The sequence below is a fragment of the Balaenoptera borealis genome, assembly GCF_965194805.1.
Source record: "Balaenoptera borealis genome assembly, chromosome: 2".
Taxonomy (NCBI): domain Eukaryota; kingdom Metazoa; phylum Chordata; class Mammalia; order Artiodactyla; family Balaenopteridae; genus Balaenoptera; species Balaenoptera borealis.
This window is the reverse complement of record NC_138867.1, coordinates 72,018,848-72,163,026: the sequence shown is the minus strand read 5'-3', so window position 1 is coordinate 72,163,026 and position 144,179 is coordinate 72,018,848. Positions and strand designations below refer to the sequence as shown.

Here is a 144,179-nt window from a genome sequence, read left to right as displayed (position 1 = left end):
CCACACAGTTCAGGTAACTCAAGAATATCAGGAAGACACAAGGAAATTGTCCCTTTCCAAGATTACCAGAGGTTAAATTTAATGCCTGGGGTTATTGAAGGAGCATTGGTTTTTCTCACCCATACTGCATATCAGATATTGATGTGTATCTAGAACTTGTTGACTAATGTTAACCTGTGCAGGACACAGAAAGGCTCCTATTGAAAAACAAACAAATAAACAACCAAGAGACATCATTATGATGAAAAATAAATATACTTTTAAACCACACTTTAACAGTTAACTAAAAAAATATTTTCCTCTGGTTTAAAAAATATCTAAAAAGTTTTAAATGAGACAGTGCCTAGTACGCTACCCAGCTCATGGTAGGTGCTCAGCAGATGTTAGTGCTCTTTCATTCCCTTTAGTAAAAAAGAACTAATATCTTCATTTCAATTATAAAGCAGTTCAATTACAGAGATTTGGAAAATTCTAAAAAAACGTGAAGGAGAAAACAAATCATCTTATAATTCCACTATCGAAAGGTGAACACTTAAAATATTGCTTATTCATTTTCTTACCAACATTCTAAATACTTCACAAACACAAAAATCACCTAGCAATCTTTTCTTTATGACTCCACCAACAGTAGATTTCAGAGCTAGCAGTGATCCATTCATATGCCTCTACTAGTTAATTATTTCAGAAAGCCATAGCTACAAACTGGTGGATGTCACTTAAACACCTAGATTCATCAGACACTGTATAAGTGAAGGGCATTGTAACAGAGTTGTTATAAGCTTTAAAAATTAGCCTCCATTTCTGGCAAAAGGAGAGTAGCTACTATTGAGCAAACTGTTCCACAGGTAACAGTGATAAAATATGGACAGTATATCAAAAACAACTATCTAAAGGCATGGGAATATGACCAAAAGTTATAAAAAACAGGAGGGAATCAGAAAAATTAATTGATAAAGTGAATGACACTAAGTGAACTTCCTGTTTTTATGGGTTTTTTGGCCATCTGTTGCCATGCTGGGTGACTAAAAACCAGATAAAAACTTGCAATCTTACAGGCCTAAAGCACTAATGTTCAATTAGCCTAAAAATTGTGGATAAATAGACAAAAAGGAGCAAAAAGCTAATGGGACAAACAGAAAGCAAACTGTAAGTGGTAAGAATAGAGACAGAATAATAGTTACATTAAATATAAATTGGTTAAAAACTCCAGCTAAAAGGTAGAAAATTTCACAATGGATACTAAAAAAGCAAGACCCAACTACATGTTCTGTAAAAAAAAATAATTTACTCTAAATACATGGCTAGGTTGAAAGTAAAAAGATGGAACATTATATAAACCATGCAAACAATCAAAGAAGGCTGAAGGGGCTATGTTAATATCAGATGAAACCGACTTCAAGGCAAAGGAAATTAACAAAGATAGGGATAATTCATAATAACAAAAGGATCAGTTCATTAAGAAGACATAATAAAAGATCTTTAAAGCACATGAAATAAAAATTGACAATTAAGTGAAGAAATAGACAAATCTAATCATGGAATATTTAACACCCCTCTCCCAGCAATTCACAGAACAGCCAGAAAAAAACCAGTAAAGATGTAGGTCTGAATACTACCAATATCCTTGACCTAACTGACATTTATAGAATACTATACACAACGACTGATAGAATATCCATTCTTTTCATGTACACATGGTATGATCACTGAAATAGATCATATGCTGAGCATATGATAAAACAAGTCAATAAATTTTAAAAGACTGAAGTCTTGAAAAGTATCTTCTGTAATCACAATGAAATTAAAAATCAATAATAATAAGATATATTTCCAAAAATGCAAATATTTGAAATTCACATTACATGTTTAATTAGTCCAGTGGGTTAAAAATGGAAATCACAATGGAAATTAGAAAATATTTCAAACTGAATGATAATGAAAATATAACATATCAAAATTTATGAGATGCAACTAAAACAGTGCTGGGAGAAGAAGTTACCGTTCTAAATGCATATGTTAGAAAAGAAATTATAAAAGTGGTAACTTAAGTTTCCAAGTTAAAAAGTTAGTCAAAGAAAAGGAAAGTAAACTCAAAATAAATGGGAAAAGAGAAATAATAAAAATAAGAACAGGAAGTAATGAAACAGGAAACAACAGAAAAAATTAACAAAGCCAAAAAAACAGCTCTTTGAAAAGATTAATAAAAGTGATAAATTCCTAGCTAGACTGATGAAGACAAAAAAAAAAAAAGAGAACACAAGTTATCAGTGTGAAGAATAAAAGAGGGTGTATCAGTACAGATCTTAAAGAATTAAATGGGTAATAAGGAAATATTATTAATATCTTTATGCCAATGAATTCAACAATTTATATGACATAGACAAATTCTCTGAAAAATATAACTTACTCTACTGACAAAAACTGAAACAGAAAATCTGAATAGCGCTTTACTTGAAGAAATTGAATTTTTCACTGAAAAACGTTCTGGCAGAGAAAGCTCTAGGCCCAGATGATTTTATTGGTGAATGCTATCAAATACTTAAAGAAATAACCCTTGTCAGATACAAACTCTTTTAGGAAATGTACCAGGAGGGAACACTTCCTAAATAAATAAAATAAATGGTAGCCATTTTTAAAGTAGAGCAATGTAATTCTAAACTGAGAAAGCATTAAACATTTGAGCCTAAAACAAAGAAAGAAAATATCCATCTTAGTCCGTTTGAGCTGCTACAACAAAATATCACAGACTGGGGAGCTTATAAACAACACAAATTTATTTCTCACGGTTCTGGGGGCTGGGAAATCCAAGATCAAAGTGCCAGGATGGTCATGTTCTGATGAAGGCCTTTTTTGGCTCATAGCTGGTGACTTCTCTTTGTGTCCTCACGGAAGGGGGTAAGCAGCTGTGTGGGGTCTCTTTTATAAAAACACTAATCCCATTCATAAGGATTCCACCCTCATGGCCTAAGCAACCCCTCCAAAACCCCATCTCCTAATACCATCATCTCTCAGCGTTAGGATTTCAACATACAGATTTCGGGAGGACCTGAACATTCAAACCATAGCAGTATCTTTTTCAGTTTACAGGTAAACAGCAGGAAAAGGTATAAGGAGAGTTAGCTGCATGGCTTAATGCTTTATGCTCTTGGTCCATCCATATTGTTGTAAATGACAAGATTTCAGTTTTTATATGGTTGAATAATATTCCATTGTACAAATATACTACATCTTCTTTATCTATTCATCTATTCATGGGCACTTAGGTTGCTACAATATCTTGGCTATTGTAAATAATGCTTCAAAGAACATTGGAGTGCATGAATCTTTTCTAATTAGTGTTTTTGTTTTCTTCAGAAAAATACCCAGAAGTGGAATCGCTAGATCGTATGGTAGTTCCATTTTTAATTTTTTGAGGAATTGCCATAGTGTTTTCCATAGTGGTCATACCAATATACATTCCCACCAATAGTGCACAAGGGTTCCCTTTTCTCCACATCCTTGCCAACATTTGTTATTTGTTGTCTTTTTGATAATAGCCATTCTCACATGTGTGATGTGATAATTCATTGTGGTTTTGATTTGCATTTCCCTTATGGTTAGTGGTGTTGAGCATCTTTTCATGTGTCTGTTGTCCATCTGCATGTCTTCTTTGGAAAAATGTCTACTCAGGTCCTCTGCCCATTTTTGAATTGGGTTGCTTGTTTTTTTGATGTTGAGTTGCATGAATTCTTTGTACATTTTGGATATTAACCCCTTATCAGATGTATTATTTGCAAATATCTTTTCCCATTCAGTAGGCTGCCTTTTTGTTTTGTTGATAGTTTCCTTCTCTGTGCAAATGCTTTTTAGTTTGATGTAGTCCAATTTGTTTTTTGCTTTTATTTCTCTTGCCTGAGAAGACAGATTAAAAAAAATATATTGCTAAGCCTGATGTCAAAGAGCACTCTGCCAATGTTTTCTTCTAGAAGTTTTATGGTTTCAGGTCTTAAATTTAAGTGTTTAATCTATTTGAGTTTATTTTTGTATATGGTATGAGAAAGTAGTCCTGTTTGATTCTATTGCATGTAGCTGTCCTGTTTTCCTGACACCATTTATTGAAGAGGCTGTCTTTTCCCATTGTGTATTTGTGCCTCCTTTGTCAAAGAGTAACTGATAATAAAAGTGTGGGTTTATTTCTAGGCTCTCTATTCTGTTCCATTGATTGATGGGTCTGTTTTTATGCTAGTACCATACTGCTTCGGTTACTGTAGCTTTGTAGTATAGCTTGAAATCAGGAAGCATGATATCTCCAGCTTTCTTCTTTCTCAAGATTGTTTTGGCTACTCAGGTCTTTTGTGTTTCCATACAAATTTTAGAATTTTTTGTTCTAGTTCTGTGAAAAATGCCATTGGTATTTTGATAGGGATTGTATTGAATCTGTAGATTGCTGGGGAGTATGGTCATTTTAACAATATTTATTCTTCCAGTCTATGAGTATGATACATCTTTCCATTTGTTTGTGTCATCTTCAGTTTCTTTCATCAATGTCTTATAGTTTCCAAGTACAAGTCTTTTACGTCCTTGCTTAGATTTAGCCTAGGTATTTTATTCTTTCTGATGCAGTTGTAAATTGGATTGTTTTCTTAATCTCTCTTTCTGATAATTCATTATTAGTGTATAGAAATGCAACAGATTTCTGTATATTAATTTTGTATCCTGCAACTTTACTGAATTCATTTATTAGTTCTAATAGTTTTTTGGTTGTGTCTTTAGGATTTTCCATATATAGCATCACATCATGTCATCTGCAAACAATGACAGTTTTACTTTCTCTTTTCCAATTTGGATTCCTTTTATTTCTTTTTCTTGTCTGATTGCTGTGACTATGACTTCCAATACTATATTGAATAATATGATGAGAGTGGGCATCCTTGTCTTGTTCCTTCTCTTAGAGAAAATACTTCCAGCTTTTCACTGTTGAGTATGATGTTAGTTGTGGGCTTATCATATATGACCTTTATTATGTTGAAGTATGCTCCCTCTATACCCACTTTGTTGAGAGTTTTTATCCTTAATCGATGTTGGACTTTGTCAAAAGTTTTTTCTGCATCTGTTGAGATGATCATATGATTTTTATGCCTATCCTTTTAAAATCCTTAAAATATAAAATAGTTGAAAATATTAAAGTATTTTATTTGCTAAAATAATCATTTGATCACTTCTTGTTTCTTCTCTCAATTCCTCTCTGTTATACTTTTTAAGACAGATGGTATTGCATAGCTATGGATATTTGGGGGGATTTGGACAGGGGGAGGTTGAGTTGAAAAAATCATGTAATTTGGATTTAGGGGAATATATTTAGGTGGTTCACTGTCAATTTGTGAACCGTTAACTTTTCTTCCATAGTGCCCCCAATGTAGGAAAGATCTTAGGAATCCTGCTTCCAACTGTGCTGACTCACCTGGCAAAGCTACAGAGCCTAGGGATGTATCGTGATGTAAGTGTGTCCCATGGTACCCAGCACTGGAAGTTATGTAGACAGTGAGGGGGACAGAGGGACCAAGCATGAAATATACACAGCTAGAATACAATTTGCTTCTATTAGCTTCCAATAATCAGAAATGCAAAATTATAAGAGAAAATGTAGGGAAAAAAGTACTATAGAAGTGTCCCAGGCAGTTAATAAAAATATTATGTTATTTTCTGGATTCTGTTATGTTTGTGGAACTATCATTTTTTAAAGATTTGTAAATTTGTAAAATTAAAAAAATTATATTTTGTTCTGATTTCTTTTCTCATTCTAAATAAACATTCACTTTCTTACCCAATTTTCAAATTTAGAATTTCAAATTATTTTAAAGAGTATACCCCAAATTGTATAAGCTTTGGGCTGTACAAAAATTGGATCTGCCCCTATTTGAGTTGTAGGAGAAAGTGGGGGAGAAGGGCAGGATCAGGGCAGGATACAGATGCTGCTTAATTCTACACTTTAAGAGCAAATATATATAAAATGGAGGTTAAAATTTAAATATATAGGAGCAGAATACAAAATAAGACGTATACTTTCTAAACTACTAAAATAAGAAAATAAGCAAGCTTGATTAGTTCCACAAAAGACAGAAAAGAAAAAAAAAGTAGTAAATAATATAAATAAAATGGCAGGAATAAATACAGTCACAATAAATATAAGTAACTTGAATCCCCCTAATAAAATAAAGCCTTAATCTAATTGGGCTTTAAAAAAAATCCAGTCATATGCTTTTTAAAAGAGTAAAGGAAAATAGACTTTTAAATTATGTTGGAACAAACTCGTATCAGAACCACCTAGAAACTTAATATCAGAATCACCTAGAGAAGTCATTACATTAGAATCAGGGGGTGGACTTTGGGATAAAGGGCTTTCTCTATTCAGGACCCTAGAAAGTTAAGCAGAGTTGTTGGCATATCTGGGCACTGACACTTGTCATTGCTTCTGGAGAAAGAAATAGAGTACAGACGAACAGAATAGAAGGTACATTTATTTCTGCTCTTCACCATTTGCATTTTTGTACCTTTTTGAATTTAGTTTCTTCATTAATTTGTTTTGATTTTCTTACCAGTTGAATGTATTGTTCACTCAAATAATACATTTAATAGAATAGTTAGGGGAAATCATCACACATTAAGAATTATGTGATTTATGACAAAGGTGCAAGTCAGTGGAGGAAAGGATAATCTTTTGAATAAACTGTTCTGGATCAATTGAATATTTATATGGAAAAATTTTAACCTGACCCCTTCCTCACATTATACATAATATTAACTCAAAATGGATCAAAGATCTAATGTGAAGGGTAAAACAATGAAACTTCTAGAAGAAAACATAGGGAAATACCTTCATGACCTTAAGATAGGCAATGTTTTCTTAAATACAAAAGCACAAACCATGAAAAAAGAGACTGATAAAATAGACTCCATTAAATTAAGAACTTTCATTTATCAAAAGACATTTTTAAGAGAATGAGAAAATGATACACAGAGTAGGAAAAGAAAAATATAAAACGACTATTGACAAAAAACTTACATCCAAGATATATAAGGCACCATTATAAATCAATAAGAGAAAGACAAAGAACTCAATTTTTTGAAAAACGGACAAAAGATTTGAATATGTATTTCATAAATCTAGATATCTAAATGATCAACAAGCATATGAAAAAAGATTCAGTATCATTATTTATGAGGGAAATGTAAATTAAAACCATAATCAGATACCACTACACACTAAAATTTTCAGAATCAGATACTACTACTCTTGTACATTGCTGGTGGAGTGTAAATTGGGACAACTCCTTTGCTCCTACTGTTTCCATCGTCCCTATACCCACCAGCAAATTCTCATCCTGCCAGAAACTTCTTTGCTCATCACAAGGTGATAGATTTTTCTCACACATAGTTTTTCCTTTCCAGCTCAACTGGGAAATATTAAGCACATAATAATAGTTAATTGTATAAATCTGTACCAGCCTCCTTCCTTATCTATTTATCTTACCTTTACTCTTTGTATGTTCCTTGGTTCCTTGTTGCAAGACAAAGGGACCTGTGTTTCCTCACTTTTTAGTGGATGGGGTCTCAATCTATCACATTCAGTTTAACAGGTAAACAGTTTATGCATTGATGAGTGAATTACTGGAGAGAGGACATATGGAGAGCTTCTCAGAAACAGAAAACTTAAAAGTTTTGTCTTACCCTCAAGATGCTCAATATATACTAATCACTCTACAAGTAGGGAATGAATTTAGCATGATTATGGTCATAAAAAAGCTAATCAGGATATTTAAGAAAGTTGAGTTGCTCTCACATTCTAGGCATGACTCTCCTATTTTGTCTGTGTCATTTTCATTGTATCTCATCATATAGTAATATATTTTCTTTCTTCTATTGTAGATGCCCAGAGCAACAAATCAAAAAAGAAACCCACTTCTTTTTTCTCTTTCTCCTCACAGTCATCACACATTATGACCACTGTTTTCTACGGCCACAGATTTCCCTCTAGCCTCTCTTCAAACATAACCTGTACTCTTCCAACCTTTTTTCTCCATAGCAGTCCTACAGTCAAGTCAGAGTTTTCAGGAGTTAGTGTTACCTCTTGGTCTCAGTGCTTTCAAAATTCACTTTCAGGAAAAAGAATTGATAGAGAATTCAGTTTTTTCCACAGGTAACTGCTTTAAGGAATTACTGTTTAAAATGCAAACAAATGAATTTCTAATGGCGGTATTTTAAGTTCTGACAAGGTGGTAGAGGACTGGGGGTTGGTTTTTTAGGCTAGTAACCCCTGTAACCTTTCCTCTGTTCCTTATAACTATAACACATAATCTCTTTTCCAGTAAAGCTAGCTCTGTTTTCAACAGACTACAAAGTATAGCTATCTGATCTGCCCTTAGCCCCATGTATCTTTGATCTCTTTTCTTTCAGAGGTATCGCCTTCTCAAAAAGCGAGGAGGAACTGGCAAGGAGTTGAAAAGAATTCTTTTCTTTTTCCCTCCCAAACTAAAATGACCTCAGTTGCAAGGACTGGGTGATCTCAGTTTCTCTGGAAAGTACAGTGTTGTTTTTCATGGTTGGTAGTAAACAAAGAACAGAACACATCATTTGCAATACTTACCTAAAACAACCCTTCAGTTTATGACCTATTGCCCAAATTAATGGCAGCTTACAAGAGACCTATCTGTAGGTGGGGACCCTGAATATAATAAAGTGCAAGCATTCACAACTTCTATAAGAAGCATTAGCAGCTAAACAAGATCCAACCATTGCTGCCTTTGCACTGAGCATGAACATTTCCACTGTCAAGTAGGGAGACATCATTTCAACAGTTTATAACATATGGTGTTCAAAAGTTACAAACCTGCAGCTTTAACATTTTAAAGTCAGTGCCTCAAAGTATAGAAGGTCTATAATACAAAGAGATCAACAGTATTACATATTATGATAATATCTTGCCATTATTTGAACTACAAGTAGGTAACCAATGCAAAAAACTCAGAGAGATGGTGGGCTCAATTCTTTTTGGTGCGTGAACTGTGCCCTAGTAAAAGACAGCTATAGAACTCTTTGAAGTTCTCATTTAATTCAAACACTGCTTTGTCTTTTTGTATAAATAGTAAATTACCAAAGAAACACCAGTGATAAGAGGGTTAATGTTAGTATCCTTATACCTAAGTCAAAACTGGACAACTCAAAAAGATTTATAAGCTCTGCCCTCAATTTGTGTCTTTGACATAGCTTCTTGTTTTTACATAGACACTTGGAATTTGTTATCTGTAAGAAAAGAATGAACTTATCCAAGGAACTGGTAGCTATGGCCTAAGGAACTAGCATGACAAAATGACTAAGCATGTTAATAACAATAATAATAATAATTGCACTTGCCATACATAGCACTTAATGTGTTGGGAATGGCTTTAAGCCCTTAATGTATATTAACTCATTTATTCCTTGCAATACCCTATAAGGTAATTATTATTCCCAATTTACAGAGGACGAATCTAAAGAACAGTGAGGTAGAATCATTTTTAACATTACGTAGTTAGGAACTGCCAGAATTTGAACCTAGGCACTCTGGCTCTGAAGCAACATTTATATCCACCTGAGTTCATTCAATTAGTTAATCAGTTATTAAGTCTTTAATCAAATATTTATCAAATATGCAGTATGTTCTTGGGCTCCAGGGCATACATAAATGAGTTAAACTATATATGGTACCTGCTCTTATAAAATGTATAGCAGTAAACACAAACATTAATCAAATAATTACACAAACAAATGTAAAATTGCAATGTGACAGGTACACAAAGGAGGGAATGTATGATGCTGAGAGTCAATCAGGGAGACTGGGGGAAGTTTTGCTGAAGAACTGACATATGCACTAGATATGAAGGATAGGCAGACTTGAACTGGACAAAGAGGAAAAGGAAGAGATTTCAAGGTAGAGGAAACACCACATACAAATTCTCTGTTGTGAGTAGGAACAGGAAAAGTACTAGTAATTGAAGGAAGGCCAGTGACGGGCAATCAAAGAGAACAAGAGTGAGAAGAGTTCAAGACAACGCTCAAAGGGTTGGCAGGACCAGATCGGGCAGGAGTTTGGTAGGCTATGTTAGGCTATGTCTTTGCCTTATGATCTTCTCTGAGTCCTAAAAGGTTTTAAATAAGGGCAGGGGTGGTGGTGGAATTACTTGAGTAGATTTGTGCTTTAAAAGGATCACTCTAACTTTAATATTGACAGTGGGGTGGAAGAAGATCAATGGGTATAACTAGATGAGTGAGAAGATTGTTATAGCGGTCCAGGGTGAGAGATGAAGGTAGTCTGGACTGGACTGATGGTGGTGATAAAGAGAAATGGATAGAGCCAAGCTGTAGTAGGCAGAAAAATCAATAGGCCTGTCTTGCAAAATTAGCTAAGTCAATTTGGTCACGCACAACTATTTTGTTCTTTTTGACAGATATAAGTAACCACCAATTTTTGATATAAGTGAAGGGGGTGGTTACTTTGACATAGCTTTGTTACTAAGTCGCAGTGCAAGCAAGTATTAGACCAAATTCTGTCACATAAACAGACATTTTAAAAAATAAAGTTATTAACAAGGAGGCTTACACGCAACAGTTCATACAATCTCTTCTATAAGTTCAATTAAGTTCCAGCTCTCTGTCCTTTTATGTACTATGATGTATTAGTTATCTATTGCTACATAACAAATTACTTCAAAACCTAGTGACTTAAAGTAACAATAAATATTTATTATCTCATAGTTTCTGTTGATTAGGGATAAATCAAGTTGGCTGGGTAGTTTTGGTTCGGGGTCTCTCATGAGTCAAGATGTTGGCTGGGGCTGTTGTTACCCAAAGGCTTGACTAGGCCTGGAGAATCTACTTCCAAGACGAGTCGCTCACACAGCTGGCAAGTTAGTGTTGACTACCAGCAGGAAACCTGAGTTCCTCCCCACACGGATCTCTCCGTAACAGCTTCACAGCATGGTGGCTGACTTCCTCCAAAATAGATAATCCAAGAGAGAAAAATGCAGGGTCTGCAATATCTTTTAAGACTTATCCTTGGAAGGCACTGTCTTCATTTCCAGAATATCTTATTCACACAGGTCATCTCTATTCAGTGTGGGGGAACTACAGAAAGGGATAAATACTAAGAATCATTGGTATTAAGGGCACTAAGGCTCAGTTTGAAGACTGGCTACCACATATGACTAAAACATGCATGAAAGGTTCACTTAAGGTAGATGCAGTAATATTTAAAGACAGGATTCAGGCAACCAGAGTCCAATGAAACAATAGCTGGATACAGGACATTTTAGGGATCAAATGTTGGTACCTTTCCTAAAGATACAGATTATGGTGCTTGCTAGATTTTTATACCCTATTCAGCAAAAGTGGAATGTCTAAAATATATTAGCCAATCCATATAACTTGAACAACACTAATTTCACCAATGAAAACTGATTGCTAATATTTATTATGCTAATTAGCAAAATTCTGGTGTTGGTCAAGATAAGTATGACTAAAGCACTTGTCATAGCTTCCTCTGGAGTGTGGCCTTATGGCTAAATATCAGCTGACCATACCTGGGAGTGTAAGTTCCTAATTAGGGCAAGCAACAGCACTTATGATGTAGCCTAAATTAACACGCATATATATTCACACATAATATCACATTATCCATGCTCAATTATTTTAAAAGTAAATTACAGACATCATAATGCCATCCATGATTTAGAAGATGCAGCCCATGAAAAGAGTAACTATCTTGGCCAATGACAGTTACTGAATGGGACTGCTCATATTAGATAGAGTAACTTACAATTGAAATTACTGAATGATCATTAGCAAAGCATTTCTGGGATTGGGGTATGTTGCAGAAAACACCTATATTGATTTTCATTTTTGAAGGCAAAGCATTTCAGATTATATTATAGGGTTATTTTGGGAATTACATGAGTTAATAATTTCAAAGCACTTAAGATGTGCCTGGCGCGTAGTAAAATTGTCAGTAAATATGATAGTGATGATGGTGGTGGTGATCGTCTAACAGATAGATAAATGCCTCTTCATGATTATCAGGTGTACTGGACACTGGGATAGATTCCACTGACACCATATTCCTCTTCAGGACTGAAGGACTTGTTTGTCCAGCTGCTGGGAATGCTGTGGCTCACAGCTGTCAAGATGTCAGCTCCATCCAGAAATTGCCTTACCCAAGGTCACACCTACTTCCCGGGAGCAGTCTTTATCCAATGACTGATCATTGATGGGTATACAAGGGCCCAGTACCCTTGTCTCAACTTGGAACACTTCTGAAGGGCCACCCTAGCTTCAGAGCCACCCTCAGGGTAGGGTTGGTTTAGGCTTTGTTATAACTATTTCACAGCCCAGCTTCTCCTCTGTCCAATCCTGCATTTCACCACAAGTATTAATTCCAAGAGAACCCCCTAATAAATTTTCCTGCATGCAAATCTCTATCTCAGGGTCTGCTTCCCAGGGAACATGACTAGAAACATCAGGGGTTATTTAATGAATTAAAATACTGTATAAACAAATGCATCCTTTTTTATTGGTTGGTAATGATTAGCACAGGGTGTAAGTTTGAGATATAGGTATATATAATTTAAAATATTGTTCATTTAGATTCAAAATTTGAGATCTTAAGTTGGTGGTAGAGACTAATAGAATAGGTTATTAATTAAAATGCTAATTATATTAAATATTATTGGAAAAGCTGTAACATATAACTGTCATCTGACTATGGAAAACACAAAAGGCCATGAAAACCTTTAACATAGGCAAAGTTAGTATACAGATTCTATTTGTCAGGTTAGGCTAGGGAATGGTGCAGTAATAAACTATGCCAAAATTTCAGAGGCTTATCACATAGAAGTTTCTTACTCAGGCAAATCTGCTAAGAGTCCAGGAGTTTCTCCAGGGCAGCCCTTCATGTAGTGGCTCAATATTCCAGATTGCTTCCTTCTTCTGGTAACTCCATCTGAATGATACCTCAGGGTTCTTTGTGCCAGGAAAGACAGCACGGTGAATCACGCACAGACTTGTAAATGCTTTGGTCTGGAAGTAACATATCACCTCGGGTCACTGTTCATCAGTAGAACTAGTCACACAGTGCTGCTTAACTTGTAGAACTAAGAAATGTAAGCTTTTGCATATCCAGAGAAAAAAAGAGAATTGAAAATATTGAGCATTGGTAATGTTAGCCACAAGAACAGCCTTATACCGTCTGAGAGACACTAATATTTTAGTATTTGTAAGGATCATCTTATAAGAGAAATTCACTTTTGGGACAAACTCTGTGTAGATCTTATCCTAGGATAGGAATTAATTTTAAGCTTCTATGTTTATTATGCAATTTGATTGGAGGTAAATTTAGTTCAGTATAAATAGAGAGAATCAGCAGCTAAAGTAGAACCTGGCAAGGTGTGGACAATCTCTTTTTTTTTTTTTTTTTGGACAATCTCTTTAAGTCATATGATAAATAGTTAAAATATAGATCACATTTGAGTGAGCTGTGAAAATTTATATAAAAATATTTTCCCAGAGGCTTCCTTAAAAATGGGATAGTAAAATTTAAAAATAAGAATAAAATATCAATAAAAGTGAGCTTTACCTGAATTTACTTTCACATTTGACCATTTATTCCTTTAAAGAAAAAGAATAAAATTACTGTTAAGTAAATACACCTCACACCCTATTTCTACAGCACTCTTCAATAAAAAATTTTCATATGAAAAACATTCTATATTATTGATTACAAGACAGTCCAAAGCTAAACATAAAAAGTCAATGTAAACAAAAAAGTGAATAATGATACAAATTTTATTGCTTTCCAGAACCTTGAAGATAAATGTAATTTTTTTTGGTGTATAGTTGTATAAAATTGTATTGCATGTAATAAATTAGTGATCACCACAATTAGGATATGAAATTATTAATTATTCCACTACCCTAAAGTAACTTCCTCATGTTACCCCTTTATAGTCATACCCTCCCCCCAACCCTAACTCCTTGCACCACTTATTTTTTCTCTATCACTATAATTTTGCCATTTTGAGAATGTTATGTAAATGGAATCATAGCATATGTAACTTTTTGAGATTGGTTTCTCATCAACACAGTGGCCTTGAGATCCATGCAAATTGTTACATGTATCAAATTCATTCCTTTTTATTGCTGAGTAGTATTCCATGTTATGGGTGTACTACAGTTTATTCATTCACCCATTGGAGGGTATTGGGTTGTTTCCAGTTTTTGGCTATCACAGATAAAGCTGATTTGAACATTTATGTACAGATTTTTGAGTGAATATAAGTTTTCATTTCTCTAGAGTAAATATCCAGTAGATGGATATCTGGGTTTTACAGTAAGTATATATTTAACTTTATAAGAAACTACCAACTGTTTTCTAGAGTGGCTGTCCCATTTTACATTCTCCTCAGCAAAGTATGAGAGATACAGTTGCTCCGTATCTTGTCAGCACTTGGTATTATCAGTATTTTTTTATTTTAGCCATTCTAATAGGTGTGTAGTGGTATTTCATTGTGGTGTTAATTTGCATTTTCCTAATGGCCAATGACGTTGAACTATAACAAAGTCTTACATAGAGTTTTGCATTTTTACAAATACTTTTTTAAACATCTAAGTTAATTCTCACAACTATAGTGTGATGTATTTCAAGTGATAAGAGGCTGATATCAAGTAAATCTGGAAAAATCAGCCAAACGTAATTACACCAATGCAGAATCTAAACAATTTAAAACTCAAAAGGAACATGGAGGTAATTTAGTCAAACTTCCCCATTTTACAGAGAACTGTGTCCCAGAAAGGTTAAATGACTTCTCACACAGCTGGAATCATACCAAAAGTCATACTTCTGATGTTTGAATCTCTTCTATAATGTCCAGTCAAGTAGGTGACAATTTATGCTTGAATTCTTCAAGTGACTGGAAATGCACTCATTCTTTGCCCCATTCCATTAGAAAGTGTTTCCTGACATTGAGCTGAAATGGCCTATAAACAAATAAACAAGTCTGTAAATGTTTTGACATTGAACTGAAATGGCTTACTATAGCTCTTGCCAGTGGGTCTAGTTTCATCCTCTGAGGCTTTCCTGAGGAAGTATGGACCCTTTTCCATACGACAGTACTTCAGATACTTGAAGACAGCCATCATGCTCTCACACATATACTCCAGGCCAAACATTCACATTTTCCTCCAATCATTCTTAGATGAGCTTGTTTACCATCCTTCTTGCTTGTATGTAAACTGGTCCTAGGTTTCTTATGGTGAAAAATACCGAACAAAATATTTTTTGTAACACAACCAGAATTATATATATTTTCCAGGTATATGAATTCACTACAGGAAATAATAAAATTTTCTTTTCCCTCAGTGTATGTCCTTACATCATTAAACAATATTCGTAAGTGTATTTCCTTACATCATTAAACAATATTCGTAAGTGTATTTTAAAATTTTTATGCTGAATACTTTTATTTTCAAATTGTGCTTCTTTTTTGCATGTATTGCATGCAAATGGCACAAAACTCAAAACATTTAAGAAGGTTTACAGTGAAAAGTCGTGATCCCTAGACTTCTAGTTTAATAATAATATAATATAATATATATATAATGCAATATAATATTGCAGATACCCTCTTTTTAAGCACATAATTCTGATTATACATTGCATCATAAGGTTGAACATTTTAAAAAATTATTCATCTTAATTTTTTATTAGTATTATTAAAAATGCTGTTATGGACTGCCTTATGTATATTTTATGTATATATTTTAGATTATTTCTTAGAGTAGACTCCTAGAAGAAAATAGCTGCATTGCACAGTATGACTTGTCTTACTATAACTTTCCACAGTTACCATTTTATACACATAAAATGTTTATTAATATACACCGGCAGTTTATGCATCCATTTCACCACACCTCTGCAAGCATGGAATACTATTATTTATTGATTTTTTTTTCAAATTTGTTCTCCTGATTTGCTTATAACTGAGAATGAATTTTTAAATATGTTTTTATATCTCTATTGGCTATTTGTATTTCCTCCTTAGGGTGTTTAAGTCCTTGTTAATTTTTAGAAGATCGATTTGTATGAGCTAGAATATCAGCCCACTCTCACATTCTTAACAAACATTATTTTGTTCAGCTTATTAAACTCTTAAAGGCGTTTTACATATGCTAATGCCAGTCTATCCGAAACAATTAAATGTAGTTAATTAAAATTTTTTTTTGCTAAATATAAGGCCTTACAATGAACATACTGTAATATATCTTATCTCCTTACACATCTGTTTCACCTACCATATTTTAAGCTAGTGCAAGTCAAGGACAATACCTTAATCATCTTTCTAAAGCTTAACATAGACATTTACAGAGAATAGATGTTCCCTAAATTTATGATATCTAAATGAGTGAATAAACTTAAAAATCCCTATTAGTTTGTTGGATTCTGCTTGTATGGTTACAGATTCCCCCAATTTTTTGAATTCTAATTATGGCTATCTAGAACTTAGCCCAGAGTCAACATTAAGCTGTTCTAAGGTTTGTTAAACCCCCTACCCTTTCCAACTTTGAATCAGGTAAAAATTTGGAAAATATGGGTTTTCTCAAGTCAGTGAAATACAGTGTTGACCGATATAGGGACCGTTGTTCTACCCTAAAAACCTCTGGAGAGGCTGACTGCCCTCCAGGAGTCAGTACCCATTGGGTATTAAGTCATTGCCTGAAGGTACTATCATCTAGCCTTTTTGCCTCCCCAATTTACTTGTAAGTAAATGATGAAAAATGTCAATAATGCCTTTTGGGCACAGATAAATATTGTCTACTGCATTTTATTGGCGTACTGGTCTAGTATCCCTGTCAGGAAGAAAATAAAATTAGACAAATTCTGGTTGGTAAACCCATACTGTATTTGACTGATTACTGCTTTCTCTTATAGATGCTCCCAGAGCATCCTTTTAATAATTCCTTTTACATTCTTGCCTAAGATCAAAGTAGTCCTGGTGGAGGGTTAGAGTTGTTAGGGACTCTCAAGTGAATGACTAAAGTCCCAATCAAGTAAGGATTGAAGGGAGGGTTTCCAAATGATATGGATTTCCATTCTATATCACTGGAACCCCTTTAGTTGTCCATGATCTTTTCTCTTTTTCTGAGTGTTTGAGACTGCCAGCGACTAATGAAAAAGTACCTTTTCCTATGGGTAGTTTGGATAGGATTGCAAAAAGTATTGGCATACAGACAGCTGTTACTCCTGCTACAGATCAAGGGAGTGGGGAGTGAAAAGCATTTGTCAATCAAACAGAAACTCTTTTTGATGATATAAAATACTCTTTGGGGGAACTCTGAATATTAGATTGCCTGCCACATGGCTTTCTGGTTCTGGCAATGCATGGTAACCCGGTCAGTTCTCTTCTAAACTCTAACAATCTCTGTCAAAGCAAAGACTGTGGGGTCTGTAATTTGCTAACTCCACCCTTGTTCATATATTTCCTCCAAGGAGTCCCTCAGACCTTCTTCACCCTCCACCATCCATTTCATAATCCCCCATTCCCTCCAACCCAGGGAAGTCTAATCTTGAGATTCTCTTTAAAATCTGTGTATTAACTTCATAGGGTTGCTGTAACAAATTACCACAAACAGGTGGCTTAAAACAACAGAAATGTATTCTCTTACAGTTCTGAGGCCAGAAGTCTGAAATTAAGACATCAGCAGGGCCGCAGTTTTGGAGGACCTAGGGGAGAATCTGATTTTTGTTTCCCCCAGCATCTGGTAGAGCTGGTCAGTATTCCTTCACTTGTGGCTGTATTACTCCAATCTTAGCCTCGTTGTCACACTGCCTCCTCTTCTCTGTCTTCTCTTCAGTCTGTCACATAAAGATACTTTTCATTGGATTTATGGCCGAGCAGACAATCCAGGGTGATTGATCTCTTCATCTCCAGATCCTTAACTTAATTACATCTGCAAAGACCCTTTTTCCAAATAAGGTAACATTCACACATTCCAGGGATTGAGACATAGACATATCTACATCTTGCTTAAGGATACCTTTTTTTTTCCCCTTCTTCTTTTAAGCTTTACCTCTTGAAGCTTTGAGGAAATTCAAGAAACCTCTTCTTTCTTCATCACCTTAGCTTTCAAGACTGCATCTTCACATTGAGCACTTTGGAAAATTCAATCTACTCCTTTGTTTCAGTTGCTTTTTTTCTCTGGAATTTCCCCTTCCCTGGGCAAATGAATATTACACCAGTGGGAGGAAACATCCCAAATAATTCCAGGTTTTAGATTTCCACTTTTCACCTTGAAGGCAGACATTTGCCCATGTTTAGTGTTCTAGCACCTATTCTGTTTACCATAATTCCTCAAAGACGGGAACAGTTGTTCTCAGGTCTCATTTGTACTCCCTGCCCCTCCACCCCCAAAAGCCTGCGATATAAGCCATTCATATCAGATGATGGATTCTAAATTGGAACTGTTAGGTACTTCTTAGAATTCCTTCTTCTATTTGGGAAGAGTATTGCTTCTTGTCACTATTTATACTACTCTTTTGAGTAATATTAATAAGTTCCTATTTACTGAGTCACTACTATAAGCCTGGCTCAGTGTTTTGAATGTGTTACTTCCATTACTCAGAACAATCCTATGAGAAAGATATACTTATCTCCATTTTACAGATGGGGAAAAGGAGACCCCGGGTAATATAACTATTAAGTGTTGAAACAGAGAATTAAATCCAAGTTTGCCTGACCCCACAAATACACATAGTTCTTTCTACTATGTCAAGCTGCTTCTCAAGTTTCCTTTGTAGAGAATGAAGAAAATAATATTTAGGGACTCTGTTTTCTCTCTCAGATCTAACCTTATACCAGCAGCTGTAAGTGGGCTTTTCCCTTCCTTGATCATCTTCTGCCTTTGAAGAGAATTTTTAAAAGCCTGTTCTTTGTCCTCTCTTAGCATTTTTTACAAGTCTCACCTCATTTGGGAGCTTCAGATTTCTTGACTATGCTTTAAGGCCCATGTTACCTTCTTATAATTATCCTTGGTATGTGGTTGTTTTCTCCCAAGGTTTCTGTCACTTCCAATTAGCCGAGCAATTTCTCCTTGTTGGTCAGAATTAGGTTCCCCAGTTGCTCTGCTGGGACATCAAATCATGAGAAAGGCAAATCAAAAACTTGTCAGATGTTTTGCTTTTAGCCCAATGAAACTTTTAGGAGGTGTCCAGCTATTTGAGTTTTCTTTTTTGATTGTTGCATTGCTACATGTATTGACAAATAGTATACTGTAGGGTATTATGGTATCCATAATGAATTCTTTTATGAATAATTGCATGTGACAGTACATGTTTGGAACCAGTTTTAAACCTCTTAAATAAAACACTCTAAAGCAGTTCCAAGCTTCCCATTGTCTATGTGTACACCTAGTCATTCTAACACATTCCTGTTTCTCATTCCCCACTCAAGTTTATCACATGGAGAAATATTTTTTATTTCTAGTAAACTAGTTTGTGTATCTCATTTTGAGCATAATCCCAAACCAGAAAGTGGAAGATAGGCTGGGGAATATGACCTCTCTGAAGTAAAGCATATGTTAGGAAGTCTATGAATTAAGGTCACAAAACAGAGGGCTGTGAATTTCTATGAAAAAAATATTATAACCTAATTTTTGCTAACCTCTAAGTGAAATTTAGCATTTCTTTCAATTGTGAACATAGGCAACAAACCAGTGTTACTAGAAGTACCACTGACTTTTTCACCAATAAAAATCACAAATATTTTCCCATCACATTACTATAGTTGTAGAAATCTCAAGATATAATTAGTGTTCACTACTTTAAAATTATAGATATTATTCGACCCTCTACTAGATTTTGTTTTTCAACGCATTAATAAAGAAGCGCATGTACAGAACACTTTTGTTGAATAAGTTGATTACTGTATTTTAGTATAATTGGTTTCATTCATGATCCTATGCATATTTTATGCATTTAAAAACATGATTCTACAAAGGGCTTTATAGGCTTCACCAGACTGCCAAAGGGATCCGTAGCACAAAAAATGATTAAGAATATCTATTATGGATTCTGGCATTGCGTTAAGAGCATGTAGTCTGGTGTCACATTGCTTAGGTTCAAATTCTGCTTTGTCATGGTATGACTTTGGCTAAGTTACACATACATTTTGTGCCTCAGATTCTTCACGTGTAAAACGGAGATAATATTATAATACCTACCCAAAAATTTTGCTATGAAGATGAAGTAATATCTGTAAATGGCTTAACACAATGCCAGGCATATAGTATGTTATTTATCTCCACATATACCCAGATGACAAGGGTTTCATTCAAATCCTATTTACATTTATTCTATGTACAGATTTTCTTTTTTTTACCATGTTGTCACTGTCTAAAATTTAAAATTACATTATAAAATATTGGCTATTTTCAAATGGATATTTGTAAAATACACGTGTGATATAAGGAAGAATTATACAGTGAAGATCCATAGGCCTCCCATCCAGTTAAAGGGAAAAAAGATACTTTAAAAAGGGTGAATATATAATTTACTATCCAAACTAGGACACTTTTGAGAGTGAAAGAGAGTACTATTAGTTATTACACCAGGAATATAGGCAAACCAGGACTGTTCTGACTAAATTAACATGTATAATCACACTACTTTTATGTTCCTTGTGTTCCCCTGCCTTAGTCCATTCCCTTCTTTCTGCAGCTAGAGAAGATCACTATCTTGATTTTGTGGTTATCATTCTGTTGCTTTATAGATTTACTTCTTATGTTTGGTCTCTTAAACAAAATATTGTTTACTTTTACTGGTTCTTTAATTTATAGAAGTGAAATCCTACTGTACTATGCTTTTGTGAATTGCTTTTCTGCTCAGTGTTGTTAGAGATTCATCCATGTCCATGGATTTGTGTTTCATTTTTCCCACTGTTGTATTCTACTGTATGAGTATACGTAATATATTTAACCACTCTACTGTTGATAGACAGTTGGGTTGTTTCCGATTTTTACTGTTATAAATAATACTGTTAGGAATTTTCTTGCTCATATATCCTGATACACATTTCTCCTGGGCCATAAGAGACATGCAACTTCAAGTTTACTAGATAATGCCAAATTGTTTTCCAAATGGATATATCAGTTTATACTCCAACAAGTAACGTAGAAGTGTTCTGGTGATATAGTCAGACTTTAAAATTTTTGCTTATGTGGTGGGTGTGAAATGATATTCAGCATGTGGTTGAGCATCTCTTTGGGTTTCCTCCTTTATGAATTACCTATTTATAGTGTGGTAGTTAAGAGCATTATCTATTTTTAAAAATATTTAAATTGTAGTAATTCTTTACACAATTATTATTACAAGTATTAATCCCTTTGCCAATAATATGGGTTGTAAAGATCTCCCAGTTTGTATCTTGTCTTCTACTCTCCTTATGATGTCTTTTTTTTTTTTTTACTTTTTATTATGGAAAATTTTAAACATACATTAATGTATAAAAATATGCAGAATAAAATAATGAGCTCCGATTTACCTATCACCCAGCTTCAGCAATTATCAACTCATAACCAATTCAGCTTCATTTATACTACCACTCACTTTCTCCATCTCTTAGTATTTTAAAGTATATCCCAGACATTATATCATTACATGTCTAAATATTTCAATATGCATCTCTAAAAAATAGGGATCTTTAAAAATTACTATTATAAACACACAAAAAAATTTACAATACTTCCCCAATATCATCAAATATTCAATAAGCATCCAAATTTCCAATTATCTTAAGTGTGTGTGTGTGTTTTAAAGTTTGTTTGAAGCATGATCCAGATAAAGTCTTGTGGTAGCAAGCCTCTAAAATGGTACCCAATATTCCTACTCCCTGGTATTTACACCCTTGTGTAATCTCCTATGTATGATCAACCTGTGGGTCACATATCTGTGTAATGGTATGTCACCTTTTTTTTAATGGTTTTGATTTTCACATCGTTGATAACAAATCATATCAAGCATTTTTTTAAACTTTTTACTTTATATTGGAGTATAGCTGATTAAAAATGTTGTGATAGTTTCAGGTGCACAGCAAAGCGACTCAACCATAAATATACATGCACCCATTCTCCCCCAGAATCCCCTCCCATCCAGGCTGCCACATAATATTGAGCAGAGTTCCCTGTGCTATACAGTAGATCCTTGTTGGTTATACTTTTTATTATTTTTCTTTATATTTTTTTTGAATTTTTGAATTTTATTTTTTTATACAGCAGGTTCTTATTAGTTATCCATTTTATACATATTACTGTGTACATGTCAATCCCAATCTCCCAATTCATCCCAACCCCCCACCCCCACCACTTTCCCCCCTTGGTGTCCATACATTTGTTCTCTACATCTGTGTCTCTATTTCTGCCCTGCAAACCAGTTCATCTGTACCATTTTTCTAGGTTCCACATATATGTGTTAATATACGATATTTGTTTTTCTCTTTCTGACGTACTTCACTCTGTATGACAGTCTCTAGATCCATCCACGTCTCTACAAATGACCCAATTTCATTCCTTTTTATGGCTGAGTAATATTCCATTGTATATATGTACCACATCTTCTTTATCCATTCATCTGTTGATGGGCATTTAGGTTGCTTCCATGTCCTGACTATTGTAAATAGTGCTGCAATGAACATTGGGGTGCATGTGTTTTTTTGAATTATGGTTTTCTCTGGGTATATGCCCAGTAGTGGGATTGCTGGGTCATATGGTAATTCTATTTTTAGCTTTTTAAGGAACCGCCATACTGTTCTTCGTAGTGGCTCTATCAATTTACATTCCCACCAACAGTGTAGGAGGGTTCCCTTTTCTCCACACCCTCTCCAGCATTTGTTGTTTGTAGACTTTCTGATGATATCCATTCTAACTGGTGTGAGGTGATATCTCATTGCAGTTCTGATTTGCATTTCTCTACTAATTAGTGATGTTGAGCAGCTTTTCATGTGCTTCTTGCCCATCTGTATATCTTCTTTGGAGAAATGTCTATTAGGTCTTCTGCCCATTTTTGGATTGGATTGTTTGTTTTTTTAGCATTGAGCTTCATGAGCTGTTTACATATTTTGGAGATTAATCCTTTGTCCATTGATTCTTTTGCAAATATTTTCTCCCATTCTGAGGGTTGTATTTTCGTCTTGTTTGTAGTTTCCTTTGCTGTGCAAAAGCTTTTAAGTTTCATTAGGTCCCATTTGTTTATTTTTGTTTTTATTTCCATTACTCTAGGAGGTGGATCAAAAAAGATCTTGCTGTGATTTATGTCAAAGAGTCTTCTTCCTGTGTTTTCCTCTAAGAGTTTTATAGCGTCCGGTCTTACACTTAGGTCTTGAATCCATTTTGAGTTTATTTTTGTGTATGGTGTTAGGGAGTGTTCTAATTTCATTCTTTTACATGTAGCTGTCCAGTTTTCCCAGCACCACTTATTGAAGAGACTGTCTTTTCTCCATTGTATATCCTTGCCTCCTTTGTCATAGATTAGTTGACCATAGGTGTGTGGGTTTATCTCTGGGCTTTCTATCCTGCTCCATTGATCTATATTTCTGTTTTTGTGCCAGTACAATATTGTCTTGATTACTGTAGCTTTGTAGTATAGTCTGAAGTCTGGGAGCCTGATTCCTCCAGCTCCGTTTTTTTCCCTCAAGACTGCTTTGGCTATTCGGGGTCTTTTGTGCCTCCATACAAATTTTAAGATTTTTTGTTCTAGTTCTGTAAAAAATGCCATTGGTAATTTGATAGGGATTGCATTGAATCTGTAGATTGCTTCGGGTAGTATAGTCATTTTCACAATGTTGATTCTTCTAATCCAAGAACATAGTATATCTCTCCATCTGTTTGTATCATCTTTAATTTCTTTCATCAGTGTTTTAGAGTTTTCTGCATACAGGTCTTTTGCATCCCTAGGTAGGTTTATTCCTAGGTATTTTATTCTTTTTGTTGCAATGGTAAATGGGAGTGTTTCCTTAATTTCTCTTTCAGATTTTTTCATCATTAGTGTATAGGAATGCAAGACATTTCTGTGCATTAATTTTGTATCCTGCAACTTTACCCCATTCATTGATTAGCTCTAGTAGTTTTCTGGTGGCATCTTTAGGATTCTCTATGTATAGTATCATGTCATCTGCAAACAGTGACAGTTTTACTTCTTCTTTTCCAATTTGTATTCCTTTTATTTCTTTTTCTTCTCCGATTGCCATGGCCAGGACTTCCAAAACTATGTTGAATGATAGTGGTGAGAGTGGGCAACCTTGTCTTGTTCCTGATCTTAGAGGAAATGCTTTCAGTTTTTCACCGTTGAGAATGATGTTTGCTGTGGGTTTGTCATATATGGCCTTTATTATGTTTAGGTAGGTTCCCTCTATGCCCACTCTCTGGAGAGTTTTTATCATAAATGGGTGTTGAATTTTGTCAAAAGCTTTTTCTACCTCTATTGAGACGATCAAATGGTTTTTCTTCTTCAATTTGTTAATATGGTGTATCACATTGATTGATGTGCATATATTGAAGAATCCTTGCATGCCTGGGATAAATCCCACTTGATCATGGTATATGATCCTTTTAATGTGTTGTTGGATTCTGTTTGCTAGTATTTTGTTGAGGATTTTTGCAACTATATTCATGAGTGATATTGGTCTGTAATTTTCATTTTTTGTGATAATTTTGTCTGGTTTTGGTATAAGGGTGATGGTGGCCTCATAGAATGAGTTTGGGAGTGTTCCTTCCTCTGCAATTTTTTGGAAGAGTTTGAGAAAGATGGGTGTTAGCTCTTCTCTAAATGTTTGACAGAATTCATCGGTGAAGCCTTCTGGTCCTGGACTTTTGTTTGTTGGAAGATTTAAAATCACAGTTTCAATTTCATTACTTGTGATTGGTCTGTTCATATTTTCTATTTCTTCCTGGTTCAGTCTTGGTAAGAATTTGTCCATTTCTTCCACATTGTCCATTTTATTGGCATAGAGTTGCTTGTAGTAGTCTCTTAGGATGCTTTGTATTTCTGTGGTGTCTGTTGTAACTACTCCTTTTTCACTTCTAATCTTATTGATTTGAGTCCTCTCCCTCTTTTTCTTGATGAGTCTGGCTAATGGTTTATCAATATTGTTTATCTTCTCAAAGAACCAGCTTTTAGTTTTATTGATCTTTGCAATTATTTTCTTTGTTTATATTTCATTTACTTCTGCTCTGATCTTTATGATTTCTTTCCTTCTACTAACTTTGGGTTTTGTTTGTTCTTCTTTCTCTGGTAACTTTAGTTGTAAGGTTAGATTGTTTATTTGAGATTTTTCTTGTTTCTTGAGGTAGGATTGTATTGCTATAAACTTCCCTCTTAGAACTGCTTTTGCTGCATCCCATAGGTTTTGGATCGTTGTGTTTTCATTGTCATTTGTCTCTAGGTATTTTTTGATTTCCTCTTTGATTTCCTCAGCGATCTCTTGGTTATTTAGTAACGTATTGTTTAGCCTCCATGTGTGTGTTTTTTACGTTTTTTCCCCTGTAACTGATTTCTAATCTCATAGCGTTGTGGTCAGAAAAGATGCTTGATATGATTTCAATTTTCTTAAATTTACTGAGGCTTGATTTGTGACCCAAGATGTGATCTATCCTGGAGAATGTTCCCTGCACACTTGAGAAGAAAGTGTAATTTCCTGTTTTTGCATGGAATGTCCTATAAATATCAATTAAATCTATCTGGTCTATTGTGTCATTTAAAGCTTGTGTTTCCTTATTAATTTTCTGTTTGGATGATCTGTCCATTGGTGTAAGTGAGGTGTTAAAGTCCCCCACTCTTATTGTGTTACTGTCGATTTCCTCTTTTAGAGCTGTTAGCAGTTGCCTTATGTATTGAGGTGCTCCTATGTTGGGTGCATATATATTTATAATTGTTATATCTTATTCTTGGATTGATCCCTTGATCATTATGTAGTGTCCTTCCTTGTCTCTTGTAACAGTTTTTATTTCAAAGTCTATTTTATCTGATATGAGTACTGCTACTCCAGCTTTCTTTTGATTTCCATTTTCATGGTATATCTTTTTCCATCCCCTCACTTTCCGTTGGTATGTGTCCCTAGGTCTGAAGTGGGTCTCTTGTAGACAGCGTATATATGGGTCTTGTTTCTGTATCCATTCAGCGAGCCTGTGTCTTTTGGTTGGAGCATTTAATCCATTCACATTTAAGGTAATTATCGATATGTATGTTTTTATTACCATTTTCTTAATTGTTTTGGGTTTGTTTTTGTAGGTCCTTTTCTTCTCTTGTGTTTCCCACTTAGAGAAGTTCCTTTAGCATTTGTTGTAGAGCTGGTTTGGTGGTGCTGAATTCTTTTAACTTTTGCTTGTCTGTAAAGCTTTTGATTTCTCCATCAAATCTGAATGAGATCCTTGCTGGGTAGCATAATCTTGGTTGTAGATTCTTCCCTTTCATCACTTTATATATGTTATGCCACTCCTTTCTGGCTTGTAGCGTTTCTGCTGGGAAATCAGCTGTTAACCTTATGGGAGTTCCCTTGTATGTTATTTGTCATTTTTCTCTTGCTGCTTTCAATAATTTTTTCTTTATCTTTAATTTTTCCCAATTTGATTACTATATGTCTTGGCGTGTTTCTCCTTGGGTTTATCCTGTATGGGACTCTTTGTGCTTCCTGGACTTGGGTGGCTATTTCCTTTCCCATGTTAGGGAAGTTTTCGACTATTACCTCTTCAAATATTTTCTCTGGTCCTTTCTCTCTCTCTTCTCCTTCTGGGACCCCTATAATGCAAATGTTGTTGCATTTAATGTTGTCCCAGAGGCCTCTTAGGCTGTCTTCATTTATTTCATTCTTTTTCTTTATTCTGTTCCGCAGCAGTGAATTCCACCATTCTGCCTTCCAGGTCACTTATCCTTTCTTCTGCCTCAGTTATTCTGCTATTGATTCCCTCTAGTGTATTTTTCATTTCAGTTATTTTATTGTTCACCCCTGTTTGTTTTTTTCTTTAATTCTTCTAGGTCTTTGTTAAATATTTCTTGCATCTTCTCCATCTTTGCCTCCATTCTTTTTCTGACGTCCTGGATCATCTTCACTATCATTATTCTGAATCCTTTTTCTGGAAGGTTGCCTATCTCCACTTCATTTAGTGGTTTTTTTCTGGGGTTTTATCTTGTTCCTTCATCTGGTACATAGCCCTCTGCCTTTCATCTTGTATATCTTTCTGTGAATGTGGTTTTTGTTCCACAGGCTGCAGGACTGTAGTTCTTCTTGCTTCTGCTGTCTGCTCTCTGGTGGATGAGGCTATCTCTGGTTATCCTTTTTAAATATTAGCAGTGTGTACATGTCAATCCCAAACTTCCTAACTGTCCCTTCCCTCTACCCTTCACCCCCAGGTAACCAAAAGTTCATTCTCTAAGTCTGTGAGTGTGTTTCTGTTTTGTAAATAAGTTCATTTGTATTTCTTTTCAGATTCTGCACAGAAGTGATATCATACGATATTTCTCTTTATCTGTCTGACTTAATTCACTCAGTATGACAATCTCTAGGTCCATCCATGTTGCTGAAAATGGCATTATTTCATTCTTTTTTTATGGCTGAGTAATATTCCATTGTATATATGTACCACATCTTCTTTATCCATTCCTCTGTCGATGGACATTTAGGTTGCTTCCATGTCTTGGCTATTGTAAACAGTGCTGCAATGAACACTGGGGTGTATGTGTTCTCTCGGACCACGCTTTTCTCCAGATATATCTGTGATCAACCTGTGGGTCACATATCTGTGTAATGGTATGTCATTTTTTTTTTAATTTTTAAATTATTTATTTATTTTATTATTTTTGGCTGCATTGGGTCTTCTTTGCTGCTTGCGGTCTTTCTCTAGTTGCAGAGAGCGGGGGTTACTCTTCGTTGTGGCACGCAGGCTTCTCATTGCAGTGGCTTCTCTTGTTGCGGAGCATGGGCTCTAGTTGCGTGGGCTCTAGTAGTTGTGGCCCATGGGCTTAGTTGCTCCGTGGCATGTGGAATATTCTTGGACCAGGGATCGAAACTGTGTCCCCTGCATTGGCAGGGGGATTCTTAACCACTGCACCACCAGGGAAGCCTGGTATGTCATTTTTGAGGGTAGATCAAAAAAAGACATAAAAGGCATGGTAGCTTCTGTCTCTTTCTCTTGGATTACTTGCTTAAGGGGGAGGCAGGCAGCTCTCTGGAGAGGCATATGGTGAGAAACTGAGGTATTGTGCCAGATAGCTAATGAAGAACTGAGGCATCCTGCCAATGTGAGTAAGCCATCTTGGAAGTGGATCCTCTAGCACTAGTTAAGCCATTAAATTATTGTTGCCCCAGCTGACAGCTTTGACTGTTACTTCACAAGAGACTGTGAGCCAGAACTACTCAGCTAAGCTACTCCTGGATTTCTGACCCTCAGACACTGCATGAGTTAGAAATGTTTGTTGTTTTAAAAATTATGTTTTGGGGGTAGTTATAAAGCAATATAAAACTAATAAAGGTTTTGGCACCTGGAAGTGGGGTGCTGACATAACAAAAAGCTAAAATGTAAGAGTGGCTGCGACTTCCCTGGTGGTCCAGCGGTTAAGACTCTGTGCTTCTACTGTAAGGGGTGTGGTTTCAATCCCTGGTTGGGGGAGCGAAGATCCTGCATGCTGCACGGTGCCGCCAAAAAAAAAAAAAAAAAAGTGCAGTGAGCAGAAGCTGGAATGACTTGGAGGAGAGTGTTTGTAGATGCATGATAACTTTGAGGAGGCTGCAGATGAGGTCTGACAGATTTAAAGTCTTATTGGAAATTAGAGGAACGTGGCAGATAGTTTAGCAAATTTGTCACCTGCAGTTATGTGCAAAGTAGAAAATATGCCTAATGAACTGGGTGATCTAGTTAAGGCAATGTCCAGCCAGAATAATGTTAAAGATGTCACCTGGTTTCTCATTGTTGCTTATAGTAAAATGTGAGAGGGAAGAGATAAGTTAAAGGAAGAATTGTTAAACAAAAAGAAGGCAGAACTTTTGGGATTTGAAGATTCCCAGTCTCTCTAGGTGACAGATGTTGTTAAAATTAGTAAATGGCTCAGAACAAGAACAAATACAGGGACTTCACATGCCACGGAGCAACTAAGCCTGTGCGCCATAACTACTGAGCCTGTGCTCTAGAGCCCACGACCCACAACTACTGAAGCCCACACACCTAGAGCCCGTGCTCCGCAACGAGAAGCCACTGCAATGAGAAGCCCGTGCACCACAACAAAGAGTAGCCCCCACTTGCCGCAACTAGAGAAAGCCCATGCGCAGCAACAGACACAATGCAGCCAAAAATAAATAAATAAATTTATTTAAAAAAAAAAAAAGAACAAATGCAAAGCACTAACAGGAAAATATGAAGTTGAGGATGTAGTTTTTTTTTTTTTTTTTTAAAGATTTCTTGATTGATTGATTGCTATGTTGGGTCTTCGTTTCTGCGCTAGGGCTTTCTCTAGTTGCAGCAAGTGGGGGCCACTCTTCATCGTGGTGCACGGGCCTCTCACTATCGTGGCCTCCCTTGTTGCAGAGCACAGGCTCCAGACGCACAGGCTCAGTAGTTGTGGCTCACGGGCCCAGTTGCTCCGCGGCATGTGGGATCTTCCCAGACCAGGGCTCGAACCCGTGGCTCCTGCATTAGCAGGCAGACTCTAAACCACTGCGCCACCAGGGAAGCCGCGAGGATGTAGTTTTAAAGCCCTTTAAGACCTCAGAAACATCTAGCATGGTGCTTCAGAGTATATTTATTCAGACATAAAGGATGTGCCTGATGAAACTTCTCAAGTTACAGGTTCTAAGAATTTTAAGGGTGTGGTGCATCAAAAGCCCAAGGCAGAGAAGGGTTTATATGGAAGATATTTATGGGTGTTGCTTTGTCTAATGGCGTGAACTCAAATAAAATTCAGAGGAGATCCACAAAGTTTATAAAAGAATTATATGAACAGAATATAATGTTTTAAAAGAGGATTATATTAGTACGTTGTTTGCCTGCCTGAACTGAAAGGGACAGAGCACCAAATCAAAAGAGGCTTTTGGATATCCAAGCTTCTACAGGCAGAGACAAGTACCTAGCTGTAAATGTGGAAAACGAAGGATGACTCAGTGGGTGGATCCAAGTGACCAAAGTAGAGTTAGGAGACCTGGAGATTTACTCTCAGGCCTTGAATCTTAATGAAGAAACTGCCAACCTGTTCCCAGGTGGATTTCAGAATTTCTGTGAACCTGTGTACCTCATTTCCCTCCTTTTAAACACACATCCATAGTGGATGCCCTATTTTATATTAAGTGTGTGGAGGCAGATACCGTGTGTCTTTAGTATACAGCTCTTCAGATCAAGAGGAACTCTATTTAAAGAACTGTGCTTAAGGAAGTACACACACAAGTCCTCATCTACACCTAGAATTGATTTACATTTCTAGACTTTGAGTTAATGCTGTAATGGGATGAAAGTTTGGGGGAGCTTAGGTGGAGGATGAGTATATTTGGCATACTGGAAGAGTGTGACTCTTTGGAGGTCAAATTGTGGTAGCCAGCTTCCTGATATTCATGCTTTTGCATAATTTTCCTCCCACACTCTTATCAGGGATGATCTGTGGGATTAAGAGAATACAGGACAAGTAATGCATCACTTTGAGTGATTTTAGCTTGTCTCTTTCTTGGATCACTTGCTCTGGGGAAGGCCAGGTGCCATGTTGTGAGGACACGCAGGTAGCCCTGTGAATGAACCATCTTGGAGGTGAATCCTCTCTGACCAGGTCAAGTGTTCAGAAGACTGCAGTCCAGCCAATAGCTTGACTGCAAACTCATGAGACACTGGGCCATGAGACCTAGCTAAACCACTCCTGGATTCTGACCCTCAGGAACTGTAAGAGATTAAGTATTTTTAGTTTTAAGCCGTTAAGTCTTGGGGCAATTTGTTATACAGCAATAAATAACTAATACAAGTTCACACATTGCTTCATATGTCTTTTAGGTGAGTCTCTTTTTAATCTACATTTGTTTCCATCTTCTCTCCCTCCTGCAATATATTTGTTGAAGTTAATTTGTCCCATGATTTCCATAGATGAAAATTTTCTGATTGCACAGCCACTGTGTTTAACACATTCTCTGTATTTCCTAATATCAGGTTCAATTTTTTTGGCAAAAGTTTTTAATAGGTGATGGTGTGTTTTTCCATGAAGAGGCATATAAAGTTTCCTTATTTGTCACGTTAGCAGCTGTTGATATACAATGAATAAACCTATTTATTCATTAGGAATCTTAAAATTTTCTAATTTTATCATTCATTCTTCATTTATTAATACATTTATATAAAAAACTTCCCCTCATTTACTTACCTGTGGTACAGTTCATATAGGAAAGGCAGGACAAATAATTACCTTTTTAAAAACTGGTTTTCAAAATAATGATTCCAGAACATCCTTCAATGTTGATCAATTAGATGCTTTTTGTTAGTTTTATTAAGAACTCATGAATATAAGGACATTTGATAATTTCAGATGTTCCAATCCATTGCATTTGGTATGCCCCAGTTTGTGCTCAAGGGGATTTCAGAATTTCTGTGAACCTGTGTGTCCTTACTGATACTCAAAGTGTTCCATCTTTGGCCAGAGGGATGCTTTTCAGTTGGCTCCTGACTCCATTTGACATGATCCTAGTAGCCTATGACAGCTTCCTTGCTAAACTGCACAACAAAATGTTCCAGGCTCATTGTGTACATTTCCTGTACCTAAATGAAATCAACTATTACTCCAAGGGCTTATGATGTCTTTTGAACAGAGATTTAAAAAATGTATTTGAATGTAATTCTTTTATAGGTTTTGCATTTACCTACTATAAGAGCATAAAGATATCTCACTACCTTGTCTTCTCAAGTTTTAAAAAGTGAAAGGTTTTCCTTTCACATTTAAATCTTCAATTCACCTGGAACTGACTTTTCTGAATGGTGTTAACTAGGGAGGTCCAATTTAATTTTCTTCCATATGGATATCCAGTACCATTTATTGAAATGCTCTTGCTTTTCCCATTGGCCTAAAATGTCATCTGTCTTAAATCAATATCCCTTATAAGAGTGCATCTATTTCTAAACCTGTATTTCAGTACAGACATACTTCATTTTATTGTGCTTCACTTTATTGTGCTTCACAGATATTGTGTTTTTTACAAATTGAAAGTTTGTGGCAATGCTGCATTGAGCAAGTCTATCAGCACCATTTTTCCAAAAGCATTTGCTCACTTCATGTCTCTGTGTCACATTTGGTAATTCTCAAAATATTTCAAACCCTCCACCAGATAAAAGATTACAACTCACTGAAGGCTCACATGAAGGTTAGCATTTTTTAGCAATAGAGTATTTTTAAATTAAGGAGTGTACATTTTTTTTAGACAATGCTATTTCACACTTAATAGAATACAGTACAGTGTAAACATAACTTTTAAATCACTAGGAAACAAAAAAATTTATGTGACGCATTGTGATATTTGCTTTCTCGCAGTGGTCTGGAACTGAACCCACAATATCTCCAAGGTATGCCTGTACTCCTTCTTCTGAGAATTAGAAAAGCTAGACAAAATATAAAACAAACATCTGAAGGCATCAGAGAGAGCTAATGAGGCAGTAGAAAATCCAGAAGAAGAAAAACCCAGAGTTGTTGAACCCAGTATTTACTATACCTTTTTTCTGGGGTCATCTGCTTATTCCTGAGAAGAAGATAGCTGAGAAGCTGAACAGAGCATCTGACTAACTCAGTGAGTTAAAAAGACAAAAACTGGGGTTCAGAGCCTGCCTTTGTTAACTCTACAGGTTTCAAGTTGAGATCTCAAAGGTCTATACCCTAGGAAAAAGTTTGAACTAGAAGTAGACCTTCCAATCATCTCAGCCACTAACCAGATTAAAGTGATTTTGGATTACTAGTGCCCAGAGCCCCTGCCAGGAGACATAAATTCTTTCTATCATCATTTTAGACCTCAAAGTATAATTTCATATACCAGTTCTGGCATTCAATAAAAAATAACATAACATAAATTAACAAAAGTTTTATAAATAAAACAATATAAACAAAAATTCATAAAAGTAAATAAGATAATACGATAAACAACAAACACAACAAAGAAACAAGGAAGCTTCAGACAACAGCAGACCCCACAGCTACTACACACGAGTTTTAAAGTAGTTATGCTTAATATGTTTGAGAAGATAAAAGATCAGAATGAGATAGATAACTGGATAGCTAACTGGAAACTATAAAACAGAACCAAACAGAAATGCTTGAACTGATAACAACCAAAACCATAACTGAAATAAATGCTTCAACAGATAAGTTTCACAGGAGATTAGAGACTATTAAAGAGAAAAGAGTGAACTGAAAGGTAAGAATTATCCAGAATGAACCATACAGAGACAAATAAATGGTTCCATTTATTGATAAATGAAATGACTGAATATTCATTTAAGTGGCGTACCAGGAGAGGAGAGGGCAGAGAGTGGGGCAGAAACAATAACTGATAAGAGCTGAGAACTTTCCAAAACAGAATAAGACATGAGATCCCAGATGCAAGAAGCATTACAAACCTCAAAAAGAAAACAAATTCAAAAAAAAAAAAAAAAGAAAACAACATTTAGTTACATCATAATAAAACTGCTTCAATTTTACTATGGACATCTTATAATCAGCCAAAGGAAAAAACAGATTACTTTAAGGGGGCAAAAATAAAACCAACATTTTTTCTCAAAAAAAAATTGGAAGCCAAAAGCAATGGAATGTATCTTCAGAATGATAAAATACAATAGCTGCTAATTTAGCAAAAATGTTCTTTGAAAATGAAGGTAAAATAAGTAGTTTCAGGATACAAAAACTGAATTTGTCACCAGCAGCCATCTACAAAGGAAATACTAGAGCATGTTCTTCAGGAAGAACATATAAGATCCCAGATAGCAGCTTAGAAACTCAAGGAATCATAAAGTACAACAAAGTAAATGTTTGAGTAAATATAAATACACATTAATTGTATAAAAATAATAATGTCTTAAGAAATTAGGAAATATGTATTAAGTAAACACAATGTATATAACATGCAGTGGGGCAGTAAATTAAGTTGATGTGTTCTCAGGTCCTTACATTGTCCAGGAAGAGTATAATATAAATTACTAAATAATACATAACTGTCAAGCTTATGGGGTAGAAGAAATGGATTAAAAATAATCAATCTAAAAGAAGGCAAAAAAGGAGAAACTGAACATAGGAGAGATGAGACAAACAGCAAATACAGTAAGTCCCCTACATATGAATGAGTTCCGTTCCGAGAGCACGTTCCTAAGTCCAATTTATTCGTTAAGTCCAACAAAGTTAGCCTAGGTGCCCAACGAACACAATCGTCTATACAGTACTGTACTGTAATAGATTTATAATACTTTTCACACAAATAATACATAAAAAACAAACACAAAAAATAAAGAAACATTTTTAATCTTACAGTATAGTACCTTGAAAAGTACAGTAGTACAGTATAACAGCTGGCATACAGAGGCTGGCATCGAGTGAACAGGCAAGAAGAGTTACTGACTGGAGGAGGGAGAGGAGGTGGGAAATGGTAGAGCTAAAGGATCATTGGCAATAGGAGACAGAGGGCAAGCTGCAATTTCACTCATGCCTGACGTTGATGGCACAGTTCTGGTTCCTTGCTAGATTCAATTCTATCATTTTTTTCTCTTGAAAAAACAATCCAGTGATGTCTGGGTAGCTATATAGTACTGTACAGTAAAGTACACAAAAGCACAACCACTTGTAGAGGATGCACGCACATGACAATGTAAGCCAGACACGTGAACTAACTTATGTGATTGGACATGTGAATGCATGTTCGCATCTTTGAAAGTTCACAACTTGAAGGTTTGTATGTAGGGGACTTACTGTAATATGATAGATTTACGTCCATGTATATTAGTAATTGTGTTACATGTGAGCCAATTAAACATTTCAATTACAAAAATATCATTAAAGTAGATTTTAAAAATATATTCTTGCATATAACTCCTCAGGTTAAAATGCTTTTTCCACCACACTTAGAATAAAATCTAAGCCCTTTCCTGGCTTTCAATGCAACCATAATTTAGCTCTTTCCTACCCCTAAACTTACTCTTCTTGTAGTCACTATGCTCCAACAAGGCAGGCCTTTTTTTCGTTCCCAAAATATTCCAAGATAGTTCATGCCTCAGGGTTTTGCATTTTTGTCCCCTCTGCAAGCAATGGTTTCCCCAATTTCTGCAAAGCTGGATTCTCCTGTCAAAAGGCAGTTTAAATAAAATCACTGTTTTAGAAGTTTTCCTTAGTGACCTAATCTAAAATATTCATCTACGTTAATTCCCTGCCTAGCACTATTACTATCTTATATTTTTCTTGTTTATTTATTTATGGTCTATTATCACTAAAATGTAGTAGGGACCATGTCTGCTCTATTTACCACAGTTTCCCCAAGTATAGAAGAGTGACTAGGACAGAGTAGATACTCAATAAATACTTAAAGAATGAATAAAGCTTATTTAGGTTTTAAACTTTTCTAACGGTTTTATTGCTCTCGGTGGTGGCTGTTTAAAGACCTTCCTGATACCAAAAGGTATCAAATGATATCAAGATCCCTTTTATGTACGTTAGTAATCCTTGAAAATGTGCACTGTATAATTTGTGTAAAATTTGCAGGAGTTTTTCCACCAGTCAGATATGTAGTACAGTCCTAGATACAACTATAATAACAAGTAAATAGAGAAAAGGTTCAGAGGGAGGCTACTGAACTATCAAAAAGTTGCAATACACTTCTGAAGAACATGTGTGTTTGTATGTTTTTCCCAAATTAGAAAGGTGAGAGTAATATAGGTGGATGTTACAAAGCATAATTTTTTGGGGGGAAAAAAGCTCCTTTCGTCTACTCCTAAGTAAAAAAATAAAAAATAAAAACTACCCCCTTACAGAAAGGTTGTTTTAGAGTGGTAATTCCAGTAACGATGATTGATATATTTTTGTTACTTCCTTTTTTACTCTTTGTTCTATACTTAGTTTTCTCACGTCAAAGCAATCATACTGGTCACATTTTCCATTAGAAAGACCAGTTTAATGGCTTTTAAAAAATAGGTAGATAATATTCCACTAAGTATACATGATAGAATTTGACCAATCTCTAATTGTTAAAGATTTTTCCTAATTTTTTATGACGATAAGTATTCCTACGGCTAACATTTTTGTCCATAAATCATTTTAAGGGCAGTTTAACTGAAGCGATTTTTGTCCACAACATTCCTTTAAATGGTATTTCTCAAGGGGAAGAGGGTGGGCAACACAAGAAGGTCCCAGGCATTTATGTCTAATTAGGAAAACAATATACATTGCGCGGAGGTGGGGGGATTACAAAGGCACTGCACAAGAAAGCGTAAGTTATTATATTACTAAAGTAAGGAAAAGCAGTGGAAATTTCTTAGAGGAGCTAATCTGGAAAACATTTTGCAAAGAATATGGAGCTAGACTTCAAAAAAGTGATAGGTCTTAATGGTTGAAAACGTTCCAGATAGGTGGAGGTCCTGAAGGACGAGGTAACAATTTGTTGGTGTTCTTAAGTATTGGAGAACAGTTCTCACTCAGGATAACTCATCACAAAGCCCGAATAGTGAGCAACCAAGATTTTTTAAAATCAAAGATTGGACTCCTAACTCCCTTGACAAAAACAACCAAACTTCTTCTTAATCTCCATCATCCTCATCTTTTCCCCCCTTTCATTATTTTCCCCTTTTTCTGTACCTTTGTCAAAGACTCTCATCTATTTTAAGTAATGGAAATAGGTAAATTCCTCTACTTCAAGGCATGTAACCTTACACAACATACTCTGTGGGATTAAAAAAAAGACTGGGAGGTTGCAGCTTTAAAACATGCATGCATTTTAATCTTAAAAAACCCATTACTTATAACAGATTTTTTCACACTGTAACAGAAACATTAAAGGATATTAACCAAGAGTTATTTATCAACTTGCCATATACCAAATAAGGAACATAGAATCCCATGATCTATTTAAAATGATCAGCAGATAACGAATACTGTGATTTCCTTTCATTTACTGCGGCAGGAATGGATTCCAAACTAATCATTTCAGTCTTACTGCCACATAGGAGATGCTTTGTGAACCTCAATGAGGCTGCCAGGTCTAGGGCAGATGTAAGACCCACAGTGTCAGAAAGGAGAGTAAGACTTAGCAGCATGTGTTGTCACTGACAGACTTATAGCCACTTTCCTTCTCCACATTTTCTTCCTCAAGGATCGCAGCTGCTTTCCACAGACACACCTGCCAACAGACTCCAATTCCTCTCTCCCAGTTACCATCTGCAATGCCCTGGGGCTTGTCAATTTACTACCTTGTTCCATACAGCAGAAGTGGAACGAACCCTCAGCGAAGTTCTGGATTCAACCTCAACAGGATCTGTTTCACAAAATATTTCCCAGCCCCACTCCACCTGCAGCTGTTTCCAATGTTAGTACTTATGATTCTTACATCTTTTTTAACTGTCACACTATTCATCTCCCAATAAAATTTAAAGTGAAAACTAATATAGAGTAACTGCCCTGTGCATGCTCCTTTTAGATGGCTGGGAACTCTGATTCTCAGGATCTTTCGACCATTTATAGCCTGGTTATCTATGCTCTTCAGGTACTTTGGTAAGGAAGGTGAAACTTAACATCTCTAACCACCCCTGCCAACCCAATTTTCTTAAGTTCTTCTGAAGCTTCCTAGTTTCCCGTCTCAATTCCAGCTTTACGACAAAACTAGACCCTATGGCAAAAAGAGATCCCACGGATGAAATTGCAGATACAGTTGGGACTTAAGCAAATATCCCTAAGTTGTGAGATGAATTTCTGGGTTAAAGGTCCTCTGTATATTCACTTCAAACCTGCCATTAGTACTACGTATAACCAAATAAAAAGACAGAGAAAGTTGATAGGTACAGAAAACAACACAACATTTTGAGAGTATATGGGAGTTGTCTTTTGGAAAAAAAAACCCAGCACAACATTAGAAATTATACGGGAGTTTGACTTTTTTCCATCTGATGACATATACTTTTTAATCTAAATGGAAACCGTCCATACTGGAATGTATTAAATAGGCAGAATTCTCTTGCCGGTTTCTCTGCTCTTGGTAGATGTCCTTCTGGCTTCAGCTGGTACCTGTAACGAAGAAATTTCTCACGAACAAATTCCACTGCCCTGAGGAAGGATAGAGCTGGAAGAGCCACTAAAGCAGGGAGCAGAGACGACAGAGGGACAGGTCTGTAAGGAAAGTCTCCAAGAAAGGGCAGCTAGAAAAACGAGAAGGTAAAAAGATAAAGGGCGTGGCTGAGCTGAGGCAATTTCAGTGTTGTCTCAGCAAGAGCGGGGCTTAACTGTGGTTTTCTCCCGCAAGAAATCCGCTGGATCTGGAGTCGGCTCCCACCTCATTCACCAACCTTTATCTCCATCACCTTGTAGAGAGAGGCTGCGCTCCTGCCAACACCACCCAACCTACCTCTGGATCCTCGCAGGCGCGACAGTGGCGCGCCGCCCGCCCACCTACCTACCTGTGCTGCGCCTGCGCCTCCCGCGGGCGCTCTCAAGGTCAGCGCCTCCCCCAGTCTCTAACCTAGCGCCCACGGAAGTGGCAATGAAGGACGTCCTGCGTAGCCTCACCTCTGCGTGGCGTGGGGTCGCCGGCGTTCAGCAGAGGGGAGGGACTTCCTGTCCCGCTCAGACTGAACTTCCGGCAGAGCCGGAAGATCTTCTCCCTCGCGGTGTCGAGTGGATCCCGGCTGTAGAGTGGTGAGGGGAGGTCCCGGACGGCCCCGGCGACTCCTGGGCGTCTGGTCCACGACCTGTCCTTGGCGCCATGGTGAGTCCTCCTGTGAGAGCTGGAATAACAACAGTCGGGAGGAAGGGGCCGGGAGGTCAGTCCTGTGAAGGGAGCCGGTCGGGTGCCCAGCTGAGGGAGGATGGAGCGGGCGGGAGCAGTGGGGTGAGCGGTAGGACAGGACCTACCACCTGTCCCGGGGCGCCGGGGCCCCAGAGGAAGCAGCATCTGTCCTGCCCAACCGCGAGATCTGTTCAGGAGTACGGAATAGGTAGTCAGGATGTTCATGGCCCATTTACTGTGTATGGCCGTGGGCCAGGTGGTCCCAGAGTTGACCTTGCCGGTTGATGATCTCCTCCCTTTACTCTCAGCTGTAGGGCAGTGACCAAGAAGTTCAGATCGTAGAAATGCCTATAGCCTTTCCAGGTGGCCACAGTACATTCCCTTCTTGTAAAGGATCAACACCTGTCACTTAAAGAAAGGGCAAAGTAAAGAAACGGCAAAGTCAGTTTATCTTTCAAACTCAGCCCTTGTGGAGTTGGAAAAGGTGTCAAATAAAAAATCTGGACTTAATAAGCAGGGTCTATATTCGAAAGGAATAGCAAGGGCGTGGGCGAGGGAACTATTGGAGTAGGGAGAGTGCCCTGACCATAAGATCTGCAAGAGTCTCAAAGGTTAGGCAAAAGAGCTTTTCTTTTTTGGGCAGGAGGAAACAAGGCTAGAAAGAACTGGGTGTGGGGAAGTGAGATGAAAGGGATTGGACTGTAAATCAGAGAAAGTTTTACCCCCACGCAAACCTGTTCTGAGGGAAAACTGTTGGGGGGTTGTATCCTGTTTCAGACTGAGGGTGGGCCAAAGTTCAGGAACCTAGGGGAAGAGATCTTGGAATTTGGGTAATATTTTGTTCCATTTGCTCTATGGGGACAAGCAGTTCAACTAGTCATTTTTGAAGCGAAGAATGGGAATTTGCAGGCGCTATGTCTGCCCTTGTTATAGGTAAACAAGGTGGGTGGGTAATTCCTGAGTCTTGCTTACCTAAGTCCTATGGGGACTGTTGGTTCTTTGCAATAAGCCATTTCCAGATCACAGAAGGGTGGCAGTGGAAGGATTTCTTAACCTTTGCTGTTTCCCAATATCACAGGGGTTTGGTAATGTTCAAAATTGTCAGTTACTTGACTATATAAAAGATTTCAAATCCTCATCTGGAAGACATTCTGTCTTGGAATTTGAAGTTTGCCATATTTTTTCAGGATCAAATGTTGACATTGTTCAGCTGCTGTGTATGATGATTGACTTTTGAATGATTTATAGAAACTTAACTGACTGTGAAACAAAAGAACTTCAAAATACTGTGGTTCCTGGTGCTGTCTACCAGCTAACCTCAGACTCTTTTGGGCACTGGTGCGTGTGTGTGTGTGTGTGTGTGTGTGTGTGTGTTTCTTTAAACCTCAGTGAATAGTAACAATTTGTAATCATTAACAGTTTTTTTTCCCTCCTTTTGTATCAGTGAAGTTAGACAAAGATAAGGAACAGTAGAACTGGAAGGAACCAAAGATAATAACTAGCGTAACCACCTTCCTCCCTCCCCCCAACCCCAATTTTATAGAGGGAAGGATCTGACGTCTAGAAATAGGCAGTGATTTACCTAAAGTAGCGATAGTTTGGCACAGTCTAGACTATAACCCGAATCTCCAGTTCTTAAATTTCAGCTCAGCTTTTGATATCTTGGTCTGAAAAGTTGAAGATAGGGTGTAATTAAAAACTTTAAATTTATAATTGTCACAAAGAAGCTGAATGTGAACTTGTTCTCAGTATTCTGTAGTTATAGAAGTAGAACCCCTCTCCCCCTGCCAGCTCAAAAAAAGGTAGTTTTGTTTTAAGCTAAGGTGAACTCATGATGTTTATCAAACTGCCACTTAAGAGAGTGTCACCTGGAGAATGTCACCAGGAGCCAGATAGTTTACTCTCCATTTTGTTATTGCTTATAGTTCTGAGTTAATTACTAAGCTTGCAGCTTTACCTTCCCCAACTATGAAATTGATAATGTCTGTATATGCAAGGAAAGGGTTTAGCTATTATATGAAGTGAACAAGGGTTGAATTTGTTTAGGATTCAGCTTAGTTGAATTGAGGTCTTGTGCACTGCTTGGTCCTAATGATATAATGAAAAGGGCACAGAAGTCAGAAAACCCAGATTCTGCCCATTATTATATGAATTTGGGAAAATCACTCAACATAGATAAGAATTCCAATTACCTTCTAGATAAGTGGAACTTGATAGGAATTAAAACACCTTTTAACTCTAATATTTATGATTCTGTGACTTCACCCAGGACTTTTTTCAGAATTTTCAGAAAGTTTCTGATTAAGTAAAATTTAGTCTGATTTCCACTGTCCTGTCCCCCCATCCCTCCTTTGGTTTCTCAAGTTGGATTTTTTTTTTTTTTAATCATTCACCTTTTCATTTTTTAATATATCAGGTTGGTAATACTTGGAATCTTTGTCAATATGTTTGGTCAAGTATTTTACTACTGTTTTAAATACAACCATAGAATGGAAAGCAAAGCCTTTTTTATTTTACACCTTGATTTTATTTTTGTTTTAGTCGATATAAACTCATGATCAAGACCAAAAATACTGAGTATTCACTCTTAATTTTTTTGCTTTCATGATGTGAGAATGGATAGTCCATAGAAAATTTACTAAAGGAATAAAGCTATTTTATTATACTTTTTGAAAATTATAGACAAACTTTAATCAAATAGATCTTTACACCATTTAGGCTGCTTTGTGGGAGAAAAGTAGATTAGAGCTAACTCCTGGAATTGCAGGAATCGCATGGCTTATTTTATCTGTGTAACATCCTCTAGTAACTTTTACTGTGGGATTGTGCTGCGGTGTGTTGGTTGTGAAAAAAAGGTTGTGAACCTCTGCCTTAATCAGAGTTAATGAGAAAGTTTTCTTTTTGGGGAATGGGGAGGGCTGTTGGGAAGAGATAATGTGGTATAAGTTATAAGAGAAATACATGTAATGTGTTTAAAGAATAGTACAGAGGAAAGAAATTAATTCTAATGGGGGGTTGGGAGTCATGTAATAGGTGACTTCAACTGAGTTTTGAAAAGTGGATTAGGACACCAATTCTCAACTTAAGTTCCCATAGGATTCACCTGTGATGCTTGATAAAAATGCTTATCTGGTCTCCATTATTGGGGGGTGGAGTCTGAGAGTTTAATTTTTAATGAGTTTTACAGTTAAGTCTGAAAGTCGTGGTCCTTAAAGCACTTTGAAGGAAATGTAATGCAGACATTAGAAACTTTGATGGAGATATTGATGTTTTTGTGCTGAGTGATAATCAGATGTGTGGTTTGTTGATGTGGTGGATTACTTTAATTGATTTTTGAGTGTTGAACTAGCTCAAATACCTGGAATAAATTCTGCTTTGTTGTGGTGTATAATTCTTCTTATACACTGTTGAATTTGATTTGCTGGTATTTTGTTTAGGCTTTTTGCATCTATGTTCATGACAGATACTGGTCTGTAGTTTTTGTTTGTTTTTCTTGTAATGCCTTTGCCTGGTTTTGGTAGTAGAGTAATGCTGTCCTCATAGAATGAGTTAGGAAGTATTCCCTCAGCTTCTGTCCTCTGAAAGAGATTGTAGAGACTTGGTATAATTTCTTCCTTAAATGTTTGGTAGAATTCACCAGTGCACCCTACTGGGCCTGGTGCTTTTTGTTTTGGAAGGTTATTAATTATTGGCTCAATTTCTTTAGTAGGTATAGGCCTATTCAGATTGTCTATTTCTTGTGTCAGTTTTGGCAAATTGTATTTTTCAGAAATTGGTTAATTTCATCCAGGTTATAAAATTTGTGGGCATAAACTTGTTCATAGTGCTTCTTTATTATCCTTTTAATGTCCATGGATCTGTAGTGATATCCCCTCTGTCATTTCTGATATTAGTAATTTGTGTCCTCTCTTTTTTTCTTACTTGGCTTGTCTAGAGGCTTATTGATTTTATTGATCTTTTCAAAGAACCAGCTTTTGGTTTTATTGATTTTTCTCTGTTGGTTTCCTCTTTTCAATTTCATTGAAAATAATTCACATTATTTCTTTGCTTTTGCTTACTTTGGATTTAGTTTGCTCTTTTTCTTGTTTTGTTAGGTGGAACCTTAGGTGATTGATTTGAGATCTCTTCTAATATATGCATTCAATGCTGTAGATTTCCCTCTAATCACTGCTTTTGCTGTATCCCATAAAATTTGATTAGTTGTGTTTTCATTTTCATTTAGTTCATAGAAATTAATGTTTTTAATTTCTCTTGAGATTTCCTCTCTGACCCCTGTGTTATTTAGAAACATGTTGCTTAGTCTCCATGTATTTTGGGATATTCCGGTTATTTTCTGTTACTGATTTCTAGTTTAATCCCATTGTGATCTGAGGGCAGACAATGTATGTTTTCTATCCTTTTGTTAAATGTTTTATGGCCCAGAATGTGCAGTTTGAAGGATGGATTCTGGTCAGGTTTCATCACTTTGCCACATAGTGGCAGAGATTGGGGCCTCTTCTCAGTTCTCTGACTTTTCCTCCACTTCTTTACTAATTCTTTCCAAAAGAGGCTTAGTTCAAATAATCGTAGAGACTGTTCTCTTGGTTAGCATTTGGTTGATTCAAGGTTGATTCTTATGACTGGTTTATACTTTGGGCTCTGTCCACTTTTTAGATAATTAGTTTGCTTGTTTGCTCTGGGATAGAAGCTTAAAGCAAATATAATTGATTTTAGAAAATCAGAACATATTCTAAAGTGTTCATTTTTTAAGAGAGAATTTATTATTTTCTTACTGTTTTGCCATGGTTTTCCCATGTTACTAAGTCAAGAATGAACACCAACTTGCCCCAAAGGAACTTTGAAGAAATAAACCCGTTTTGTACACTGCCCTCCTACTCTTTCTGTACCACCTACCCTTGAGTTACAGAAAAAAAAAAAAAAAAAATCTTTAAAGTCCTGGTGAGATGAACATTCTCCTGTTTTTAACTGAAATGATTGTGTCTTTTGTTTCACCAAACACTTAAAAATCATGCTTTTACTTCAAAAGTATTTGTTCAGTCATTGATTCATTGTCTGTTAAGCAGTATCTGTATGTCATGTACTGTTCTTGGCAACAGAGATATAACTGTTTATAAAACAGAGACATTCCTGTCTTTATGGACCTTATGTTTTATTGAGAGAGTCTGACAATAATCAAATGAGACATAATATTTTTTAGTCGTGGTAAATACAATAAGGAAAGATAGAACAGAGTTAAGGAAATGATTGAGGTGGTTATTTTAGATAGCGCATTCAGGGAAAGCCACAATGAGGAGGTGACATTGAAATAGATTTGAGTTCATATATATATTCAGCCTATATACCTGGTATCTTTGAATATGTGTTTATGAACTGCACCCTAGAAAAGTGTTATAGTGTCAGGCACAAAGCTCATAGTTTCTTTAACTATAGTGGGAATCTTACAATAAAGCCATGTATTATCATCTTTCCATACAGTGAACAGAAAAATAATAGAAATGTGTTTTTTTAAATCGTATATTAGTAGGTGATATTATATTTTACTGAATAGATTACATTTTTTATGCCACATATTTTTAGTCTTTTAAGTTGTTACAGATCTTGGGAGAATATAACTTATTCACTCAAAATATTCTGATTTTACATTGTATCTTTACTTACATTAAACAGACTTAGTAATTCTTTTGTTAAAGTAAATTAAATATCTTTTATGTTTTGACCATAAACAAAGATTTAGAAAAACCTGAAATAATTTCACCTTTTGATACTTTGATGTTGAAGCTCAGGATTTAATATCTGATATTAATTAATATAGTGTTTTATTTATTTTTTAAAAATTGTAAGATGTTACAAAAACCAACTGCTCAAACATGCGTATCTTTAAAAATGACTTTGGGAAGAATACAATAAATATATGGCATTGAAAGTCTGCTTGAACCAGAACTAGATGACCTCCATAGTTTGTTTCAAGGTTCTGTGATTCTGAATGTGTGATTTTGTGAATGTTATTGATGTACTTTTAGTTGAATGTACATTGAGGGAACAAAGGAGGGAATATTCAATTTGTATGGAGTTTAAGAAGGATTTCACAAAGGATTGATTGGACTAGGTCTTTAAGGGTAAGTAGTGGAATTACATCAGGTAGATAAGAAATTGAGTGTTACTTTTCCTCAATAGCAATAATAGCTACATTTATTTAAAGTCAATATTTATCTACTCTACTTATATTAACTTAACTAAATACTTATAAAGTTATTCAGTCTTGGGTTTTTTTTTTTTTTTTTAACTTCCTACTATTTTTTTTTTTTAATCTGTGTATTTTACCTACTTTTTTTTTTTAACCTCTGTTTTACAGATGTAGAAATGGAGGCACAGCAACATTAGAGTAATTCATCCAAAATCACATCTAGTGGTGGTGGAATTTGACTTCTAAATCAGGCTGTTTGGCCACTGTAGTGCTGTGCCAATCTTATTGTTTATCTTTGATAAGTTTTAACTTATGAAAGGATTGAATTTCAAAAACATTTTCCTATAGAAGTAATATTATAATTAGTGATTATATTTCTAGAAAATCCTTCCCAACCTAGTTACTACCTAGTATCACATCTCATGGTATTAGAGAAATTAATTATTACTGTCATGTGTAGTGCTAATGATTGGCATTTCTAACTCAGATGCTAAATACATCTGACACTGCTGCAGTAAGTCACAATAAGGATTCTGTCATATTCCTTTTACCTTAACTGGCACTCCTTCACGCCAAAGCATTAATTTCCCTTAGGCCTGGGGTTGAACTAGTAACACTGATGAAGTGTGGAGCAATTAGAGAACTGGGGATGAGGACCTGTGGTGAATTGGAATTTCTTATCAGCGTAAGCATGTAGTGTGTCACATTTGTTCCAAGCCTGTCTCACAGCCCATTTCTTTTCCTGAGGGCTCTCAGGATTGGCTTGCTCCTTTTCTTTTCACTTGGATTGCCTATTGCTTGCAACTAGAACTTTGTTCCCTCCCTGAGTTGCAAAGAATGTGGTCTTGTAGAGTATCTTGCTTTCCCTCCCAGACATTCAGCACACTCTAGTAAAGGTTTTTACTGCTAGAAGAATCTGTAAAAGTTATCTCCCCATGAAACTTCTGAGAGACCATAAACTAATTATCTAGCTAGCTAGCTAGGTATTTATTATAAAGATCCTTTAGGGAAAAAAATTGAAGTGCTAGATGATAATGATGAATCTTTGCAATAAATTCTTGGAAGTAGAGAGGTTTAGATTGTGAAGAAGAGATGAGATGGAAATACTAAGGGGCATTGGTTAGAGAAAGGGAGACTTTTCTCCAACAGTAGAAATTACTTAGGAAGTAGGAACTTCAACAAGCTCCATATTATAAATATATGATAGTAGACTGCCATCAGTTAATGTCACAGATAAGGCACTGCTAAGGCTATGGCCATTTTTCTTTTTTTAAATAAACTTAATACTTTTATCTTTGTGATAAGTAATAAAAGCCTTTTGAAACAGTAATCTTGAATTGCTTGTTTTTTATATATAGTTTTAATGTCTGCCCTTTACACAGTGCTTAGCTGATTTTTGTTATCTTCTACCTGTTGATTTCCACTGTTTGCCTACGTGCAATGATCCACTTAGAAAAAGCAGTGCCATAGTTGCCTGTTTCCTTTTCCTGAAAGAAAAAGTCATACTGGAGGGTTCTGCTCAACTAAAACTTTATTAACTTGAGTGTTTATTAAGTATTTTTATCATTTCTGAAGATTTTGGCTATTTTTATGGTGAGTATAAATAATTGATTAGAAAATAGTTCCAGTTCTTTATGGTTTATGGGCATATGCGTTTAAGTGTTCCATGACTAGAATCATTTATTTCTGGATACAGTCTTGCTCAAAAGAGAAGCCATGCCTTTTTTTCCTCGAAAGTTTTGCTTTTATTAGTAGCTAATTCATCAGTAGAATTTTACTTCTGTTTAAGTTTATGCTTACTGACTTCCCGCTCTGTTCCCTATTGTCTTAATTAACGTTAAGACAATGAAGCCTTACTGTATCATTTATTCCTAGACAGTTTAGTTGTTTGGATAGGTCAGATGTTTCATGTTGATTATACTAATCTTTTCCTAGTCTGATTTTTAAGCCATAAAGGAATTTGAAAAGAATCTGGATAGCTGCAATTAGAATTGCCAATGAAATACGTATTCCAGTCAGGAGGGACAGATAAGAAAGCTTTGGTAAAATTCATTGTAGTGTAAGTAGTAACTTTAACTGAGACATTAGTTCTTTAAAACTATTTTTAAATTTGATTTCAACTAACATTTATTGAGTACTTATTCTTGACTTTAATAGTTTCTCAATCATTACTGTCAGAAGTAGTTATGGTCATCATAGTTCTTTCTCTTGATAGTCACTAAAAATTTTTTCAAATCATAAAGAAAATCATTTAATAAGAGAGAATTGGCCAAGTAGCTAAGTTTAAAAAAAGAAAAAAAAAAAAGGACTCTAGAACCTCTGGCATTCACAAATCTCCTAAGAGAAATTCCTGCAAACCACTATTTGAGGTAAGATGCTGGGCAGTGGGCTAGGTGTACTCCTTTACATTAACTTGGAGCTCTGATTTCTATGCAGGTCTCCTATAAATATTAGCTCATTTAATTCTTATGAGGAAGTGATAATTATTCATTCCCATTAGCAATAACCACGTATCACAGGCTTTGATGGTGGCTTAGAAATGGTAAATATGTGAATGCCAGCAATCTATTGTTTATTTAATTAAAGTATTGCAGTCATCATCAGTAAGCTTTTTTAAGATTTTGGAGATCATTTGCCAACTCCTGTCATTTTGTAGATAAGGAATGAGTCCTAGAGAGGGCTTGTCTAGTTGCTGTACTAATGCTAGTTAGTGACAGAACTACCTCGATTCTAGTGTTTAATTACTCAACATATTAAAATATTAACAATGAATGCATTTTTCTAACAGTTAATATTAGGGGTGCACATTAAGTTTTCTTGGCTTTTGTATTTGGCTTAAAATTTAGAGATAAGCTGAAATTTTTATTTTGAATTGCTTAATAAAACTTTATTAGCACACTTAACCAAAGTTTGAAAGTATTTGCAATACTTACTGCATTAAATTGAGAGGATTATCTTATAAAAATAGCTACAACTCTTTGCGTTTTTTATTTTTAACATCTTTATTGGAGTATAATTGCTTTACAATGGTGTGTTAGTTTCTGCTTTATAACAAAGTGAATCAGCTATACATATACATATATCCCCATATCTCTTTCCTCTTGCGTCTCCCTCCCTCCTACCCTCCCTATCCCACCCCAAAAATAGCTACAACTCTTAACTCTGAGGTATGCAGAGTGCATGATGTATTGTCTTTCAGTCTTAAAGTGAATAATTTTCTTCTTTATTGTAAATAAAGTTCAGTGTTTGGCATGTATAGGAAACTGAATATAGTGAAGAACAGTGGGCAAATTTTTGCTTTATCCTTTTATTTCATCTAAAAAGTAAATATTCGACTTGTAATGAAAGCCTGCCTTGCAAGGCGCTTTTCTGGGAATGGAGTTGGGGCTGAAGAAATGAGTTAAGTACAGTTCTAGTGGGGGAGAGACCCTTAAATTACAGCTCAGCATAATAAAGTCTGTTTTGGAGTTATGCATATGTTTTTTAGTAGCCAGGAAGGTTTTATAGAGGAAATGAATGTTGAGGAATGAGGAGGAATTGGTTAGAATAAGCAAGATGATTTGTAAATGTCAAATATAAATTTATTAGTTTTGACTAATAGCTTTTTTGAATATAGATCTGTAGGGAAATTTTTTATATTGTCAGAAAATACTCTTACAGTTAAGGAAGAGTGGCAGAATTTAGGGATGTCTTACATTAAACCTTTTGTTTATTTATCAGTATTATAATAAAACATTTATGCCTGTTTTGCTTAGAGATAAAGTAGTTTGTTAACATCTTTAAAAATATTTAAGTTTTCATCAACATTTTAATGACTGTATGGTATTGCTTTACATGAGATATTGCATAATTTATTCAACCTACTATAACTGGAAAATTATCTTTTAAACAACTAGGGACTTCCCTGGTGGTGCAGTGGCTAAGAATCCACCTGCCATTGCAGGGGACACAGGTTTGCGCCCTGGTCCGGGAAGATCCCACATGCCGCGGAGCAACTAAGCCCGCGAGCCACAACTACTGAGCCTACGCTCTAGAGCGTGCGAGCCACAACTACTGAGCGCATGTGTCACAAGTACTGAAGCCCGCGCGCCTAGAGCCTGTGCTCCACAACAAGAGAAGCCACCGCAATGAAAAGCCCGCATGCCGCAACGAAGAGTAGCCCCCGCTCGCCGCAACTAGAGAAAGCCATTTGCAGCAATGAAGACCCAACGCAGCCCAAAATAAATAAATAAAATAAATAAATTTATAAAAAAATAAAATAAACAACTATTAATTTCAACACATATGGTGTTGAAATTAATAAAATGATTTATAAATTATATTTAATTAGAGTGTCCTGTACCCTTGGGAAAAAGCATCTTGATCCTTGTACTCTATTTGTTGTTGGTCTTCCACTTTGCCTTATCAATTTATATCATAAGAAAAATATCTTAAGTTTTTTTCTAAGTTTAATCAAATTCTGAAAAACGGCTTTCTATCATCATCTTCAGCAGAAAATCTGGAGCTGCTGTTACTGAATATAGTTATGTCAGATTCATGCATTCTACTATGTTGTAGGTCTAATTAAGATATTTAGGGTGAACCGAGGCATTTTATTGAAGGTTTGTGGTTTTGGACCTTAGTTTTAAAGTACATTAAATTTCTTATTCTGAATTCGGAAACAATAAAAATTTCTGCTTGTACTTTTTACTCTAAAGAAATTAAATTTTGTGGTGCAGAACATCAATGTTGGCAAACCGGACTAATTCTGTAAACATTTAAATTTGAAAACCCATGTCATTTGAGTTCAAATCATAGTTGTTGATAATTATGTTTTCCAATTCCCTTTCTGTCATTTTACCTTCTATATATTATGTGTATATAATTCTATTTGTAGTAACAATTTAACTATATGAAATTGCTGTTTTGTAGGTCAAAACAAATATCTGATTTCATATGATTCAATCAATAAGTCTGTTAAATATCAATAGGTGACTTTATTCATATTCTTTAACAGCTTTCCTACCAAAACCTTTTATTTTCATTTCATTTGTTTAGCAAAGACCTCCTTATTTTCAGGTCTGTTTACTGTGTCTGTAAGGACTGGAGCTATGATATAAAACCAGATAAAGGCCATGATAGCCTGTATGGTCAACCCTGGGATTCTAGGGATGGTCTGTGGGGAGGAATTCTCCCTGCCTATTCATAATTGTTTTATGCTTTTATCCGCTTTGGCATTATATGGAAGAATTTCTCTTCTGGGTGAAATTTAGATAGCCTTCAATTCTATTAAAGAACTTATTGGAAGTAATTGTTTATAAAAATGCAGCTTGGGTTTGTCAGTCATCTACATGTATAAGTTTATCAGACCTTTCTTAAGTTTCTGGACATCCTCTCAGTCACATTGCCAAGATCTTGACCTTGATGCAGTTATTTTTCAAGATCTCTCAAACTTTGTCCACTTTGGTCATTTCTTTGGCTCTTTTGACCAGCTACTTAATTATCCTGCAGATTTAACCTTTAACTCCACGTCTTTCATTTCTCTGATGTTGTACCTGAGCTACTGAGTCATGCAGACTTGTAGTTGCTTGGCAATTATTCATTCAGTTCTTCCGTTAACTTTTATGTCAAAATTCTCACGACTTGCTGCCCCTCCCCTCTTTTGTTTTACAGATCAACTCCCTACCCCATCATGGTTTTTAGGGAATGATCTGAAGACTTTGAAGTGATATGTAATGAGTTTTCCAAAATGACTATACCCAGTGGAAAGCAGGACATCAAAAAATCTTGACCTAGTTTTTCCTTATCCCACCCCAGCCAAGTTATGTAACCTTTGAAGACCTCAGTTTTTCAATTTAATACGTCTCTATACCTTTTGTGCTTCTGTTCAGTAGAACAAGGTCTCATAAAGTTTTACTTTCAACTTAGGCCTTTGGTCTCATCTATTTCTGATTCATAAGCAATGCCCACAGTTAACTCCTTTTTAGAATATTTAGCAGCCCCCTTTTATTGGTTTCTTCCCTTTTGCCTTAAGTATGTATATTTTCCCCCTTACAAGTGTATATTTTTATATGTGAACCTTTCTAGTAACTGTCAGATTTTCCTCTTACTGCTTAATTTTTCCAAGGAATAATTATGGCCATTATTCTCATTTTATCTTTACATAATCACTTAAGTTTAATCTTTACCTACTGATACTTTTCTTGCAGAGATAATTATTAACCTCATGCCTAAGTCCTTTTTTTTCCTCTAAAAAAATGTTCTTAATTTTGCTCTTGTTTTTGAAGCTGTTTTAGTTTAGGCTTTTATGGTGTTTGTTGGACTATTTCAGCAGATATCTAATCTAGCTCTTTGCTTCCAATTACTTTTACCCACCTCCACTTTATTTTTCCACTGTAGTGGCAGAGTTATCCTTCCAAAATATATTTGGTTTAGTTACTTCCAGGCTTAGGATCCTGGACTTATTTCTAAGTGCCTGCAGAAGAGTCCATTTTGGGCAGCCCATACCAAAATCTAGCTGTGTGGAACTGCTCATTATTTTAGCTCATGCCATTTACATTCTTGGTACAAATAGGTGTATCTGTCTAAACTTGTATTCCTTTCCTGTCTGACAATGGGATACTACTTTAACCTTGTGACATTGGTTTAGATGTCACCTCTGTGAACAACTCTTTCCCAGTTCTCTAATGTAGATTTAATCACTGCCTTTCCTGGAATGCTCCCATAACACTGTGCACTGACCTCTACCATACCACTTATCACATATTATTTGTGGGTGGCATGAGGGGTGGTTAACATTTTAATAGTTTGATAAAATCAACACGTGATGGAAGAAATAAGTTGTCCTCTTACCTTGAACTTAGATGTGGATTGTTTGCAAGACCTAAGGTAGACTAGATTGTAGCCAAATCAAATGGTATTTACGTGTCAAAAGATAGAGAAAATTTTAGATAGGTTTTCGTCTAAAGAAATAGGATTGGAAAGTAGTTTTGTCGTTTGAAAGTCGAGAAAAACAGTTTAAATAGCCAGAATTGGACATACTTATCCAGAACTATTTAGTGTTGGAGTATTTTATACTCTAGAGGGCTGTTTTGTGTATTTCTTCAGACTTCATCTCTACGTGAATGAAATATCCCTCAATGATGCCTTTTGCTCTGAATCACTACGTACCAAGCAGCCTGTTTATAATTTGACTTCCAGTGTATCATTAAGACAGTAATGGAGTGGAGCACTTAGTGAACTCGAGCATCTGATTCACTTGATAGCTTATGTTTCACTGTATATTAATTGATAGAACTCTTACAAATCTGATTATTGCCAGTCTGTCTGATGTAGAATTGGTTGTACCAGAGAAACATGTTCTGTGTGTGTTCTGAATGGCTGAGGATACAGCCAAGGTGGGAGGCCTGTGGTAGGGTTGTTAGTCCACTTTCTTGAGTTTCCTTCAGCCTACACCTTTTTTGTCAGTGGCTCTAGGATTCTGCCAGTCACTGAAACTAAAGCATCCTGAAATAACCTTTGAGACAATCCTGTTTTATTCTGTAGTTGTTTTCCTTCATGGTCAGTCACACTCAAAGTCTGATTGGTTTTCTACTGACCAAGTTTTAGTTTTGTTCTTTCCTTCCTAGTTTCAACTGTTTCTATCTTAGTCTTAGGTTTTCTCTTTAATTGCTCAATATATTGCTATGTCTGATTTTCCTTATAGGTTACTTGCATTATTTTATTCTCCTACCCCTGACTGTTTAAAAAGCCTTCCAAGGTGATCTTTATAGACACCTCAGCTCGATGCCTCCTCTTGGTTTTAAAGACTCTTTAACAATCTGAAATTCTGTCTTCATCTGATTTCTCACAATTCTTTGTCATATATTAAAGTCTGCTTTGGTTGAGTTAAGCTTTTTGCTGTCCCATGGTTACTCTGTTCACATTTGTCATTTAGCCTGGAAGTCCCTTCCTTGATTTCAGTTTACTCATCCACTCTATGAAACTTTTGTATTCAATTTTTTGAATTTCTGTAACTGTTGTTCATAGTACTATGCAGTTTTGTGCTCCAACATTGTCTTAATATATTTGTTGTTACCTAATATGATAATCTTGGATTTTAAGTTCTGTTAAGACAGATGGTTTTGTAGTAGTGTCATTCGTTCTTTCAACCCTACTATGTGCCTTGAATTATTCTAAATGTCATTGCTCTGAGTATTTGGGTTATAATAGTGAAACACAGAAGTCCTTTGCCAAGTTTCTAATAATGGCCAGTAAGATATTGGATGTATGTTAGGCAGACAGCCTATATTTGTTAATTAAATTTTTGTTTGCTTTTCTCATTTATGGATATAAATAATTTCTGTAGTGACATAATTTGAATTTATAGATTTTTAACATTGTTTGGCCAAGACCCTAACTCATTTGTCACTATAATATATAATGATTCTATATAGTTCTTATCACCAATGTAAGAGAGGCTGCACTTCTCCTTCCTGCAGTACTGCTACTACCTTTAGTGCAGTTCCTCCTTTCATACCTGGGCAGTTGTCTTAGTGCTGCTGGGTTAGCCCTCATCCAGTCTTGACATGGGATCCAGAGCAACTTTTCTTAAATACTGATCTGGTCATATTACTTTTCATGGGTTTCCTTATTGTTTTCAGGCTAAATTCTAAACCTGTAAGTGTTGCCCTTTAGTATCTGGTTTTGGACTACTGTCATCCTATGTGAAGCAGATATCACTGATGGTTCATCAAGCTGATTCCACCGAGTCTTGACTCATGCTTTACTTTCCATCATCCCGTTTCACAGCTTTTTGCCCTTAGTATTCTCTCTCTCTTCTCTCTTGCTGTGTTCTCATAGAATCCTGTGCCTATCCTCTCATAACTTTGTATTGTGAGGGTCCATTTACTCTGTTAGTGGACTGGTTGCTCATTGATGGCAGGGACTGTGCTGTTTCTCCCTATTGTGTGCAGGTGGTTCAGTGCCTGTAGTTTGTTACTTGATAAATGTTCATTGAATGCACTGAAACGACTTAGTGCATTCGCTTGGAAATTAGGGGTCTGGGTTCTGGATAAGTCTGTGACTGAGTAGTTCTGTGGTCTTTGCTGTTTGGACCCTGATTTCTTCATTTGTAAATTGTTCAGAGATGGTTTGCTTAAATGCTCAGTGTGTGAATTCTAAGTTTTATGTGAATCTAGATTGAAATAACAAAGTTCACCCCTTCTTTTGTAGTATAAATCATTTGAGCATCTCTAAGAAGTCTGTTTCAACATGTCTAGCTATCACTAAAATATGTAAAAAGTTAAGAAACCGAAAATAGCAACGTCATTGGGTAACAGCCTCTTTCTTTTATTTCCCTTCTTACTTATTCAAGGGGGGTGATAATTAAAACCCTTTGGGTGGTGTGAGTCCCAAGTATGTATGCTGACTTGCCTTCTGATGCTAAACAATGTATACTTTGTTTCAGTCTGTTGTCAGCAGCAGAGCTAGTTTAATGAAACAAAACAAAATGTCAACTCCGCTGAGGTTGACATAATATTGTTCCAAGTTTGAATTTTAAAATTGCTGGGACTTCTGTGTTTGATCCCTGGTCGGGGAGCTAAGATCCCACATGCCTTGCGGCCAAAAATCCAAAACATAAAACAGAAGCAATATTGTAACAAATTCAATAAAGACTTTAAAAATGGTCCACATCAAAAAAAATCTTAAAAAAAAAAAATTGCAACATGTTTGTTTTTAAGTTTGGGGAGTTTTATTGTCAGTATTGTCAAGCAAGGTAAAATACTGCTGTTTGATATATTTTATTTCTTGTAGAATTGTTTAATTTTCCTTGGTAAGAATTTTTTTAACCTACCCAGAAACGATTACTAACAAAAATTGAAATGATCATTCTTCTGTAGACTAAAGGCAAATAACTTTTTCTTGCTCTTCATGGCCTCAGGTTAATAGATGTGGAAAGGCTGAAACCTAAGTTGCCCCAGTGTTTCACCCTTCTTGGGTGCTTATGAGCTATTTCATAATTGACTTTCCCCAGTTCCAGTTATCAAGAGAATTGGGGCCTAGGGGCAATGAATCCAGACAGAAACCATCTCTTTGGTCAAGTTATTGTTTTGAGGCCCTAATAAAACCATTAAGGCCACTTGGGTCAATGACCCATATGGTTGTGTGTTTGAGAGTTCAGCCATGATGGACTTTATTGTTTCAGCGCATATCTACCCAGTTTAATAGTTTTTTTCTTGTGAAATTTATGTTTGTTTATGCTTAAATTTACTTAAGCATTATCTTTTAATTAAAAATAATGAAAAATATTCAGGAAATTTGGTTTTTAAACATTTCAAAAATTCTGTTTTGTATAAACTTAGACATACATAGACATTTAAGTTGGTCAGTGAAGGCAGGTTATTTAAATGGCTTGTTTTTAAATTTCAAATGATTGTGTCTCTTAGTTAATGAATTGAAAACTTTATATTTCAGTATGTTAATCCCTGGCATGAACACTGTAATTGTCAATTGTATAGTAATGTCTCAAAAGTTGATCTAAGTTTAGCATTAATAATATATTAAATTGATAACATATAATTCTATAAAATGGTTGCCATTTTGAAAATATATTCCAAGGACTCTTTTCTAAATATGTATGAAAAGGAATAACTTTGGGGACATGTATTCCATATAATTTAAAAATTACTTCTCAAAAAAATTAGGTAGATTCTTGTGCTGGGAAAAAAGCAACATATTTTCTTTCAGTACCACATATATAGTCACCTAACAGCTGATTCATTCTCAGAAAGATTTATTGACTTCTATTAGAAAGTTGGAAGAAAACTTCTATTATATATTTAACCCAGTATATAGATGAGGTTTTGAGAGAGTATTTTCAACTGCATTTAAAAAGATGGAAATGGCATAGTAAGGTAAATGAATGGAGTGAAGTTACACTTTTCCATTGAATGTTTTTTAGTCAAACATTAACTACAACATTGAGAATGATGTTTGCCTTTCTTGGGGTTGATCTCTTTAGTTCCTCCTTTGCCTCAGTATACCATCAGTCTCTGAATTCTTCAACAATATCCTTAGAATGCATTTTTCTTCTGAGTACCAGAGATAACCACAGTAATTTAAAGCATCATCATTTCTGGTCTGGATCATTGCAGAAGCCTAGTTGCTATTCTTAATTCTAGTCAGTCCAATTTGCTGATTTTTGTTTGTTTTTGCCTTCACATGGTTTACATTCTTCAGTAGTGGGTTTATCAGCAGTTTATGCTTAGTGATTTGGAGTAAGAGGAGAGTTTGGCAAGATGCCTCTTTTCCCCAGTTCATCACAGTCCATCATATATATATCTTCCAGATCAGTCTTTCTGAAATGCCATTTAATACCTGTAACATTTATTAGGTGTGACTAAGATATGATTTCTGCTATTAAAGAGCTTACACTTTAATAAATTGTTATATATGTTTATGAGAGATTGTACTAAATGACCTTGAAGATACTGTGATACTATCACATTTCTTTCAAGGCTAGATTGAGGTTCACTTTGTCCACAAAACTTTCCCTGACTAAAAAAATTATCTTTTGCTTTTAAGTCTATAATCTCAAATAGACTAACCTTCTCACCTACTTGCTAATATATTTCTTGGCCTTGTTCTGCCTGAAAGAGTTCTTTGTAGCGGCATTCATTGTATGGAGATTGCAGAACTTCTATCACAATCTACATAGAAAATAGGATAGTAAATTCAAGTGATAGGAAATGTGAAAGAAAAAAGGTAAAAATGTAACCTTTGATGTTAGGTGAATATAAAAGTGGTCTGAATCTTAACCCAATTGGTAGAATTTAAGGCATTAAAATATCCACAGTGAAACCAGAGTTGAGGCAGGTTTCAAAGGCATTTTAAAAACAGTCCTGTTTAAGAGCCATTTTACTTTTTTTTAAAGAACAGTAAGTACATTTTTGTTCCTCTTTTTAAATTAGGTATTTGTTCTTTTACTAATTGATTTATAAGAACTCTATATAATATCTAACAAGTGAATTATCCCTTTGTGATATGAGTTACATATACTTTTTCCCAGTTAGTCTTTTGACATTGTTTATATTGTTTCTCTGTGAATAAATTGGATTTGATTTTTCTTAAAATCTCATATTGTTGGAGCAGTTTTAGGTTCGTAGCAGAACTGATCAGAAGGTATAGAGGGTTCCGTATCCCCTGTCCTGGCATGTGCGCAACCTCCTCCACTATCGACATCCCACATCATGATAGTGCATTTGTTACAGTGGTGTACAGTCGATTGAACAGTTTGTTACAGTCGATGAAACCTGACTTTTTCAAAATTTTTTTGTGTTCTTTTATCACTTAGGAGACATGTCATTTGTTATGGTATGATTCCATTTATTTTGTTTTTTAAATTTATCTTTTATAGAAGTAACATTGGTTATTTTTTTGCAAAGTCTCCTCTATTCTTGAAATTAAAAACAAGTTATCCCATAATAGTGATAATAATGACAATAACAACAAATAGTACTAATTCATATTGACTGCTTACTCTGTAACAGGCACAATTACTAACCACAGCTTGATTAGTAGGTAGGTTGAATTATTAGCTTCATTTTATAGAAGAGGAAATAGAGGTACAGAATGTTTGAATAACCTGTCCAGAAGGCATGCAGCTAGTAGATGGCAGATTCTATCCCAGGCAGTTTGGGTCCAGAGTCCATGCTCTTAAACCAGATAAACTATACTACTTTTTAAAAAACATTTTAACATTTTTTTAATGCACTTGTTTGGCATATTAGGTTTGAGGTAGGAATTCAACTTTATTTTTGGACTGCTTAGATAGAGGAAGAGCCAACAAAGAGGAGTATAAAGAAATGGTCATCTAGGTGGGAGTAAAGCAAGGGATTTGGTAGACCTTGTTGGGATTCTGCTGAGATTTAAGATAAGGAAGGGTAATTTGGCAAGATGAAGTGATTGTGATTGTAGGTGTTTTATAATGGAATGGGCCGAAGCAGAAGTCAGATGGGAACTGTGTGGGCATATGAGAACACAGAAACAGTGAAAACAAGTCTTCTGCAAAGTGGCTACGTATTTGAAGAAGGGGAGAGCTGTAGAATAAGGGAAAATTATTGGTATTTTTTAGAAAGGTGAAAGGTGTTAAAATGCTGATAGGAAGGATTTGAATAGAGAAGAGATTAAGGAAGATACAGGAGGGAAGCTATTCGTTGGTTAAGGTTCCTGAAAATCAATGAGAGGATTTGCTCTGAAGCATAGATAGAGGGATTTGCTTTATACTGAAGATGCTCTGTTATTTCTAGAGGGTGTGGAAGAAGAAGGGTGCAGATACAAGTGATTGTGAGCTTGTCGGTGGCAAGTGAGAGTTCTCATTGGATGCTGTTGTTTCTCTCTCTGTGAACTGGAAGATGTTCTTTACTGAGTAGAGAGTTAGAAGTTTGGTGGGGGGGATAAATTAGGAGTTAGGGATTAGCAGATACAAATTACTATATATAAAATAGGTAAATAACAAGGTCCTATTGTATAGCACAGGGAACTATATTCAATATCTTGAAATAACCTATAATGGAAAAGAATATGAAAAAATATATATGTGTGTATATATGTATTTATGTATAACTGAATCTCTTTGCTGTGATTGTAAATCAACTATACTTCAACAAAAAGAATTTTAAAAAATAGTTTGAGGGAAGTTGGAGGTGTGAGGAGGTGGGAGAAGGTTTGAATTAGGTATTACGGAGAACAAGAGAGGGATTGATGAGAGCAAACTACGGGCATTTTTGGACCTTGTTGAAGGCCCACCCACTGGAAGTTGGTGATGACAGCATGAATTAAAATTTTTTTTCTAGTGACTTTCAGGCCAGTTCTGCTATCACACTTACTATAGTTAATGCTCTTTAGTCATTCACTACCACCCTAGAATTAAAAAAAACGCATACTGCTTTTAGACCTAGCCAAGGTAGTGTTTTAAGTGTGTTGAATAGAGTAACTTTGGAGAAGGATGAAAAAAACAAAATCACCATTTTTCACTTCATTTTGGTACACTTAAGTAATGGAGAACATTTCTTGGGAATAGATTTTGAATGTGTATGCTACTTTAACTTGTAGAGGATTATGAGAGGAGATCACGTATTTTAAGTTTAAACATACGTGGTCTTGAATACCTAAATGGCAGAATAATATGTATTTTGGTAGTAAATCCATCTTTCTTAAAGTATAATTTTCAAAATGTATAGAAAGCTTTTCAGCAATGTCCTCAAATCTAAATTCGTTCATTGTTAAACTTGTTTGTTTGTTTCTTTACACAGGGTGTGATAGGTATACAGCTGGTTGTTACCATGGTGATGGCCAGTGTCATGCAGAAGATTATACCTCACTATTCTCTTGCTCGATGGCTACTCTGTAATGGCAGGTAAGGCAAGGATAGGCTGATTCTGACTGGCACTTTCAAATCTTTGTTTAGTTTACCAGGCTGATTAACTTCCTAGAAGTGAAGTGCTAATTCCAATTTTCTAAAAACATGAAAAAGGAAAATAATGAGGAAAATCTAGCTTCCTTAGTTCTCTTACTTGAGATATTAGTAGTTTATCTGTTTAGTACAAAGGTAATAGGGTCATGGTCAAGAATTTAGTCCCTTCCTTCTCTATCCCTTTCTGTCCATGGCCACTGGAACTATCACATGACTTTTCTAGTTACCTTTAATAAAAGTTGGTCAACAAGAGGAAGAGACTGTAAATGGAAGTGCTTAAATATTTTTACCATTGTTGGAAAAAGTGACTCAAAGCACATATCCTATTATTGGTGACTTACTTGAGAGTTTATTATGAGAATTAGGGGCTCTTTGTTTTACTGCAAATAATTTTAAACTTTAATTTAGTGAGGAGGAGATGAAGTTGTTTTGTAGGATTTTAATTTTGTTTACTGCAGTTTAAGCTTACTACTGTCGCCTCCTTCTGCAGAGGAGGTAAGTTACCTTGCTGAAATTTGTACAATAAAAATATAAAATCAAAAGTAAAGAAGGTAAATATAGGAGGTGTAGTGAGGCAAAAGCAGTAAAACTCTGCATACAGAAATACATGCCACAACCTTGTATAATTATGAAAGGTAAATTATAGATTTGGTACCATGACTATAGTTTTGCTCCAATTATTTGTCTCTAATAAATAACCAAATTCTATTATTGATTTGTATATCAATTTTCTTCTGTTTAGACCGTTGGAAATTAGAAAGCAATGGATAGCTGTTATCCTCGTAATGATTTCATATACTGCAAGACCAATAATAAGCAATTCTATCCATAAAGCTTAAATTTATTTTCTAGTTTTAAGTATATTCTTCTTCTCTAATGCTTTATACTTTTTCCTTATCAGTGTTTAAATATAGGAAAATATTACTTAGACTGCTTAAAAAGTTTTTTTGAACACTGATAGGCACACACATGTGTGTGGAATGTGTGAGAGAACAGCAGTTTAAAAATGTATATTTTATTAGCAAAGTAAACAATGACTGAAGTTTTAGTGAAGTTAAATAAAAGCTTCATCAAAGCTATTTATAAGTGAAAAAAGTAAATCATCTGTGACTAGTTTTTAACTATGTACGTTTATGCCCTGTGCAACCTTGCTTCCTTTTTTTGCTTAGCAAAAACCTTTTTTGTAGATCATGAAAGGGTGAACATCTGCTGGGCAAATACCATTAATTCTAAATAAAAGGAATCTGAATTAATAAACTAGGTAAAATACATATTAAGGTAGCTTGTTTTCTACTAAGAATTGCACATTTCTAGATTTTTGTTTATGATGAGTCTCCAGGGAGACTTCCAGGTCTCTTTTGGCTTTAAAGATCTTTGCAGTCATGTCCCTTTTTAGTCTATAGGCAACTTCTACTTTCTTACGTAATCTGCAACACATTTGTTTCTATAAAACTAAAATTTCAGAGCTTGAAAACTGATTCTCTTTGTTAATATTGGAACAATATATTTAAAATCTTTACTCATTTGACAAGTATGTGTCATAAGTATATATATTGCTAATTTGAAGAGGAGCTCAACCTTCAAAAATAAACGTTAAGTTGATGTTTTTTGTGATCTTGATTTGCTTTTATAAATAGATTAACTTTAGTGGTAATTAATGCTGTCTCTAATTCCAAATCAGGTTTCAAGGATACCAATCAGGATTTTCTAGTAATAGTTACTCTTCTGCTGTAGTTAGTTTCATTTCCTCTCTGTTTTTGTTTTTTTTGCTCTGTGTTCTTAAGATCATCTATTTTTCTTTAATATTAATTCTGAAATTTTTAGGTCATGAAGCTATATTGCTCAATGTTGCCTAACTCTGTTGAATAAGAATATTGATTTTATCATTTTGGGATCATTATTGTTTTGCCAACCTTTTGTGATATGAAATGATACTGTTTTAATATTAAGAAAATCTAAAATCTCTTCTAAATTGCTCATGTAAAAATATTATTGATCAGAAATGACAGTTTGCATTTTAAACCATATGATGTTGCTGAGTTGAAGGAGAAAGATCTGAGAACCTTCTTAGATTATCGGCTCTAAAATACTTGAAGAAATTTAAAGGGAGAGGCTTATGAGGACTTTTAAAATTATGAATAGTGTAGGATGGTTTGGGAGTGACTATACTGAATAGCTATTTAATAGAACTATTCAAGTGAATAGATGTGTAGATACCACGATAGGTTAATCATGGGTATGACAGAAGAAACTTCTTTTTAGTTTCGGTATCTGTCGACTTAATATTTATTCCACTAGTATCATATCTTCAAATTGTAAGTATTCATATTTTTCTTAAAAGTTATGGCTTCTCTTTTTATCATGTAAATTAGTTTCTGTCCATATCTCTCATCAGCTTCTGTCTCTTTTAGAATGGAAGGTGTGAAGTGGCACCTGTTTGTATTATGTTGACTTAATGAGTAAGCCTGCCTATTTCCTGAAGAAGTCAGTACCTTGAAGGAATTAGCAGTTTTTGCTTATAAATTAACCTGCTGATTTTTTATATTAAAAATTGACTGGTTTTCTAGCTCTTGTTAAATAACATTTATATATTGTAAGTAGTATTGTAGATATCTAGTTTTCAAAAAAATAATGCATAGTCTTTAGCCTGGTTTAATTCCATAAATATTACCTTTACAATGTTATAGAACTTTGAACTGATAAAATTTTTATTTCTGTTATCTCATTTGGATCTCTACACTCTGAACTTGGAAGAAGAGATGTATTGGGATATGTTATGACCTCATAAATCTTGGTGTCTGAACTTAATAAAAGTTTCTCACTCAGTTCCTCAGACAGGAATCAGGGTCAAATGGGGGTACCTGAGACGGGTCAGGCAGCTCTCTGTGTAGATCCTTCACAAAATGATGATTCAAGGATTCAGCTATCCTTCAGGTGGTTACTTAGGGATTCTAGGCTTCTTCTGTCTTGTGGCTCCTCTGTTCCTTCTGCTGCTTTGGAGTCCTTCTATTAGATGCTATGCCGGTTGGCAAGTAGAGAGAGAGTGGGCTGTGGATTTTTCAGGAGATTCTAGGGGCCAAGCTTAGAAGTAGATATATCATTTTTGCCCACATTACATAGTCTGGAGCCCTATGACTGGTTCAGGCCAAAGTGCACAACAGGCTGGGAAATACACTTTTCATTGTACCTAGGAAGTAAAAGCAGGATGGGTAAGTGCCTAGTCCTTCTTTGCTGTAGGTGATATTGTCTCCATTTTTACAGATGAGAAAATTTTAACTTTACTCCTGTTCACATACTGAAAAATGAAACAGATCCAGGCCTTTTATGCTGGAAGTCTGATTCATAGTCTAGTAATTATTTGATTTATGACTGCTCATCAGATTCCAGACCCTTGTCCTGGAGCAGACATACTTGAACCAAGGTTTGAATTTGGTGGAGGTGAACTTTTCCACAACCACTGTGACTTCTGCTGGCAGTTTATAGAGTAATTTATTGAAGGTTTTCTTTTTTCTACCTTTTTTCCCTAGCTGTGCTTAGCCTTCTAGAAGATACCCTCAGGTTATAAGCAGTATATGGTTTCTCTTTACTTACTTACTCTTTACTTATTTTTCTGGCTTCTCTAGGATTACAGTCACCCTTTATTCTAAGTTAAAAGGCACATCAGCATTTTTCTGATTACCAAAAGCATGCTAAGTGTGAAGAAGAGTTTAAGAAATATCATCTGTTAAAACTATACCTCTCCTCACCATTTGAGATTAAATTTATTCCACATTACTAAATTATAATTATTTTGTATTGCATTCTTCCAGTTTTTTAATAGATAAATGTTTTTCTTCTAGAAAATGTTATTCTCCTTTTTTTACATGCCTTTTTATATAACTGTCAGACTGTTGAGGCATTCCTGCTTTAACAAGAATTTAAGCAGCAAAATTTTTCTTGCCATAACCTGTGAGCAAGTATTACTGACCTTGAAAAACTCAGGTATGAAGAGTCTAGTGCTCTTAGGTTGCTCTACTCTTCCCTTCCTCCCCAAAGGAAAGAAAAATTGTGGAAAGTTGGTTTCTCTTTACCTTTACTGTGAATTGCTTTCCCTAACGCAAGGAACATTCGTTCTAACCATTGCTCAGGTTGCCTAAAGACATTAGTTATTTATTATGTCCAGCATACCGCTGATTTGTAGCCAAAGTATTCTCTACTTTCTAATGTAATTAAAGTTCCTTTTTGTTTTGAAGTTTGCTTGGCCCCTCTTTTCATGGAGAGGTAAGTGATAGGTTACATTCTTTGTACATTTGAATAGTGGGTTTTGCATGAAGAGTAGGATTTTGCTTTTTCTCCTTTATAGCTTCCTTGCTGAACCTGCTTTCCATTTTCCTGATTGTTCAGCTCAAACCTTATGCATTTTTCTCTACCCCTTTATTCCCCTAGGCTCTCACTTTGGTCAGCTACTTCCCTTCATATGTCCCTGACTCAAAATATATTACGGTTGGATTTATTCTGATTTTGTCTCATCCTATATTGGGTAAAGAAGGTGTGAAAACACCCTATTCAATTGCTCTTAACTCTTTTTGCTTGTTGCTGGATCCAAGAATTTGCAAATTCCCTTTGGTGAGAGAAACCTACTATTCAAATGCACGGTAGGTGGGACCTATGACCTAAGGGAAAGGTTTAAACCTTAAGCTACTACCCTTATGGAATGCCTGAGTCCTTGCTCTCCTGCCTTAGCTGTCTTAACTTCCAGTTCCAGAATGTCATGATATTCTAGTAAATTTTCCAATAAATAACAAGAGAATGTATATGTATAATAAATGATATTTTAGTTACTTGTACTGAAAGGTTTTCTATGTTTTAGGTGGTGTTTGTTTTCCCTTAAGTTTTTTTTTTTCACTTCTAAATTATTATTTAGAGATTTAGAATGGAGACTAAAACTATGTTGTGGCCTATGTTGTGAAAGAGTTTTGTATGATTATTTATGTATTAAAGCTTTTTTTTAGCTTTCTCTCAATACTAAGCTTTTCCATATTTGTTCATGTTCAGATTTTCATTTTAAATTTCTGAAATTTTTACTTCTGAAAAATTTTTAAGTAGTTTGCTTTAAATGGCATTGCTGCTTAAATTTTTTTTTGAAGAATCTGGGTCAGTACATTCTGTATTTTCTGGTATATGTTTTTTCAGTTCTCTTGAACTCCTTAGTAAGAAAGGTTGTAGCCTGATATTACTTTATGTAAGAGGTTTATGCAAGAAAATTATTGAAAAATTATTTCAGTGATTTAGTGGAGTATAACACCAAGTTGGCTTTGTTATCTGAGACATGCTGACAGTCTGAATATAAGTGAAAATAGCCAAAGTAAATGTCATAAAGTACAATTTAACTTAAATGCAAGCGGTTCAGTTTTGTAGTGAGATTCTATTAATACTTACTCTTTTTTAATTTTTTTCTATTACTAACAGAATACATGCCTATGATTTAGAAAAAAGATGGTAAATTGATAAAAAGGAAAAATAAGAGGTAGCAAACTATATTCCTCTCAGCTAAAGACAATCTCTGTGTAAATTTTGTTGTATTTCCTTCTAATTTTTTCTATTCCTATTTTCCCCTCATGGATGTGATTATTTCATGTGTAATTTTTACATCATGCTTCTTTTGCTTAACATAAAGCATTTTTCTCTAATTGTGTTTTTGTAACCATTATTTAACATCGAATCTAAGGCTGATAAACTTTTATATCTGTCTTCTAAGCCCATATTTGAAAGGCCTAGTGCATCAGAGGCAAGCAAATTGCAAGTCATTTTGCAAAGGAAAAGACCAAAAATTGAGACCAGAACTTAAAGTTTAGTAGATGGGAATCATATGATATGAAATCAAACTGTGTATGAAGCACTGACTGTTGAAGAAAATTGTGCAACTGTACCTTTAGGTTTTACTTTGAATTCATGTCCTTAGATGGCTACTCCATGCTACCTGGCAGTCTTTGTGTGTTCTACTTCTCAGACAGCTTTTTCAACCCAAATCCTCTCTTCATTTATACATGCCTGCCTCAGCCTCACTCTAAGCTCTTGAAACCAGAGCCTGTCGCTCTCATCTTCATGCCATCAAACCCACAACCCTAGTTACACGTGCAGCGTCTCTTTGTTTTTTTTTAATGTTTATATATTTTAATTTTGGCCTATGGAGGAGGTATCCTGCTATCAAGACCTAACTCCAGCATTTGTGATCTATATCCCATTCCCTCTAACCTTCACCCTGACTTTTTTTCTTTGGCCATTTCCTCTCTTCTTTGCCATTAATTGCTTCCTTTCTGTTGGATTATTCCTGTTAGCACACTTTTTTTTTTTAAGGTCTCCCATTAAAAATAATAGCAACAAAAAATAAACAAGAGTCACAACTCTGCCTCCCTTCCTTCTTAAAAAACAAAGCCCCTCCCATATCTATTCCTTAGTTTTGGGCCTATTTCCCTGTTTTCCATCAATGCTGAATTTGTTACATACTTGTCCTCATAAACTCGATTTTCCCACTTCCTTATTAACTATTTAGCCTTCTACCATGTTTTATTTTCCCCTTAGGTGATCTTATTCATGCCTATGGATTTAAATACCACAATTATGTAATAGCCCCAGGTTATCTGTGAGCTCTAGATTCTAATATACAGTAGCCCTCTTGATATTTTCACTTCATGTCTCATAGGTACTTAAAAACTCAGCATGTTTAAATTCTTGATTTCTTCCTGCTCTACTCTATGTCAGAAAATGTACCACCATCTTCCTCAAATCAGAAATGTAAATATCATCCTTCATTCCATCCTTTCTTTCCATTCCTTACCTTACAAGAACTGTTGATAATGAAATATATTTCCGTGCTATTCTTGCCTTGTTCTAATTCACAGAGCAGTAAAAGAAATCTTAAAATGTAAATCAAGTTATTTCTCTTGCTTTGAAACCATTATTTTAGCATAAAATCTACACTCCATATGGACCCAAGAGGCTTTGCATGACCTGTTCCCTGTTATCTCTTCAGCCTCCCTCATGTGTTTCTCCTTGTACATGGTGCTACTGCCTCCTTGCCCTTTTGGTTACTGCATTGTTCTGAGTTGTTTCATGCTTTTGTGCTTTTGGACATACTCTTCTCTGCCTGGAATGCTCTCGCACTCCATTCTTATTCTTTAGTTTGCTGGGCAAATGTCATCTCAGAGAGGTTTTGTAACCCAATACCTTAAGGCTTGTCTCTCATTCTCACTACATATTTGATTCTTTTGTGTAGTATCCAATATATGATGTTTGTCTTTTCAAAAATTGGTTAAATTCTGCCCCAACTGAAATATAAACATCAAGAAATCAGGGACTTTGGCTTTGTTATGGGTGATTATATCTCCGTTGCTTGGCAGAGTACTTGACCGTAGTGGGCTCCATAAATGTCTGATAAATCAACGGGTGGATAGATGAATGGGTAGATGGATGGATAGATGAGTAACAGACTGGAAGTGTCCCTGAGAGCACTCGGTACTTTTAGATTCTAGCTTTGAACAGTAATTGTTACTAATGAAGATGACCTGAACGTAATAAATGCAATTCATTTTAGAAAAATGGATTCACAAAATAAGATTAAACAAGTTTGAGAATATTTTAAAAGAAAGTGGGTCCTAGAAAATGTAAGGATCTTATAATATTTTATTATTACAGGATTCTAAATGTAACTTAAGTTTTCCTATAGTACTAAGAGTCTTTCACTGATAATTATTTCTCAAAGAAATAAACAACTAATTTTAGTCTTTATAAATGAGTTATTGCTTATGTGTTCTCCTAAATGTTATACAGTCAATTCTCATTATTTGTAGATTCTCTACTTGTGATTTGCCTACTTGCTAAAATTTATTTGTAACCCCAAAACCCATACTTGTGGTGCTTTCAAGGTCATTTATAGACATACGCAGAATGGTAAAAAATTTGAGTGGCCTGTTCCCAGCTGAGGCCCAGGTTCCTAGCTGAGGCCTTCTTGCTGTACCTTTCATATTGTAAACAAGTATCCTTTTTGTGGTCTATTTAGTGCCATGTTTTTCATATTTTTGCTTTTTGTTGGTGACTTCGCTATTTAAAATGGCCCCCACATGTAGTGCTGAAGTGCTTGATATCTAGTGTTCCTAAGCGCAAGAAGGCTATGATATGCCTTATAGAGAAAATTCACTAGAAATATTCACAGAAATCAGGAAAATACTATACTTATGATTACAGTTATTAGAAAAGCTTTGCTCACGCATGAGTTTTATTACTGTTGGCCATGAATTTAATATTAGTGAATCAACAGTATATATTAAATAAGGTACTACTTTAAACAGAAACACACATAAAACAAGGGTATGTATTGATTGATTGATGAAGATGTTGTGACCAGAGGCTCGTGGGAACCTAACCCTGTATTTCCCCTAGGAACAATGGTTCAGTGTTCGCGGCGACTTTATAGAACATAACTACCGCGAATAACAAGAATCGACTGTAAGTTAAAATTCTGGACTTCAATCGAAATTTCAGGAAGTGCCTCCCTACCCGTGTTAAGTATAGTTTAGGGAATTTTGGGTTGGGATAGATATATTTTATTGTAAAACCCTTAAACTAAGAGGAGAACTGAATTCATTCATTGATCCTTTGTGAGCACTTACTATATGCCAGTCACTGTACTAGTTTTGAAGTATACAAAAACAAGTAAGTCATAAAATCTTCACTCCAAGCATCTGTCAGCTAGCGGAATATTCCATTTTAACCTAACCGGTCTGATACCAACTGCAAATCAATTTTGACACTGACTACCTGGAGTTAGCACAGATCCCACAGGTTAAAGGCAAAGTCCTCCATAAGAATGCCCAGGCTTCAGATGCCAGCTGCAAGTCTTTGGATCCCTGGGCCATACTTCTGACAACCAGCTACTGGCTACCAATTAGGGCGTTCCCATGACCCCCTCAGGTTCAATAATTCTGTATAACAACTAGAACTCAGGAAAGTGCAGTGATTACAGTTTTATTATAAAGATTACACATCGGATGGCGTTTGGGAAGGAGCAGTTTCCATGTCCTGTCCCTGTGGAATCAGGGCATGTCACCCTTCAGGCACTTTAGTGTGTTTAACAGCTAGGAAGCTCCTCTGAGCTTCGGTGTCCAGAGATTTTATGGAGTTTCATTACATAGGCATGATTTTTAATCAATGGCCACGTGATTGAACTTAATCTTCAACCCCCTTCCTCTTCTTGGAGGTGACCTGGCTGAAAGTTCCAACTCTAATCATGTGGTTGGTATTTCTGGTGACCTGCCTCCCTTCCCAAAACTATCTAGAGGTCCCCCCTGAGTCCCCACATTAGCATAACAAAGACTCCCTTATCACTCAGAAAATTTCAAGGGCTTTTGAAACTCTGTGCCAAGAAATGGGGACAATGACCAGGTATATTCTTTATTATACCACAGAGAGACTGCCTTATAAACCATCAAAGGTAAATTAGGAGTTTGCCAGTAGTAGCATAGGTGTTTACAAGCAGAGAGAAGAATATATGCAGAAATGCCAAGGGATGAAAGAATTTGTGGAATAAAGGTCATTTAGTCTAGGTAGAATGTCATGTACAAAAGGAGAATTCTTGAAAGTGAGTCTGGTGCAGCAGACAGTAGTCAGATTGTGAAAGGCTGTGAAAATAGGAGGTCACAAACTCTATATTTGGCCTTGTAATGTGTGTTTTAGTTTTAATGCAAACGTTTAAACGTATACAACGAATATAGACAGAATAATATCGTGAATATATAACAAATATAATAGCTCCTGTGTATTCATCACAATAGCTGGTAGCCAGTTTGTTTCATCTATGCTCCCCTTCATCTCTCCTTCCCCCCAACATTATTTTGTAGCAAATATTATTATTATTTCATTCGTAGATATTTCAGTGTATATCTCTAAAATATATGCGCTTTTAAAAAATTACTATAATCCCATTATTACAGTGAAAAATTTTTAACAATAATTTCTTTACATCATTAAATATCCAGTTATTACTCAAATTGCCAGTATTTTTAAAACAGCAAATCAGCAGTATTTTTAAAACAGCAGTATTTTTAAAACAGCAAATCAGCGGTAGCATTTTTTAAAAATTGGGGTATTTCACTTTAAAAACCTAGATTTTTGTGGTTGAAAACTTGAAAGATCTATCAATACTAGGTGTCTTGTTTCTTTTTTATAACAGCAGGACCTTGGTCAGAGTCCTTGCCTAACTGCCTTACTCACTGCTTTACTCTGTGAGGAGTCTTGGAAAGGATTTACGCAGGCATATATAGCTTGATACGATTTGCATTACGGAAAAATAAATAAAGGTGGGATCAGAATGCATTTAGTCCAGGGGAAAGGAAGGGGAAGTTTGCCATAGTCAGAGCTAGAGAGGAAGATACGCTGAACTAAGGTCCTTTCAGGGAAGTAGGCAAGTTTAGAATTTTAAGAGTTAAAGAACCAAATTAATGATAATATGTGGAAAGGGCATGTTGAAGGTAAAACCCAAATATCAAATTTAGGTGGCCGGCAGATAGAAAGTTCAGGTGAGACAGGAAATTGAGAATGAGCAGGTGGGGGCTTGGGAAGGAATAACAATGACTTGTTTGGCTGTTTTGACTGGCTGGTGGGGGTAATAAATACAGTCAGTTGTTTTTGGAGCCCTAACTGAAGAGGGTTAGCTATAGCCAAGAGTATAAGGGTTTTGTAAATACAGCAATTCACTTGAATCCTTATACACATAAAGTTCGCGAATTCTCCAACTAAATTAAAGGGAGGAAAGAAAGAAAAGGAAAGCAAAGAGTACTTGTAGTTTTGAGGGCATTCAAAGGACTGTCTTTTTAAGACAAGTAACAATTCCTTCCATGTAATGGGTGGAGAATTCTAATGTGCTTCTGTCAGCTTGCCTGCAGAGTTTGTTAAAGTAAGCCAATATGATCTTAATATATATATTAATACAGTGTCAGTTGTGAGAAAAATACCTACAAACAACATTGCAGGGTCTGGCATCTAGTAAGTGCTGGTAAGTGGTTGCTGGATTTGAATCTAAACCTTTTAAGACTTAAGCAGTAGTATCTGTTTCATATTAGAGTTTTTCACCTGATATTTCCCTGCAGTGTCTTCACAATTAGGAAACTCAAATATTTGTAGAATAAGTGAATAATTCTGGTGATCTTAATTCTTTATTTAAAAGAATTACTTTTCTCTTAGTTTGCGTTGGTATCAACATCCTACAGAAGAAGAATTAAGAATTCTTGCAGGAAAGCAGCAAAAAGGGAAAAGCAGAAAAGATAGGTAAGTTATATTGCCAAGCTTGTAAGGTGTCAAATATTTAATAGAATTTATGTAAATATATTTTGGTACTTTGGTTAAAGGAACATTTACCGATTATGCTATAAACAGTTGGTAAATCTGAGATCAAAATCCATGATCTAAAATAATATTGAATCACCCTTTAAGAGCACCCAATGTGTAGTAATCTAATATATAAGCACAAAAGTGATTATTTTACTTAAGAATTGTTAGTGGGGGATTGAATAGGGGAGACCCGTAACCCATGTCTTTACAACTCATTTAAAGATACCAGTTGGTCTGGGTTCTTTTCCAGATTTTGCTACCACTCAGATACTGGGCAAATTCATTTGCTTTTTACCTCTGTTTTCTCATTTTTTAAATAAAAGGGGTGGACAGTATTAATTTCTTAGGTCCTGTCAGGCTCTTGAATATTATACTTAAAGTTTCTGAAGAAAACTGCCTGCTAACAAACCTCACTGAATAGACCACAGCAGCCTCATCTGTGAAGTAGAAGGACCAAACATAGTAATTGTGAAAGATTCTTCCAGCTTTAAAATTTTGTACCCCTATTTATATTGAATTTTCAAGGAAAGTGCATGTTAGTTAGCCTCTCTAAATGGGCCTTAGTTTCCTTAGCTGGGGAGGACTTCTTAGGCTCTGATTCTGTGATTCTAATATATTATAAAATGTCAGTGACAACATATTGTCACCAAATTCCTCATGTATATCATAAAAATTCTGTTAACGTGGGCTAATGGATATATGGGTGCTAAAAAAATATCCTTTGAAGATTATTGATTATTGATTATTTGACATGAAATTGGAAGTTTGAAAAGACTGTCTTTTCTGATCTTGCTACCATTTTCTTTTTCACTTATCATTACAAATATACCTTGAAGCTCATTGGAATATTAAGTGCAAATCCTCCTTCTCTGTATTCCAGTGGTTATGTTCTTTAATAAAATATTTCTGCCTAATATTATAATTTTCAAAACACTTTTACACAGTCTTATTTAATCCACACAGTAACCCTAAATAGTCATTGTAATTTATGTTTTACTAATGAGGAAGCTGTTGATCAAAGAAGTTAAATGAGTTGTTCAAGTTCACATAACTATTAGGAGTCAGGATTTTAATCCAGGTCAGTTTTTAGTTTCTGTGTTTCTTTTTAACTGTTCCACATTTGCCTTTTCACAGCTACCATAGTCAACATTTGTAAAACTTAGTTATGTAGTACAGTATTTATTTTATAAACATTTGAATTCTTATTATATGCCTTGTCAATAATTTTGTTATTTTTACAATAATTTTTATATGTTGAAAATGCTTTACGTTTACAGAAAGATGCACTAACAACACTATTCTGTTTTAGTAGCAATAATTATTATTTGATTTATTGACGTGAATTAAAATTTTTACTGAGGTTTTCCCAGTTTATACTTACTCAAGAACAAATGTGAAATTGTTTCTTGTTATTATAATTATTGTTACTGAAAGTTTATTGCTTTTGATTTATGTTTGTGTTTAAAAATTAAATTTGGAAATAATACACATGCACCTGAAGAATTCTGTTGCTTTCCTCCATCCATGATTCTTAGTAAAAGCAACTCTGAGCTAGCCTTTCACATTTCAGAATTTCTCATGCACATAAATCTTAATGTATTTTTTCAGCTCTGACTTGCTTATAGCTACAGGTCTGTTTATATGTATGTGTGTGTGTACGTGTATAATTTCAAAGTGAAATGCATTTTGTCTTCATTTCCTTTTGCTCTTGTGCCTAAGGAAAGAGATGTTAGGGCTGTCTTTAAATCTACAGGAGAGAGCAGAAAAAATGGGGTGCAGTGCTAAGCTAGCAATCAAGGTTTTGTTTCTGTCACTAGTTTAGGTAACTCTTTCCTTGGTAATCTGTATATTCTCATAATAATTTACATCCATATTTTGTAGTTCCCCTTTTAAAAACTACTTTTGAGTGCCTTACGTCCTTTTTGATGAAATATTAGAAGTTCTTCTTTTTCACTGTGAAATTTATAACCTCATTTGTAGTTAGTTTGATACAAACACTTGAATAACAGTGAGGGTAACTTGTTTTCTGTGTCACTTGTCTGATTTTTATAGGAAATATAATGGTCACATTGAAAGTAAGCCACTAACCATTCCAAAGGATATTGATCTCCATCTAGAAACAAAGTCAGTTACAGAAGTGGATACTTTAGGTAAGGGAAATCTGGGTAAAGTGTTGTGTAAATCTCAGTTTTATATTATGCTAGTGAAAGTACTTTATCTATTGTTGTTAGATTTTTTTGTTTGTTTTCCTAATCATTAAGTCCATTATATAGACTGAAATCTTTCTCAGAGCTTAGAAGCTCAAAATGACTTCATCTGAATTGAATTTGTCTTTCTATCCACCTAACTTGTAGTAAGCCTTATTTTCCCCATTTTTTAGAAGAGGCTGTCTTACACAGGTTTGTTACACAGTTTTTGTTTATGTTGAGTTTACAGTCAGTTATCATTATCTCAAATTCTATTCTAAATTGTCATCTATACCAGTTTACTCATTTTATAGTGTTGCTTGAAGAAATGCATTTGTATGTTTGTATTAAACTACCTGTATTTACAACAGTTCCACTTTATGCTGCATTTAGTGGAAAGGAAAGTGGTTTTAGTATGATGAATTAGATTAGGAATAGAAAACTTTATTCAAGATTTATTTTTACCCATTGGATATCTCTGAATAAGTCATTCAATTTTTTCCCTGTATATCGGTGTTTATAATTGTATAATAACTATGATGACTTTAAATTTAAAATGAAATTTATATGAAATTATCCAGATCCTAAAAGAGAAAGGCATCTAAGGTGATATTGTTTAGAACACTAGTTTTCAAACCTGGCTGAATGCCAGAATCACCTAAGCAGTTCTTTAAAAATAAAGATACCCCCATACCTAGCCTTGGAGATTCAGTAAATCTAGACTGGGTTCTGGGAATTTGTAATTTTTAAAATGTTCCACGTGGTTCTGATTTTTTTTGACCAGGTTTGAGAACTAATGGTTTACATGATAAGTGAGGAATTAAAATAACACATTTAAAAAAGTAGTTTTGGTAATGCTGTGTAATGTATCATTATGTAATTTGGTCCTTCTTGGGTTAACTTATACCACCTCAGAAAAACCTTAATAGATTCATTTAAGCATCTCATAAAGAATTATTTTGTGATACAAGGTGGCTTCAATACATTTGAAAGTCGATTCTACATTTACAAAGTTTGTATGTATATATATGGAAAGGGTGTCCTAGAAAATGTCAGTGAGGAACAATATAAATCAGTTGTCTGGTGTCATTCAGACTGTTGAGACTGGTTATGTCATCCTCTTTTTTCTTTTTAACTATTTTTCATGCAAAATTTAAAACATGTAAAAGCACTTGAACTTTCTGATTAGTTGTCCCATTTGTTTTATTAATCCTGTATGTGTGCTTACTTGTACAAGAATACTTATACACGTTTCCTGATTTCTAAGAGAATTTTTTGTTATTTTTACTAATAACTAATGTTTATTGAATAGTTATCAGCTAATTAACCTTAATAATAGTTTAAATTGAGTACTTAGCAGACATTGTTATTAAGTACTTTATTTGTATTAACTTGCCCTCACAGTTCTGTGAGGTATGTAACTGTTATTGACTCTTTTTTTTTAGCTCGTTAGATAGAGGAGTTAAATAACTTGACCAGGGTTACACACTGAATGTGGTAGAGCCATTTAGTGAGAATTAGGCTATTTAAATAAACTTTAAAAATTGAAGTTAGGGATAATGTGGCTTCAGCTTATTCAGTATTTTGTTTTACTTTTACAATTTGGAGAACTAATTGCAAATGGTACTAGTTAAACAACTGGTCACATAACATTAAGATCATTGTAGTTAATCAGAATAACAGAGAGATATTTTATTTATATTTATGTAATCATCCATGATTGCATGCTCTGTGTCTGTGTTTAGGTAAAAGTAGAAGGTTTTCTGCCTGAACTTTAGGTACTCTCAGGAGGTTAATGCAAACCACTGGGATTGATGAACTCTCAGTTTTCTTTTTATTCCAATATTCTATTGAGAGGCATGTATATAATTACATTATTGAATACAGAAAGAAGAATATAATACTTGAGTTAAATGTATAGCCAAGAATATTTATAATTTGTTCTTTTGTTGAATGTATATATTATTGATATCCCAATAACTATCTTAAAGTCTCTCAATCTGTATTAGCTCTCTATTACAAGAACCTCTTAAAGAATGTAAGAACATTTGAATGTCACTTGGCTGTTTGCTGTGAATGAGTTCCCTGAGGGAAGCCTGTGTGAGTGTGGGCAGGCATGGAGAATTAGAACATTTACTTTAACTTTTGTTAATAAAAACTGAAAACTTTTAGATAAACAGATATTTGTCTGTCTGTTCCATCCATTTCTCTGCTATCCTTCCAGAAAGTTATTTAAAAAGCTCCACTGAGTGACTTTAGAGGGGAGGAGGGAGGTCTACAGAGTAGGAATTCTGCAACCACTTCAGGGTAAATCTTTCAGAGTGATGTTCAGAAGCTATTAGGTCTAATACAGCAAAAAAGCTAAAGCAGTTAAAATAACTTGAAGGCAAATTTAGTGTGTTAAATTAAGTTGAAGCAAATAAATAATTTACCTAATTATAAAAGGATTTGGAATTTTTGCTGTCACCTCATAGAAATGTAAGTTTGGTTAGTTTGTTTTGATATTTTAAATAAGTCTTATTTTGAGTGGTATTTTATTTTTAAAACAATTTTTCTGTAAACTTTGATTTCACAATATCCTCAGGTGTTACATTTTACAACTAAAATTTTCCCAAAGCAATGTAGATCATTTTATTATGTGCCAGTGAGAATGTAGGAAATGCTGTTTTAGTACGTGATATATTTCCACATTTTTAGGAGGCCTTCTACAAAATGATGTTGATATTTTAGACTGCTCCCTGGCAGAAGTAAACCAGCATATCTGAGAAGAAAAGGGGATAGAATCATACTTAGTTTCAGACAATGCTAATTTTAATGTCAGTGAATAGTTTGTTGAAGTAGTATGGCTATATGGAAAATTGACAGGCATTTCATCAGCTTTTCTTGCAGGAGTAGAAGAGAGAATAAAAAGTACATTTATTTAATTTATTATTTTAATCTGCAGTAACTCAACAAAATTACTAATCCTCTGTTTGTATGGTTAATAAATGTGACATAATGCTCAACTCTCTTGCTTCACAGAAATGAATATAAATAAACCTGTAGTACTCTACATCAAATTGTATTCTAAAGCTAAAATATTATAGCTCAGATTCTTTTAAAAAAATCGTGATTTATAATTTCTGTAGAAGCTGATTAGCTAAAAAATACCAACTCATTTTTCAATCATATATTTTTAACAACAATTTAAATAATTTTTGGTAATCATTTCAGGTTTATTTTAATTATTTAATTTATGAGGTATTAAAATTTAGTTTTGGATGCCAACATTCTTGATCTATTTCCTGCATTTTTAGATTCTCGTATTTGCAAACCTTACATTGCAAATCATCAAACAGTAAAATCTAGCATGTTTGAAGTTAATTATAGATAAGTCCTCCTAAGCTGTTTATGAAAGGTTAAGTAAAGCTTTCTTTCTTACACCTTTATTTTTCAGCATTGCATTACTTTCCAGAATATCAGTGGCTGGTGGATTTCACAGTGGCTGCTACAGTTGTGTATCTAGTAACTGAAGTCTACTACAATTTTATGAAGCCCACACAGGAAATGAATATCAGCTTAGTCTGGTGCCTGCTTGTTTTGTCTTTTGCAATGTATCCTTCAAAACATCATTAATATTAATTTATGAATTCGTTTTCCTTTTACAGCTAACACCATTAGATCTCGTCTCTGATTTAAAAAGGATTTTAGATCGTTAGAGAATTTTTCTTTGTTGAAATCCTCTTTATTTAGTTGAAAAAAATTTTCAAAATAGAGGTAAATAGTTTAAAAAGTGAAATACAAAGAAAGATACCAGTTCCCTGCCTTCCCTTTCCTGTCTGACTCATGTCACAGAGGAGCCACTTTTACCTCTTTTAGGTATTTCTTTTGAGATTTCCTTCCATATGTTTAAATCTTATGTGATAGTGGTATTTCTTTAATTTTAGATATTATTGCATCTTTCTCCCCATTCCTTTTCCTTCCCTTCTTTTCTTTCCAAATACTAAGGAGACAGCTTTTTACTTAAATCAGTAGTTGGTTTTAGTTACACCTATGAAAATATTATTGATAGTTAAGCATTGTAGTATCGTTACCCTCCTTGAACAGTTTTCTGTTCTCGTTGTATCGAAGCTAAACTCTCCTACAGAATTATAAACCTCAGTAGTTCAGATACATCATTTCTTTCTTTTTTTTTAAATTGAGGTATAGTAGATCTACAATATTCTATTAGTTTCAGATGTACAGCATTTTTTTACAGGTTATACTCCATTCCTGTGCTATACAATATATCCTTATTGCTTATCTATTTTATACATAGTAGTTTGTATTTCTTAATCCCATGCCTCTAATTTGCTCCTCCTCCCTTCCTTCTCCCCTTTGGTAACCACTAATTTTCTATATGTGTGAGTCTGTTTCTGTTTTACATAATACATTCATTGGTTTTTTTTTGTTTTTGTTTTTTTTGGTCATGCCGCTTGACAGGCAGGATCATAGTTCCCTGACCAGGGATTGAACCCACGCCCCCTGCAGTGGAAACTCGGAGTCCTAACCACTGGACCGCCAGGGAATTCCCTTTTTGTATTATTTTTTAGATTCCACATATAAGTGATGTCATACAATATTTGTCTTTCTCTGTCTAACTTATTTCACTAAGCATAATATTCTTTAGGTCCATCCACAGTGCTGCAAATGTCAGAGTTTCATTCTTTTTTTGGCCAAGTAATACTCCATTTTGTGTGTGTGTATGTATATGTATGTATATATACATACTACATCTTTATCCATTTGTCTGTTGATAGGCATTTAGATTGCTTCCATATCTCGGCTACTGTAGATATGAACAGTGGGATGTACTTATCTTTTTGAATTAGTGTTTTTGTTTTTTTCTGGATGTATATCCAGGAGTGGAATCTAGTTTTAGTTTTTTGAGGAACCTCCATACTGTTTTCCATAGTGGCTGCCAGATAACATCATTTCTATTCTGTTTTTCCATGGAAATATCCTCCTAGAGCCCTCAGTTCTCTCAACTTCCTGTGTATCTATTATCCTGGGATTTCCTTCACTATTTTCCCAAGAATTCCCTGTGCCCCTCTTTGGATAACATCATCTCCTCTTCTTTGGTTTACTCTCTTGTTTTGGCAGAATGCATTCTCCTATAGTGTCTTTAGAAAGTGTGGTACATTTTTTTTTTTTTTGAAATCTTGCATGCCTGAGTTATCTTTATTTTTTTTTCCCATATTCAGTTTATATTTTGGCTCAGTACAAATTCTAAGAAAGAAATAGTTTTTCATCAGAGTTTTGAAGGCTCTTTAGCAATTGGATGCCCTCTTGCTCTTGGCATATGCCTCCCCTCCCCCCACTCACATTCACCCTCCAGAAGCTTTTTCTCTTTCACCAGAATCCTTACGGTATCCTGAAACTTCATCATTAACTGTGTTAAGTTCTAGGTTTAGCTTTTAAACTGGAAACTCGTTTCCTTTAATACTGGGCAATATTTTTGTTATATTTTAAAAAATTTTTTATTGAAATTAAACATTCTCTCTTAAATTTCCACCTGTCTGGAGGCAACTTTTTCTAGCTCCTTTCTGTTTGATGTTTATATCCATATTTCCATATGCATACAAGGCCACTGCCTGATTTTAATTTTAGGCTTTAACTATTGTTATTTCACTCTGGAAATGAGGACTTAGCACATCTGCCTGGGTTGTCACCTGCCATTGATCATTTCCCATTCACCTTATCTTCTGACTATAGTAATGTCATATTTTAAGGAAGTATTCATTATTTATGTTATCATGTAAATGCTATTCACAGATAAATACTTGCCTTTTCATTTGCATTGTTTTCTTTGTACATATTGTTAATTCAACTGCAAACTCAGTATGTTCAGAAGCATCAGGTGGTATGTCAGTTTCATCTTCCTGGAGAGAGTTCTTCGGGAGGCCTCAGATAGGCCCTGTTCTGGATTGGTTAAGCTTCCCAACTGATGCACAGCTATTCCCCTGGAAGCACCAGTTATTATCTTCTTGGGGATTCTCTTTACATCTCTCAGACTGGGACTCTTTTTCTTATATTCCATGTCTGTCTCTTACTTGGTTTACTTTCTCATTTTGGTGGAGCGTATCCTTCAGTATTATCTTCAGGAAGGTTGTGTGGGAAATGCATTTTTTGTGACTTCACGCACCTGAAAATATTTTTACCCTGCATGAAAATTAACTGATCCTTTGATTGAGAATGGAATTCCAGGTTTTACATCATTCTCTTTATAGTTTTGAAGGCATTATTTTTCTGTCTTTGAAGTTCCATTCTTGCTCTTCAAGGATTCCAGTTGCCTTTCTGATTTCTGATTTTTCATATGTCCAGTATTTTCCCCCTCTATGGAATCTTTACTGTTTTTTCTTTGGCTACCTGGTATGTTGAAATTTTATGAAGATATGCCTTCTGTTGAGGATCTGTTTTCATCCATTGTGCTGGGACTTCACCAATCTAGAAACTCATATTCTTGACTTCTAGAAATTTTTCTTGGATTATTTTATTTGTGATTTCCTTTTCTTCATTTTCTCTGTTTCTGAATGCTTATTTTTCAGATATTAGATTTCCTAGACTGGTTCTCTAAGGTGCTTATCTTCTGTCTCTCAAAAAATGTTTATATTTTTATATTTTAATTTTCTAGGAGTTTTTTCCAACCTTTCCAACCCTTTAATTGAATTTTTGTTCTTAATTTCTGCTATAATTTTTAATTTTCAAGTCTTCTTTTTCTTCTGTTTCTATCCCCCACCCCTCACAGGATCATACTTGTTTTTTTTTTTAAAATAAATTTATTTATTTATTTTTGGTTGTGTTGGGTCTTCATTGCTGCGTGCGGGCTTTCTCTAGTTGCGGCGAGCAGGGTCTACTCTTCGTTGTGGTGCACAGACTTCTCACTGCAGTGGCTTCTCTTGTTGCGGAGCACAGGCTCTAGGCGCGCAGGCTTCAGTAGTTGTGGCATGTGGGCTCAGTAGTTGTGGCTCGCGGGCTCTAGAGCGCAGGCTCAGTAGTTGTGGCACACGGGCTTCGTTGCTCCGCGGCATGTGGGATCTTCCTGGACCAGGGCTCGAACCCGTGTCCCCTGCATTGGCAGGCGGATTCTTAACCACTGCACCATCAGGGAAGTCCCATACTTGTTTTAAGATTACATTATCTTCTCACGTATATTTGAGATATTGATAGATATTGTAAAAGTTTTCCTTCCACCAAGTATCTTTTTACTCTGAGTTGATTTAGTTTCTTTGGTTTGGTCGCTGTCTTTCATGTTAAAGACTTACAGAGATCTGGTGATCGATATTTGCCTGTTTATATTTAAGTGTGAGGCACTAAAAGGCTGAATGGAAGCTCTGAGCATATGGTGAGGCAAGTTGTTGAATCATCTTGATAGGCCAGAGATCATCTTTTTTAACCTCTCTAAAGCATAAATCTTCAGACTTCTTTTAGGAAGGGACAGTTTGAACTGGTTACTTTTTAAAAGTACTTCCTTTTAGTAAATACTTAGTTTTACTATCTTCTGTTCCAACACACATATTTGCACTTTCACCCCAATGTAGATAATTACGTGGTATCTGACCAGTTCCTTATCCTTTCTGAGAGTTCTGCAGGTTGCATCTTGACTTTCTGATTGAGCTTCCTAATTCTCTTTAGTCATTTACCACTTATCTGCCTGCTTTTTGCTTCAAATTTTTACTGCTTTTTCTCTTCCTATTCACTGTATTTCTGTACTTAAAAACAAATTCCTTTATTGTCATTTTGGTGGGAATTAGGGAGAGGCAAAAAGTAAGTGGATATGCTCAATATGCTATTTCTATCCAGAAATATTATCTCTTTGGTAAGATTCTCTGTTTTTTATCTTCGTTTTTAGGAACTCTGGTTAGTGAGATGTTGGATATCTTTGAATGATTCTTTAATTTTTATCTCCCCCTTTCCATTTATTTTGCACTATTTTCTTGATTTTTCTCAGTTTTCTCTTTTAAGCCTTCTGTTGAATTTTTATGTCATTTTTTAAAAGACTTTTCTTTTAAAGTTCCATTTTCATAGCACTCTTGTGTCATGGATGTGTAAGTAATATCTTTTTATTTTTAAGAATATTAATGGCTTTTAAGTTTAAATTTGCACCTTGCATTGTTTATTTTCTGAGTCTCCCTCCTCCCCCTTTTTTGTTTCAATCTCTACTGTGTTAAAGATTGTTCTTGAATGTCTTGTGGTCTTTGAGTATCTGTTTATATTCAAGAAGGAGGGGTTAAAAACTGGAAGTTTTGTGCACGTGGCTGGAGCTTGTTGATTGGTAGACTTTTTAGTGGATGATTGAATAGAGGCCTGGAAGTATTCTTCGGGAACCTCTAAATATCAGTGTCTGCTGGTTGTTGGGCCTGTCGTTTTCTCCAGAGAAGAATTGTCCATTCTCCCATCTGTGGGATCTAAGTCTGACAACCAGTGTTAAGAGAGCTGATTGGAGAAGAAGGCTCAGAGACTCAACATTCAGTGTGCAGGCGTTAACTTAACTGCATGTCTGAGTCCTCCCCCTACCCTTTGTTTTCAGCTCTTCATTGTCACCCTAAGTTTTACATAATACCCGCAAGCCCAATCTTCTCTGGTATAATATCTTTAAAAATTAATTCTTCTGGGTTTTGCCAGAATTGGGGAAAAGCTATCATCAAATCTCTATAATTAGGCAAGACAGAAGATCTGGGAAGTCTAATCACACTAATACAGACATTCAGCCAATCATCTTGTTTTCATACATTTTGCAACCCTACCTTCAGAGATCCCTGCTGTCTCCAATTCCTGACTTTTATATCATGTGTTATGAATTAATTGGCTTTCTTCTCACTGGCTTCCTCACCTTGTAGATCCAACATAGCAGAGAAAACTGAAACCTAAATCAGTTACTGCTTGTCCATCTATTTCATGTCTTCCAAAATTTGTTGAAAATTTTTTTCTACTGTCATCTCTTTTCCTATTCTTTGTTTTGAGGAGTTTTACTTTCCTTCCTGTGTAGTTTATTTAGTCAGATTTTGGGAGTAAGCAGAATTAATACTTATATCTTTTATTTTCAACCAGAGACTGCTGAACCGTCTATTAAAGCTGTTCGTGGATACCATTTAAAATACGTGATATGATTTGACATTCGACACCACTGTGCTATCTCTCTATTGACTTTTTTGGATTGATTTAGGTATAATTTAGAGTAGAAGAGCCAGAACAAAGCCTTAAGAGTTGATGTCTTCACAAGGTTTATATTGTACTGGGTAGAAATACTGATCATGCATGTCAGTTGAGAAATATCCCCAGATATTCAGTGTTGTACTTATTCAAGAGCAGATGAAAGAGCAGATTAAATTCAAGGATTTAAAATATTACTATTTAGTTCTATAGTATTAAATATATGAAAATATCATTTAGTCAGAATAAAGACCATCCCTAGACATCGTCATATGAAACACACTAAAAATATTTTAACTTGATAATTGGCACTAGCTGAATGTATGTCTTGCTACTTTTTTCATACTTTGAGTTTTTATGTTCTCTGAAATATTGTTTATTATGGAATATTCTTGTTTTTGCTTCATTCTCTTCATGGTTTGTAGCTATGATGTATTTGTGTAGAAACGCGTATCTTGATACCCAGTTTTATTTAATATGATACAGCCCTTAATACCTACTTACCAGAGAAATTAGAAAAACGTACTTCTTAGTAACTACTCAAATTATTGTTTATGTGAATAAATTTTTATCTTTCATTTCACTCAGTAATGCCTAATAATATGAGAGCAAAGGTCCCAAACAGTCTTCAGCACTGAACTGGCTCTGCTTAGTTTTAAGTAGCACACTCGTGAAAGGCACCAAACAATAGCATCCCTGCGGGAATCTAGTAGCTGGCTGTCTCTCTATCCCAGAGAAGACAGAAACTGGTGAAGGGCTTTATAATCCAAGCTATTTTCTGCCAACTTTGACCCTCCACAAAGGGGGTAGAGGAGAAGAAGGAAAGTAGAATTGTGTATGATTTTCCTTCGAACTTGTAGCATGTGAGAAAATGACCTGCTGCCTTCAATGGCATGCAGGAAACCAGAATTAAATGCCAGATATCCAGATTAACACCAAGGAAGAGTCTGTTAATAGCCTATCTTTTATCTTAGTTATAACATATCTGGTATGCCTTTCACACCCTATGAACAGTCTAGCTGCAGTGACCTCTGTCTGGCTTCTCTTTATTTTCTTATTGTATGTGCCTACTTATTAGTCAAACACATGTCTCCATTGATTACATAGGACAATGGCTCCACTTAATTCCAGAGTCACACATACATCAGTTGATTCAGAAATTCTCTGCAGTTGTTACTGATGAAATGTCCTTTGTTAAAGTGGTCCCCAAATTAGACACATATAACGTAAATAATTGGTTCACTTCAAAGTGAGGAAGAAAATGGTTTTATTTTTGTGGTCATTTCCCCCCCATCAGTTTTATTTGACATTCTTGTGTCGGACAACAGTTATAATTTTTACATAATCTTGAAAGTTTTAAAAGCACAAGAATGATTTTTTAAAACATGTGACACTAAAATCTTGAACCCTGGAACCTAAAACTGACCCATCCCTTGTCATCAGCTCTGCTTTCTGCTTCAACTGAGTTGTACATGCATCTAAGCTATGACACCTGCTTCCAGTCTTACTCCTAAACCCATACAAATTCTCAGCTCTACTCTCTTGCCCCTTTGTAATTCTAACCACCTATTTGTCCAAGTCTGTGTGTTCCGGTTCCACTTATACCAAGTTACATGGTATGTAGAAGGTAAGGGGTAAAGAAAGCCTTATAATGAGGATGGAGCAGTTGTAGTAATTGTCTTTCCTGTATTATGGCCCATAACGTCTTAGAGTCACTGGAGAAATGTCTACTGATTTCATAATATGAAGCATGTAATTTTCATTTATGAATAAAGAAAAGTAAAAAGGTAAAAACAGTGCTTGCAAAAAATCCAGAGATCCTTTGGTGGAAGTAAAACTTTTAAAAATTAAAATATTCTACAATTGATGGATTTCTTTTAAAAAAGAACCTTTTCTTATGAATAAGCTGTATCACAGAGTAATATTGAGTCAATTACGTGAATTTGAGTGAGAAGAAAGCTATTCTACAAAGAATGATAAAGCTTCTCAGTAGTCCTATTATATTTGGTTAAAGGACTGGATCATTAGTCACATTTCCACAGTGCTTGTATTTTACAATGTGGATGGTTTAAGGTACAAAACCCTATTATGTATGTTTTTAAGGCTATGTTTTAAAATTTTAATTTGTCTTGGTTGCCAGACATGCAAATTTTATACAAAGCAAAAAGTTGTGAATGGTTTAAATTGAAATAAATTCTAAGGTTTTCTGTGTTAAATATTCAGTTCTATATGTAGATTTGTAAATTAAAGGTCTACAGATTAAATGCTGTATTTGTTTGTTGTAAGAAATAGACAACTGCAGCAAAGTAGTGCAACTTAGTCACCTCTTCTGAATTCCTTAAACGATTCTAAATTACTGTATTCTTTACAAAAATGTTCTGCTTTAGATTAATAAGAAAAACGAAACACTAAACCCTGAAGTGAACTGCATAAGATATCATGTTTCCTAGTGAGAAAGGAACAGAGTCAAAGCTATTGAATTTGAGCCAAGGTACTTTTTTTGTCTTGAAAATTTGTACATAGCGTGTTTTGTCAAAACTTGATTCTTTAACAAACTTTTGGAGATCTTCTGTGACATTAGTGTTGTCAGATTATTCACCTTTCAGGTCAGAAACCTAGCGTTACATAGAGAACTTACATGGGAGATAGGACTTTTTCTGTTTATTAATATATAGTTAAGTATGACTTTTTTTTTTCTTTTAGCTAGGATATGATAATTTTCCTTCTGAATCTAAAAATGTAAGTGTAACTTTGATTGTTTTGCTCTATTTTAATCAGAAGATTAATTAATAGTTTTTTGTTTGTTTGCTTTTATTTTTTAATAAAGCCTTTGTTTTTATGCTTTCAAAAATCTTTGGCCATCATTTCTTTCCATAATCTGATTAGGTTGAGGCTGGCTGTAAGCTGTTTTGTGGCACGGGTTTTAAAATTGCATAGTAGTTTTTGGCTTGTATCTAAGAGAATTTTAACTAAAAGTAATCGAACCTTCACCTCCAAGAAAACATGAAAAAATGTTTTAGTTAAAAATTACCCAAATTTTGTTTTTTTTTAACATTTGAAGACAGGATCAGATTATTTTGACAAGGATTTTATTTGGTACCTCATAAGAATTACTTTATTGTTAGTTTTTAATGTCCATTCTATAGCAGATTCTTGGTATAGTTTCTAGGTTTCTCTTCAGCAAGAATGCAAAGTATAATGTTTTGAGTATTTCATTTGCCTTTTCTTATGGAAAACTAGATGTGTTAGGTTTGATCATTTGAATAGGAAAAAAGTTAGGGTTTTTTTTTTTTGTTAGTGGTCACAAAAACAATATAATTTTTCACGTATTAGAAAACTTGCAGTTTACATGGAAATTGCTTAGTTGAGTGGAAACGTGATCTATTTTAAAAAGGTAATTATACATTTTGTGAAAAATTTTTGAGAAATGTCTGTGAAACCTCTGTGTTTACTCCTTAGGTTACTATACACTAGATTTGTATATGGGCAAAAAAATTGGCAGCATTTCTTATCAGAATATGATTTCTTTGTATTTCTTTCCTTCTCAAAAGAGCATTTATAAAATATATTTGAATAATTTCAAGATGTTACAGTGTAGTAGACATTTTCTTAATACGAGAATTGGGGCTTTAAAGCAATGTAAGTATAAATTATGTTAAAACATCGTAGTGCTTTGACATGTATATGTTATTGAAGTTGTTATCCTAGATGAGGGAAATTTGCCATTTTTAGAAGTAAAAATTAAGCCTGTTCACTATTTCAAAGCTCTTATCTCCAGCTCAAAGATAAATATATTTAAAATACTTCCTACTGTGTAAATCTTCCTACCTGTCCTTGATTTTTCTTTTCTGTTGTAATTTTTGTATCTATAAATTATGACCTAATTCCAGTTGTGAAATACATTGACATTAAATTAGAACTTTAAAAATGTCAGCCACATGGCAGAAAAAAATATATTCCATCCCTAACATTCTCTTTATTTCAGGGGTTGAGATTTTATAATATAAAACAAAATAAGCTAGCACCCAAAGTAGGTGGCCCGTTTAGCTAGGACTGAGGGGTTAATTATAATTAACAAGGGGGAAAATTATTAAAAAGAAAATGACTATTTGCATCAATGGTTTTGCATTTATAGTTTTGAATATTTACTAATATAATATTCTTTATGAAAGTCTAATGTACAGGATGATCTATGAAAATAATAATAGCAAGATAAAGGTAGGGAGAAGCATTTACTCAAGTGAAGGTACTTGGCCATTATTTCCATTAAGTCATAAATAAATAAATGTTATATTTTTACCTAGTAAGTGTTTTTTGTTATACATGTACTGATAGAAGCCTAATTTTGGTATTATCATAATGTTATTTACATTATTGAGTTGTATTTGTGTACCAAAGGGTTAAAAATAACTATATCTAATTTACTTGGAAATTGTGGACAATTAGTAAAGAAAGATCAGATCAAAGGAAATAGCTCTTAGAGAAATTTTATTTTGAAAGCCATTTCTATAGTATTTCATGTGTAGTTTATTATTTATTTTTCTATATGAATAACTTATTGTTAATAAGCATATTCATGGGATTAGAGAATAAAAGGATGTTTCTTCCTTATTTAGAAACAATCCGTTATATAAGTATTAGAGAAATTTGGTAAGTATCTCAACCAGAGACTTTGTTAATCTCTTAGCTAGTACAGAAAGTCTCTGTAAGTGATCTCAAAAGAAAGTTACCACAGTTGTTAGTAAGGAACTAAATGTGGTACCATAATGTAGTTATTTCTCCTGTCTCTTTAAAAAAAAAGCCAGATTTATATTCTGATATGTCTAATGCTAACAAAAGTCTTCTTTTTAGGAGATTTTTGTTTAGTCTATACTGTTTGGGTCTGTTATATATTAATTGAATAAAATACACATTGCTCTAAAAATATGGTAGGATAAGCAGTTGAGTTTTGAGTTGAAACATAATGAAGCATCTACAAAATAAAATCCGAGAATAGACTTCAGTTGGTTCAGCAAATCTTTATGTAACTCTTGGCCAGTTTCTTCTTGACCAGGAATGTACTGTTAAGGGTTGTTGCTGGAAAATACTCAGATTTTTTTCTTATTTTATAGGGAATGTATAGCTGTTAGAAAAGCTGCCTATTTACTTCTCTATAAAATAGGTGAAATACTTGTTCTGTTCTGTCCTGGGTGTAGGTATGTCACATCTTTGCCAGTGAAAGACTTAGACTGTATTGAAATCTTAAGGTTTTTATGATCATAGTGTTTAACAAGCATGGAAAGCTTTTCTAACAGTTGGTTAATGTTAATCATCATTAACATTTTACTATTTTAATTCATAGGACATGGAAATAATCTCAGTGCATATGTGTTTTACACTGTGAATTTGTGTGTAGTTTAGGTTCTGTTAAACTCTAGGACATAATATACTTTTTTCCAGAGTGGGGGTACATTGTAGATCAAGATTTTATTAAAATCTAGATTGAATTTTCCAAAATGTTAACTTTTATTAAATACTATATATACATTGTTTATATAGACAAAAAGTACTAAAAGTGTTGTATTAAAAACCAAGAGTCCCTTACCTTCTTGCCACTTCTTCTGGTCCTGTTTTAGCTGTTTATTCTGGCTTTAAAATTTTTTTCATATTTCTAAGTATAATGCTTATACTACTGACACTTAATTCATCACTTGTAATAGTCGAGGACTTTTCTTAAACTGTCATCCTCTGTTTTCTCTTTTTTATGTTCTTAATATAGTTACTTTACAATTTTTGTTGAAATCAGTTCAGTGATTTTTAAAAATTTATTTATTTTATTTATTTTGGCTGCATTGGGTGTGTGTTGCTGCACGTGAGCTTTCTCTAGTTGCGGCAAACGGGGCTACTCTTCATTGTGGTGCGCGGGCTTCTCATTGTGGTGGCTTCTCTTATTGCGGAGCATGGGCTCTAGGCGCTCGGGCTTCAGTAGTTGTGGTTTGCGGGCTCTAGAGCACAGGCTCAGTAGTTGTGGCGCACGGGCTTAGTTGCTCCGCGCCATGTGGGATCTTCCTGGGCCAGGGCTCGAACCCGTGTCCCCTGCATTGCCAGGTGGATTCTTAACCACTGCACCACCAGGGAAGCCTTCTGATTATTACACCTATATAAATATTGTTCATATGTGAGCATTATAAGATATTATATCTTCTTTTGCAGTTTTTTCATTAATTAATAATTTTTTTAAATTTACTTATTTTTCTTTGTGTTTATTATTAATTCCACTAGCTTTTCAAAATAGTTATTTCACAACGTCACTTATAATTTGTATTAGTTCCTCTTCCATCCCACCCCCCACCCCCACAGAGATACCCTTCCCAGAGACCTCTGTTCTCTGGCTTTTATCTGGACTGGTTGACCTTTTGGCTTGCTACACAACTATCATCCTGGGACTTATTTTTGTTGTCATCCTAGGAATTCCCTTTGCCTTTCTCCCAAGTTTAATTTCCCATTTCCAGGAATCAGTGTTTTTCTCTTTCTTGGTTTGTTGAAATGTTTTGGTGGAGCATCTTACGCATGTGAGGTAACGAGTTTTAGACTTTGCAGTTTTGAAAGTGTCTTAATTCTCTGCTCTCATTTATTTAATTGATATTTTGGTTGAATAGTGAATTCTGGGTTGTCAGTATTTTTCTTCATAATTTTGCAGACATTGCTCCATTGTCCTCAGTGTCAAAAGTTGCTGTTAAGAAGTACAATGTCATGATGTTTAATCTTTTGCATATGACTTGTTTTGCTTTATTTTTCTTTTCAGAAGGTTTTCACAGTCTTCTCGTTATTTGTCTGGTTTTTGAAGGTTTATGATCATGTGCCTTGTTGAGAATCTTTTTTCATTCTTTGTGCTGGGCTTTTGGTAGGCTCTTAATTTGGAAACTTCAAGTTTGGAAATTATCTTGTACTATGTCTCTGATAGTTTTTTCCCTTCTGTAATCCTCCCATCCCCTGTTCTCTTTCTCCCTCTCACTTTTGTTAGTCGGATATTGTGCCTCCTGGATTGATCATCTCATTTTATCACCCTTTCTGCTTTCTTATATCTGTGCCACACTACAGCTCAAGGTAGCTTGTATACTTGGCAAGTGAGTTATAGTAGTAAGCGCTATGAGTTCAAAAGAGGAAGGGAATGGTCTGGGCGGAAGAGGTAAATTGTAAGCTTCACGAAGGATGTGGAGCTTGAGCTGAGCCTTTGATTAGGTAGAGGGAAGGGAAGAGGGTAGTTCAGGTAATAAGTTATGATCCAAGACAGTATAACTGTTACATTTAGGCAACGGTAAATACACTGTTCTGATTTAAGTGGAGGTTTGGGGAATATTGAATGAAAGCTTGAACATATGGGCGTAGCTAGATCATAGTGTACATATCAGAATATTGTTTGTGTGTTTACACTGTGGGTTATGGGAAGGTTTTGTTCCAACATGGAGCTCAATAAGTAGTTGGTTTTAAGCTTTATCTACTCTTCAGTATGAATTCAAGATGTAGGCATTATAACCTGGATTTGGTTGCATCTAATTTTGTTTTTTTTTTCCCTTTAGCGTTGACATATTTGGTAATTTATTTAATAAATCTGTGGTAACAAAATTTGGCAGTAGGTATAATCTTTGAGAAATTTCATTTTGGTCATTTGATATCACTTTTGGCTAAAGATGTTATTTTGCTTTGTAGTGTAAGTGAAGGAGTTGGAAATTGTACCTTTATAGACTCTAGTATCCATTTTCAGTAAAAATGAAGCAGTGTTTTTCCAACCTGGGCTCGGGGCCCTCAGGCAATGAGAGAGATCATAGCTAAATCTCAAAAGCATTTCATTTGTGGTTTTGGAGTTTTTATGTTTTGTTTTTAAATCTTTTTCCTTTTTCCTTGTTATCTCCTAATATGTAAGCTCTTCGTTAGAATGCCAAGAAAGAGATGGACCTGTAGTGTTTGATAGTAGTAAAATGAACCACTAGCTTTGTTTCTTTTATTTTTAAGTTTCAGAGAAGAGATAGATGAGTAAGGAGCATGGGATTCAGAATATCCTGGAGAGAAAAGTTTGAGCATCTGTATTCTAGAATCTCATCACCACTCTTAAACAGTGTTTTGTGTTTCATAAAACTGCATCTTGAAAGTTGAAAGTTAGATGAAGTTTCTTTTAAGACTTGTAAAATTGTTCTTAACTTGCTGTCTTAGAAAACTTGGTACTCTACTTCATTGTAAGAAAAGCTACTATTTGCATGGGGAAAAGCTCCAGTAGTCCCCTTTAATTAAAAATCAGATTTTTTCTTTGTTACTTGCTTTTGTATTGTTTACACTTAATCTGGCTTAACTCTTATTGAAGTGATTAATATCACTTATTAATCATAAATATGATTAGGTTATGCTTTTAAAATTACATAATTTTAAAAATAATTGTATTATAGACTCTTATAGTGCTGTTCTCTCCTATAAGGAGAAGTTCAGAAGATTAACCAGGGAAGTCTTAACTTTGTAGTTTTTCTTTATTAATTGAACTACTAAAAAAATCATTCGTAATGTAAATTTAAACTACAATGTGTTTATTACTTTGGTTAATTAGAAAACTCTTCCAAGAGCTTAGTTTATGCAAGATGGTTTAGAGTTATGCTTTGTAACCTTTTTTTTTTTTTTTTTTTTTCTGCCTGCACACACAGCTGACTCCTCTCAGAGGCATCTTTCATTACAAACAATATATCTTCACCTAGGTTAATGGGATGGGTGTGCCCTGATGGTGGGGCAGGTCCTGCCTTTATCTCCCCTAGCTGGAGACTGGTGATTACTGTCAGAGTTCTGACCTGGATACATAGTCTTCCTAATTTTTTTTCCCTGTAAAGTCTTTTTACTTTAAGCAACTGTAGACTACCAGTGTCTTTGATGTGAGAGCATAAATGCAAAAAGTCTGAAATGAATGATATTCTTACAGAAGAGGAGGAGAAAATAGTGGTAGGATATATGCAATGATTAAGTTATAGAAAAGTTTAAAAAATTCACATCACATCTTAAAATGACATGGAAACTAAATGTGCTTTGTTAAACCCCCATCAATCATTTTAATTGAAATTGACATCCTATCAATTTGACAGCCCTACTTAAGCTTAATATAACAAAATCATGCCAACTTCTGCAGTGATGTAGTATAGTCTTATTGCTTATAAATGATTTAGTAGTTGTTAGCCAAAATAGGAAGAGGATTGACAACTATGTTTAGGGGAAACTTGAACAATAATGTTAGGTGATTTTAGAAAGAATTTCGAAGGAATAAGACATGGAAATACCACAAAATTCTTCATTACAAAGTAAGAACTAGAGTGTAAATATCACTCTTTAAATTCTTACTGTAATTTGCAAAGATTGTTGGTTTTACAGATATGTAAGACTTGAGGATTTATTTCCCTTGTTGTAAAATAATTTAGCTTCCCTTTTCCCCTGATGTTCAATATCATAGAAAACCTGACATCTATTATTATGTGGATTAGCTCTTTTACTTCAGTAGAGTTTCAGATATCTGTGTATTGCAGTACTCTATAACCAGAGTACTGCAGAGTTAAATTGAGCAAGATAACCTTGTGTCAGGGTGCTGAATATTTGATGGAGGAAATAATGTAAACCAGTGGCATTTCCATGTTTATTAGTTTTAATTTTTACATTAGAGCAGTAATTTGTTAATAAGAACCTACTGTATAGCACAGGGAACTCTATTCAGTACTCTGTAATGACCTATATGGGAATAGAATCTAAAAAAGAGTGGATATGTGTATATGTATAACTGACTCACTTTGCTGTACAGCAGAAAGTCACACAACATTGTAAATCAACTATACTCCAATAAAAAAATTTAAAAAAAGAAGTAATTTGTTCAAATACTTGACCATTTTATATATATATATATATATATATAAAATATGTATACATATATATATATATGTAACCTGAGTTATGGTGAATATAAGAAGACATTTTTATTTTTTTAACTATATGGATTAAAAAAATTTTTTTTTATTTTTGGCTGTGTTGGGTCTTCGTTGCTGTGCGCGGGCTTTCTCTGGTTGTAGCAAGCGGGGGCTACTCTTTGTTGTGGTGCACAGGCTTCTCATTGCGGTGGCTTCTCTTGTTGTGGAGCACTGGCCCTAGAGCTCACGGGCTTCAGTGGTTGTGGCTTGCAGGCTCTAGAGCACAGGCTCAGTAGTTGTGGCGCACGGGCTTAGTTGCTCCGTGGCATGTGGGATCTTCCCGGGCCAGGGCTCGAACCCGTGTCCCCTGCATTGGCAGGCGGATTCTTAACCACTGCGTCACCAGGGAAGCCCCAACTATATGGATTTTTAATTTCCAAATCTCTTTAAAAAGATAGTTCTCTCTAAACATAATAACAAAGATATTAATTTTTTAAAAATTTTCATTGGAGTATAGTTGATTTAAGAAGACATTTAGAATGAAAGTAGCATACCTGGTAAATGTCTTCAGAAGGTGTATGCCTAAATTCTATAGTATTTCTGGTTATATGGATCCTAAAGCATGTATTTGTTATAGCAAATATGAAAACATGCAGAGGTCTTTGTAGTCAAAAAGTTAATAGGGTATTATCTAGCTTTTCATGATCTGGTTTTGTTTGTCTTAAAAGGAAATCAGGTACTTAATTTATAGAATGTAGAATTATAAGCAATATTATAATAGTCTGTAAAGAAATATATTAAAAAGTTGAAATAAATTCCTGGTATAGCAATTTTTAGATTGTACCTCCACCTTGCATGTAGATTGTATTCTGAAATGCTTGGAAATAAAATAATCTTCTTTTTAGAGAAATAATGCGATAAATGGCATTTCCTTTCAGATTAGCCCATGAAAGTTCATTTGATCTATAATTAGCACAAAGACCACATTTTTTTTCCAAAGAAAATAATTCTATTGCTAGTAAGTAATTAGGAAAATAAATTTTAGCAAGTATTTATCTTGAATCATGGAATTTGAGAAAAAGCAGAGAGGTTTGTGTGAAAGGGAGATTAGCTAGAGTGGGATTAACTGAGGTGAGAACAGTGAAAGTCAGGAAGGGGGATGATACTCACGGAAAAATGAGGTGCTTGACTAAAGGAGGTTAATAAAAACACTTCCCATCACACACTTCGGAGGGCCTCGTTGCCCCAGGAATAGGTGGATAAAAGTGAGCTATTCTTATACTTCATTTTTTGTTTTGTTTTGTTTTTACATTTAAAAGAGGGAACTATCTTCTAAATAAGCCTTAAGAAAACAAAGCCTAAGCCTTTATAAAACTTAGAACATCCTTCAAATTTATAACCCTGAGTGGTAAATAATTTGTATTTTTGTTATTACCATTGATAAAAGCAGATCTTAGATTAAAACTTTTTCTATATTATTTTTTTACTTTGAGTATATTATCCCAGAGAAAGAATTGTTTTTATCTCATTCTTCAAAAGGTCTGTTTACCGTTAAAGCATAGAATTAATAGTTTCAGCTTACCTAAACTACCATGTAAAACATTATTTCTATGGCAAAATTTGTTCACTGATTGTTTGAGTACCTACTATGTGCCAGGCACTTCTTTTGGTGCTCTAACTAAGCAGTGCACAAGAGACAAGAATCCTTGATATGGAGTTTACATTCTAGTAGAGATTTATTTCAAGTTGCATTTGAAAGATGCAAGAAAGTCATCTGTCTTTATTACCTTCTTGTTGGCTTACTTAGGGTAGGTGCCCGTAAGCTTTAGAGCAGCTGGTACTCTACATTTATATCCAGTATCCTAGGTAGGATCTTAATAGAGACTGGGTAATAACTATATTAGCATATTTTAAATAGGCAACAAAGGACATCTTCCTTTTAAAGAGCAAGGACGAGCGTCCTTATCCTTGCCCATCCATTCCTTAATAAGAATACTTCTGATTGTGAGGATGTTTGAATGAACTATTTACTTCTGTCAAGGCAGCTCTATTTTTAAAATGATTTCATGTGTTGCTGCTAACTACCACATAGCTTAGGTGCTGTATACAGTATCTTAGAGGCAGTATACTAAGTTGTTAGCTGAACATACTCTGGATCCAGACTGCCTAGATTTAAATCCCAACTGCCTCTGATCTAGCTGTGTGATCTTGGGCAAGCTATTTAACCTATCTGTGCCATAGTTTTTTTAAAATCTGGAAAAGTAATGATAATAGTTGGCTAATGTAAGGATGAAATGAGTTAATTGGTAATGCTTAGCACTTGTCAAGTACTAAATGACAGCTGCTATTATTTCCTATGCTTGACATATAATTTATGTAAAAGTTGCTTTTCTAGATTTTTTTGGCCAAGCACCTTATTTTGTTTGGTGGGTTTATGCTTTCAAGGAGAACAACTTGATATACTGGAAATCCAGATTCTAGCTATGGATCATCCACTGATTTGCTCTTGATTTGATTAATTACTAAGGGGGGGGAGGGCTCAGATAAAATAGTCTCTTTAGTATTTTCATATAAAATTTAAATATTTAAAAATAGGTGAGCATGTTGAGCCTTTGGTTGTTTTTGAGTACTCAACAGGAACTTGTTTAAAGTATTTTGTTTTGTCATACTGTGAAAGGGTGATCCCAGATGCTTATTTAGTTTTTGTGCCACAGCTTACACATTGGCTATTAGTAATTCTCAAATTTTGAATTAGTGGATGATTTACAGATGATTCCTATGATGTGTGTTTAATTCTAAATATAAACTACTTGACAAACATGCCCAATAAAAAAAGGCAGTTCTCTAAGATAACTGGTACCTTGGCTTTTCTGAGAACTATTTCATAATAGTTTCACTGAGAACCTATTTCATAAAATTATTGTAATAACCTCCTAGTAAATTTGAGTTAGATAAAGTAGAAATACATTCTTTCCCTAATTACAGCTTAGTATGTGTATGTACACTTTTTATTAATTTAAAAATGTTATAAACCTTCACTTAGATTTGCTTTGTTTTTATGTCCTATTTTCTGGAAGACTATTCAGATTTTCATAAGTTTTTCACTTACTTCCAAACGGCACTTTGTAGATAAGCATGTTGTAGCATCAAAATGAATGTTGTAGTCAAATTTTATTGGGAGTTCAGGCCCTGTAAAGATGGTTGTGTTTAACTTCCACAAAGTTATTTGTGGTTTTTCCTGAACTTTTCCTTCTGCAGCAAAGTTCTATTTTCATTAACTACACACTATTTTAAAGTAGAAGATGGTGGTGAAAGATCAGTCTGTGTTACCTTTGGATTTTTTTTCTTTGTGAAAGCAATGGCAGTCTTGATTGTAACAGAAAACTATCTGGAATTTGGACTCGAAACAGGTAATAATTTCATATCTGTTAAGTTTTTAAAATTAGGTTTGAGGCATATGTTCTGTAATGTTCTAAATAATTAACCTTTATTATTCTTGAGATCTTTTTTTTGGTTTTTTTTTTTTTAGCTAAGTTTGTGCTACCTTTTTCCAAAAATGCTGTTCCCTCCCCATTTTTTCCTTAAAGTTAAATAAGTTTCACCAATGCTGAAGTTGACTCACATAGATAAAGATGCAAATTTTAATGCAAATTTTATGCATACTCATGGAATGTACAAATATCAAAGGGATGTTTTCAAAGACTATTTCTCCTAATAACTAAATTTTATTGCATTATGACATACTAATTAGCACATGAAAGAGCTATGCTCATCACTTCAAAATTTAAGATGTTTGGTTTTCTAGCATTTTATTTCCAAAGATTCTGTATTTTACCCCTATGATAAGAGTAAATTTTTTCCCCCTACAGGGTTTACAAATTTTTCAGACAGTGCGATGCAGTTTCTCGAAAAGCAAGGTTTAGAATCTCAGTAAGTTTTTTTAAATTAATTATTATTTGGATTTAATTTTTTCCATATTTGGTAAAATAGCATTTACTATAAGTGATTCTTTGTTTTTAATCAGTGAAAGTTCTTTTTTAAGTAGGACTGTCTCTTTTTTAGCAATATTCTTACTCATGTTTTTTACATTTGTATAAAGTATCTTTTATAGAATTCTCATTTGAATTTGCTCTTATTTAACTTAATTCCCCTTCTACTAGAGACTAAACGAAATTTATGAATCACGTGTTATTTTCTATGTTGAACATGTAGGTTAGATTGTTAAAACTGTGGCTTAAGAGATGTCTGATTTACTTTATACTTCACCAAAATCCTTTATGGGTGATTGAATAAGAGCAGTCTTTTTGTAGGAGTTTACTTTGTTTGTATTACTGTTATTATTGTGGTTTGTAAAGTAATTGATTAGAAGAATGGAAATTTCTAGAAAGTTAACTTCAAAAGTTTATCAGCTTTTTTAAAAATTTTATTTTTAGGGGTCCTGTTTCAAAACTTACTTTCAAATTTTTCCTGGCTATTTTCTGTTCACTCATTGGGGCTTTTTTGACATTTCCTGGATTACGGCTGGCTCAAATGCATCTGGATGCCCTGAATTTGGCAACAGAAAAAATTACACAGTAAGCGGAAAATGTACATAAGCACATGCAGATAAATATATGTTTTCCATCTTAATGAAGGTATATTATTGTAATGAAATCATAAATTATTGTATTTAAAATTAATAATCATTTGATGTCACACTTCTTCCTCTTTCTACTATAAGCAAGCTTCTTTCATTCACTTCTAAATTTTAAGTCCTATGTAAAAAAACCCCACTAAATTATTAAATTTCTCTTTTATCTGTTAAAATGGAAATATAAATATTTATGTTAGTTATTTTGAACTCAGAGATGAATGTTTATGATATTGTCATCTCTGCCACTGATCTAAGGATCTATGGAAATTTCTTTAAATCAGAATTTTTAAGTTAAAAATACTTATTTAAATTTCATATAAATAATTTTATTTAAATAATTTAATATTTTTTATTTAAAGTATTTTATTTAAAAATGTTTTGAAAGTAAATCTGCATACATAAGAAATGTTTGTTTTCCTTATATTATTGATCTGTTTGCAAGATTATTTTAGTTTGGGATTGCTAATACTGTACAGTGTTAAATATCATAGATTACTATTTTAGTTTTCAAATGGAGAAATCGTATTTGAATCTCTGCGTATTGTTCAGAGCCCATTTACTATATTATTTGTGGTTGTCACAGATTTTTTGTTGTTGTTGGTGTGGACACCTTGGCAGAGTGACAGATTTTTATCTTCATTTCATATCCAGATCCAAATTTCCAAGTCCTCTTTTTGTTTTGCAGTAGAAGCCTAAGTTGAGAATATTCCATTTTGATATATGTATTTATAGTCATTAAGTTTCTCTGAGTAATCATAATTCCTAACATTTCTGCTCTTTAAAAGCCTATATTTAATGATGCTGATTCTCTAGTCTTTTTACATTCTTATCTCTTACCTATGTCATTTTCCTTTATTTTAATTTTGAAAGTTTTTTTGTGTTTTTCCTTACCTCCATTTTTCTGTATATGCTTTGTGTGTGTATTTACTTATTCTCACCTCCCAATACACACTCCTTCATCCCTCTTTTTTCCGCTCCTTTGACTCAGCATGCTGTTGGCTACATCCTGCCTTTCTCCCACCATCCGTCTCTCTAATGGCTTCTTTTAAAACAAAACCTGATTCTCCCCCTCCTCTCTACACACACACTTCAGTCCACTAACCCCAGTGTTATGATTTAAATAAGCTGAAAGAGTGGGTGGAGGGGAGCCCTTCACCAGCTACTGAAACCGCTGTGGGCTGCTCCTTGATACTAGAGTGTTCCCTAGCAACACTGCATACCTAATACTGCTGCTTTCTTCCCCTGCACCCGATGGTTTACCCAGGCTGTGGGATGAAAGAATCACTTTATAAAAACATTGAAAGCATTTAGTGGTGGTTTGGGGTTGGGGATGGGGGCACATTTTAGTTTTCTTCTCAGTAAAATGTGGCTTCTTAAGATTTTTCCCTTTGGGAATTTGGAGTTTTATTTTCAGTGTATTGCAAACTCCCCAACCCCACGCCCCCCCCCCGCGCCCCCTCCCACACACACACACATTGTGTTGTAGCACTCTGCCCGGATACAGGGTGTGGGAAGCTAGTTTTGTTGTGAGAGCAGCATGACTGGCACAAAGCAGCATTCTCCTTACCCCCATGGCCAGGCAGTAGGACTTGTTTTAGTGCCAGAGCTTAGATCCAGAGTTCCACCTCTCCCTGTCAGGTGTTCATGGTTTCCTGATCTGGCCATTTGCTCACATAAGTCACTATCACTTGCACTGTAGTGGTATTTTAAAGTGTGTGTGTGTGTGTATTTTAAAACCTCCAGTTTAGCTCCCCCAGCATGGTTGGTAATAAAAGCAGTACATGGTAATAAAATAGTCTGAAGAATTTTGTCTTTCTGAAATAAGGACAGTCTTTACCAGTCATCTGTCTCTGTAGGATACAAACTTGGGACAACAATTAACAATGACATTATATCTCACACCTGAAACCTTTTGCTGTATTGGGTATTTTGCCTTGTAGGAGTAATGTAAATTTCCTTGGTTTTTATAGGATAGGGAAATTAATTTCAGGTATGTTCTTAATGCTTCAAGAAGAAATAAAAATGTGAGTCATTTATGATTTTAACAATGTAATTAAAACATTATACATGTTCATTACATATTGAAAGTTTCCTCATTTATAAGTAAGTTGCTGCAGTAGCTTCCGTCTGCCATATGCCTACTAGTATTATGGACCTTGCTAATCACTGTCTCTTACTTGGAAATAATGAGAAGGCACTTTGTTTTAGCTGGGCTGAAAAGTATCAAAAGATGACTCCTATACTGAAAATCCATTGGATTCATTGATTGTGCAACGTTAGAGAATCATTTAAGTACCAGTGTATTAAATCAGGGGTACAGTAGGAGATTGTTAAAGAACACTAGAATAGGAGTGAACAGATTTAGATTTTAGTGCTAGATCTCCTTCTAACCTGTAATATTGCCACGAGCAAGTCATTTAACTTAACTCAATCTAAATGTTCTCATCTGAACAACTAAAATAATGAGGTATTTTTGCAAGGGCTCAAATCAGTGTTAAGTAGTAATGATAAATATAAAATAATGGTGACAATAGTACCTTAGTATAGAATACTGAAAATAAGTTCCTACCTTCATTTTTGAAGTCCCAAAGTTCTGTAGTTTATTAGTGTATTTTGCTCCTGGATTTTTATGTTTATTTCTTACATACTTTCAGAACATTACTTCATATCAACTTCTTGGCACCTTTATTTATGGTTCTGCTCTGGGTAAAACCAATCACCAAAGACTACATTATGAACCCACCATTGGGTAAAGAAAGTGTCCCTTTGTAAGTATGGGTATTTGGGGGCTAATTTTTATTTCATTATATAATCAAAACTTTTCTAAAATGTTATTTACTGTGTTCACATTTTTTAATGATAACATTAGGACACTGTATTTTTAAAACATTAATAGAAATGTTTAAAAATGTATTATAAAATAGAAACTATAGGTCATCATTTTACCTTCTTGTGATCTTCATTTATGGTTTTGGATGATTATTACTCTGCACTAATATTATCTTGTACAGTTGTAAGTTTTTCTGCTTTTTTAAAGACACTACATTTCTCTTATTTTTTTCTTAATTGTGAAAATTATGGAGGAAAAAATGAGTAGTATAAATGGAAATTCATATATTTAGCCCCTTAAGAGTTGTTAACATTTTCCATATTTGCTTCACTGTTTTTTGTTTTGTTTTTTGATGAAGTAGTTTTTCAAGTAAATTAGAGACATAACATTTTTACCCCTAAGAACTTTAGTATGCATCTCTAAAAAATAAGGATATTTTTCTACATGACAATATTATCATCATAGCTATCAAAATTAAAAATAAAGCCTTAACGTTGTTATCTAATATTAGGTCGTATTTCCCCAATTAGACAACTGTATTTTAACAGAAGAAGGTAACATAGAAACAATTTATTAAAAGACATTAATAAGTGTACTTGATATGTTAACTCAGCCTTATGGAACTATGTTAGAGTAATAAAAAGATTCAGGCAGAGCTGGTTCAAACCTCAGTTCTGATCCTCACTAAAACTGTCACTTAAGGGAGATTATTTAACTTCACTGAACCTCTGTTTCCCCATCTGGAAAATGAAGATAATAGTATCCACCTCACAAGGTTATCATTGGAATTAAAAGAACACATGTAATGCAACCGGCTGGAAGTAAGTGCTTAATAAATGTTCCTTTCACTGCTTTGCCTCATCAAAATTAAAATAGAAAATCTTGACTAGTCATTGATTCCACAGTATGCATTTTTTATTATGTATTTCTTTTAGATCCTGGTACAAATTTGTCTTGAAGTGTAGAATCGGTGATGATCATGATTTTTTTTAACACCTAATCTTATTGAACTAAGAAAGTATACATTGAAGTCATAACATTTTTCCCCCACACAAGTAAGCTTTAATGGTAATTTTAACTTGACAGGTTCACTGAGTATTTAAAAGTAATCCTAAGGATCATAGGGTTCCAGACCAAATCTCAGATAAACTTTTAACCCACAGCTTTGATGCTGAAAGCATTCCTAGTCCTTCCTTGAAGTTTGATCATGGAAGTTGGATTTTATACTTCTGTAATTATGTTTTCTGATTTTATATTTGCCTTAGTTTAACTAAGACAACAAGGAAACTAGCATTTGTGACATACACCAGTTGTTGTGCTGGGTATTGATATTTTACATATTTTATCTCATTCATTCTTATAGTAATTCTCTATTTATGATTGCTGTTCTCATTCCATTTTATAGATGAAATAACAGATTCAGAGGTTAAATAATTTGGCTAAGGTTATTCAGCCAGATCTGGTGTATGTAAAGCATTTAGTAGTTATACCAACATTCATTTCCCCACTTTTAGCCTACAGAACTATGTACAGGTTAGTAGTGAATACTATGCTTAAAGGAAGTAGGAAGAAGGAATTTTCCCCTTGGTATATTAAATTATAGGAAAAAGTTTGTTGCACATGAAGACCTAGAGTCCTCTTCCTATAGCTTTATTTCCTTTGTCCCATTCCCTTTCCTGACCTTCATAAACAAAACAGAATTACAGTCATATCTCTGCTCCATTTTATTCTTTTTTTATTTGTCAGATCATTACATTAAGTGATTAGACAGGTGATTTTTAATTTTTGTTTAAACTCCAAAGTCCATGTTGTAGATTGAGAAAAAATGGCTGCCCATCAACCCAGGTTCTTCGTCTGTCACGTGGATTAAATGGTTTGTCAAAGGCCTTTATTTGTAGTCAGAAGCAAAAATGGATAGAATGCAGTTTCAACCTGGAAATGTATTTAAACTCATCCACCCATGTGTTCTGCTTGGGCATCAAAAAAATAAAATGTGGGCAAGCAGAGTCCATATGTGTGTAACCTTGTGAGAAGAAAACCAGAAGAGAACATAGGCGATGAACCCTAGAATGACTTCAGGAATTTGGGGAAGTTTCTTCTGCCTGTTCTTTACCTATATGTTTTGTCCCAGCTCAGACTCTTTCTTGAGATACCCCATCGTATCAACTTACCAAATCCTTATGAAGTTGGTTAAATAATCTGAGTTAGCAGTACTATTTAATTAGGGACTGTTATCTAAATCCTGAACTCCTCATAAACAGAGCAGATATTTTTTGATTCACTGCCTTATACCATTCACTTCATTTCTATTACCTGTCTCCCTCAAAGCATGCGTAATAGCTGTCTTCAGAATACTACCAGTCAAGCCTCCTGGTTGTACCACACCAGGGAGCACAGTATTGTCTGTAAGCTCCTGGAAAGGTTCAAGGCTGTGGATGGTCTTGACTTTTGTGTACTGTCAGTCTCACATGACTGATACCTTAATCTCATTGTTCATTACAGTGTAAATGTATTGATAAAAAGTTATGCCTTTATGCTTCCTAACCAACAGTATGTTTCTATTGGAGTTTTATGTCCATGTTCACTCACGACCTTGTAAAAAGAAAACCAAAAGAGAACATACATAATAAAGCCTTTGTTCCATCCCTGTTTTCCCTCCACTTCATAAATAGTTCAGACCAAACTGTACACTTTCACATCTTCTCTGCCTTTTCTGTTTCCTGTACTCTTCTTCAACTTTATTTCCACAGGCAACTTCTATATTGTAGTTTTAGTCCCTTTCCTAGGTGCTTACACTGGACAGAAGGAAGGGGTGATAATGGAGCCTATTTTGGAGCAAAGTGTTGTAAGGTTTTTTATCTTTTCCCACTTGGTCTTCTTTATAGCCATTCATTCTACCCTCATGGTCTTAAGAATTTGGGGGAGACCCCTATAAGTTCCAGATCCTGTCTGGTAGATCACTCCACACATTTCAGCAGTCACATATTAAGCACCTGATGTGTGCTAGAGCTTTGAATAGAGTCAGGCATGGTGTAGGCATTATTTTCAAATTACAGTGTTATCTTTTATCAAAGCAGAAACCATGAACCCCAAAAGGACATCAGAATTTACCTCTTCTTTCTAAAGTCCTTTAGGGAACATCTGATTTTGTCAGTATATCAGAATTCTTGATCCCAATCAGGAATTCAGCAGAGTGAAAGATCCTACTCAGGTATTTATATAATCAAACAAAACTGTAGCCAGAAATAGATGGGTTGATAACTTGATAGTTCCACAGGCAAGCTCCTCTGGTTTCCTTCCTTCTTCTTCACAGTCTCCAATTTAAGAGCACCCAACTTCCCTTTTCGTTTTTTAGCCGTTTTTCCCCCCATGGAGGGTGGGTAGATAGAGAAAAGAATCCCAAGTGTTGCTCTACTTTTTTCTTCTAGATTTATCTCGTACTGTTTTATTTCATGATACATTTATCTATTAAGCAAGTGAAAGTATCATGTAGGTAAGTCTGTGGTAGAGTGGGATACTTTTTATATCTCCATCTGTAGCTAAGTCTAGATTTCCCCATATCTTAAATGATGAACATTAACACATATAACTAGCATGCTAGCATATTTTGGTCTTTGAGAGCACCATATCAACTTTTTGATCTGTAGAATGACAGAAGCTACATTCGATACTCTGCGACTCTGGTTAATAATCCTGCTGTGTGCTTTGCGGTTGGCCATGATGCGTAGTCACCTGCAAGCTTACTTAAACTTAGCCCAGAAATGTGTGGATCAGATGAAGAAAGAAGCAGGGCGAATAAGCACGGTTGAGCTTCAGAAAATGGTAAGTTTTATACTGCAGTCAAAATGGAAAATAGCAAATACTGAGTTGTAAATGACTATAAATAGATGGGATGATCTTAAACTGACATGTCAGAGACTTTGATTTGATTTTGGTGCTAGGTGAAGAAAGGGTCTCAATTCCCCTTCTTGCCTTAAGTACATTAAGTATCATACAGTTTGGGTTGCAAAGCTGTGGTATATCTACTTTTGCTAAATGGGACTCCCCTAATTGATTTGAAAGACATCACAATATATTGTATAGCCTTTATGACTTAAAGAGTAGGAAATATTAGTTTTAGTGACTCAATGTATTCCTTTTAACATTATTCCAAGTACTTGAACATGAAACATAAAATTTAACTTAACGGGGATTCCGGAGAAGGAAGGTACTAGGAATCCATCCACCATTATAATGGACTGGACCTATAACCTGATCGAGTCTTTTTGAAGAAATGTGGTATTGGGTCCTCTGTTTTTTACTCTCAAAATTTCATTGTAAGAAGTGTCTATCAAGATGCAAACAACTTTTTTTATGTTTTACCTTTCATGTATTTTCATACTTTGTAATTTTACCTCTGTCGAATATAAATGGGGATTAATGTTTTTATTTATGCTCATATATGACTGTTATTGTTATTTAGTTTGATATTTTAGGTGTCTGTCTTTAGAGATTTTAGCATTTTGTTTTATATGTGAAATAGTAAGTGAATATAGGCCATTTGAATTTTAGTGGTTTTGTTTCTCCAATTTGTATTAATCACTTGAGAACTATTTTTAAGGAATTTATTTTAATATTTTCACATTTTAAAGAACCTTCGAACTGAGCCTTTCTGAAGTCAGTCTGGTGGCATTTATAATGAAGTACAAATTTGTTACCATTTAGCTGTCTTCCCATGAAAGGATTATTCATCTCTTAAGCAATTCAGTTTGACAATTATATGAAAGTTTAATTCATTCATAACATGTCAACCGTGTTAGAAACTTAAGAATGTTGTTGGTTGCAGGTCGCTCGAGTCTTTTATTACCTTTGTGTCATTGCACTGCAGTATGTGGCTCCTCTGGTCATGCTGCTTCACACAACCCTGCTTTTGAAAACTCTAGGTAGGCATACCCTGACAACTGGGAAACATGTTGCTTTACTTTCTACCTATAGTTAATAATGCTTTTTGTTACCTACAAAGAATAATCCTCTTAAAATTGTTTTTCTCTTTAAAAGTTTTAAGAGGAAACATATGAAACTTTAAGCTGTGGAAGTTGATTCATTGATTTATCATCTTGATTTTGAAAATTCAGGCCCATATCGTTTTATAACGTTAAAAGAATTGTTTGCTAAAGGTTAATTCTGAGTAACTGGAGTGAGCACTTTTCATCTTAATATTTTGTGTTGTAAGAGAGTGATTTAAGATTTTGTTAGTGCATAACATTTAAATTATTACAAGGTACTTGTAAACTTATGAATTACAGAACCCTTTGGTGAGTTCTGCTTCAGATAACTTACGTTGATAGAGTAAAGATTTCTCAGTGGCAGAACAAAGTTCTCCTGTAAGTCTGTTCACTAAGCAATCCAGCCCATCTGTGGTGTTACTCAAGAATCTTTTGTTGTATTGATCATTTCTTTGCTTAGGTCAGGCAGTCTGCCAGTGTTGGGGTTTTAGAAGCCAAAGGAACTAAAAGCATTATTGGGTGGGCTTATAGATGCTTTAGAGCTGTGATAGATGTAAATGTCCTTCAGGAATCTATGGAACATAAAAGAGTAGCTCAGTTGTAAATTATGTGACTCATATTCTATCCAAAATAGGAAAGTATATGATAAAAATATTTCTGGAAGCCAGTAATAATCTCTCACATTGACATCAGAGAGAGTTTCTGAGAAAGAATTTATTCTGATATTCTAGAGGTAGAAAAGATTCTAAGAAGTTATAGAGTCTGTCCCTGTCCCTCCATTAGAGGTAGTTGATTCATGGATTATACAAGAAAAAAAAATGTTTTTGTTATTTTACCAGATTTTAGTGTAGTTAATTAAAAGTAACTTAGATTTTAGCTTTTATATGCACCTCTACTGATAAGGTTAGATTATAGTCTGGTCAAGTTAAGTGAATTTTCCCCAGGTGTGTAGAAAGATTATTATTTTACTTTATTTTCAACATTGAATAATTTGTTGTACCACTAAACTTTTTGTTCTTAATTTCAAATATAAGTTAAAGAATTTATTTATTTTTTCTAAATAAGGAGCTTTGGAATTACTCTTCATGTTTTATTTGTGTCTTGAATTTTCTAGGTAATCATTCCTGGGGGATTTATCCAGAATCTATCTCTACCTTGCCAGTGGATAATAGTCCACCCTCCAATTCTGTTTACTCTGAATTACCATCTGCTGATGGGAAGATGAAGGTAACTGTTACACAAATAACAGTGGCACTGAGCAGCTTAAAAAACATTTTCACTCCTCTGCTTTTTCGAGGACTTCTGTCTTTTCTGACCTGGTGGATTGCTGCTTGTCTCTTTTCTACAAGCCTTTTTGGGCTTTTCTATCACCAGTATCTCACTGTGGCGTGAATCTCAGTTAACAAAAAAGGATATCGAAGTCACACTCTGAATTCAGATACTCGTACCCTTGAAGGTCTGACAAAAACCAGAAGAAAGCAAATACAAAGGAAGGAAAACCATATCAGAATATCTTGTTTTAAATACTTCCTCTGTATTCTCAGGGTGGATTAATGGTATTAATATTTAAAATTATAGAATAGATTGTTAACTGCTATACTGTGGCATTGGAATTTTAACTCCTTGTATTAATGGATGTGAGAGAGCTATCTACAAGTGTAATACTTCTGATGACCTTGGTTTACAGAAACCTCCATCAGTCTTTGAAACTTCTCAGATGACTCCAGTTATTGATTGGTTGCTCTTAATGGTATTAAGGTACTGTTAATATTCATAATGGCTGCCTATAGAACAATCTTCAAACTGAGCCATGCTTTAGGGGAGGGAAAGGAGCTAAAGTCACTTCTGTTGGTAATATGCGAGTCACTCTTCAAACAGCAACAACAGCAAAACCCAACAGAAAGGAATAGCTACTGTATATTACAGTAAAGAAAGCTGCATAGTAATTTTAAATTTAATGGAGTTGTACATGCTTAATATCTACAAGTACTGCTGCTTGAGAGTAGCAAGAATATTGTTTTAAAATGCATTCTAGCCAACTTGAGGGATCTTTTACAATAATTGGCTACATGAACATTTGCAGTCTTGCTATTAGGTTTGGACTGCCCATATTTTATTTTATTCTATGGTCCTAAATATAGTTCTTTTTAATAGTCTAAAGATATTTATCAATATTGATCAAACTTTTAAAAAATTACTTTGTAATCCTGCTGACTACCTGTATGTATTGTACATATATATTATATATTAAATATATAATATATTGAGATTATAAAAGATGAAAATATTGGGTTCTTATAATATTTTAAGTTGCTGAATGTATTTTAAAATGTGATTGAATGAGATGTATTTGTATCTAGAAATTTTCTTTCTTTCTGGAACGAGATTAAAATACATTTTGAAAATTCATCTGAGCAAGCGATTTATTTGTATTGCCTATGTGTGAGAGTACTTCTGATTTTATAAATACTTAGGTGGTTGCTGCCAAATTAAAATTCTTTTTCTGTCATTTAAAAATAATTAGAACCTTTTGACAGATTTACCAGTATTATTTAAACCTATGTTAAATAGGACTTGTTTTAAATTTGTAGTGTTTGTATTTTATTTTTTATTATTTTATTTGTAGTGTTTTTACTTTATAGGGCAGAAATTGAAGTAATTCGAATGAAAAATTCAAATGAAATGGGGAAAAAAAGTAAATTTTTTGGGATGCTTTTTTCCATAGGGAATGAATATAAGAGATAAACAGTTTTGTTTTGTTGGTTTTTTTCCCAAATGAATAGAATTTAATGGTAAATATTCTTTCATATAACTGTCTTGAGAGGCTATGTATTATGTTTCAGTGCTGTTATCACTATTGAAAGCAATTTTGAAACTCTTCTTTTGGAAGTACTTTGAAGGCTTGTGGTTCATATTCATTTGAATAATCTCAGGACAGCAAGTTCCTGTCTTTTGGTGTAGGTTAAATATTTTGAAAATAGATGATATTTTAAATAAGACTGAGTGATAAAGTAAATGCTTAAGTTGGATAAAACTGTTTGGTTGAAATGAATTGTGAATATAGTCTAATGTTAGTTCATGTGTATTTCCAAAAGCAGCATTCCAAATATATCTTGAGATATCAGCATCACTAAAATAAGTATCTTATAACAAGATTACAGTGAAGTATGACATTTATTTTGTTTATGAAAGTTCTTACATGTTGGACTTGAAAAAAATCTCACCTGGTATTTATAACCATTCTTATTAAAAAGCTATACTGTAAAAGTTATAATTAAAGTTATTATTTTGATTTTCAAGGATTGTATAGTGGAGTAATATGGAGGGAAAGGAATAGAATTCATTATTGGATGGAATAACGTATTTTTGAAATACTATTGATTGACTCTTTTTAAACTTGATTCTCCCTAAGTATATTATGAACTTACACAAACTGCTTGTTAACTGAAGTGATGAGCTGGTTTAGGTTTTTTTAGCCTTTTAAAGCAAATTTTGAGAGAATGATAGTTGCAACTACTAACTGGTTTATTTAAGCATGTTGTCTTTGTACCAAGGATTACGTTAAGTGCAAAAGGGTTTGTACTTTATGTAAACCAAGTAATATTTTTTAAATTGAGATATAATTGATATATAATGTTGTATTAGTTTTAGGTGTACAACATAATGATTTTTGATACATGTATGTGTTGTAAAATGATTGCAAATAATATTTTTGAATACCCCAAATTAGGCCAGTAGAATTCTTTTATTTTTTATATTGGACTTTAGTCAGTATAAATGCTTCAGAAGTCAGTTATTTTTATTTTATATTTTTGCCAAGTCAACTAGGAACCCGTAAAATCTTGCTTTTACTATGATCTGTAGAATGTTGCTTGACAACTTGTTGGTTCCAGTCCGCCCCCCCCCCCCCAACCCATTGCACTATAAAAATTAGAGCTTATTCTCTTTCCTACTCCCATTGATTTGTCTGAAATGAAAAGCATACAATTTTATCTTAATATCGTATGCATTTTGATTATCTTTGGTATTTTCCGCAGAATTTCAGTTGTTATGCATAAATGACCAGTGCATTCATGCAGTGTGGGCTCATTGTCTTACTGTTTCTAATATAAATATCATTGGTAAAATAGTGACATTTCTTCTTGAGTTTTGATTCAGAAGAGATATTCATCTATTAATGGAATTGATAGGTCCAGGAAGCAATAAGTAGAATTCATTATGAAATCTGTAATTGGAACTTCACTGGATAGATTTATTCTTTCAAATGAAAGATTAACTTCTCAGTATTGTAAAGCATGGGGTCTCAACATTGTCTGAATTCATACACACTTTCTGAGCCATCACATAATTGAAAATGGTCTGTCGTGGTATATGGCTCTATTCAGCAAAATAAAACTAAGTGATTTTTGAATGTGGATCATCCTTTGTCTTTACAGAGCTTTAGGTGGCTTAAAGAATCAGATTATGATCCTAGAGCTTGAACTCAGTATCTCAAATAGTCATACAATCTCATCTTTTAATTCCCATTTGTCCCGTTATGTCTATACCCTGAGTTTGTAGCTGAGCTGGTTATACGCCCTGAAAACTCTGACATGGGCATTAAGGATGATCAAAGAGCTAATGTCAACATTTCCCTTCTTTTTTAAAATTTTCATTGGAGTATAGTTGATTTACAATGTTGTGTTAGTAACCTTTCCCTTCTTTAAAATGGTAAACACTTTACTAATTTCATACCTAAGAAAAAAGAAAACCAGATATAGCCTGTTCATATGATCTTCTTTTGTTACCATTGAACTCCTTTTTAGCTACAGAAGATTACATTGGAAGGGCCTATCTTTAATGATTCAGAGAGCTTGTATTTTTCTATCCTATTGTTGTTTTTTTGTTTGTTTGTTTGTTTCTTTTTTCTTTTTCCTTATAACTCCCCGTACGTAGCTACTCCCCTCCTTTCTCCCATTTGGCAAAAGGCTACCCATTTTATAAGTGAAGTAGCAGCACAATTTTCTGGCAAGAATGTTGACCTAAGAATCAGGAAGCATTTGTTCTCATCCCATTTCTTCCTGCAATTAGCTGTTTTTTGCACTTATTAGGCGTTAACCGATACTAATTAAAACTGAATTACCATCACTGTTGACCTCAGGTTTATCATATGTAAAATAAAATAAATAGTTTACATTAAATGTACGGCTATACATTTCCAAACCTGATATTTATTTCTGTTTATGTTAGCATCAGAAAAATGAATAGCTAATTTTGGCTTCAGGAATGATTACAGATCATGTTAGTTAGAGGACATTTATTTATTGTTAGTTGAGAATGACTTTACAAAGAACATTTTCTCCGGGAGTATTTTGGTTTGTACTCAATTATTTGTTTAATAAATATGTATTGAGTGCCTATAATATTCCAGAAACTGCCCTACATACAGCAGTAAACAACATATCAAAATCCCTGCCCTCCAGGAGCTTAGAGTCTAGTGGGCGAGTGCAGGCACTAAACAACGATGAATATGAATCGCACATGGGGTAGGTTAGATAGTGATAAGATCTAATAAGCAGGGGATGGGGGGGCATCAGGGAAGGGGGAAAATGAAGTTGGAGGGTAGGGATAAAATTTTAAATGGAGCATTGAGGGAAAGCCTCACTGAGAAGATGATTTCTGAATAATGCTTTGAAGGAAATGAGTACCATCATAGGGTTTCTTCTTATATCACTGTGGTTCATTGGTCAGCAAAACACCCTGATTACTTGGACTTTGCTAAGTGTGAGGTCACTAAAGAAATGTTTTAAGAAATGGACAATATTGTACATTCCCCTTTTCAGTTGGTGCATTGTATAGGAAGGATTATAGCCATTGAATTAAATGCTGCTTGTTTACTAATGAACTAAAATATGCAATAAGTATAATCTCTTGAGTCTACTTTTTATAGTTTTTCTGTCAAGTGCTTTTTAACTTAATTTGGACATTTTTACATTTTATTTCAGTAGAACTTTTAAAGACTCAAAGGGTTGCAAAAGAGTTGAAGATATGTCCATTTGGCAGACAATATGATGTGTATATGGCAGACAGATTTTACCCATAGTTCTTTATCTGTCAGATAATCTGTTACACAAATGTAATTACGCAAAGGGTAACATAGCTGAGGACGAATTTGGATTAATAACATCTTATCAAAAATTTAAATATATATATAGGACAGTTTGAATATATTAAGTACCCATTGCTGAAGTATTAAATATGAGGGAGATATATATTTCTAAAATAGTGCTCTATACAAAAATTAGCTTTAAAATCTATTTAGTTTGTTTGGAATGTATTTTCTTTCTGTAATTCTACAGTGAAACAATTTGTACTTATGAATAGGAAATTCCAAAAGACTAAACAACTGAAACTATGTTAGTAGGGCTACTTTGAATAAGTAGCAATGATAAGATATAGGAATTATTGTAATTGTGTTTTGTTTACCCTATATGTGTAAGCTCATTCTGTGTTTTCTATTTTTAACAATTTCTTAGAGCGTGAAATGTAATTTTTTTCTACGTATTTTTCCATCATTATAGTAGATGGTTTGTGCACCTGTTTTGGATAAGTGGCTGATGTCTAAAGTTGATAGTCTGTCAACTTAATAGTCTGTTGAAACTGAATATCTACATCAGAGAAAGAATTGAATTATAGAAAAAAAACAAAATTTTATTAAAAAATTTTTAATAACAATTTTTTAAATTTAATAGTAAAATCTTAAAAGAACAACATTGCAACAATGGGGAAAACAGTCATTTCAACTATTGGCACTAGAGTAATTGGGTATCCACATTTAAAAAAATGAACCTCAATCCCTATCTCATACTACACACAAAAATTAATTCAAGAGGGACCATATTTTTCATTGTAAAAGCTAAAACCATTAAGTTTTTAGAGGAAGTCATAAGAGAATAGTTTGATAATTTTAGGGGTAGGCAGAAGTTTCTTAGGACACAAACAATTTTAAGCAGACAGTTTATTTTAATGCTATTGCGGCTGGCCAAAAAGTTTGTTCGGCTTTTCTGTAAGATGTTAATGGAAAAACCGAAACAAACTTTTTCGCCAGCCCAAATAAAATTTCAAAGAAATTAAAAGTTTTTGCTCATCATAAAACCTGTTAAGAAAATAGACATGTCATAGTTTGATAAAATATTTGCAAAATGTGAGACAGTGGACTAATGTTCAAGATAAATGAAGAATGACTAAAAAAAAACAAAACAAAGAATGGGCAAGAAATATAGATACTTCACAGTTAACGAAAAAGCACATGGAAAAGTGCTTAATCTCTAGCAATTCTAATATGATAGTCCTTATTACAGTTTCTTATATTTATTGCACTGAGTTCATTGAGGTTCTTAGATCACTAGGTTTTTTTTTTTTTTTTTTTTTAAGATGCCATTGGTTGTAAGAAGCACCATTATTTAAAAATTTTTTTTTTTTAATTTATTTATGACTGTGTTGGGTCTTCGTTTCTGTGTGAGGGCTTTCTCTAGTTGCGGCAAGTGGGGGCCACTCTTCATCGCGGTGCGCAGGCCTCTCACTATCGCGGCCTCTCTTGTTGCGGGGCACAGGCTCCAGACGCGCAGGCTCAGTAATTGTGGCTCACGGGCCCAGTTGCTCCGCGGCATGTGAGATCTTTTCAGACCAGGACTCGAACCTGTGTCCCCTGCATTGGCAGGCAGATTCTCAACCACTGCGCCACCAGGGAAGCCCGATCACTAGGTTTTTATCTCAGGTCAAGTTAAAGACTGACTAATTTTTCCATCCTGAGGAAAGAAGTAGAAACACAGTTGCAATGCATTGTTGGATTTTACAATAATTTTTTTGATAGCGCTTTCTGCAGAAGAAGGTGTTGAAAGAAAAGAGTGTTAGATCTTTAAAAGTTAGGATGGTTACATAAAATATTAATAGTACTACCTGGGTCAGCCACAAAAGGCTTTTCAATTATATGATCAGACATTTGCAGTAAATTTGATAATAGTTTTCTTTGCCTTTTTAAAAAAGTATTGATTCTGCTTGAGAATATTAAAGTTCTTGGCAGAAGTAATAGATTTCAGTTTTAGCATTTTAATGGAAGACCACTCTCTGGTCTTGTCACTTTACTTGAGAATTTGGAAGTATGGTGTTTGTACTTACTTAACTGGCTTACAGAACAATAAAAATTTTTTTGTCTGTTATTAAAAAAAAGTTGAATTTGTCCCACAACTCATTTATACCCTGTTCATTTTTTTCTAGTTTTTTTCCCCCCTCTGTTTCATTTTGGATAGTTTTTATTGCTACGTCTTGAAGTTCACTACTTTTTTTTTTTTTTTTTCCCCAGGGTCTAATCTGGTATTTAACTCATCCAGTGTATTTTTTATCTCTAGAGGTTCAATTTGGGTCATTTTTATTTTCTCCATGTCTCTCCTTAACGTGTTTATACTGTACTTTCTTGAACATATAGAATATATTTATAACAGTTAATTCAGTGTCTGTGTCTACTAATGTTATCTTCTGTGTCACTTTGGAACTTGTGCCTATTGATTGATTTTTCTTCTTATTGTGGTTCATATTTTCTTGCTTGTTTGCATTCCTGAAAATCTTGGACTAGAAGCCAGACACTGAAATTTGCCTTGTTGGGTACTGGATATTTTTGTATTTCTTTAAATATTTCTGAGCTTTGTTCTGGAATGTGGCTAAGTTACTTGGAAACCTAGGAGACAGTTTTGACTCTTTGAGGCTTGCTTTTAAAATGAGAGCAGCTTTTAATTTAGTGCTAATTTTTACCCATTACTGAGGAAATGCTCTTCTGAGTATTCTACCAATGCCCCATGTGTTACAAAGTTTTCTCACTTTGGCTGGTGGGAACAGGAGCTATCCCTACCCCTCTTTGAGTCCTAAGGATTTTTGCGCCTGTTCCTTTCTGGTGATTCTTCCCCCAACATTATGTGATTTCCTCAAATGCATCTATTGATCAGAACTCAGCTGAAGATGTAAAGGAACTCTGCTGATCTCTAGAGCTCACTCTCTTCACAGCTTTCCTTTCTGATACTCTTCTATGATTTCTACTTGCCTCACCGGGTTCTCACAACTCAGGGAGACAACTGGGCTCAGTTTAGGGTTTTGTTTTTTTGTTTTTTTTCCCCCCAGAGCTGTGGCTTGAACGCTTCAGTCAGTAAGCTGGAGCAGAATTCACCTCGTAATTTTTTTTTCTCTCAGGAATCACTGTCCTGTGCTCCCTGTTCAGTATCTGAAAACTGTTGTTTCATGTATTTTGTTCAGTTTTTTAGTTCTGTAAAATTAAAAAGTACATCTGCTCTCTATTAACTTCACTTTGGCTGGAAGTAAAAGGCCCCAGCTTCTAAGTTTTAGTTTTTTTCCTGGGGACTTTTTCTACCCCACCAAGAGTCTGTTCAGAGACAGCCTTCCATTCATATATTATTTTAAAAGATGTGTCAGTCAACATCACTTGTCATTAGGGAAATGCTAATTAAAACCACGAGATACCAGAGCGTATCCACTGAAATGATTAAAATTTAAAACTCTGACACCACTAAATGGTGACAAGAATATGAAGCAACTGGAACTTTCATATTGATACTTTGTGGTGCAGCCACACTGGAAATGATACAACCACTTTATAAAAAGTTCTGGCAGTGTTTTATAAAACTAAAAACACAGCTACCCAGCAGCCCAGCAATTCTGCACTTAAGTGTTTACCCAAGAGAAATAAAAACACATTCACAAAAAGACTTGATAAGAAAATTCATAGCAGCTTTAATCATAATAGCCCCAACTAGAAACAGCCCAGGTATCCATCAATAGTAGAATAGATAAACACATTGGTATATTTGTACAATGCAATACTACTCAGCAGAGTAATGAGTAGTAGTACATGCATAGTGATTTCTTTACAAAGACTACTGTATGGAAAGGGGAAAAAAGCTAACTTTTCAGTGGAGAAACCAGATAAACATCACCTTAGCCTAGTAATCAAGGTTAGCATCAACAATAAGTTAATAGTATGTATCCTTAATGTGATGAGAATGGCATGTATACCTCTTGGTATTCCTCCCTAAAATCCCTAACGTTAGTCTAATCATGAGAAGAACATCACAAAAATCCCAAATGAGGATTATTCTACAAAATACCTAACCATTATGTCTCAGAACTTTCAAGAATATCAAAACCAAGGAAATTTTGAGAAACTGTTAGAGCCAAGAGAAGACTAAAGAGACATAACGAATAAATGAAATGTGGTGTCCTACTTGGTATCCTGGAAAAGAAAAAGGACGTTAGGTAAAAACTAAGAAAATCTGAACAAAGTCTAGACTTTAGGTAATAACAATGTATGGTATTGGTTCATTAATTGTGAGAAATGTACCATACTAATGTAAGATGTTAATAATAGGAGCAACTCGTTATAGGGTATGTAGAGCTCTCTGTACTATCTTTGAAATGTTTCTGTAAATCTAAAATTGCTCTAAAATTTAAAAGTTTTGGGGCTTCCCTGATGGCGCAGTGGTTAGGAATCCACCTGCCAATGCAGGGGACACGGGTTCGAGCCCTGGTCCGGGAAGATCCCACATGCCGTGGAGCAACTAAGCCCGTGCGCCACAACTAGTAAGGCTGCAAGCCACAACTACTGAGCCCCTGTGCTGCAACTACTGAAGGCCACGCACCTAGAGACCCTGCTCCGCAATGGGAGAAGCCACCGCAGTGAGAAGCCAGTGCACCGCAAAGAAGAGTAACCCCCGCTCGCCGCAACTAGAGAAAAGCCCGCGCGCAGCAACGAAGGCCCAATACAGACAAAAATAAATTAATAAATAAATTAAATAAATTAAAATTTAAATGTTTTAAAATATGTAAATATTAGACTCCAGTAATGCACAGAGCTCATAGTTGGGTTTCTGAATGTAATAGACGATGTAATATGTTTTTCATGAAGCTAAGATGATACAATTTAAAGGACTATTATTTATTTTAAGATTGTTTCTAGAGTTTGAGATGTTAAAATATCTTTTGCTTTGAAATGATGATGATAGTAGATTTGGTCTACTATTGTACTACCACAATAAAAAGTTTATTAGTCCCTGAAATAAGAGTCTGAGAGCCATGGACTTTACCAGCCAAAATACTATTGCTTTATGGTGTTTCTCTTACATCTACTCCTACATATTTTTAAGAGTCTACATAGGTTTCTGATACTTTCTGGTGCTCTTGAGCAAAGGAAATAAAAGCAGAAGAACCAAATAAACGCAAAGAGTTCCTGCAACCTCATCTGGCATCCGGCAGTGAAAGGAAATGCCAGGATCGTCCAAAGTTCAGAATCCAAGAAAAGAGCTCTTATCAACTCCTTATCAGTGAGGTAGGAAATGAAGGCCCTAGAGAGTATGGCATCTTGGGACAATGGATTCAGAAGGTGAGTGGTAGAAAACTCTCCATAATGAAACTCCAAAAATGTTAATCATGGGTTTTTAGTCTGGGTTTTAGGGTGGAATGAGCTGAGGTTTTTTTCTTCTTAGATTACAAGAGTTGGAAGTTCCACTGACTAATCTTTTGAGGTTATCTGAAAATAATTTAAACCTCCATCAACTACTACAACTGCTATTGCCTTGTGTGGCAATAGCAAATTAAAAAAGCAAGGCAAGGTTTCAGGTGTTCTCATTAATAGGCATACCTCTATAAGTGTATGTTTTAGTGATGTGTATCCTTCAGTCAGATGTGCATTAGTTTACCCAGCAAACATTTAGTGGTTACTGTTTGCCACTGCAATGTGTGATGTGCAGGTAAATGTGAACAAGATATTCGTTGCCTTGAAGTGGCTCCTAATCTAGTTGAGAGACATGATTGCCATATAGGATGGTAAGTGTTTTGTTAAGGATTAATGTAAGTTTGATTTTTAGGGAAAACATGAAGGACAAAAGCTGCTTTGAAAGTTGGAGTTTGTGTGGCTGAATTGCTAAATGTTAAGAAAATCAAGATGTTAAGAATCATCAGTACTCTTAATGTTAAGAGCAATCAAGGCAGAAACCTCAACTTAGCAGTTGGCATGATATTGAAAGGAAAAGATATATTCTAGAATCACAGATGGGGATAACAATATGAAATACTATTTAAACCACTATTTTAGAAGTCTGGGAATCTGAATTATCAATTTGCTTTGAGCAGAAATGCTTATAAATGAAAGGGAAAAGAGAGATGGTCCATCTCAGAATCCCTCTCCTAAAACTCCCTTTTTCCCCTAATTTATCAATTTTATTTATTTATTTATTTATTTAAACAATGAGGCTTTTTTTTTTTTTTTTAGTTTATTTTTGGCTGTGTTGGGTCTTCGTTTCTGTGCGAGGGCTTTCTCCAGTTGCTGCGAGCGGGGACCACTTCATTGCAGTGCGTGGGCCTCTCACTGTCGCGGCCTCTCCCGTTGCAGAGCACAGGCTCCAGACGCACAGGCTCAGTAGTTGTGGTTCACGGGCCTAGTTGCCCCGCGGCATGTGGGATCTTCCCAGACCAGGGCTTGAACCGGTGTTCCCTGCATTGGCAGGCAGATTCTTAACCACTGCGCCACCAGGGAAGCCCGATCAATTTTATTTATTTTATTTTGTTTTTATTTATTTTTAAATTGAGGTAACATTGGTTTATAACATTATGTAAGTTTCATTTGTACAACATTTTATTTCAACTTCTGTATATACTACAGCATGCTCATCACTGAAAGTTTAGTTTCCATCTGTCACCATACAGTGGACCCCCTTTAAACATTTCACTCTCCCCTGACACCCTTTCCCCGCTGGTAATCACTACTCTGTTCTCTGTATCTGTGTTTGTTTTCATTTTATTTGGTTTGTTTATTTTTTATTATTAGTCCACATATGAGTGAATTAATACAGTGTTTGTCTTACTCTGTCTGAATTGTTTTACTTAGCACAATACCCTCAAGTTTCAGCCATGTTGTCACAAATGGCAAGATTTCATCTTTTCCTATGGCTGAGTAGTACCCCATATTTATATACCACATCTTCTTCATTCACCCATCAATGGGCACTTAGGCTTGTCCATATCTTGGCTGTTGTAAATAACACTGTGATGAACATAGGGGTGTATATATCTTTCAAATTAGTGTTTTCGTATTATTTGGTTAAAAACCCAGAGGTGGAATAGCTGGATCATGCGGTAGTTATATTCTTAATTTCTTGAGGAATCTCCATACTGTTTTCCATAGTAGCTGCACCAGTTTACATTCCCACCAACAGTGTATGTTGGTTTCCTCTTCTCCACATCCTCTCCAACACTTGTTATTTCTTGCCGTTTTGATAATAGTCATTCTAACAGGTGTGAGGTGATAATCTCATTGTGGTCTTGATTTTCATTTCTCTGATGATGTTGAACATCTTTTCATGTATGTGTTTGGCCATCTGTACGTCTTCTCTGGAAAAATGTCTCTTCAGATCCTCTGGCCATTTTTTAATCGGGTTGTTTGTTTTTTGTTGTTGTTGAGTTATATCAGTTCTTTATATATTTTGGATATTAAGCTCTTATCAGATACATGATTTGCAAGTATCTTCTCATTCAGTAGGTTGTTTTTCACTTTGTTCATGGTTTCCTTTGCTGTGCCGAACCTTTTTAATTTGATGTAGTCCCATATGTTTATTTTTGCTTTTGTTTCCCTTGCCTGAGGAGACATATCCAAATAGATATTGCTGAGACCGATATCAAAGACCGATATCCAAATAGGTATTGCTGAGACCGATATCAAAGAGCATACTGCCTATGTTTTATTCTAGTATTTTTATGGTTTCAGGTCTTAGACCATTTTGAGTTAATTTTAGTGTGTGGTGTAAGGTAGTGGTGTAGTTTCATTCTTTTTTATGTGGCTGTCCAGTTTTTCCATTACCATTTATTGAAGAGACTGTCCTTTCTCCATTGTATCTTCTTTGCTCCTTTGTCCTAAATTAATTGACTGTATATGTGTGGGTTTATTTCTGGGCTCTCGATTTTGTTCCATTGATCTGTGTGTCCATCTTTCTGCCAGTACCATGCTGTTTTGAATAATACAACTTTGTAATATAATTTGAAATCAGGGAGTATGATACCTCCAGCTTTGTTCTTTTTTCTTCTCAGAAAAGGGGTCTTTCAGGGACTTCCCTAGTGGTCCAGTGGGTAAGACTCCATGCTTCCACTGCAGGGGGCGCAGGTTCCATCCCAGATCAGGGAAGTAAGATTCCCCCACATGCTGTGCCATGTAGCCAAAAAGAAAAAAAAAAAAGGAAAGAAAAGGAGTCTTTTGTGGTTCCATATAAAGTTTAGGATTTTTTGTTCTATTTCCATGAAAAATGTCAATAAATCTCTTTATCTTTGTAGTTGCTAATGAAAAAGCAGAAAACACTAAATGTATAGGGCATACATTTGTCCAGAGACAAAGATAATGGAGCCTAGAGGTGAGATTCAGATTAGGGACCGTGGGGAAAGGGATGAGTTCTGTCCTGCAGAGGAGAGAGGGGCAATCTAACAGCAGAGTGTCTTTCTACATTCGTTGCCAAGGCAAAGGTCATGTGATGGTCTGAGATGAAGACAATTATTTTCTAATAGACAAAATGAAAGTTGTAGCAGCTTGTTTTCCTGGATTTCTTCCAATGTTAACATTCTCTGCCAAATGTGCAGTTGTTTAAGATGGCTGGCTCAAACTCAGACTTCCCCTTGTTACACTGTTCCTGAGGTTGGATGGTGTTGGAGTGTCTGGGACATCCATTTAAGGGGGAGCTGAATTACAGATATGTGTCCTTCAGGTTTAGTGGGGTATGTTTATGTGGCTTTCTGTCACTTCCATGTATAATTATTGCTGGCCATCGAAGTATAGGGCTGACTTCTAGAATATGCCTAACTCCCACTATGCTGACTCATCCAGCATCACGTCATGAGATGGGCTGAGGTATGTCACCTAATAAAAATATTATGTTATTTTTCTGGATTTTTTGACATTTGTGTTATTTTCAAGGTTGTAATAATTGTGATTTGATGTGATTTTTCATTCCCAGTAACTTCACTTTTTAACCTAATTTTTTATACATAATTATGTATTTTTCTTAAAGAGAGTCCCCCAAATTGTTTATGCTTCAGGATCCACAAAACATGAATCTACCTATGTTAAATTCATCTATGGGACTTCAGCTCATTCACTCTTCTGCTCTAGTAGTCAATCAAACAACAATAATTTGTCTCTCTGCCCGTTAAAGCACAGAAGTACAAGAAGGTAACATTTTAATTTCACATTTAGACATACAAATCTTTAAAAAGTAACTGCCTGGTTGAAGTAGTGTTTTCACCTACTTGAGTTTCAGTTATGTGTAGCCAGTTATTCCAAAATGCTGCCTGACTGCCATTTAGTTCCTTCTTTGTTTAATACTGAGAGAGGATGAAAGGTGCAGGAATGGTTCTAGAGATGAGGGCACTTTGTCACCAAGGAGATTAACAGGTCAGAAGAAGGAGGCTGAGTACTTAGAAAGCCAAGCCAAGCCACATCCCTAGTTATCATCAGTGTGGTAGTTATAAACGGAAGCTGTGGACAAAGGAACCATTCCTCACTGGGCAGCTTTTAAAACTAGCTTCCTGGGACCCTAGAAGTTAGACTGGTTTTTAGGAAGCAGCCTCCAGAGACCACGTAGCATGAGGATAACTATTAAAATAATAATTCTGTAAACCTCTTGAGAGGTTTGGCAGCTTTCCTAGACTTGATTTTTCTCAGATGACTGGCAAAATAGTTAAAAGATTTGGCATGCGGAGGAAGCTCATTGGATGGATGAAGGCTGAATGTAAGACTTTAGGTTTAGTTGGGTGAGTTTTGAGGCCTATTTTGTAGGTAAGAATATGTAGGTGAAAGGACCTAGGGAAGGAAAGACACATTGATTCCAGTCCCAGCTATACCACTTCATATGGCCCAGTTTCTTCTGTATTATGAGAATAACAATACCTTCCATGCAGGGTTGTCACGAAAATAAAGTTGAAATAATCAGTGACTGACATGATCTGAGATACATGAATGACCTTGAGAAGGGAGGGTGCTCAGCAAACTCCTTAAAATTTCATGCAAATGTTTCTGTGTGCGAACATTTTCAGGAGAATAACTTTTGTCAAACTCTCAAAGAGATCTGTGACTAAAAATAGGTTAAGAATCATTGAAGAAGGAGCTCATTTCTGTTTGAGAATGAGTTGCAAAGGGAAAAGTCTGAAATTCTCTAGAATAGTCATCACAAAGAAAAGATCTGGGACAGAAGAGAGTGAGGCTTATAGTGGAGAAAATAATCAAATTGACATTGATTAAAGTAATTCTATATTTGTACTGAGTACTCAGCACTCTTCTTAGTTTGTAAATATATTTGGTTCTATGATGAAAAGAGTATAAAATATTTTCTTCTTTTTCATGCCATGATAACATGGCTGATATATTTTCAATGCAAGTAATTTAAAACAGCATTAGAGTGGGAGTTTAAAAATTAAGGACATAGTCCTGGCCCTACAACTGATAAATGATATGAATTTGAGAAAGTCATTTGCCTCAGTTTCCCCAAGTGTAAAATAGTATAGATAAACCACTCCCTAACAATAATGCTTAAAATTTGACTAATAAGTAAAAGTATGTTGAATTCCTTTGAGGGCAGGAGGTATTTAAAATCAAGATGTGATAGCATATTTTTCTTTTAAAATTTAATCTACCCTTTACACATTATTGTTACATTATTGTTAAACAATAATCATATCTCAAATTCATTTTAATCATTTATTGAAGAGCTTAAATTATTGGTATCCACACTTTAAAGTCCTTTGGTATTGATGGTGAACATTGTAAATAATCAGTTTCACTGCACATCTGGTGATTTTTACACAGCTATATCATACCAGTGATACCTGTTGCCACAGTCCAAAATTTCCATGCCCCACGGTACACATTCATCCATCACCCAGCTAATCCTGTACATCATTATATTCTTAGCATGAAGATCACCTTCTTAGGGGGGACCTTCCTTCAGTCTCTACAGTTGAACAGCTTCCTCTCTTGCACTTATAATTACTTGTTCAACTCTTGCTTTCCCTGCCAGACTATAAGCATTAAGTGGCGGGAACTGAGGGTTTTTTTCCTGCTCCTTTATTCCTAGGACTTAGCAAATAGCCTGATTTATAACAAACCCTTTAAAAAAAAAAAGGTTATTATTACTGTTAGTTATTTTGAGACTCTTAAATTTACATCACAGTTTTAAGTACAGAACAAAGGGCATGTTTTGTTTTGTTTTTTTTTAATTTGCTGAACTATTTCATAGTAAATTGCTCACAAAATGCCCCTTCACTCACTAATACTTTAGTGTGTTTCTTTGCCAAAGACATTCTCCTATATAACAACAATGCAACCATCAAAATCAGGAATTTGATATTGATATGTGACTTCCATCTAAACTTTAGACCACAGTCAGTTTTGCCCCTTGTCCCAATGATGTCCTGTATGTAACCCAGTGCAGAATCATCCACTGAGTTTAGTTGTCATGCTCTTTAGTCTGAAATAGCTCCTTAATCTTTTCTTAGCTTTCATGGCCTTAACCATTTTGAAGATTATTCGCCAGTTAGGTTATATAAGGACCTTCCGTTTGGATTTGTCTCATGTTTCCTTATGAGTAAATTCAGGTTATTGAACTTTGGCAGGATTATTAGAAAAGTAGAGTCAGCTGACACACAGTTCCTGATGATCTTCACTGTAATCCCTTAAGGTGGTGTCTGCCACTGTAAAGATGTTTTTATCCTTTTGTAATTAATAAGTATTTTGTGGAGAGGTACCTTGAAGCATTGTAAATATCCTGGTCCTCACCAAACTTATAATTCATTAATTATTTAAATCGTATGGACTCATGTTTATTAAGTGGGCCACTCATTATCTGTTACGTATTTTGATACTCATTGTCCCAGATGTTGCCAGTGAAAGTTTCTTCAAGCTGGCTTCTCTGACCTTTGACACGTCCCCATCATTCTTTGAGCTCCCTTACACTCTGGCACAGCAAGATATACCAGACTCATACTTTCCCTACTCCGGTATCAATCATTTCTCTAAGAAATCCTGGTTTCTTTTAGTGGAGAATGGTATTTAGAAACCATGAGATGAGCATTTAGTTGTGTTTATTGCTTTTGGATTGTCGTCGTTCCCAAGCCCTCTCAGTGGACAATGGATAGAGCTCTGGAATATAGGAGTATGAGTGTGCACACACAGACACGAAAACATACATATACACAAATGCAATTATATTTATTTTCATTTATTTTTGGTATATACTGACAATGGCAGAGCCCCCCTCTTCCAGCATAGATGTCTATCTTGCTCAGCCCACCTAATGCCTTGCATTCGAGAAGAGGAAGGGATCAAAGATTACTTTTTAGATGTCTGAATAAAAACTAACTTAAGATGTTATTAACTTTTGTCTCAAATTTCTCCAATCTCTTGATGTGTTTTATCTTTTTCAAGACTAATCTGCATTTCTCTGGGTATGTGATAGGGAGAGTTCTGCTTCATTGGAAGAAGAATATAAAAGAGTCCATGCTTGATTTCTTTTATCCTAAGTTTTTGCGTTTGTTTAGCTCAGTATTTTTGGCAGGAAATGCTTTATTGTAGGACTGTCCACACACTGCAAGATATTTGGTATCCCTGACTCCCCACTCACTATTGCCACTGAAGGTCCCCTGCTAAAAAAAAACTTGGGATAACTGAAGAGCAAAAACAAAGAACTCCTATACATTTCTAGCTGCCGCCTAGGAAGGCACCCTTCCCGTAGTTGAGAACCTCTGGAGCTCTTTGCAACTTGTATAATAGCTGTTTCCCACTACATTCTTAGGTTCACACTAATTCACATGAAAACTCACTTACATGGAACAGTTTTACTACATCAGTCTGTTCTACTCAAGTGTGTTAGCCTTGTCAAATCAATGTTATTTTTTGATCAAGAAAAATTACGTACTTTTGGGTTGGTAAATGTCCGCTGTTGATTTTTTGGGGGGTTCGGAGGCCCAAATCTAAATGCTGCTTTGAAAAGAGGTTTTCTTCTGTTGTTGAAATGTCTCTTAAATTAATTGAAATATGTCAAGTCATAAATACAAAACTGTCTGAAGCAACTGGGTTATTAGTTTAAATTAAGGCCCCAATACCGTCTATATAATGTGTGTTACTGGCTTGTTAGCTATATATTTTCTTAGCAGTGGTAGAGTACTTGGGTTTGGGCAAATCAACTTCTAGTTAAGAGCCAGAGCTACACTCAGCAGGCTTGTAAATAGAGAAGATTTGAGGGCCCTCTTTCCTTGGTGGCCCAAGCCTGTCATACCTGCTGATATGCTGAAGGCAGTACTCTTTCCCTCATTAGACAAGGAAGGGTCATGTTCTCTCAGGCTCCATAGGCTGTGGAACAAGTTCATCCCCCTTTCTTACCACTGGTGTGAACACCAGCCGACCTGCAGTGGGAAGAAGCCAGACCCTTCAGCTAGAGATCTGTTTCTTTCCCACTGTGTCTTAGTTTGTTTGGGCTGCTATAACAGAATGCCATAGACTGGGTGGCCATATATAAACAACAGAAATTTATTTCTCATGGTTCTGGAGGCTGGTAGTCTGAGATCAGAATGCCCACATTGTGTTGCAAACAGCTATCTTCGAGTTGTGTACTAGCACACACTCGGGGGGGAAAGGGACAAGAGAGCTCTCTGGGATCTTTTTTATAAGGGCACTAATCCCATTCATGAGGGTTCCACTCTCAGGACCTAATCACCACCTCCCGAAAGCCCCACCTCCTATCACATTGGGGGTTAGGATTTCTACATAAAATTGGGGAAGGACATATTTAGTCCATTACACACTGGGACTCAAAAGAATAAAAGCTTGCTTGTGTTTTGACCTTATGAATTTGAGCTCTTGTTTAGATGAGAAAAAAATCTGCTCCTAGTTCCACCAACTATATAAATAAAGGAAGGAAGAATAAGGTTCAACAAATGTTATGTTTGAAAAAAAAAAAAGATCATCTTAGACTTGAAAGTAAGCTCTGTATAAAAACTTGGTATGATTTAAAAAATTAGTAGGGTACATCTGCTCTGTTTTGGGTAGAACCCATGGCAGAGATACTTACTGCTTCTCAAATATGTAAGTGCTCTCCCATGCTTCCCAGCTCTCTTGCAGTTAGGCAGGGCCATGGGACTAGTTCTGCCAACTAGGGTGAGCTAGAGTAGTGAGCAGAAGTGATGTGTGTCACTGCAACCTCAAATGTGTAAGAATATGTTCATTTTAATGCATGCTTTCGAGTGAACTAAATTTGAGTTGTGCTGAAACTGGACATAGAATGTTTCTAAGATAATTTCTAGCTGTCCCAGGAAATGGAAGACATTATTACACTAGTCTGGTGCAACACCTTCACTTAGAAAGTAATGTGTGGATTTACTTGGTTTGGTGGTGAACAAGTTTGAACCAGGGCTGATATAATCCATTATCTAGAAGGACGTAATCTGAATGGGATCAATTCGGTAATTTAAAGACAAAAGCAAACTAGAAAATTGCGTCAACATGAGTTTTAGTGTTCTTCAGTTGGTGGTTTAAGCCATAGGAAATTTATTTTAACTCAAAAAGAAACTCATACACTATAAAGTGCATAATCCATTTCCTTTGTCATCCCACCTCTTACTTTCCCTGACAAATGGAGCATGTTATTTCAAGGGCATTCCCCAAAACTTGCATCAACAGTCTTCTTTGTACCTGTGAATTGCCTCTTTCTGTTCGTTGAGGATCCTGGACAGATACAATTCTCTCTCTCTCTCTCTCTTTCTCCCCCCTTAGGGGATCTTACCTAAGATCGAATATTTCTTAATCTGAGAACTTCTTAGAATTTTGATTACTTGGTGCTGTTGAAAAATGGAGATTTTTTACATTGTGTCCTTATGACCATTTTTTTTTTTTCTTTTGGCACTTGGTGAACAACAAAAACAAGGCGAAAAAACATAGAACAATTTCACACCTAAAATTGAAGGAGTTGATTACTGTCATTTTGATGATGTGCCTTTCATAAGCTTGCAATGGTTAAGAAAGACTTTATGGTTTGGAGCATGAGCACTTTAAAGTGATTCAAAATTATTGAAGAGCTACAAATTTTATAAAGTGCTTCAATTTGTTACTGACTACAGCTGCAGTGGAACAATTTGGCAGAGCTTTTAGTACTATGCTCAGCCTCCAAATGCTCTCATAATCTTCCCAGGTGTAGCTCCTTTACACTTGGGGGCTCTGAATGTTCCCCCCAGAGATACTGCATTGTTAACAGCAGCAGAGCCTCTGTTCTGGAGACTTGCATGCCACAAAAGAAGCGCTCACACATGGGTGTCATTTTGGCAATGCTGCAAACTCCAGAGCAGCCTTCTGTTTTATGGCTTTGCCAGAATTATAAACTGTTGGTCTAAAAAACTACTGGAATACTAGTGTCTGAATGGGTGTAGGTGTATGTGGAGTGGAAAATAAATGGGATAAGAGTGGGCAAGGTGGCTGAGACACTGAAAAATGAGAAGATGACCTTTTAGTCCCTTTGAGACACATGGAGACTAATGTTTAAATAGTTGGTACTTTTGAGAGAGTCAGTAACTTTGTAATAGCAGGTTTTAATGATACTTTTCTGCTTTGCCATTAGCTTACACTATTTTGCTGGACTTTGATTTACATGTTTAGAGCAACAGTAAGCCCTGCTTATGTAAAATAGGAAAAATAAGGCATAATCTTTGAAATTTAAAATGACCAGGTGGTTTAGATATTGACTTGTAACGTGGGGTTCCGCTAAAGCACATGTATAATTCTGCCTTTTAAAATGGATTTACACAGCTGAGATGTCCTGAAAAGTACATGACTTCTCCATGTGATGGCTGTCAATGGGACAACATTTAATTTCTTTAGAGCTAGAGTTGTATTGATAGAACTCAGCTAGTTCATTAAGGAGAAGGTAATCTTAAATCGGGACAAAACTAAATGCAGAGAAGTCAGCTCCAAGGCATAACCAGTTCAGCAGTGGGACGGGGGGAGGGTGGCCTTTAGTAGCTCTCTAGTTATGTGAGTATTTGGTAACATTAAGAGTGCTTGAAAAACCTTGGTCCACGTGGTTACCTCACATAGGTGATTCTTGCCAGAGCTGAGGTCAGAGTCCACATTTTCAAGACTTATCTCACCAGTATGCTTTTTACCACCACGCTGTAGATCATTCATTCTATTTAAGAGCATGCTGTACCCCTTTTAGGAGAGGACTTAACATGTTAGAATATAGCTTTTTTGAGATGTGCTTTCTCTTATCAGAAAATCGAAATTGATGGTGACTCCCAACTCTGCTCCAAAGGGGCCCCAGATAATAAATACTGTTGCAAGTGTGTGCACCGACCCACCTGAACGTCACAGTCTGTTGTGGGCAGTGCTTGGTTGAGGAATTTCAGCCAGATTCATTTAGTTCTGCCTGATCCACTCTGTTTTATATGATTAACGTGCAAGCACCTGGATATTTGTAAACAAATATTAAAATATCCAGGCATTCTGTTTTCATTAAGAAATTTTAAGAGCTACGAATTGGAACTGCCGAAACTTACTAGAATAATCAGGAATGAGAGATTTTGTCCTTCTTTCAAAAGCAGACAAAAAACTATAGGGAACATTTGCATATTGAATTAGTAGTATATTTTAATTCAGCCCCAAAGCCAAGCAGATGTGGTATGAAGCTCTTTAACCTTGCCTCAGGAATGTGGTTTTATATACCAAGATGATTATGTCTAAATGTCGATTCAGTAACTTTGATCTAAGAAAGAAAATCTGATCTGCATTCAGTGCTTCTTTATGAAACTATTACTTTTGAATTCTGTAAGTCAGGCTTTTGTTTTTTAAGTTAAATATATTGAATGACTACAAACATTTTATAAGCTAGATATTATTTTGACTTAAACCCTTTATTCCATGTAAAGCTCTTCCCTTCTTATTTCTACCTATCAAAATCCTATCCCTCATTTTCTGCTTGATATTGCAATCATCCTGGCTTAAAGCAATCTTTCCCTCCTTTGAATGCCTATTATTGCACTTGCTCAGGTGACCCCTATAACATATATCACACACTGCAGACTCTTATTCCTAATACATCTTAATACATCTAATTTCCCAAACCTGATTGTCAGTTTTAGAATCTCGTCTGGACACATAGTTCATTCAGCGTTTACTTGATGCATGTTTATCAATTGACCACAATGTGCAAGAGCTATGCTAGGCACTGGAGATGCACAAGTGAAAAATAGATGTGACCACAATCCCTGTGGAGCTGATCTATAAAGTGAATAAGTGAATGAGGGTCAAAGAATGTGTGTCATTTACAGTATCAAGTAAACTGCTGTGACCATTGTCATGGTACTGAAGATACTTTTGAGGAAGGATCCAGTATTGTCTGTTTGTTGATAAGCAAACTTACATCTGTCTAGTAATGGAATGCCAACTGTTGGTGTGTATGCTTTTGCTACAAGTAGGATTTCCTAGTTTCTTTAAGTAGCTTTTGAAAATATGTGTGGTATAAATAAATTTCAATAAATCCAACATTGTCTTTTCTAGGCTCTTAACACTAACATAGGACCCCCTAGAAATAAACATTTCATATCCATTTTATATTATGAAACATAAATTTGAAAAAGAAAGAGTTATGTTTGGTCATTTAAATGATCAAAGATTGTGTCTTAGAACTAACTTTCTTTCCAATATAAACTGTAAATTAAACTTGGTTTCATGATTAATTAGAAACTGCCAATAAAAAGCAATAAATCAGGTGTAGTATGAAATAAGTATAAACAATATAAAAAAGCTTTTAAATTTTTAAACATAAGCTTCTGACTCAATATGGCAGTCTGACCCTCCTAAAACATTAATAAATTATAGAAAACCATCTTTAAAAGTATAAACTAAAGAACATAGGAGTCTAATAGCAAAAGAGAGATTTTGAAATGTTCTAGAATCTGAAAAACAGATGCAGGAGTGGCAACTGATGTACCAGGAAAGAAGCATCCACTACCTAGAGTATATGCTGAAGTGAATCAGGCAGAGATGGGGCCAGTCTGCCATGTGGAACCCTGGAAGGCTCAGAACTCAGAAATTGCAGGTGTGAGGGAGGATGGGAGTGAGATGTGTGACTAAAAACAGGCATTTAATTGATTATATATACCATCAAAGCGCCCACCCCAGTGTATAGAGTACAGGAAATTATACCTTTCTCAGGCAAATACAATGAAGAGCCTCCACAAGAGAAATTGTCAAAGTGCAGGCAGTGACATCCCAGAACAAGGCCTTTGAATTATGGCAAGAGTATGTTCTTCAATAAAATGGCCAGCTGCCCAATCACATTTCATTTATTGAACTGCTAGTAAAAAGGATTCTACCAGTGTTCAGAGAGCTACCAGTGAGCCACTTTACTATTTCCTAGTAATAAACAGAAACAAGTATCTCTAATCATTTGAGAAAAGCCAGCAATATAAGTGACAAAGGCCAAGAAAACCAGTCATTAAAAAAAAGAGAAACAGGCAGGGAGATGGCAACATTCTGAAGGAAACAGATAAGTCAGGAAGAACAGCCACAAAAAACTCCTTAAAAATTCTAATTCATACCACGGAAAGATTAGAAAACATAATGCATCCATAAAATAAGAACAGGATGCTCTAAAAAAGAATAGGGGGCTTCCCTGGTGGCGCAGTGGTTGAGAATCTGCCTGCCAATGCAGGGGACACGGGTTTGAGCCCTGGTCTGGGAAGATCCCACATGCCCCAGAGCGACTAGGCCCGTGAGCCACAATTGCTGAGCCTGCGCGTCTGGAGCCTGTGCTCCGCAACAGGAGAGGCCGCGATAGTGAGAGGCCTGCGCACCGCAATGAAGAGTGGCCCCCACTTGCCGCAACTAGAGAAAGCCCTCACACAGGAACGAAGACCCAACACAGCCATAAATAAATAAATAAATAAATAAAGTTAAAAAAAAATTCTATTTAAAAAAAAAAGAATAGGATGCTATGAAAAAGAAGTTATAGATCAAGTTAGTGTTCTTGCTATTTAAAAATGTGATTATCAGGGCTTCCCTGGTGGCGTAGTGGTTAAGAATCCGCCTGCCAATGCAGGGGACACGGGTTCGAGCCCTCGTCCGGGAAGATCCCACATGCCGCGGAGCAACTAAGCCTATGAGCCACAACTACTGAGCATGTGCTCCAGAGCCCGCGAGCCACAACTCCTGAAGCCCAGCACCTAGAGCCTGTGCTCTGCAACAAGAGAAACCACTGCAATGAGAAGCCCGTGCACCGCAACTAGAGAAAGCCCCCACACAGCAACGAAGACCCAATGCAGCCAAAAATAAGTAAATAAAATAAATAATAATAAAATTTTAAAAAATTCTAAAAATGTGATTATCAGACTAAAAAAAATCAATTGGTTGAACAATAAAATTAAGTAAATTTAAAAGAAAGTAAAGCAAGTAGAAAAATAAATGGAAAATACAATGGAAATGTGAGGGAGAAAGAATTAATCTCAAAAACCAACTCCCAACAAATAGGAATTTCAGAAACAAAAAAAGACAACTAAAGACAGGAGCTAGAGTTGAAGGCCATGAGTAATTAGCCAGAAAGTATCCATTAAATGTTCAGAACAATGAATAAATGCAAACTCACATTTGATACATTATTTAAATTTACAGAGCACTAAGGAGAAAGAGAAGACTCTAAAAGCTTCCAGAGGGGCAAAAAGCTTTAGTTTTTACAGAGGAATGAAAATCAGATTGGCTCAGTCTTCACATCAGCCACAGCAAAAGACAGTGAATCATGCCTTAAAATTTCTGAGGGAAAATATTTTAAACCGAGAATTCTACACCCAGCCAAATTATCAATAATGTGTGAAAACTGAATGAAGAACATTTTTAGACAAAAAAGGACTCAGAAAAAGTGTCTCCTATGTGCTCAACGTTAGGAGGTTACTTGAGCAAAAAAGGGGGAAGTGGAAGGAGTGATACAAAAAGAATGATGTGAGATCCAATGCAGAAAACTGGCTACAGCCTGGAAAGTAATGAAGGGATGTCTCAGCCTGGCAGTTGTGAGATAACTTGGAGAGAAATTTGTCAATATTGGAGCAGAAAAGGAGAGGCGTACGGAGGGAGATTTTAGACAAAGAATAGATTCCAAAGATTTGATACCATCTTAGAGACCCTGCAAAACTTATGAAGGCAACAAACAAAGATAATTAAAGAAAAAAAGAAAGACAATAGGGAACTCCAAGAAAAACAAAAAGCCATATAAGATGAAATATAATTATGGTTGTACAATAAATAATATTTATATTGTCACAACAATTTTAAAACTTTATTGATTTTGAATTTTATATTCAACTTATAAAAATGTTTATAAACTTAATTTTATGAATTAAAAAAGCAGAATGTAATGTCATCAATTTTGGTAAGGTAAATACAAAATACAAAGAATGCTAATTGGGTGGTGAAAGATGGGAGGAGAGCTAAAGTGTGAAATCAGAGGATATTGTCTGAGGTGGTTGTATCAAGAAATACATGTGAAAATGTATTATTTAGAATTTAAAAGGCAAACAATGTAGAAACTAAAAAATAGTGATGAAACTATTTTGGGAAAAGGTGTGGGAAGTGGTATAGTAACCTATATCTGCATTTCCCATGGTAGATGTATAAACATTTAACAATATGGTGGTAATCACCAGAAAAAGAACCACCAGAAAGAGTTTAAAATATTTAAAGTTATTCTTTATGAGGGGCTATAATGGAAGTAGAGAAAGTTAGTGCAGGAGACTGTGGCTTTTCATTTTAAGTCATTCTGTACTATTTTTTAAAACCATGTATATGCTTTACTTTGATTAAAAATTTAAAATATTATGGGAATTCCCTGGCGGTCCAGTGGTGAGGACTCGGCACTTTCACTGCCAAGGGCCTGGGTTCAATCCCTGGTCAGGGAACTAAGATCCCACAAGCCCTGCCGTGTGGCAAAAAAATAAATAAATAAAAAATAAAATAAGTATTATATAATTAAATAAATATAATAAAAATAAATAAGGGGCAGAGAGAGCTCTTCTTACAGGAAAATTAATGACCAGATTAAGAAGACTGTCTACTTTCCTTTCAACCTCCTTCATGCCCTTGCACAAATCTTCCTCATATTTCAGGCCTCTTCCAGATGAGATATTCTTAACACTTCCAAGATAGTGCTTTTAGTAGGGGGCAGGGAGATTGTTTGCAAATTTATCTCTGACATACAAAGAACGTAACTGGTTGCATATTAAGTGTAACAGAACATATTAAGTGTAACATTCTATGAAAATATCAGAATGGAAAAAAACATGGGATATTGTAGAAGTAGCTAGGGGAGCCTAACCTAACTGAATATTGTCATTTCAATTTTCAAAATAGAGCTGCAATTAGGATACAATTCAGTCTTTTATGTCTACATAATAACTGACATTTATTATATACTTATTTTGTATCAAGTACTTTGTATCCATTATGTTTATTCATTACAATTCCATGGGCTTAGTATTTTTACTGCCAATTTACAGTTGAAGAAGTGAGGCTCAGAGAAGTTAGGTAACTGGCCCAAGGTCTCACAGTCAAAAAATGGGGAGTTAAGGATGTGAATCCAGGGGATTCCCTGGTGGTCCAATGGTTAGGACTCTGAACTTCCACTGCAGGGGGCATGGGTTCAGTCGCTGGGGGTAACTAAGATCCCGCATGCTGTGGGGAGGATGGGGGGGTGTAGGATGTGAACCCAGCTCACCTGACTCTCCAGTCCATGCTATGCTGCCTACCTATCTATCTACCTACCTACCTACCTACCTACCTACCTATCTATTTGCCATTAGCAATATAAGTGTAATCCTTGGATTCTTGGAAGCAAGTACCTGCTGTTTTTCTGAGTATTTATTTAGTTCTCATGTTTGTATATTTCTTTCAACAAATTATATGAACATCAATTTAACACTGTTTTGTGTTAGGTACCATCTAATGGCTAAGAGCTCTTGTCTCTGTAATCAAATCTGCCTCTATTTGAATCTTGGCTCCAGCATAGACCAGTCATCAGCATCATACGATGCTGAGCAGTAAGTTAACCGCTCTGGGCTTCAATTTCCTCACCTGTAAAATGGTCATAATAGTCCGTATCTCAGAGGTTTTCCTGGGAGATTGAATGAGATAATCCACACAAAGCGCTAAGATCAATGCCTGACACTATAACCTCCTGCTCTTCCCAAGGAAGTTTAGATTTTACTTACCCCATTTCCATCAGTTGGAAGACTTTTAAAAAGAATTTTATGATAATGAAGAGCTTAACAATTTTATTTCAGACTTATGATATGTATTTAGTATTTTATTGTGTTCGTTTTGTATTTTTCATGTAAGAGCACTTACAGTAAAAGACCCATTATAGGAATCACTAAAAAACTGCCACTTCTCTTATGGTTCCAAGTAGTCAAATAGATATTAGGTAGCCTGTATTTTTTTTTTTTTTTTTTGGCTGCGTTGGGTCTTTGTCGCTGCACGCGAGCTTTCTCTAGTTGCAGCCAGCGGGGGCTACTCTTTGTTGCGTTGCGTGGGCTTCTCATTGCGGTGGCTTCTCTTGTTGCAGAGCATGGGCTCTGGGCTTGCTGGCTTCAGTAGTTGTGGCACATGGGCTCAGTAGTTGTGGCACACGGGCTTAGTTGCTCCGCAGCATGAGGGATCTTCCTGACCAGGGCTCGAACCCGTGTCCCCTGCATTGGCAGGTAGATTCTTAACCACCGCACCACCAGGGAAGTCCGTAGCCTGCATATTTATTCATTCATTTACTAATTCACTTATTCTCTGAGCCATGTGCCAGGTATGCTGATGGGAATAAGGTGAAGACATACCAGTGTTCTACCTCTGTCAACAAAAGGGTAGGCAAAATATGGCACCCAAATTGGTATTTAATCTTCTGTCTTGTGTGAATCTGGCTGTGGTAGGAATTAAGATAATGATGTCTGGAATTCTGAATGTGCCTTTCTGTTAAGTCACTTGTAATCTGTTAACATTTAACAATTAAATGGTTGTGAACTAGTGCAGCAGAATGGTGCCAAAAATCCTGTCAATGAATAAGAGGATCTTAAGCAGCTTATTGAAATTAAAAAAAAAAAAAGGTAAAGTTTCAAAAATGGTATTCAGCTTTTATTCTGTGATGAGGAGAAAAATGCCCGTGCTTTAATTGCAAACATGATCTCCTGAAGCATTCCAAGTTTTCCTTGGAGACTTTCAGGGCCAGAGATTGACTATCCCTGTGCCTGCTTGGAAAGAAAAGGGCTTGATAAAAGTGCTATGTCTGCTGGCACAGTTTAATCACTTAATACCTTGTTCCAATTGAAAACATAACCCAACCCCATTCAGATGATGGAGCACCTACACTTGATCTGTCTGTGGCTTGTGCAGTCACTGATATTTCCAAGGGAAGTGTTGTAATGGTTGACATAGAAATTAATTTCATAGACTTGGGGCCAAACTGGAAAAAAAAAAATTCATTGGTGTAATTTGCTGCTGATGAGCCCTGAAAACGTTGCTCAGACTAAATAAGCTCATGTCAGTCTGGAAAAATGGTCCTAAGTGTGGACTGGATATTGGGAATAGAGGAGGGATGGGGGGAGAGGAGGTAAAGAACTGAGAAAAAATTCTTTATTATTGGAGAAAAAGACAATTTCAAGGACAGTCTCAGAGACCACATTCTCTGCATAGTTTTTGATTCTCATAATTGCTGAAATAAACTAGCTGTCTTCCAGAGAAAGTTGTAAAATTATCAAAGGTATTAATTCACTAGCTTCAATAGCTGGAGGAAAAATTTAAGCTCTTTTTAGGGGCATACAATTCTTATAGATAACACCATTCCTGAGATCTTCGTTTCCACAACTAGATCGGGTGCTATTGTAGAAGTTCACATAACATTTGGTGCCATTAAATTACTTTAAGAACCAACCCTTTCATACATGCAAAGGAAGGCAAACGCAAGGATTGCTGGGGTGGTTGTTGTGTTTTTGTTCATAAATGCGTCCAGTATAGATCACTTGTTCTTAAACTTTTTAGAATCATGAATCACTTTGGGAATTTAGTGAAAGTTATGACCTCATTTACAGAAGTGTAGATATATGCATAAAGATACAAAATTCTTTATGATCCTTCCTGTACATTCATGGACCCTTAGACTGTTAGGGGTGATGGATCAGGTTAGAAAGTTCTCTTAGACAGTTAAAACATAGAGTATTACATAGAATAGACAGTTTAAATATAGACTTTGTATAAAATAGGAAAATATTTATTTTGATATTAATATTGTCCTATAATTTTATACAACTGCAAAATATATTGAAGTAAAATATTTCATAAACTCTACAATTTTTGAGCTATAGATTATTTAGTTCAATCTCCCAAAATTAACAAAGCCAAGACCCAGTAAGGACAAAAGACTTCATCAAGTTCACCCAGCTAGTTTATAGCAGAGAAAATGCTATATTATATTTTGTGCATATAAGTGTATGTGCATACTAAACTTTCAAACTGGTATATGAAAAGAGTAGATTTAAAGGACAAATTTAACTTTTAAAAGGGTACCATTACTTGTCAATAATATCTATTCTGATTTCTACCCTAACATATTAGGGCATTAGGTAGCAAAAGGAAGAATTAAATGAAGAAATGCTTGTAACTATATTTATCAAATCAGAACACCTCATTAGCATAAATATTCTTAATATCTATACATTTTTAAATGTCACCTATTTCTAATTCAATTATGTAGAGATAGAGTATATTTATTTTTTCAAAGAAATTTTCATGAAGCTTTAAATTCAAGAAAAAATTTCATCATTACTTTCCAGGGAAGATTATTTGAAAATAGAAATAATTTCTGAATTATTAAATTGATCACTTTGTTAAAAATCAAATGGTTTCAGTTCATGAAACAGATACGAACAAGCAGAACAAATAGGAAATAAATTAGGTGCTATTAGGAAGGATTTTAATATTGCAGTAGTTTCGTAGCCGTGTGTGAGAACCTTCTGTGAAGAATCGCCCGCGGGTGGAGAGGGGCCCTGGCGTCCGCCTCTGCTTGTGTGGCAGTTGGTCTGTGGCTCACACTCTGACAAACCCAGACATTGATCCTCAGCTTGTCCTTGTTGAGGCATCGCTGCCTCCTCTGGAACGTCTGTTGTTTTGGAAAACAGCGGCACCTCTGAGACAAGAACCGTCCGCATTTCACTCATGTTCTACCCTTAGAAGTTTTGGAAAGGGAATGTTGTTTTTGACCTTAAAGCTCCTTCCAGAAGACTGGGTTCTGAAGGGTGTTACTACCACGTGACTAATTCCCACTCTGGAGGCCTTCAGCCCCCTGGAGACAGCTGTTGTCCGCTCGTGAGTGCAGGGGCGACCTCCTGCCACCCTGGGCCCAGAGCTAGGCTCGGGTGCTACTCCTCTCCGCCCCCCACACCCTGCCAGGGCTTTCAGGGTTCAGGTCCTAGACGTTTGGCTTTCAGCACAACTCACTGCAGAGAACTTGGGCCCGCGTGGCCAAAGGGATCAAAGACTCCGGACCCGTCGCCTGCAGGAAGCGCGGGGACTGGCCCTTCGCTTCCTGGAAGTTCTGACAGCTTCGCTTCTGTCCGTTTCCTGACCCGCTCTCTAAGGCTCTCTGGGGAGAGCTGGGGAGGATAAAATTGCCTCTCAAATCACAGTGCTGGGAGGGCCAGGTTCGGCGGGGGTGGGGAGGAGGCGCGAGAGTCAGCCACTCCCGCACCTGCCCCTGGTCCGGGACCCCCTCCTCCCGCGCAGGCCCGGTGGGAACGCGGGAAATGGGTGGGAAGTGCCACCCCCTAGTTCTGCATTCTTGCTTCTGCTAGAGGACATTGCTTTGCGGTCTATCTTTTGTTTTGATTTACTTTTTTGATTTCTACTTTTCCCGTTCTGTTTGGAAACATGTACCTGTTTTATTTACCTTCTTTATCCCAACACATCCTCTTTGCCCTTTTTCTGCATCCCTAACGCCCAAGTTGTACGCGTGTGTCAGCATCTATCCTGATTTGCCTCGAGTGACCAGAGCGCACCCTCTCCGTCGGCCAGCCCTTGACCCCCGGGAGCCCTGGGGTCATATAGCTCGATTCCGGGAGTGGGGTCCCTCCGCTCTGGGCATTACTTCTGGGATTTTTCCGCTCACCACGGATTGGAAGTCAGAGAGCAACCACTACCAAGGGCGCTACAACAGCTAGGAGCCCGGGGAAAGGCTGGGCCAAGACCCAACCAGATCCTCTCTTTTGGTCTCAGAAAGACTTTTTAGGAACCCTAGTCCCCTTTCTTCATCGGAGCTTTACATTTCGCTTCTGTTATGAATTTCCAAAAGGAAGGCAGGCGATGGGGGAGGGACCATGGAGGGAAAAAAGAGCGAACAGGAGACACTGGAATTATATATTTATTTCATATAAAGAAATGATACATATGTAATTTTAGATTTTCTTCCGAATTAGAGTGCTGAGGCTATAGAAAACCTATTTTTAACACACCCTCTCATAACGGCCTTGATTGCTTAAATTGCTTCTAATTGGGTGGCACACGTTACTGGAGACGAAGGACGCATAACAAGCAGCCCTCATTCTTTCGCAGATTTAGATAATGTCTCTGGATGAATATCTTTTCCAATCAGGGTAAAACTAGAAAACTCCTAAACTGCCCACAGTTTTCCTAAGGGGTTTGTGCAATAGGGGAGAAATGTCCTGACCATCTCATGATCATGCAAATAGATGGCATTTTACAGAATACACAGCATAATAATGCAGTGCCAACGTTTTCCTCCGGGTTTGGCGTGGCACAAAGAGTAAGCATACTTTTCAGAAACAAAACAAAACAAAACAAAAAAAACAAAACTCAGCCTTTTCCTTCTCTTACTTAGCATTTGTAAAAATTTTCAGCAAACTTCTTTAAAACAAAAGTACACCTTAGTTTCTCCCTCCCTCCGCCTTCCTCTTGCCAAAGCCTTGGGCGGCCCTGAGTGCCCCTGGCTCGGCGTGCCAGCCGCGACAGCAGCGAGCAAAGGTCATTACCGCGCAGGCGGGCGCGTTTCAGCTTTTTGGGAGAGTCAGCGACTGGCAGATACCCGGGGCAAGGAGTTCTTAGACCACTCAGAGGTGTATCCCCAACTTGAGTCCGCTGAGGGCTAGGGTCCGAGGTGAAGGCTGGTTTGTCTAAGGTGCTCTCTGGCCACTGGTGGGTAGGGCGCCTCAGAGGTGAACAGACGTCTGAAGATGGTGAACTTGAAATATGGTCAAGCGAACAAATCTGACATGGAGACAATACATCTCATTATCTCGCCAAACTGCACTTTCACTTTTTGCATTACCCCGAAACAAACAAACAAAATACATAAAAAAGTTATTTGAGGCCAGAGGAAACGTGCCCAGAGGAAGTGTTCCTTTCGGTGTCAACTTTAAAGGCACCGGATTTTCCTTGCAATTCTTTGTTTTTACGAAAAGAAAACCCCAGAATGGCGCGGAGAAGCTCCCTTAGGGCACTTTAAATTGTGTCACAGCAGGGTCCTGGATGAAGCCGGAACACTCCAGAGTAAGGGTACTTGTGGGTCCTTCAAAGGCAAGTCTACCCAGGTCACCTGCCTGGAGGGTAGGGCGTGAGCAGCCTCCCTGCCCCAGCGGGTCGCCTGCTCCTTTCCCGCTGAGCTCACACACAACTTTTCTTTTCCTTTTATGCATCAAAGTGAGAACACCTGGATTTTGGTTTAATCTAAGGTTTATGCTGCATTAAAGGCCCACTGCTATACAACTTTACATTCTACATTGGCCCTCAGAGTGAGTTTATCAGCCCCATAACGAAAGATTTGGGCAGTAAGAAATTCTCAACGGTGGCATTCCAATTTGGTTCCTGCAATAGGCATGTGCCTAAACCCTGGCCTTGGTTGGGTCACCAAATACTGTTGAAACTCCCTGGCTGTCTTTAGAAGGTTCTGGATTATACAAGTTGCCTCTCTACTAACTAGTTCCTCGATGGGTTTGAGGTACAGTGTCGAGGAAAACTTCCCAGATTGGAGGCACTGGCAACTCTAAAGGGTCAGGAAAATGCCTCCTATTTAGGAGATGCCTTTTGGCGGCAGTTTAAAAACTGAGAGGCAACATCAAAACTTGTCCTTTAGAAAAGGGTAGCTCTGGTGGTTCGAACCCGATCTTTTGGCAGGCAAAGGAGCAATTTCCTGGAAACGAAATTGGCATTTAAAGAGGGTCAGGTAAAGCCCAGCACCCCTGGCCACATTTTGGACCCCAGAAGGGCACTTCCCCGTCTGTTTAGAAAGAGAAAGGAAAAGGAAGAGAGAGAGGGAAGAAAGGGGGAGAGGGGAGAGCGCAAGAGAGAAAGGGAGAAGAGGGGATATTTAGCAAGTTAAGAGGTTAAATATTTGAACAGATTTGTAAATATATAGACAGCTCTTGTTATTTGGAATGTGTAATAATGCCTTTTGTGGTGCTGTCTGGCTGGGAGGCTGCGGAGAGGACCGCTCCTAGCACCTTCCTCCCAGGGAAATCAACGGCAGAGCTCAGGAGCTCGCACAACAAAAACAGGGGCTATCCTCCTTTGCGGAAGGGGGATTCTCCTATTCTGTCTTAAAAATAAGAAGGAAAGGAGAAAAAAAGAAAGGAAAAGCAGAATAAATGAAAATGTTTTATTTTTCTTAGGTATGATTTTTCAGGAGCATCCCAGAAAGCCATCTCAGGGTGAAGTAATTTCAAAGTATTGTTTAACCTGATGACATGCTCTAGCTCTGTTATCTATTGTGCATCCATTATTTCTTTGAACCCGACTCTCGTCTGACAGGCGTGTGTGTGTGTGTGTGTGTGTGTGTGTGTGTGTATTTAGAAAGCCTGGGTTCACTAATGGTGCTTCTGTGGCTGAGCAGGGTGGGTTTCTTACGTTTTTCTCGCGTTAGTGTTTTCTGGAAAACTGTACTGAGCGCTGTTGATGGCATCTGTCTTCCGCTTGTGCCCGTGGGCGGAGGACACAGGCTGTGGGTGTGTCCCGCCCACAGTTGCGCGGGCGTGTGCGTGTGCGCGCGCGCGTGTACACGCATTCTCTGGTGTGTGCCTCAAATGGAGGCTTTTTTTTTGTTGTTGCCTGTGTCTGCGTCCTGTGTATATTAGTATTATGCAAATAGAATCATTCCGCTTGAGTATTTTTTGGAGGGGGAGGGGATGAGCCATTTAAATTCTTCTCATATTTTGTCGGCAGTCTTTCCACTGCATGTGAATTCACTTGGATGCCTTTTCTGAGGTCCGTGTCTGTGTGTGTGTGTGTGTGTGTGTGTGTGTGTGTGTGTGGTGGTGGTGGTGTGCTGGTCAGTGGGTGTATGGGAGAGTGTGTACAACCTGTGAGCACCTTGTGAGTGATGTGTGTTCTCTCCTGTATGTCTCTGCCCCCCTCCGTGTTTTGTGCTCTGAGGGTGATTATGTGCATATTTACATACGTGTGCCTATTCCCCTGCCTACATGAATTGTCTGTCTCTATAATCCACCCGTTTCATATATATTCTCTTATCTTTTGGCAAAGTGCCTTTTTTATTCCTTGAGGAATATTTATTGCTGTGATAGTCTGAAATGAAAAGTGGTCTCCCATGAAGGAGATGGAAGAGAAAGGAGTGTTCATCTTTCTTAATAGACGGGGCAGAGCCAGTTGACTGGATCACAGGATTTCTCTGCACTTTCTGCGTGTCTGTGTGTGGGGGGGACACGGATGGGCGGAGGGCTTGTGGGGAGGAGAGAAAAGGAGCCTTTAACTAGAACAAAGATGGGACATCGCGCCCCCTCGCGGCCAGGCTTCATATTGCGCAGACCTGGCCCTCTCCGGCTTTTCTGTAGCCAAATGAATCCTGTAATTTGTCCGTTAAACCATTCAGGAGCCGCCTCTCAGACCCAGCCTCCAGCCCTCAGCCAATCACCAGGCTCCATGCAAATCACCTCTTCTGTTCTCCAAACCTAAGTCCGCCTCAGCCGCTACTCTTGCCGCCCCGCCCCCGCCTCATTCTTCCCCTCTCCACCCCCTCCCTCCTCCGCTCCCGCCCGAGCAGCTGCCGGGGAAGAGGGCAGTGCTGGGTGCCTCATGCATATGCAGATGATCTTCCTCCTCCCTCCATCTTCTCCTGCCCCCCCCCCACGCCCTCCTCCCCCAACTCAGTCCCCTCCCCACCTCCCGCCCGCCCCTCCTCTGGTTTCCCCGCCGTGTCCCAGCGCCTAGACGGGCAGTTCTCAGAGCTCTGGTCCCGGGCAGCTGTTTCTCAGAAGGAGGCCTACGAGGGAAAGGGAGGAAGGCACTACCCTTGAAATCCTCTCGAAGGTCAAGTTTGAGACTTGCTGAGCCGGGGCGGGGCGAAAGGCGTTGATAATGCCTCTGCAGGGTCTGTAGGAAGGTTCTGCACGCAGACTGATTTTGAAATGCCTTTCTCCTCCTAACCACCAGATTAATTTCTGTGAAACACACAATGTACTGGTCACATCCAAAGGCAGGATGACGATAGATGATTCTGTAAGTCCAGAGCTACAGTGCGTATTTGTCTTGTGCATCAAGGCTACACAGCTCCTTAAACCGCAAAGAATTGGAGGTGAGATCAAACAGCGTTAGATCTGCTTAGTAGAATCAGGGAGAGTGAGAAGCGGGCGCGTGGAGGAGAGGGCTTGGGGGCGCAAGGCCTGCTGAGGTGTGCCATTTAAAGTCAGCGCCTCCAGTGGCACAGCTGAGCGCTTAGAGCACAAACAAGACCCATGAAAAGAAAAACCAAATCTTCGAAGAAAAAACAAGACCCGGGAGTAGTAGGTTGTTACTGTTAACTTACATCCAGACTCTGATTTACCGGTCTTTTACAGCCAGCCAGCCAGCCACCAGTAAAGGGTATTCAGGCTTTGAATACTGCTCTGAACTGACCTTGAGGCACATTGAAGGGAAAAGTGTCACTGGAGAAAATCGCGGTTCGTATAGTGCTTTGAGATTCTCTAATGCGAAAGCAGGATAATTGTGAAGTGACTTTGTTTCATAGATGTCTACTTCGACACGAATTTCTAGTGAAAACTGAGTCAGTTCCCCCTCAAATCTTACACTGTGGAGAGGTAAGTACAGAGCACAAGATGCAATAATATCTTGTCAGCATTTATTCGTTGAACACATTTTTACGGAGTGCTTATTCCATGCCAGGTACACAGCATCGTCTTACATGCAAAGCACATTATGTGCACCGTGATTCTCAGGTGTACTGGAAGTTAGTGAGAGCAACAGGAATTCTGGAAGTTTTCTGTCCTAGAGTTGCTCATGGTCTTGCAGGAAGAAGAGATATAACAGATAAATGTGGTACAGTGTAACATGGACTGTGGAAACAACATAAATATCTGTCTGGACTACAATGAATTAATATACTGGCATATTCCTACAATGAAATACTCTACAACACTGAAAAATGAATGGACTGTTTTGAAAGCAATGTTGGATGAAAAAAACAAATTGCAAATGAAATGTGATATTAATGTAATATTAATCTCTTTTAAAAAGCTCTGCAAACACAAAAGTTGTTGGTACATAACTACATAGAAAAAGTATAAAAACATGTCAGGGAAAGATGCATGCCAATTTCGGGATGGAGGTTACCCCTGGGGGGAGAGGGATCCTTTAACCATAGGGGTCTTTGCTCTATGAGTAATGTTTATTTCCCTTAAAAAAAAAAAAGAAAAAAGAAGAATTAGAAGGATGAGGGGACATAAAGAAGTATGAGAAGGCTTTTTAACAGGACTATTCAAAAGACAATTCTCTCTGAATACATGAAAAGTACTGAAGCTTTTACACATTTTATATAATTAAAAAATTTTTAAATTTTTATACAATTTTTAAAGGTTACTTTCCATTTACAGTTATTACAAAATATTGGCTATATTCCCCATGTTGTACAATAGACATCCTTGAGCCTATCTTACACTCAATAGTTTGTACCTCCCACTCCCCTGTCCCTATATTGTCCCCCCTCTATGGTAACCACTAGTTTGCTCTCTCTATCTGTGAGTCTGCTTTTTTGTTATATTCACTAGTTTGTTATATTTTTTTAGATTCCACATATGTGATGTTATACAGTATTTGTCGTTCTCTGTCTGACTTATTTCACTTAGCATAGTGCCCTCCAAGTCCATCCATGTTGCTGCAAATGGCAAAATTTTGTTCTTTTTAATGGCTAAGTAGTATTCCATTGTATACATATACCACATCTTCTTAATCCACTCATCTGTTGATGGACACTTAGTTTGTTTCCATATCTTGGCTATTGTAAATAATGCTGCTCTGAACATTGGGGTGCATGTATCTTTTCAAATTAGTGCTTTTTGTTTTTGTTTTTGTTTTTCAGATCTATACCCAGGAGTGGAATTGCTGGGTCATATGGTAGTTCTATTTTTAGTTTATTGAGAAACCTCCATACTGTTTTCCATAGTGGCTGTACCAATTTACGTTCCCATCAACAGTGTACAAGGGTTCCATTTTCTCCCCATCCTTGCCAACATTTGTTACTTGTGTTCTTTTTGATGATAGCCACTTTGACAGGCATGAGGTGATATCTCATGGTGGGTTTTTTTTTGTTTTTATTTTTTAAATTTTGGTCCCTGATGAAGTTTTAATTCCCAGACTTTTAAAAAAATTAATTAGTTACTTTGTTTATTTATTTTTGGCTGTGTTGGGTGTTTGTTGCTGTGCACAGGCTTTCTCTAGCTGCGGTGAGCAGGGGCTACTCTTTGTTGCGGTGTGTGGGCTTCTCATTGTGGTGGCTTCTCTTGTTGCGGAGCATGGGCTCTAGGTGCATGGGCATCAGTAGTTGTGGCACACGGGCTTAGTTGCGTCACAGCATGTGGGATCTTCCTGGACCAGGACTCGAACCTGTGTCCCCTGCATTGGCAGGTGGATTCTTAACCACTGTGCCACCAGTGAAGTCCCTCTCATGGTGGTTTTGATTTGCATTCCTTGATGATTAGTGATGTTGAGCATCTTTTCATGTGCCTGTTGATCATCTGCATTTCCTCTTTGGAAAAATGTCTCTATTCAATTCTTCTGCCCATTTTTAAATTGGGTTGTTTGTTTTTTTGATGTTGAGTTGTATGACCTGTTTATATATGTTGGATATTAATCCCTTATTGGTCATATCATTTGCAAATGTTTTCTCCCATTCAGTAGGTTGTCTTTTCGTTTTGTTAATGGTTTCCTTTGCTGTGCAAAAGCTTTTAAGTTTAAGTAGGTCCTGTTCGTTTATTTTTGCTTTTATTTCCTTTACTTTAGGAGACAGATCCAAAAAAACATTGCTGTGATTGTCAAAGGGTGTTCCACCTATGTTTTCCTCTAGGAGTTTTATAGTATCCAGTCTCAC

The 144,179-nt window shown here is 35.7% G+C and overlaps 1 protein-coding gene across 10 annotated transcripts; it reads left to right on the top strand.

The window, feature by feature from the left end:
* The first annotated feature begins 38,848 nt into the window (after positions 1-38,848).
* On the top strand, positions 38,849-107,870 carry TMEM161B (transmembrane protein 161B). Of its 10 annotated transcripts, XM_082377661.1 has the most exons (13): positions 59,515-59,581; positions 64,064-64,272; positions 68,057-68,122; positions 70,856-70,939; positions 73,055-73,152; positions 76,625-76,781; positions 95,523-95,674; positions 96,134-96,194; positions 96,698-96,838; positions 99,552-99,665; positions 103,375-103,549; positions 104,553-104,649; positions 105,827-107,870. In XM_082377661.1, exons 6-13 carry the CDS (start codon positions 76,717-76,719, stop codon positions 106,102-106,104), a joined length of 1,083 nt encoding a protein of 360 aa, XP_082233787.1. In that variant the 5' UTR covers positions 59,515-59,581; positions 64,064-64,272; positions 68,057-68,122; positions 70,856-70,939; positions 73,055-73,152; positions 76,625-76,716; the 3' UTR covers positions 106,105-107,870. The 10 variants fall into 10 exon arrangements, with proteins under 10 accessions (XP_082233782.1, XP_082233784.1, XP_082233785.1 ...); XM_082377656.1 differs by lacking the exons at positions 64,064-64,272; positions 68,057-68,122 and adding an exon at positions 38,849-38,999 and having other exon boundaries at positions 59,478-59,581; XM_082377662.1 differs by lacking the exons at positions 59,515-59,581; positions 64,064-64,272 and adding an exon at positions 38,853-38,999.
* The last annotated feature ends 36,309 nt before the right edge of the window (positions 107,871-144,179 follow it).

Excerpts from the sequence above, each read along its gene's own strand:
- TMEM161B (XM_082377656.1), top strand. Across the intron at positions 70,940-73,054 it reads GGGAAAAGCAGAAAAGATAG|GAAATATAATGGTCACATTG; the intron begins GTAAGTTATATT and ends TGATTTTTATAG. Across the intron at positions 99,666-103,374 it reads GGTAAAGAAAGTGTCCCTTT|AATGACAGAAGCTACATTCG; the intron begins GTAAGTATGGGT and ends TTTGATCTGTAG.